Genomic DNA, 142668 nt, shown 5'->3' with positions numbered 1-142668 from the left:
GAGCAATCCGGTGGTGTGGAGTAGTGTGTGAGAACCACCTGCCTAAGATCTGTGATGTACTAAGGAGTCGATCATAGGATCAACAATTTGGTGGTGTGGACTAGTGTGTGAATTCCACCTGCGCAAGATCTGTGATGTACTGAGGAGGCGATTAGGATCCATGACGTAATGATACAGTGTCTGACTCCAAATCAGAAGGTTGCGGCAATCCGGTGGTATGGAGTAGTGAGTGAATTCCACTTGCACAAGATCTATGATGTACTGAGGAGCCGATCAGGATCCATGGTGTAATGAATGATAGCGTGTCTGACTCAAGATCAAAAGGTTGCGTGTTCGATTCATGTTGAGTTTAATTTACTACTTCATAATTTTAATCTTATATTATAAACTAGGTTCAATTCCGGTGGTGTGGAGTTCTGAGGAGTCGTTCCATTAAATATCATGGAATCCATGGCGAAATGGTCACACGTCTCACTCCATATCAGAAGGCTGTGTCCAATTTGTGATGTATTGAGGAGCTGTACCATTAAATATCATTGGATACATAGAGTAATGGTAGCACGTCTAACTCCAGATTTGAAGGTTGCATGTTTTATTCACATTGGGTTTAAATTTACTATTAGATAATTTTAATCTTATATTATAAACTCAATTGAATTCCATTAATATTGCTACTACTAAAGTAACTAAAGCTCGGTGGTGTGGAGTAGTGTGTGAATTACACCCACAAGATCTGTGATGTACTGAGGAGCTGTTCCATTACATATCATGGGATTCGATGGTGTGGAGTAGTATGTGAATTACACCCACAAGATTTGTGATGTACTGAGGAGCTATTCCATTACATATCATGGGATCCATAGCGCAATGGTAGCGCTTCTAAATCCAGATTAGAAGGATGCGTGTTTGATTCATGTTGGGTTCAATTTACTATTGGATAGTTTTAAGGAGCAGTGTGTGAATGACATTTGCAAGATCTGTGTTGTATTGAGGAGCCGTCCCCTTAAATATCTTGGGATCCATGGCAAAATGGTAGCACGTCTAACTTCAGATCAAAAGGTTGCGTGTTCAATTCACACTGGGTTCAATATACAATTTGACAATTTTAATCTTATATTATAAACGATGTGGAGTAGTGTGTGAATGAAAGTTGCAAGATCTGTGTTGTATTGAGGAGCCGTCCCATTAAGTCTGACTCCAAATCAGAAGGTTGCGTGTTTGATTCACGTTGGATTAAATGTACTATTTCACAAGATCGGTGTTATATATTGAGGAGCCGTCCCGGTAGTGCGTCTAACTCCAGATCAGAAGGTTGTGGTGTGTTCAATTCATGTTGGGTTTAATATATTAGTTAGATCAGAAGGTTGTGGTGTGTTCAATTCATGTTGGGTTTAATATATTATTTGAAAGTTTTAATCTTATATTATAAATGATGTGGAATCGTGTGTGAATGACAGTTGCAAAATCTGTGTTGTATTACTGAGGAGCCGTCCCCTTAAATATCATGGGATCCATGTCCATGGCGCAATAGTAGCACGTCTAATTCTCTAGATCAGAAGGTAGGTTGCGTGTTCGATTCACGTTGGGTTCAATGTTATTGTTTCACAATTTTAATCTTATATTATAAACATGTGTGTGAATGAAAGTTACAAGATCTGTGTTGTATATTGAGGAGCTGTCTCATTAAACATCCTAGGATCTATGGCACAGTGGTAGCGCGTTTGATGTCAAATTAGAAGGTTGCATGTTCAATTCACGTTGAGTTCAACTGTGTGTGAATGACATTTGTAATGAGGAGCACGCGTCTCTAGAAGACAGTTGCAAGATTTGTGTTGTATTGAAGAGCCGTATGTGGAACACTGTGTGAATGACAGTTGCAAGATCTGTGTTATTCTGAGGAGTCGTCCTCTTAAATATCATGGGATCTATGGCTGCAATGGCAGCGGACCAAATTAGAAGAAGGTTGCGAATTCATGTGGGTTCAATATACTACTTGACAATTTTGACAATTTTGATGTTATATTATAAACGATGTGGAATAGGTGTGTGAATGACAGTTGCAAGATCTGTGTTGTATTAAGGAGCCATCCTCTTAAATATCATGGGATTCATGGTGCAATAGTAGTGCATTTAACTCCAGATCAGAAGGTTGTGTGTTCGATTCATGTTGGGTTCAATTATACTACTGGACAATTTTAATGTTATATTATATACGATGTGAAGCAGTGTGTGAATGAAAGTTTGTGTTGTGTATATTAAGGAGTGTGTGAATAAGTTTGTGTTGTGTATATTAAGGAGTGTGTGAATAAGTTTGTGTTGTGTATATTAAGGAGTGTGTGAATGTTCGATTCACGGAATAGTGCGCGTGAATGACAGTTGCGAGAGATATGTGTTGATGAGCCATATTGAGGAGTCGTCCTCTTAAATATCAAGGGATCCATGGTGCAATGGTAGCATTTGACTCCAGATGAAAAGGTTGCGTATTGATTCATGTTGGGTTCAATATACTACTTGACAATTTTAATGTTGTTATATTATATACGATGTGGAGCCGTGTGTGAATGAAACTTTTCAATTATTGAAACCTTATATTTTTTTTTTTTTTTTGAAGCATAATCTGAACCAGTTTTTTCTAAATCAACTTTAAATAATTTATCATAAGAAGATTCAAGAATTACCTCGTTTTCTTCATCTTCTTTGTTACCTTCAGTCAACTTCATCCTCTTTATCAATATGAGGCATGAAGTAAAAATTTGCTACTTTTTCATCACTATTTGCATCTATTTTATTATAAGCTAACATGCTAATTTTTGTTTCTATAGATACTCTGATCATTACTTCGGATACAATAAAAATAAAAGACCATTTATAGCCCCAACATTAAAAGAACATTTTTTTATATTATTTCGTCAAATTCATTTTTTAATTTGAGCTCTTCAATAATTATTAATAATTTTTATTGGAAGGTAAGAGCCTCTACGTTCAACCATAATTGGTAATCAATTGATTGCATAAGGAGTTCTAGAGGTTGATTGTCTTTCACAAAAACCGTTTTTAACACGTAGATTTGCCATAATCTCTCAAAATAAAGTTTATGTAAAAAGCCTATAAGAGCAACGTGCTCTGATAGTTGGATTGATATGGCAACCTTAGAGGGGTGAATAAAGTTTCAACTATCCTTTTTAATTAAATTATTTGTACCAATTACAAAGTGAGTCATATTAATAGTGTTACCAAGTTAAGATACCTAACTTTATCCATACACTATGGACCATTTAGATTATTACTTAACATCATCTTCTTCTATGTCAATCACATACTATCGAGGGTTTCACTAATAACTTTGATTTTTTTATACAATGGATAACATTAAAATTATTACTAAAAATAAATAATTAATGACGAGAAGTTGAGAGCATAAATTCCAACTGTGTGTTTCAGTAATTCGCCACCAAAGTCATCGAAAAGATGGTAATCTATGCTATCCTACCGGGAAGACCTCATTTTTTATTATCTAGTTTCCCTCTAAAAATTAAAGTGTTATTTTGAACCATTATAGATAGTGCGTGGTTTTCTTAAACGGAGCACCGATCTATAGATTGAGCATTCAATGTCCCATCGTGTCGATTAAGGTTGAGCTCGACGATTCTAATCTATGAGAGGTGAGTAATAATACCTCAAATTTTGATAATGATATATATCTATTTATTTGTTTATTTACGTGTATATTAAATTATTAGTAAGCAAATTAACAAAAATTGAAATGATGGTTAAAAATTGCACATTTAATTCAGTAGAAGTACAATTTAATAAAATTAAAGTTTAGGATTAAAATTTTGAATATTTTCCTAATGATAATATATACTTTTTGAAAATAATTGAAAACAGTGGGTTTTGTTTGGAACGAAATCAAGGGATCCGTGGCGCAATGGTAGCGCGTCTGACTCCAGATCAGAAGGTTGCGTGTTCGATTCACGTCGGGTTCATTTTCCTCGATTTAATGGGCAGTTTTTTTCCTTTATCTAATATCCGGCAAATTACTTTTATGCCCTTTACTATTTGCAAAATTGTATGAAAGAACAATCAAAGGATCCGTGGCGCAATGGTAGCGCGTCTGACTCCAGATCAGAAGGTTGCGTGTTCGATTCACGTTGGGTTCATTTTCCTCCATTTACTTGGCCGTTTTTTTCCTTTATCTAATATCCGTCAAATTACTTTTATACCCTTTGGCAGTTGCAAAATTCACGGGATGACCGCTGTTAATTGTATTATTTCGCATGCCCTCCGTAATATCAACTAAAAAAATATATTAAATTACAAATTAAAATAAAAAACAAAAAGTTAAAATATACCATTTAATCTAAAAATTATTTATTTTACATATAATAAAACTTTAATAAATATACTTTTTTGTTCTTTTTAGATTTAATTTAATTTCAGCTAACAAATTTGAATTTAATTTTTGTTTGGTCTGAGGTCTAAAATATGAAAAATTGAGAATTCGCAATTTGAATTTCTTGAGGAGAATGGTCAGTACAATGATGAAACATGCAATGTGGAGTGGAGTTGGGTGCCTTCTGGTGTGCAGCACGAACCTCGTCGTATGCGAGACATTGTGGTGTTGCTTCCGAGTCCACCAATAGTCAATGGGTTCAAGACTGGGACCAAACAAAAAATAAATTAAAAAATGGACGAGGATTTTAGGTTTCTAAGGTGAACAATTTTTTTGGTCAATAGAACAATATAGGTAAGGAAAGTCAGTAAAAATGGATCCAGAAATTTCTCTCAATTTCCCGCTCTCACCACAATAGCATCTCGAGCAGTCCACCAATAGCCAACGGATTCAAGACTGAGACTCCCGTTCCCCACCCTCATAACCAATCTTTTTCCCGAAATTATGGATCCATTTTTCCTAACTTTCCTTACCTACATTGTTCCATTGACAAAAAAAAAAAAAAAAAAAAAAAAAAAAAAAAAAAAAAAAAAAAAAAAAAAAAAAAAAAAAAAAAAAAAAAAAAAAAAAAAAAGTTGTTAACCTTAAAAACCTAACCTAATTCCGTCATCCAATCTCGATGAGTTTTAAAAAATATGGACAGAAATATAAACTAATTATTTCAAATCATCCAAATATTTGAGAGAAATTTAACCAATCAAATCTATCCAACTCAGCAAAACTTAGATTCTCCAATAGATGAAAATATCAAGAACTTTGAATCAGACAGCATTCCTTCTCATCACCAAAACAAAGGGCACTTTTGTTGATACAATGAACATGTTTTGGGCAGTCAATGCAGCTTCCCCCACAATCTTCCATGCCTTCTATTTTCTCTATACAATGTGATTTTGTTTTGACACCATATGTTTTCATACACAATAAACTCTTCTGTAACCAAACTAAAAACCAGACCATTCTCAAACACCAGTTACATATTCACCACTTACATCTACTTCCGAAGCTATATCGGCGTCCAGATCATTGAGCCCCGACCCTCCGCCCAACGCTCGGTCCCCAACATTAGATCCCTCTCCTGGTGTCATTGCTTCCTGAACAATCTGCATGATTTCCTCGACGCTCTGCCATGGGTGGTCGTGTTCTTGTCGTTTGAAGTTGGTTTTCTCAATCTCAATTAGCTCCTTTGGCAAGTTCTTGAAAAACCATGGCAGCTGTTTTATCTCTTGGATGGTGATCCTCTTTAAGAAACAAAAGAATAAGATCGATGAGTATACGAGATGTTAGGAATCACGGTTCTCCGTGAATATGATAATGTCAACTTTGAGCATAAGCTCTCATGGCTTTGCATTGGGCTTCCCTAGAAGGCCTTGTACCGATAAAGATGTATTCCTTACCTATAAACCAATGATCATTCCCTAAATTAGCCAATGTAGGACTTCCTCCCAACAATCCTCCCCTCGAACAAAGTACATTATAGAGCCTCCCCTGAGACCTTTGGAGCCCTCATACAGCCTCCCTTAATCGAGGCTCGACTCCTCTAGAGTTCTCGAACAAAGTGCACCCTTCGACACTTGAGTCACTTTTTTACTACACCTTCGAGGCTCACAACTTCTTTGTTTGACATTTTGAAGATTCTATTGACATGGCTAAGAGCAGAGCTCTGATACCATGCTCATGGCTTTGCTTTTGACCCATGATCATTTCCTAAATTAAGTGTGGGACTACCTCCCAACAATCCTCAGCAGAAGATCAAATGTAACTCAACGGTTGGATTTAATATTATCCCTTTCGAGTTCAGTCAAGGAACTTGAGATGCAAATTGCAATAAAAATTTATGGAAATAACTGTTTCTTACCGACCTTTGCTGGGTTCGCAATGAAAATTCTAGAAAGTAGGTTGCGACACTCCATGGACACACGAACGTAATCCGGAATGGAGTATTGAACACCCAATATCCTCTGTTTGTAAGAATAGTTAGACAGTGAGTTCTCAATGCCAAAATGAAAAATCATGAAGTTTATTGTGGAGAAACTATACTGAATTCTTTGAGAGACACTCACCGATATCGTCTTACGAAAATCTCTCGGATCTTTGGGGTCCTCAAACGGGTATGCTCCGACCAACATCACATATAATGTCACCCCACATGACCAAACATCTGAAATCTACAAGCAGTAACCAACCATTGTTCTGATGAATGTCAGCAAGAGCCAAAGAAGAGTAAACCACCAATACCACAATGCTGATACATGCAAGAAAGAAGGTTTGAACTTCAATACCTTGCCATCATACTCCTTCCGTGCTAGAACCTCCGGTGCGATGTATGCAGGCGTCCCAACAGTCGATTTCGGTTGCGAGTGCAATAAAGCAGACTGAAACGAATTGAACAAGCATAAAAAGGTGAAGATAACGATCTAAAAGCATAATGTTTGACAATGTGAAACAGATTATCGACCTTTGAGTAACCGAAATCGCATATCTTGAGCTGCGGGGTAGGACTTCCATCCAAGAGCGTATTTTCGAGTTTCAGGTCCCTGTGACAAATTTGCTGTGACGAAGAGAAAATGATTAAAAAGACAACAACAAGAGGATAACATATGTTTGATTGTTATACCATGGAATGACAGTAGCTGACTCCTGATATTAACTGCTGGAAGAAAAATCTTGCCTGATTTGGAGACATATGTTATTATATGAGCAAATGGATTGTGGGGGAAAGATAAGCAAAGGAATAGAAGGTAACAATTCGACCTCGTCTTCGCTAAACCGACCAGCGCTGCATATTCGTCCGAAAAGCTCTCCTCCAGCTGCATATTCCATGACAATGGCTAAGTGAGTTGGAGTTAAGAAGACCTGCAGCCAAATATCATTCATTGAGCTGCTCCATCCATGTGGGATCTTTACAAACTCCAAGCTAAGATCATAGCAAACTGACTAATGAATCTCAATCCATTTTTCTCTGAAGATTTTGATTCACAAGTCCACCGCTAGTAGATATTGTCCACTTTAACTCGTTACATATTACCATCAGTTTCACGGTTTTAAAACGTGTCTACTAGAGAGAGCTTTTTACACCCTTATAAGGAATGTTTCGTTCTCCTCTCCCAACCGATGTGAGATCTCACACTCCATCCCCTAGAGGGCCCAGTGTAGCACATTGCTCGGTGTCTGGCTCTGAGACCAAGCCTACTGCTAGTAGATATTGTCTGCTTTGGCTCGTTACGTACCATCGTTAGCCTCACGGTTTTAAAACGCGTCTATAGGGAGAGGTTTCCATACCCTTATAAGGAATGTTTCGTTCTTCTCTTCAACCAGTGTGAGATCTCACAATCCACCCCCATTGGGGGCCAGCGTCCTCGCTAGCACATCGCTCAGTGTCTGGCTATGATACCATTTATAACAAACCAAGCCTACCGCTAGTAGATATTGTCTACTTAGGCTCGTTATGTATCACCATAAGCCTCACGGTTTTAAAACACATCTACTAGAGAAAGATTTCTACAACTCTTATAAGCAATGTTTCGTTCCTCTCTCTAACCGATGTGAGATCTCACAATCCACCCCCTTTAGCCAGCATCCTCGCTAGCACATCGCTCAATGACTGGCTTTCATACCATTTGTAACAACCCAAGTCTATCACTAACAAATATTGTCTGCTTTTGCTCATTACGTATCGCCATCAATCCCACGATTATAAAACAGTCTAATAGGAAGAAGTTTCCACGCCCTTATAAGGAATGTTTTGCTTCCCTCTCCAACTGTTGTGAGATTTCACACACTTGTTTTTATATTACACGTTTACTAATAGAAAGAGATGAGCAGATCATGGTAGAAAAATAACAATTCTCATTTAGTTATAAAGTACACTTGCCTCCTTGAATCTGATAATGTTGGGATGCCGCAACGATCGATGATTAATGATTTCCCTCTGAACTTTCTCATCAATCTGAACAAAATAATTCACACATTCTATCTCCTTTAATGTGATTTTACTATGATCAAAAAAGATTATACTATGATCTCCGCCTTCAAATCAATGGAAAAGGCCTAAACAAAGTCATTAATCATCTATAATCAACAAAACCATTGTTGCATTTGTTTAAACAATGAAGCATTACTAGATCTTGTTCTAAACAAATCGAAGAAATCCAAAAGCTAATCAGAAACAATCACAAAGGAAATTCGATTAACAAAAGATTAATCAAACCCAAATCTCCTAATCCCACCATAATTAAACCCAATTGATACCTTTTTCCCTCTCTCAATGTACTTGACAGCAACAAGCTCGTTGGTGTTCTTGTCTCTAACGAGCTTAGCAACTCCAAAATTTCCAGAGCCAAGTTCCTTCAATGGTTCATACCGATCCTCCATTAGAATTCAATAAAAAAGAAGATAAATGAAATTGAAACAGAGGGTAAGTTGGGGAAAAGAGATGGGTTTCGTTAAGAACAGAAGAAAGTGGGAAATGGGAATTGTAAAACTAAAACGTGAAGCAGGGTTTTAATGGCGGACGAAGTGGAGCAGTAAAACAAACAGAATTCCTCGGGTACAGTGTCTAATCAGCCGCAAAGCAACGCACTCTTTTCATGATGAATTTCCTCAAAATGGGATTAATTTTCAACGGATAGCTCTTTGCCCAAAATTCTTTTTACACACAAAAAAAAAAAAAAAAAAAAAAAAAAAAAAAAAAAAAAAAAAAAAAAAAATCAGTTTATATATATATATATATATATATATATATATATATATATATATATATATATATGTATATATATCAAGGTTCAAAAATTGGGAAATGTTGTGGAAAATAGTATTATGTATTGCAGAATAAAATTTTTGTAAGAACATGTGTTAAGTGATGCTTTATTTTATTTTTATTTTATTTTTATTTTTAACTAAATAAAAAAAAATTACAATTGTTTTTTAAGAAATACATTGAAAATAAAAAAAAACTATTTATTAATAAATGAAATGAAAATTGGATAGAATTGAAATGATTGATGGATTTCAAAATGATAACTCAATAATTGAATGATTTCTATAAAAAAAAAATGAATTTTGAATTGGGACAAATCAATTTTTTTTTTTTAAATAACTAACAAAATACATTATAACTCTATAATTAAAATTAGATTTTGAGAACACATAATATAAAACGAGTAATTGACGTGTCAATATGATTGTCCATTGAAAATTAGGTATGTGGTGAATTGCATTGTTCAGGTTGGAGTAAGCTGAAAGTCGGTGCATAATAAAGCTAAACGTGTGACTATTGTTGGTCTAAATACGTCGTTTTATGTGGGACCCACTTTTAGCTGTCTGCTACTAGAATATTTATCCAATTGTGTAATTATTTATTGACCAATTTTTTTTTCTTTTTTTCCTATCTATACCTAATTTTTAGTCGCTTTAATGACAAATGAAAATTATGATTTTATGATTAAATTATATCAATTTTCACCCAATTTTCAATTTCATTATTCTAAATTTAAATAATTATTACCATTTTTATCTGATAATAATAATAAAAATCTATATAAAATTACTTATTTTAAATGACAAATTTTTATTCAAAATCAAAATTTAATAATTATTTGTATTATATCATTTAGTACGTAAAAGTCACGCGCCAAAGTGGGGAGAAATAGGGGTGCAATGGTTCAATGAACCGATTAACAACTAGATCGGAAGTAACTTTCACTAATCATTGGACGCCACGTGGAAAGTTCACTTCAAATCTCGGGCCCACCCTTATACCAACTGAAGGCCACGTCACTCCACATAAAGCCGTATTTAATTCCAATTGGTTGGTATTTAAAATAATTTAATGCAATAAAAAACCACTCTCGATTTTAATCCACTTAAAAAAAATATATAAAATTATGAATATTGAAAATATTATTTCTTAATATTTCCAAAATAAATGGATTTAGGACATGTCCATCAAAGTCTTTACACTCAAAATCAAAAAGGAAAAACTTTCTAATTTATACGTTCATCTATGAAATTTGCTAATTTTACGTGAGCGATGATGGACGAAGTAGAAACGAGAATGTCAGCTTGAGTAACACAAATATTGGTGAGAATCCAATCCCACAAAAATTTAAGGGTTCCTCCGCACGGTTCATCCACGAAGGGTGAGTCATAACCTAAGATTAGGCTGAAAGACGAAGTCGATAAACAACAGGTGAATATTCCTATACTACCCCTTGTTGGTCCCGATGGATGAAGGAGATTAGGTTAGTTGAAAGATGGTTATCAATTCAAGATGCAAGGTGCCCTCACTCACCATCCTACCATGTACGTAATATGCTTGATTGACTTTAATTTTTCATCCCGTTTAACACGTTTTTTAGTTGGAATTACTATATTATAGTGAGGTGATATGAAAATCACTCTACCACAATTTTAAGTCTAATATTTTAATATTCATGGATTCCAAGTTGCAAAATCAACCAATATTATTTAAAACAAGATTTTTTCATTCAATAATCAGGTTATCGTCCGCTTAACTATATATACTATCCGACAATTAAGGGAAAAATAAGATATTTTTATGGTTTATTGTTTATGTCCACAGTCTCATACTGCGTTTTAGTGACATGTGTTGTTGTTGTTGTTGGGCGTTGTGATATTTATTTTATTTTTAATTGAATATATGTACATTGTACGTTTTTTCATAAAATCAATATTTTAATTTACTATTTTAATTATTTAACTTTATTTTTTAAAAATTTAAAAATATAATATTTTACAGGAAAAAAAATCTAAAACTAAAATTGTGAGTATCCTCATGATTCTCACTTATTTATTTTTTTATTTTAAGAAAAAAAATCAATTTTTACACTATTTAATTTGAATTTTAAACTTTTTAAATGAGTAAAACTTTTAAAAATTCACACAAAAATCTAGGTGTAGCAACAAACTCGACGTCCGTCATCACGGTGTCGACCGCTTTGTGGCGATGATGGAGATGCCGACACACCACCACGGCATGGAGGAGTGAGTGAGCCTGCCCGGGATGGACTCCACGATGTGTGTATTTTCACACTTTGCATTTTCTTCTACTCGACCTGAGACCTGTGTGTTGTTAGGTCAACACTCTATTCAACTTGACTGTTGATAAGGTTGGCTCTTCCGTAATGATATACCACCGATGGATTGAACTTGGTTCTGATACCACTTGTTATTTTTTGACAATCGGAAAATCCTTTTCACAGTTAGTGAGAGGAAATCGTTTGACGGGGAGAGAGGAAAGTTGTTGGAAGAAAATAAAAATGCAAAAAATAAGAGAGAGAGAGAACTGCCATTTGACTTTGCTAAAGAAGAGATGATTTTTTCTCATTCGCCTAAATAATTAACTATCCTAAAAATGTCTGCTGGAGAGTGACCAACTAAATCTGTCTCATTTGTTTCAAAATGGCCACCTACAAAATTTCTAATCCATTCTACGTGTTTGTCAAATGGTCATAGGAAAATATTTAATCAACTGATTAAAACGTGTAAAGTTAAATAAGAAAACCAACCTCAGGCTTATCTAACAGGGTTACTATCTGCCAGTCCAGCTGTGTCCATCAGCTTTTTCGCGTGTGCACTTTGACAGATGGTGATGCCGGCGGTACTCTACTGCACTTTGATGTTGAAGTAGTAGCCGATGCGTGTCGAGATCGCTCATCTTGAAGGTCGTTGACATCTCCCTTTTGAATCTTCCAAGAACTTCCATGTCACATCCAGTAATTATGAGATCGTCGACGTACACTCCCACGATCAGCCGCTGCTCATCGAGGCCGCGCGTATACATGTCATGCTAAGAGGCACAACGTTTGAACTTGAGCGTCAGCAGGGTATTGTCGAGCTTCGCGTTCCAGGCTCATGGTGCTTGTCAAAGCCCATAGAGTTCCTGTGTAGGCGCAGTACCTTGTCGGGGTTGTCGCTGTCGATGAAGCTAGGTGGTTGTCGAACGTAGATGGTCTCCTTCAACTCTCGATTGAGGAAAGCGGACTTCACATCTATATGGTGGACCTCCCAAGAATGACGAGCCACGATTGCCAGCATCAGGCGAACAGATTCCAACCTTACCACCGATGCAAACACCTCTTCGAAGTCCACCCCTTATTCTGGACGTAGCCCTTCGTCACCAGACGAGCCTTGGGCTTCACAACTCCTCCCTCTTCTTTACACTTCAACTTAAACACCCATTTGAGCCCTATGGCTCAGTGTCCTGGCGGTATGTCCTCCAGACTCCACATCTTGTTCTCAGTGATAGATGTCATCTCTTCCTGCATTGCCTTCAGCCAGCATGGGTTCTTCTCTACTTCGGCGAAAAAGTTTGGTTCATCCGTGCTGATGGCATGCTGTTTGACCACCTCTTCTTTGAGCTCGGGCGCCGCTAGTCCCGATTGTTCACCTTCTCCTAGTAGGTCTTCAATCCTTTGGTACCTGGCCACTAGATCATCATCGTGATCGACATCCAACGAAGAATCTGCAGTACGTGGTATTGCGAATTCCATTGATTTTGGGGGGCATAATAGGAGTTGGCCCGATGTTGGTGTAGGTGTGCTCGGTGCAGCTGCTGGCTGCGATGACAGTGCCTGGTGTTGTGCTCCTTCTTCTTTTGGCTCGGTGGTGAGGTACTCCACCGTGAATTGATCTTAGTTTTGGTCCGCCTTGGTCACGTCGTTCCACCGTCAGAAGTGTTCTCGTCGACGTCGCGTGACACGTGAGCTTGCCCCCCCTCCCCCAACAGGATAATAGAGCTTGTACGCCTTGCTCCAGGGTTGTGATCTTCATGTATGTGACGCAGCCGAACACTTAGAGATGATGTATCTTAGGCTTCTTATTGTATAAGCAGTGATCTTGTCGTTTTGACGATGGTCTGATTCCGGCGCTCCACCACCTCGTTCTGCTGGGGGGAGTAAGGCGTCGTTAGGTGTCGCTGCACGTCAAACTCATCTCAGTACTTGTCGAAGCTCACTGAGGTGAATACTTTGCCTCAATCTGTGCGCAACACTCGCATCTTCTTCCTGCATTCGGCCTCCATGCGCGCTTGAATGTGCTTAATCGCCTCCTCCGCCTCACTCTTTATTTGCAGCAGGATCAGTGATAACTCTCCAAAAGTATAGTTATATCAAGTATTTTTATAGGTAGTTTTGCACTCATACTCACCATTTTCTCATTTATTGCTCCATTTATTATAATTAGTATACATGAAATAGTTAATTGTGGTTTAGTTTGAAAAGAAGATCAATTCACATAAATCGAGCTTAATTGTACACTTAATTGAGTTATTTGGTAAAATTTCAAAATATTTTTGCTAAACCATGATGCTGTAGCAAATCTGGAAATAAATTGTTGATCTTGATGCTGAAGCAATTCGAAACGCAAACTTTTTAGGGATGACATGGAAATTTTAATCCACATCAGCAGTCCACGTGGGTCATTGACTACCAAATTAGAAACATCCTAGGTGGACGATTTTATTCTTTCTCAGCCCTAAATGAGAAGAAACAAACATTATAAAAGAAAAAGGATACCTAAAAAAGGAGGGGGAGCCACGCTTTGGAAACAAGATTTTCATATTAGACAGCAGCAACCTCTGTTGCAGTAAATTGTTGCGAAATCAGAGAAGAAAAAAACCCTAATCCAGCAGCTTTTGACAAAGAAAGAAAAAAAGATCAACAAGGATTGATTAGGGCAAATAGGTGGACGTGAGTGCTCAAGGGAAGGGAGCTTCCATTGAAGAATGGCAACAAAGCGGGATAACTCTCTATTTTCTTATTCTCTTTTCTTATTCCATCAATTTTACATGATTGAGATGTGGATTCCTCTGTTTAATGCAACAAAGTGTGTTTAATTAGCTACTTTACATATTTGTTCTCTTATTCATGAGAAGAGTGGGAAAATGAAATCCTCTTAAATACTTACTTCTATTGCAAGGAGACTTGAAGGTAATATAAGGGTTATAAATAATTCTTCTTCTAGAGCCTTGTTAATAAAAATTAAAAATGATTATGGAAATAATCACCATGCAGGACCCTCAGAAGTGGGCTTGAGAATCTATTAAAACGAACTAAAATCTATCACAAAACTCAACAACTTATCTATTTACTATCTCTGAGCCGAACCTTCCTCATTATTGTTGATTTCCTCATCATTTTCTGTTTTTTTGACAAGAGTGACACTTTTAGTTAATTTCGTTTAGTTTGTTTAAAATCACCAACAACCATTTGAATGTTACCCAAAAACTCACTTAATCTCTAGCGATAAAATTAACCGAAAAGATAGGTTATCCATGGAATCGATAATTTACTTATTACTTGCTACTTGATAGTGTATACTTGCACTTATACTTGGGAATTTTACATCATTTTATGATATACATCAATAAGCGATCAATCAGCCACATGAAGCGAATCTTGTCATCGACCAGTAGGAGGAAGAGAGTCTTATCGCCTAGGGTTGTTGGCTTGACGGGGCCACAAATATCGCCATGTACGAGCTGCAATGGCTCACCGGTGCGGTAAGATGCCTGAAACGGAAAATGGGTGCGCTTCTGCTTGCCGATGAAACACCCGTCGTACAGCTTGTTCATGCCCTCGATTGCTCGCAAACCATACACCATCTCCTCCTTGTGTAGTTTTGTAGAGCAGGAAAGCTCAAATGAACGTACCTTGTGTGCCACCTCCAAGCTGCTTCTTCGGTCCTAGCCAAGAGGCTGACCGAATCTTCTACCTCCAACTCCAAGATGTAAAGGCGGTTCTCCGTGTGCCAAACTTTCATGAGGAGCTGTCATCTCGTGCAAATCTTGAGTAGCCCACACTCGATGGAAATGTAGCAGCCGGCCTCAGCGAGTTGACCCAGGCTCACAAGGATAGCCTTGAGCCTCGAGATGAAGTAGACATCGGTCAGCTTGCGGTGCTCGTCTCCCTTACCGATGAACAGGATGGTGTCGCACCCTTTGATCTCGACAATGGAGCCATCATCGAACTTCACCATCCCATGAATCCTTGAATCGAGCTTGGAGAACGCTGACTTGGCCCCGGACATATGGTTTATTGACCCTGAGTTAAAGACCCATTGTTGGTGCTTACGCTACTCTCCCCTTTTACCGATCTGAGCGAACAATTACTCCTCCTTCAAGTAAATCAGCTCCCCAGCTGGTGCCTTTGCCACGCCCAACTAGAGCTCTTCTTTTGGATCTATCGAACCCTCACCGACGATGCTCACCAGAGCAGCGCTGCTGTCGATTGCTTCTGTGGATTTAGAATTGGGATTGGGAAGACTGATAACACTGATGCGGTCACCATGAAAAGTGTCGGCTCTTCTTCCTCGAATTGGGTCACATGGGCCTTCTTCTTGTTCTTGGGCTTGCACCAGCAATCCTTGCTCAGGTGGCCTTTCTTCCTGCAGTTCGAGCACTAAATTGGCCCCCCATCAACCAACTCCTTCTTTTTCTCCCTTCTTTCCAGTGTGTGCCCGCGAGGTTTCCACTTCTTCTAGCCGCCTTTCCCGCAAGAGGACCCGCTGCTCTCGCTAGAGTTGTCGCAGAGCTTCAGGTGTGCAAGCCACTCCTTCTCAGTGAGGAGAAGATGACATTTCTTGTCGATAGCTGAAGCGACATTCTTCTTCCTCTGCTCGACGTTGCGCAATCCTCTAGTCACTTCTTCCACCGTTAGGTCGTTCATGTCAAGTATTGTCTTGATTGAAATCACGACTTGCTCGAGGTGATCTAGTGCGTCCTGCAACATCTTCTTCACAATCTCTGTCTCGCTAATGCTCCCACTAGAAGTGGTGATGTTGTTGGTGAGCCTCGTGATCTACATGAAAAAATCATCGATGGATTCAATGTCCTTGAAGCAGATCTCAGAGAATTTATTTCATAGCTCCTTAACGTTGGACTCCTACACTCGCTGCACACTCCAGCGGGATTTGATCCCCTCCCATGTTGATTGTGCTGTGTGCTTGGTGGAGAGAGACACCAACATCTTCGAAGGCACAACCCGTAGTATGGCGGCGAACGCCAGTCGTCCTCCTGATACTCGATCGCTTCTCCTTCCTCTCGCTCGATGATGTGCTATAGCTCTTGCGCTTGCAGGTTGACGTGCATTAATAAAGCTCACTTGTTGTAGTTGGACCTTGTTAGCATCTAGTACTGCACAGAGGCAGTCTTCTCCTTAATCATGCGTTCGACGATGATTCGACATCTATCTTCACGGCACCAGCCTCTTGGTGGCGGTGATGGAGACGCCGACGTGGAGGAGTGCATGAACCTGTCCGGTATGGACACCCCACTATGTGTGCATCTTCGTGTTTTGGTACATCTTCTACCTTGAATCGGGCTCTAATACCATTTGTTGTCTTTTGACTAAGTAGCTCACTGCTTGTAAGAGCAAGAAGACATCTTTTGAAAAAATAAACAGGAAGAAATCTTTGGAAAAAAAAATAGAAAGAGAAAGAGAACAAAAGCTTGGAAGAAAATAATAGAAAGAGCAATATTTCTCATTTGATTGCAGTATTTAAAACAAACCTATATTCTAAAAATGGCTGAGGCCAACTAAACTTGTCACTCCCTTCTAAACATGGCCCAAATGGTTAGCCAAAATTATGCTACATGACTAGACGTGTGGATGCCTTAAATTGTAATTCAAGGAAAGATGTGAATAAGCCTTAAATTAAATTGTAATTCAAGGAAAGATGTGAATAAGCCTTAAATTAAATTGTAATTCAAGGAAAGATGTGAATAAGCCTTAAATTGTAATTCAAGGAAAGATGTGAATAAACTAAATAAAGAAAAATCACAGGGCTTTGATCTAACAATAAAAGGATCTTGTCCCACCATTGTCGAAACAAGTATTAAACAATCCGACAAAGCTCATTTAAAATGAACCCACCTTCATGGGCATTCTTGTAGTTGAAACTAAGGGTTCAACCGTGTTGTCTCTCATCTGAAGCCTCTGCGATCTTTGAGAATGGGAATGACGAATAAAAGTGATAGAGAAATGGAGTGAGTTTTTTTTTTTTTTTTTTTTTTTTTTTTTTTTTTTTTTTTTTTTTTTTTTTTTTTTTTTTAATTGTGATGCTTAAAACTATGCAACTTTTCTCATTTTTGTAGAAGTAATTAAAGACACCAACACTTTAAGCATGACCGAAGTGGCCAGCTGAAATCAAGCCACTACATTGGATGTGGCCGAACTCTAAGCCGGTTTATCTAACAATCAACGGTCATGACAATAATCGATGGTTTATCTAACAATCTCCTCCTAAAACATGTGGTATATGTATCTTATTGTTTAAACTCCGATCTTCGAGCATAGTTCCTCAAGTTTCATCCATGTCAGAGACTTGGTGAAGATGTCTCCAAGTTGTTCCTCTGTTCGGATGAAGTCAATCTTGATCAGCCCCCGATCTGAGTACTTCCAGATGTAATGGAACCTAATCTCTATGTGCTTGCTCTGGTCGTGCAAAATTTTATTTTTTATCAGGGAGTTCGTAGCTTTTATGTCCACGTAAAGCATTGGTGGATCGCCTTCTCTTTCGATCAGCTCTTCCATCAGCCGCGTAAGCTAGACCCCTTGTGTGGCTATCGTTGAAGCGATGATGTACTCTGCTTCGCAAGAAGACAGAGCAACTACCTTCTGTTTAGTTGATTTCCAGTAGATAACACTGCCTGAGAGGAAGAAAATCATCTTGCTAGTGCTCTTACGATCATCAACATCACGACCATGTCACTATCACTATAGCCGACTAGCTCAAGCTTCTTCTTTCCTATCCCTGCACACCCGAGCCTCTAGTTCCAGACACATAGCGCAAGATGCACTTGATAGCCACATGATGCTCTTCCTTAGGAAAGCTTCCATAAACCTACTCACGTATCCAACAAAATAGGCGAGGTCAGGGCGTGTGTTTACCATATAGCGCAGACTCTCGATGATGCTGCGGTAATTGGTGGCGTCAACTGCCGGCGTAGTGTCAGTCTTCCTCAGCTGGAGCTGGGCCTCCATCGGTGTCCTTGTAGGGTTACTGCCTGCTAGCCCAGCTGTATCTAGCAGCTTCTTCGCGTACGCACCTTGACAGATGGTGATGCCGACAGTACTCTACTGCACTTCGATGTCAAGGATGTAGCTGAGCGCATCGAGATCACTCATCTTGAAGGTCTTTTACATTTCCCTCTTGAATCTTCCAAGAACTTCCATGTCGTCTCCGGTGATTATGAGGTCATCGACGTACACTTTCACTATCAACCACTGCTCGCCATGGCCACGTGTGTACATGCCATGCTTAGAGGCACAACGCTTGAACTTTAGCGATAACAGGGTATTGTCTAGCTTCATGTTCCAGGCTCATGGTGCTTGCCGAACCCCGTAGAGTGCCTTGTGCAAGCGCATTATTTTGTCAGAGTTGTCTTTGCCGAGGAAGCCAGGTGGTTATCTCCTTCAGCTCTTCGTTGAAGAATGCGAACTTCACGTCCATGTGGTGGACCTCCCAGTAGTGATGTACGGCGATCGCCAGCAACAGGCGAACATAATCCAACCTTGCCACCTGCGCGAACACTTCTTTGAAGTCCACCCCTTGCTTCTGGATGTAGCCCTTCGCCACCAGACAAGTCTTATGCTTCACAACTTCTCCCTCTTCGTTACGCTTCAGTTGAACACCTATTTGAGCCCTATGGCTCGGTATCCCGACGACATGTTCTCTAGACTCCACTTCTTGTTCTCAGTGATGGATGTCATCACTTCCTGCATTGCCTTTAGCCAGCATGGATTCTTCTCGGCTTCAGTGAAAGAGTTCGGATCATCCACATTGATGACATGTAATTCGACCACCTCTTCTTCGAGCTCGCATGCCGCTAGTCCCGGTTGTTCACCTTCTCCTAGTAGGTCTTCAATCCTCTAGTACCTGGTCGCCAGAAAATCATCGTGATCGACATCTAGCGTTGAATCCACATTACGTAGTGTTGTGAACTTCACTTGTTCAGGAGGAGTAGTAGGAGTTGCAATCGATGTTGGCGTAGGTGTGCCTGGTGCAACTGCTGGCGACGACAGTGCTTGGTGCTATGCTCCTCCTTCTTCCAGTTAAGTGACGAGGTACCCCACCATGAATTAATCTGGGTTATGGTCTACCTCAATCACGTCATTCCACTTTCAGAAGGTGTTCTCATCGGAGACGACGTCACGCAACACGTGATCTCACCGCCACAGGATAATAGAGCTTGTACAGCTTGCTCCTGGGTTCTTAGACGATGAAAATGACCTTCAACCCCCTAAGATCGAGCTTGGTGAGGTGGGGATGGATGATCTTCATGTGCGCGACGCAGCCAAACACTCAGAGATGATTTACCGTAGGCTTCTTGTTGAACCAGGCTTTGTGTGGTGTCTTCCTATTGAGGTTTCGCATTGGCGACCGGTTGAGGAGGTAGACGGTCGTCATGACCGCTTCTCCCCAGAACCTCCTAGACATCCCAACTGTCATCACTAGTGATCTTGCCGTCCTGATAATGGTCTGGTTCCGTCGCTCCTCCACCCTGTTCTATTGGGGGAGTAGGGCGTTGTTAGGTGTCGTTGCACGCTGAGCTCGTTGCAGTACTTGTTGAAGCTCGCCGAGGAGAATTCTCTGCCTCGGTCTGTGTGCAGCACTCGCATCTTCTTCTCGCATTCGGCCTCCTCGTGCGCTTGAACATGCTTAAATGCCTCCACCGCTTCACTCTTTGCTTGTAGCAGGATCAGCCATGAAGCGACTCTTGTCATTAACCAGTAGGGGGAAGAGTTTTTCTTCCTGGGGTCCCCGACATGATGGGCCCGTAGAGATCGCCATGTACGAGCACCAACGACTCACCAGCGCAGTATGATTCTTGAGACACCGTCGCACAACCTTTTCACACCCTTGATTGCTGGCAAACATACACCATCTCCTCTTTATGTGATTTTTGTAGAGCAAGACGACTCAGGTGCCCGTACCTTGCGTGCCACCTCCAAGCTGCTTCTTCAGTCCTAGCCGAGAGGCTGACCGACTATTCTATCTTCAACTCTAGGATGTTGAGGCGATTCGCCGTGCTCCAAACTTGCGTGAGGAGCCGTCGTCAATCGTCGCAAACCTTGAGTAGCCCGTGCTTGATGTAAATTTAGTAGTCGGCCACATTGAGTTGATCAAGGCTTACAAGGTTAGCTGTGCACCTCGGGATGAAGTAGACATCGATCAGCTTGCGGTTCTCGCTGCCTTTTCGACGAATAGGATGGTGCCGCATCCTTTGATCTCGATGATGGAGCAGTCGCCGAACTTCACGTCCTTTGAATCCCCGAGTTGAGCTCAAAAACTTAGACCTGACCCTTTTCATATCCTTTGTCGAGGACCCATCGTCGGTGCTTGTGCTGCTCTCCTCCTTCAGTTGAATAAGTTCCCCAGCCAGTGCCTTTTCCACGCCCAGCTGGAGCTCTTCCTCGAGATCTATCGACCCCTCACTGACGATGCTCTTTGGAGCAGCATCGTCTGTTAATTGCTTTTGTGGATTTGGAATCGAAATTGGGGATGACAGATAACACCGATGCGCTCACCATGAAAAGTGAGTGATTGAATGGTTAATGAGAAGATTGTATTATGAAGAGCAAGAAGACTCTATATATATAGAGAATACAAAAAGATATTTAGAAAATCTACCTAAAAATCTGCATAAAATGGCTAACAAACCAGTAAACAAATCAAAAACTAAATCAACTCCTAACTATAAAGAGATTTAATAAGATAGTAACTAACAGCAATCTAAACAAACACGTTTAACACTCCACCTTGTTTAGATGCTGTGAACTCCAATCTTTTTCCTGAACACTCATCTTACTCCAATTATCTTTCTATTTAGAGGTCGATCAACTAACTCCCTGGTTTTGTTTTTCTCGATCACCAAAAACTCCTCCTCTGACAAGTGCATCAACAACCAAAGCATCTTGTCGTTCATCTTCAGACTCTTTTAGTCATTCATCTTTAGACTCTTCTAACATGCTACCAAAGATTAAATTGTTTGGTGCATCAGAGATCTGATTCACCTTCATCAGTTCTTCCCAATTCCATTGCTCATTTCCAGCAAAATGAACATCTCGGATCATAATAACACGACTAGTGTGTGGTTGAAAAACTCTGTAAGCTTTGGATATAGTGCAAACTTCAAATGGTGTCAGGTCCTTAACAGCTTTTGTTGAAATTCGATTTTGCAAGCACACAACAGTGTTTGCTGCTTTTCCCCAAAAACGTTTTGGAAGATCCTTCTCATGAAGCATGCATATCGTCATCTCCATTATGAATCTATTCCTCCTTTCACTAACGTCATTCTGTTGAGGAGTGTATGGTATTGTCAATTGATGTTCAATTTCAGCCTCTTCACAAAACCTGTTAAAAGTTTCTGAAGTGTACTCCTTGCCATTATTTGATTTTATAATTTGAATCAAGCATGCACTTTCATTCTCAACTCTGACTTTGAATTTCCAAAATACACCCGCAACTTTTGACTTTTGCTTCAAAAATAAGATCCAACACAATTTTGTTAGATCATTAATAAAAACAATGTAATACAGATTACCATATAATGATGGTGTTCGCTGAGGACCACAAAGATTAGTATGAACCAGCTGCAACTTTTTCGAGGCTCTTCGTGCCTGTTTAGGAAAGGGTTGCCTATGTTGCTTCCCAAAATTACAAGCACGACAAGGAGGCATGTCATCATCAATGTCAGCGAGTCCTTCTACCAGCTTCTTTGACTACATCTAAAGCAATCCTCGATGATAAAAGTGCCAAAGTCTTTTGTGTCAAATCTCAGTGGAATTAGTTCTGGATATAAAGGCCATCTGTTCTTTCTCCACCGGATTTAGAGCAAAGCTTTTTCCTTTCATTTTGTCATTGAACAAGTCTTTGCCACTAGCATCTTTGATCAAGCATTGCTTATTCTCAAAAAATACTTTATAGTCTTTATCAAGTAACTGACTAACACTTAGAGATTTTGATCAATTTTAGGTACAAATAAAACATATGAAATAAATTTTGTATCTTCATAACTTGTTATAGCTACTGTGCCTTTTCCCTTGACTTCCAGGTGTTCACCATTGTCGATCCTTACTCTCTTGACTTCAATATCTCTTAATTCCTCAAAAAAAAAAAAAAAAAAAAAAAAAAAAAAAAAAAAAAAAAAAAAAAAAAAAAAAAAAAAAAAAAAACTCCGTGTCGTATGTTATATGCTTTGTGCACCCACTGTCAATCAACCAGCTCTCGCTTGATTCTTTGCCTGAGAAACAAGTGACCATAAACAATTGATCTTCTTCTTCTTGATCAATTACCTGTGCATCTACTTCTTTCACCTGTCTTTTGACTTTGCAGATCAAAGCTTCATATCCAAGTTGATTGCATTTGGAGAAAAAGGCATAAGGTCTTCTCCAACACTTGTATGGTGGATGACCTTTCTTCTGACAATGACGGCAAGGTGGATATGATTTTTTGGAACTTTCTCCTTTTGTCTTCTGATAATTGGCAGATGAATCTTCATTCATCGATTGGTTTTTGAAATTTTTTCTTATTTGTATACCTGCTATTGTCTTGATGCTTAACAAGTAAGGCACCTTCAATCAGCCCTTCTTGCCTCATAGACCTTCTTTGCTCTTGCTTGTAAAGCATTCAAGAGCTCTGTAAGAGAAATTTTTTACAGGTCTTTGGTGTTCTCTAGAGTAGTAATGGTGGCCAACATCTTTTCAACAATTTTGGAATCATTTAACATAGAAGTCTGTCAGAGTACTCTTTCACCGACTTAGACTCCTTCATCTTTTGCAACTCGAAATCCCTAATCGAATTCAGGACTTTCATTCCATGAATCCTCTCATCTCCTTCATATTCAGCCTTCAGGTAATCCCAGATTTCCTTTGTTGTTTTGAGGGACATTATTCGTATGAAAATCATTTGAGATACGGCTGCAAATAGGCAAGCTTTTGCCTTTGATTTTATTGTCGTCTTTTCATTCTGTGCTTTGATTTGTGCTACAGTAGGATATGCTGGAAGTGGAGGGACCTCATAATCCTCTTCTATTGCTTCCTAAAGATCCAAAACCTCCAGATAAGTCTTCATATGAACTGCCCACATTTGATAATTGTCTCCATCGAAAATTGGTGGTGCAACCGGTGAAAAACTCGATTCTCCTCCCATTTTGATCTCACAGATTCCTTAAGAAGATAGCTCTGATACCAATTTCTTAGTGAAAGAGTGAGTGATTGAATGATTAATAAGTAGATTGTATTATGAAGAGCAAGAAGACTCTATATATACACAGAGAATGCAAAAAGATATTAAGAAAATCTACCTAAAAATCTGCAGAAAATCCAAACCAGTAAACAAATCAAAAATTAAATTAAATCAAAACTAAATCAACTTCTAACTATAAGGAGATTTAATAAGATACTAACTGACGTCAATCTAAACAAACACGTGATCTTTAACAATCTTAACAACATTTTCATTTGCCCAAGAGGATATGCTCCTAGAAGCGTTAAAAAATCACAAGGAGGCAATAGGTTGGACATTGGTGGATATAAAAGAAATTAGTCCTTCAATATGTATGCACAAGATTCAATTGGTGGAAGAATAATTTAAATCCATTGAGCAACAAAGATGATAAATCAAATGGTGAAGAAGGTTGTTAGGAAAAAGATTATAAAGTGGCTAGATGTTGGAATAATATATCAAATTGCAAACAATAGTTCAATTAGTCCTATTCAATGTGTTCCTAAAGGAGGGATAACAACAATGACAAATGAGAACAATGAGTTGATCCCCACTAGAATAGTGAATGGATGGAGAGTGTCTATGGATTATAGAAGACAGAACAAAGTGACACGCAAGGACCATTCTTCCTTATCATTCATTGATCAAATTCTTGATAGACTTGTTATAAAGTCACATTACTACTTCTTAGATGGTTACTCGAGATGTAACCAAATTAAAATTAGTCCAGAAGATCAAAACCACATTTTACTTGCCCATATGAAATTTTTGCCTTCAGACGGATTTCCTTTGGGTTGTGCAATGCTCCAACAATATTTCAATGATGTGAGATGGTCATCTTTACAGACATAGTAAAAACTTTCGTAGAGATGTTCATGGTGACTTCTTAGTTTATGGAGAACCTTTTGAAACCTGTTTGTGCAATTTGGGGAAAGAGGTTCGAAGAGAAAAATCTTGAACTGAATTTGGAAAAATGTCATTTCATGGTCAAGGAAGAATAGTGCTACGTCACAAGATCTCAAGAAGAGAAATAGAAAAGGAAAAAGCCAAGATAGAAGGACCCGAGAAACTAAATCTACCTATTTCTCTGAAAGGAATAAGAAGCTTTTTAAGTCATCCAAGATCATCTAGGAGGTTTATTCAGAACTTCTCAAAGATTGCAAAACCCTTTAACACTTATTTGGAGGCAAATAGAAAATTTGCTTTTGGTGAACAATGCCTGACAACTTTCCAAGTATTAAATACAACATTAATCACACCCCTATAATGTCAACCCTGATTGGAATTTACCATATGAATTGATATGTGATTCTAGTGATCATGTCATTGCGGAAATGTCAGGACTGAAGAAAAGAAAGGTACTTCATCATATCTATTATGCAATCAAAACGTTGAATAAGGCATAAGTGAATTATACAACAACTGAAAAAGAATTGTTTTTTTTAGTGTTTGCTCGTTGAGAAATTTATTTGAAGCAAAGGTGAAAGTGCACATTGACCATGCAGCAATTCAGCACCTAATGATGAAACCTAATGCCAAGCTAAGATTAATCCAATGGATTCTACTACTACAAGAATTCGTGATAGAAATCTTAGACACTAGGGCAGCTAATAACCAGGTAGCAGATCACCTATCTACGATGGAGAACGTGAAGGAAAAAGTCAATAGAAAAGAAATTGATAATGCATTACCTAATGAGCAACTTTTGAGTATGAGCAGCAGTAGGGAAATAGAAGGTTCAAGGTACGCAGTCATAGCCAATATCTTAGCTTGACATCATACCTACGAGAGCAAAGTTATCAACAAAAAAAAGTTCTTCCACGAAACCAAAAGTTACATTTGGGATTACCCTTTTCTTTTTAAGCATTGTGGAGATGACATACTGAGCAGATGCATTCTATATAGCGAAATATCATTAATTCTTTAGCAGTATCATGCTTTTTCATATATAAATGCCATTTTGGGGGACAAAAGACAATTGCTAAGGTATTTCACTCTAGTTTCTATTAGCCAAAATTTATTAGAGATGCTATAGAATTTTGCAAATGTTGTGATCAATACCAAAAAACAGAAAGCATTAGTAAGAAAAATGAGATACCCTTAATTTCATTTTAGAAGTAGAACTTTTTTATGTATGGAACATTGAATTTATGGGACCATTTCCTCCCTCACATGGAAATTTGCATATTCTACTAGCTATAGACTATGTTTTCAAGTGGGTGGAAGAAATAGTCTGCTCATCCAATGATGGGAGGACTGTACTTGAGTTTCTAAAAAGGAACATATTTACTCCGTTTGGTGTGTCAAGGGCATTAATCAGTGATGGCGGATCACATTTTATAAACAGATTGATGAATAACCTTTTTAGAGAAGTAAAATATAAAACATAGGATGACAATACCTTATCATTTGCAAATCAACGAACAAGTAGAGGTCTTCAACCGAGAAATAAAAATCTCCTGAAAAAAGTGGTAGAACCCAACAAGAGGGCTAATTTGTGAAGCTTGATGATGCATTATGGGCGTACATGACAACTTTCAAAATCCCTCTAGAGATGTTCCCTTACAAGCTAGTTTTCGCGAAAACACGTCATCTACCTCTAGAATTGGAGCATAAAACATTTTGAGCATTAAAAAAGTTAAATTCTGACTATGTTGTAGATGAAGACTTGGGGTGAATGTAATTAAATGAATGGGATGAATTTAGGCACCTAACCTAAGAAAATGCCAAGATGTACAAAGAGAAAACAAAAAATTGGCATGACACTAAAATAATGCCAAGGAGTTCTATAAAGGACAGAGTGTTGCTATTCAATTCAAGGCTGAAATTTTTCGGATGAAAAATTAAAATCAAGTGAGTCTAATTCTTTTAGAGTTGTGGAAGTCACCTGTATACAGCAATAACCCCTATAAAACATGAAGATTAAGGGAGAACTTTTTTAAAGTGAATTGACCAAAGACTTCAATCATTATTTAGGTGGAGAAGTCAAAAGGGCATTGCCACTTTGATTTGCGTGTTTCAATTAATGTGTACTTAGATGTATTTAGGAATGCTAAATTTAGCATATTAGGGAGGATAATTTCATATAATTTCATTTAGTTCATGCTTGATGTGATTGATGATAATAATTTTTTAAGTGCATGCTGCCATGTAAAGTTTCTTCTTTATCTTCATATGAGGCCATGACCTTATTTTATTTAAGTGACACGAATCTTCACATGCAACAACTTCCCACATATATAACATACACACACTCATGCAACAATCTTCCATATCTAGAAAAGGAATAGCAATCTATCTTGGCAGCACCTGAAATAAAAATTATTAGGATGGAGAGACCCATATATATAATATATATATATGGCAGGTAATTGCATTGGAAGGTGGTAGGGAGATCTTTTATATATATAAAAGGAATAAGAACCTATCACGGCAGCACTCGAAAGAAGAATTTTTAGGATGAGAGACCCATATATATATATGGCAGGTTATTGCATTGGAAGGTGGCAGAGAGATATATAAAAGGAATAAGAACCTATCATGGTAGCACCTGAAAGAAGAATTTTTAGGATGAAGAGACTTGATATATATATATAGCAGGTTGTTGCATTGGAAGGTGGTAGGGAGATCTTTTATATATGTAAAGGAATAGCAACCAATCATGGCAGCCGCCAAAGAGAGTTTTTAGGATGCAGAGACTCAAATTTGTCATAGAAGATTTGCTAGATTCTCCAAGAAAGGGAATCTACGTGGAAAAGAGAAATTGATAGTGAGGAGGGAATCTACGTGGAAAAGAGAAATTGATAGTGAGGGGAGGAAAAATTAGATCCTTGTGTTGAAAATGACCCACGATCGAAAAATGTCGAAACAAGTAACTGAAGTGGAAGAAGAGTGGAGAGAACTTTTGAATAGAGAAACCTTTAAGCCCTTATGTTTTTCAATTCTATTTATTGTTGTTAAAATAACGTACATGTTATGAGTATTCATAAGGGAGAAAACACAACTGATCTCCTCAAATTAAGCAACTACTAACCCTTCTTCTTAATAAAACCTAACATGGTTCCTTATTCAAATCAATAACTACTAAACAATATTATCCTAAAATTGCTCTAGGTTAAAAACTTCTTTTCCTCCGTCAAGCTTATTAACTTACATTCTCCTCTATAATTGCTCCTGTCGTCAAGCGAGTGATCAGTGAGACGACTGCTTGTGCAGTACCCGATGCTGATGAAGTCCAACTATAATGAGTGGGCCTTGTTGATCCGCGTCAACCTATAGGCACAAGTGTTGTGACACAACGTAAAGCCAGAGGAAGGAGAAACGATCGAGTACTGGGGAGGATCGGATTGGCTAGCGTTCGTTGCCATACAGCGCTCTGTGCCTCCAGAGATGTTGGCGTCTCTCTCCACCAAGCGCACCGCGCAATTAGCTTGGGAGGGGATCAAATCCACTAGGTTGGTGTGCAGCTGAAGTAGATGTTGCAGATCACCTCAGATCACCTCGAGCAAGCTGCGATTTCGATCGAGACATTACTATACGTGAACGACAAGGCTCATGTGACCCAATCCGAAGAGGAAAGGCCCGCTCTTTTCATGGTGAGCGCATCGATCTTATCCGATGTCTCCAATTCTGATTCAAAATCCACGGAGGTAAACGATGATGGTGTAACTGCTCCGGTGAGCGTCGAACCCAAGGAGGAGCGAGTTCGTGGGACGGTGGCTCCATCGTCTAGAGATTGAAGGGCGCGACACCATCCTATTCATCGACAAGGGAGGCGAGCACTGCAAGCTTGACCAACGTCTACTTCATCCTAAGGCTCAAGGCTAAACTTGTGAGCCTAGGTCAACTCAATGAGGCCGGCTACTTCATCTCCATCTAGTGTGGGCTACTCAAGATCTACGATGATCGACGATGACTTCTCATGCAAGTTCGGAGCACGGCAAACCGCTTTTACATCCTAGAGTTGGAGATAGTGCAACCGGTCAACCTCTCGGCCAAGACCGAAGAAGTAGCTTAGAGGTGGCATGCAAAGTATGAGCACCTTGGATTTCCTACTTTACAAAAACTACATAAGGAGGAGATGGTGCACAATTTTCCAGCAATCAAAGACATGAACAAGTTATGCGACTTGTGTCTCATCGCAAGCAGAGGCGCTCCCCCTTTTCGTTTAAGGCATCCTGCCGCACTAGTGAGCCATTGGAGCTCGTGCACGATGATATCTGTGGGCCATCAAGCTGGTGACCCCAAGGGGCAAGACCCTCTTCCTCCTGCTAGTCGATGACAAGAGTCGCTTCATGTGGTTGGTTCTGCTGCAAGCGAAGAGTGAGGCGGAAGAGGCGATAAAGCGCATTCAAGCGTGCGCAGAGGCCAAATGCGGGAAAAAGATACGAGTGTTGCACCCGAATCGAGGTAGAGAATTTCCCTCAATGAATTTCGATAAGTACTATGACGAGCTCAGCATGTAGCGGCTCCTAACGGTGCCCTATGTCACAACCATAGTATGAAGAGAGTAGGTTGTGACCCTCACACCATTACAAGCAAAGGGGCATCCCTCAAGAGATGCCCCATCCGGCCATATGCTGGCCAACATAGAAGAATGCCATGATGCGATCGAGGAGGACGATACATCATCCAACACACCACCACGCAAAGTGGGCATTGAAGACATGTTGAGACATAAGCATAACAGAGACATTAGCATAGACATGAAGGATAAAATAGGCTTGTTGAAGGGCCGAGTAGGGCCCCGGGCCTTAACCTCAAAAGTGGGGGTTTCGGAAGGAATTTGGGCATGCGGTTTGGGAGTTATGTCCGTCCATATGAAATATGAATGCTCGCCAAGTTTGGTGTCAATCGGACATTGGACGGACAATGCACGACACCATATGACACCTCACGAAAATCATGTCTACACTTGGTAGAATGAAAATGGCTCAAAATGTACTATAGGGGGTACCATGGTATTAGCTCTCCACCACCCCTGGGCCCTGTGGCCTAAGTGAGCTACCCTGTGGCACATACGTGTGCCACAGTGTGGGCGAGCGTGCCGAGACGAGTGTCTCAGGTGACTTCCTTTGAAATGGGTTTTTGAAGGGCAGTGTCGGTCTTGCGCCCTAGCCCGCGTGTTGGAGGTTACTACATACACCCGCTATCCGGTACGATATTCGTAAATGACTCGGCATGGACACGGGAGGGCCTATGCCTCGATAGAACCCGGATGGATGGATGTCTGGGAAGTCCCGATGAGATGAACGACACGCAGGCTCATTCTCGATGGCATGATCGAATGAGTTATGATGGCCGACGACATCCCTAGACTCGAAATGGCATCAAAACATATGGACCCTATCGATGGGGATCGAGATGACAAGATGAGATGCGATGTTATGTTGAGAGACCTTGGCCCGACTAGAGGCAAGGTCGAGCCGAATGAGTTGGCCTAGCGTAGAGGCAAGTTGGATGTGTCGCAGACCATTGAACATACATGCACAGGCAGTGTATATGGTTGAACAAGCTTGGATTCCGCACAAGAGATGTTAGATTGACGAAGACAAACCTCGCCTAAGGTCCGACGAAGCCACAAAGCTGGGGCGAAAAATACATATGGGGCTTAATTCCCCTTAAGGCTAGTCGTGACACCCTATTCCCCCAACAGAATGGGGTGGTGGAGCGACAAAATTAGACCATCTTAGGGACGACAAGATCACTGCTGATGACGGTAGGGATGCCCGGGAGGTTATGGAGAGAGGCGGTCATGACGACCGTCTACCTTCTCAAATCAGTCGCCAACTCGAAGCCTCGACGGAACACCCCACATGAGGTCTGGTACAACAAGAAGCCAGCAGTACATCATCTTCGAGTATTCAGCTACGCCACATACATGAAGGTCACACATCCCTACCTCGCCAAGCTCAATCCCAGGGGCTGAAGGTCATCTTCATCTGCTACGAACCCGGGAGAAAGGCGTCCAGGCTCTCTATGATCCTGCGGGGGGGGGGGGGGGGGGGGGGGGGGGGGGGGGGGGGGGGGGGGGGGGGGGGGGGGGGGGGGGGGGGGGGGGGGGGGGGGGGGGGGGGGGGGGGGGGGGGGGGGGGGGGGGGGGGGGGGGGGGGGGGGGGGGGGGGGGGGGGGGGGAGGCGAGCTCACGTGTCACGTGATGTCGTCTTCGATGAGAACACATTCTGAAGATGGAACGACGTGACCAAGGTAGACCAAAACCCAAATCAATTCACGGTGGAGTACCTCATCACCAAGCTAGGACAAGGAGGAGCGTAGCATCGGGCACTGTCACCGTCGTCAGCAACTGCACCGAAAAAGCCTACGCCAACACCAACCACAACTCCTGCTACACCCCCTAAACCAATGAAATTCACAACACCACGTACTGCGGACTCGACGTTGGATGTCGATCACGATGATGGTATGGCGGCCAGGTACCAGAGGATTAAAGACCTACTAGGAGGAGGTGAACCACCGGGACTAGTGGCGCATGAGATCGAAGAAGAAGTGGCTGAACTGCATGCCATAAGCATGAATGAACCGAATTCCTACGTCGAAGCAGAAAGGAACCCGTGTTGGCTGTAGGCAACATAGGAAGAGATGACGTCCATCACTGAGAACAAGATGTGGAGTCTGGAGGACATGCCATCAGGACATTGAGCCATAGGGCTCAAATGGGTGTTCAAACTAAAGCGGAACGAAAGAGGGAGAAGTTGTGAAGCACAAGGCCTGTCTGGTGGTGAAGGGCTATGTCCAGAAGCAAGGAGTGGACTTCAAAGAGGTATTCGCGCCGGTGACAAGGTTGAAATCCGTCCACTTGTTGCTGGTAATCGTGGCACATAACTCTTGGGAGGTCCACCACATGCACGTGAAGTCCGATTTCCTCAACGGAGAGCTAAAGGAGACCGTCTACGTCCAACAACCACCTGACTTTCTGTACAACAACAACCTCGATAAGATCTGCCCCTGCACAAGGCACTCTACGAGCTTTGACACGCACCATGAGCTTGGAACGCGTGCCTCTGAGCATGGTATGTGCACGCACAATCACGGTGAGCAGCAGATGATTGTGGGAATGTACGTCAACGACCTCATAATCACTAGAGAGGACATTGAAGTTCTTGGAAGATTCAAAAGGGAGATGTTAAAGAACTTCATGATGAGCGATCTCGGCATGCTCAGCTACTACCTCAGCATCGAAGTGCTACAGAGCATAGCTCGGGATCACCATCTGTCAAAGTGTGTGCGTGAAGAAACTGCTGGACAAAGCTGGGCTAGTGGACAGTAACCCTACAAGGACGCCAATGAAGGCCCGACTCTAGTTAAGGAATACCAGCACTACAATGGAAGTCAAAGCCACCAATTACTGTAGCATTGTTGGGAGCCTGCGCTATTTGGTAAACACACGCCCTAACCTTGTTTATTCCGTTGAATATGTGAGTAGGTTTATGGAAGCACCTAGGGAGGAGCATCTTGTGGCTGTCAAGCACATCCTGCACTATGTGGCTGGAACCAAAGGTTGGGGTGTGAGATACTGTGCAGGGAGAGGAAATGAGAAGCTTGAGCTGGTCGGCTACAGTGATAGTGACATGACCAGTGACGTTGATGATCGTAAGAGCACCAGCAGAATGATTTACTAACTCTCAGACAGCGCGATCTACTGGCAATCAACTAAACAAAAGGTAGTTGTTCTGTTCTCTTACGAAGCAGAGTACATCGCCGCTTCAACAGCAGCCACACAGGGGGTCTGGCTTGTGTGACTGGTGGAAGAACACATCGGACAAGAAGGCAATCCACCAATGCTATACGTGGACAACAAAGCTACGATCTCCCTGATAAAAAATTCAATTTTGCATGACCGAAGCAAACACATAGAAATCAGATTCCACTACATCCAAGAATGTGTAGAACAAGGGCTCGTCAAGATTGATTTCATCCAAACAGAGGAACAGCTTGGAGACATCTTCACCAAATCTCTAGCGTAGGTGAAACTTGAAGAACTTCATTCAAAGATCGAAGTTCAAACAATAAGGTAGATATCAGATGGTTTTAGGGGAAGATTGTTAGATAAATCCTATTTTAGGTTAAAGTCATTCCTATCTTAGTTACTATTTTTAGTTAAAGCCACACAATTAAATGGTCAGAAGTTCAAACAATAAGGTAGATATCAGATGGTTTTAGGGGAGATTGTTAGATAAATCCTATTTTAGGTTAAAGTCATTCCTATCTTTTTAGTTACTATTTTTAGTTAAAGCCACACAATTAAATTGTGTGGAATGTCCACTCAGACTACAATGGCTTTAATTGAGTTGATAGTCCTTTCCATTTACTTCCTATCTTTTTAGTTACTATTTTTAGTTAAAGCCACACAATTAAATTGAGTGAAATGTCCACTCGAGTACAATGGCTTTAATTGAGTTGATAGTCCTTTCCATTTTAGATTATCTCACGCTGCCTTTACTGAGTCCTTTTCTACCAACATGAGAAGGACGTCCTCTAGGACTATTTGGTAGATGGCGGCAAGAACCATCCTATCCTTACCCTTCTCAACGTCACCATGCTTGACGGCCTCCAACACACCATATGCCTGTAAGTTAACATGCATCTTTATCGACTATGTTATAGTTACTCTTCGTGAGTAAGGAGTACTGGTGCACTACACTCCCCTCCTTTTCACTCCTTATTGTGTCACATCTCCTCCGGCGACTTTGTATGGTGATGATATTTTTTTGGCATCTTAGCTCTGATACCAAATGTTTGAAATGACCCAGAATCGAAATATATCGAAACAAATAACGGAAGCGGAAGAACAACTTGAGGGGAGAGAGCTTTTAAAGAGAGGAACCTTAAGCACTTATGCTTTTCAATTCTCTGAAAAAAAAATAGCATACATCTCATGACTATTTATAGTGAAGAAAGCATAGAGAGCTTTTGAACAGAGAAACCTTAATCACTTATGCTTTTTATAGTGAAGAAAGGGCAATGATCTCCTAAACTTTCTTCTAAAGTTTCAAAATTTTCTACTAAGTTAAGCAACTACAAATAATTCTTCCTAGGTAAAGACAAATAATTTACTTAAACTTATCCAAATCAATAACTATTAAATAATTATCACCTAAACTTATTCAAATCAATAACTACTTGGAAACACGTGACATATCCTAAAATTTCTCTAGGTTAATAACTTCTTTTGCTCAGTCAAGCTTATTAACTCACACCTCGGGCAAGCATAAAGTGAAAACACAACACTAGGTGGCAGGGAGGCCTACAACCACACCTTAAGCTACTTCCAAAAATGATCTCACACGTACATCACCCCATGCAAAATGAAATATATATATATATATCCAAACTTGAGACCAATTCTCTTCAACCTAAAGTTTGAACTCTCAATGCTAAAGAAAAAAAAAAAAAAAAAAAAAAAAAAAAAAAAAAAAAAAAAAAAAAAAAAAAAAAAAAAAAAAAAAAAAAAAAAAAAAAAAAAAAAAAAAAAAAAAAAAAAAAAAAAAAAAAAAAAGCAAACGAATTATCTCAATTGCTCGTTGTCAGCAATTTGCATCATCAATGGAGTTATCAAAATCGAAGGCAATGGGATGTAAAAAAAAATTATTCTTATTGTTTAGGTGAGTTGCATCACAAATGTGACCCTACTAAAAACTTCAAGATGCTAGTGAGACAGTTAAGCTAAGGGGGAATGACTATTAACCTATATAGTCTTGAAGATCTAGGTGATTTGTGTCACAATTGCACCCCTCGGGACGTTTACAAGCGATTGTGTGACACTCACTCTCAACACCGAATGAGTTAGCCAACTCGAAATAGTGTCGCCTATGGCCTGAAGATGTATGCTCAAACCTCTAATCCCATTTGAGAAGAAAGCTTTTAGAAAACAGGGGCAAAGAGATTTTCGAAAAAGAGGTTGAAAGAAAGATTGAAAACAACGTTATATTGCTATAAACAAAGAAAGAAAGACCACAACTTAAATATCATATAACTTAGGGTAAAATAATTGAAGACCAGTCGAATCCCCCTATAGTATAGTTTGAGACATTTCAGATTTACCAATGATTCTCCTGAAATGTTATACACTTAATAAATACAAAAAAGAGATATACATCTTGAAAGAGATAAAAGAAAGCATTAAAGTGATACAAAAGCAAAGAGTTTGACATTGAACGGACATGCGGCCATGGGCAACACGCCTTGGACAAGCATGACCATGACATCCTCGCCCACTTAATTGGTTGAGGACCCATTAATTGTCTCACCTTTTCGAACTCTTCTATCTCAAGTTTGGCTGACTTCAAATTGTCAACATTCTTAGCTAAGTTATGCCTCTAGGAGCCATTTCCACTTCACTAGGAATTCGTGCACATTTCACATGGGTAGCTGATATGACAAGTTCACTTGGTCAAGATCTATTCTACTTCTTTCTTGCTCGTGTCTTTCATTTTGACTAAGGATCATGTTATTTAATTACATCGATGGTTGTCATCGTCTAGGTTGTATGGTTTCAAGCTACTTACATGGATGATAAGGTGAATCTTCATCCATGTTGGTAGTTGAAGGTGACATGAATTTTTCCCAACTTTTTCTATGACTTAGACGAACCCTTCGTATTTTTGCATAAGTCTTTGGTCCCTACTCCCTCGAAACCGAAACTATTGTAGTCTCAACTTGATTTGTACTCTATCACCGACTTGAAACTCCAATGGCCTGCGCTTTATATTTGTCCACTTCTTCATTCATTGCGAAGCTTTCTCTAGGTAGGCATGTCCTACTGCAGAGGTTTGCTTCCATTCCTTGGTGAAGTTATAAGCCTATGGACTTTTCTCCGCGTAAGAATGGTCAATGATATGGGGCATGAGTGGTTGTTTACCACAAACTATTTTGAAGGGGGTTTTCTCGTTGATGAGATTTGTTGACAATTGAAGCTAAACTAGGCAACATCGAGCACTGGACCCAGTTTTTCTGTTGCGCGTCGATAAAGTGACTTAAGAACTCTTCAAGCATGCTGTTAAATCTTTTAGTTTTCCCTTCTGTCCGGGAGTTGTAGCTTGAAGAGATGTTTAGGTTCGACCCCAATAACTTGAATTACTCAGTTCAGAAAGTTCCTGTAAATTTGTTGTCACCATCACGGATGATACTCGTGGGAATGGCCCACAGTTTGACAATGTTCCTAAAGAATAGTTGGGCTCTCGTTTAAGCTTAATACTACTTGGGGGTTGAGACGAATGTGACATACTTGAAAAACCTGCCCACGATTACTAATATGGACTAAAATTCTCCTACCTTAGGGAGGTGAGTGATATAGTAAGGGATACACTCTCCCGTGGTCAAGAGGGGATTGGTAGGGGTTCTTGTAACCCTACAATTTTCATCCATTCAACCTTGTTTTGTTGGCAGACAAGTCATGTCTTCATGATTTGTATTACATCGTCTCGGAGGTTGGGCCAATAGTATCACCTTTCAAGGATGACATAGGTTCGCTTCCACCCATTGTGGCCTGCCCACAAAGTTTCGTGGCATTCCTTTAGTAGAAGTCTCCTCATATTCCCCGAATGGGAAATGTATAATCGATTTTCTTTGGTAAGGAGTAGGTTGTTCCTCGATAAAAAACTGACAGGTCTTTCCCTCCCTAGCCAATTGCATGATGGGCAGGGCAACTAGGTATTTGGCTAGATGTTCACTAATACTTTCTCGTATTGCCCCACTTAGCTTGCTTGCTTGTAAATGAGCTAGCATGCACAAGGCTGCATGCTCGCTCTTCTAACTCAAGAGATACGTAACCTAGTTTACTTTATCCTAACTTGGGATTAAAATGGAAGCCAAATTCTACCATACATTCTTGCCAACGCGCTTTCTTTAAGGACAACTTAAGCTAGTCAAAGAAGTGGCATATTGAGTTTTTGTTCATCTTGACAGTAAACTTGGCCTCGAGGAAATATTGCCTCCAGGCCCGGCATGCCTCTTTTCCGCTTCGTTTACCTTTCGACTTTCATAGACAATGGGGTGTCCATCTTGTAGAAAGATGCCCCCGAGGGCAAAGTCAAAGGCATCAGTCTCAACTTCGAAAGGTCACGACACATTGAAACTTCTAAGTACCCGTCCTTCTATCGTGGCTCTCTTTAAGTCTTTGAATATTGATTAACACTTGGGTGTCCAATTCCATTTGCGATCCTTCCTCAGTAGTTATGTCCGAGGAATGGTTCGTTTTGAGAATCCTTCAACAAATCGCCAGTAGTAATTGGCTAATTCGAGGAAGGAACGTATCTTGGTTACTAAAGTGGGGACCTTCATGTTCTTGATGACCTTGACTTTCTTATCTTCCATTCCAATTTGATCCACTTCAATGACGTACCCAAGAAAGTTAATGCATTCTTAGGTGAATGAGCACTTTTCTCTCTTTACATAAAACTAGTTTTCCTTCATTTTTTCAAAGCAAGTGAATTCGGTGTTCTTCCATGGTTGAATTATAAACCACGATGTCATCTAGATCTACCACTTCAAATTTGTCAAGGTATTTGTGAAAAACATGATTCATCAACATGCAGAATGTGGCTGGAGCATTGGTGAGACCGAATGACATGACAAGAAATTTGAAAGCATCGTATCACATGACATAGGTCGTCTTGGATTCACCACCTTCGACGATTCAAACTTGATAGTAGCTAGACCTGGAGTCGGTCGAATAGATCGGTGATGATGGATAGTGGATATTTATTCCAGACGGTTATCATATTCAAGGTGCGGTAGTCGATGCACAAGTGAAGGCTACCATCCTTCTTTTGGAATTATATCATGGCTCCGTAGGGTGCTTTTGTAGGCCAAATGAACTCTACGATCAATAATTCATCAATTTATTTTCGTAACTCTGCAAGTTCGGGCAGCTTCATTCGGTACGCGTTCTCTATCGGTGGCTTAACTCCTAGCCGTAGCTCAATTCCATGATTTATACCTCTATGCAGAGGTAATGTCTTCGGTAAAATCTTTGGCACGACATCGTGATATTTTTCCAATACCACTTGTATCCTAGTGGGTATTGGTTCCAACAAGTTCTCCCCCTCTACTACGGGGATGGTCATGAAAGAGGGTTTGTTGTGAGCTAGACTCGTTTTCATTGGAGGGCCGATATCATCTTTACCCCTTCAGATTGCTTGATTTTCGTTTGGACGTATGCAGGATTGGTCCCTATAATGACTAAGCATTTGTCCTAGGGCATAGGCTCGATATTATTTTTGAGTAAGAACTCCATTTTGAGTACCACGTCAAAATTGTCCATCTTGACAATCACGAAGTAGATCTGATCACTCCATGTCCCCAATTTAATGACAGTTCACTTAGCTACCTCTCGAATGGGTAAGGCTCCTGAGTTGATAGCTTTCATCTTTCCTAAGTCTTGATGCCAATTGATGTTTAGTCGTTTAGTTTCGACTTTTGTCATAAAGTTTTGAGTGGCCTTAGACTCGATTATAATGTTCTTTGACGCTCAGCGGTTAACCCATGTCTCTACATACAAAACTCTCTTTAGACCGGCTCTTTTGACTCTTCTCTTTTCTTTTGGAGTGCAATAAAAACTTGAGTGCTCCCATATGGGAGTTGTCATTGCTCTCAGATGGGTAGTCCCTATCTCGACATTTCCGGAACAAGGTCGCTTGGAATGCCTGAAGGGTTGCCTTACTGGGGGCAGTCGTATGCTCAATAGGGTCCCATTGCATATGAAACAAGTGAAGGGAGGCCGATTGTATTGGTTCTAGTGGGGTTCTCTCCATGAGTTCCCTTACCTTTGTTGGGAGGGTCTGTGGTCTCCACTTCCCGTGCCTGTTCTTTCACCCCCAGCTCTTAGGAGAGTTCGATCCGTAGTTGCTACTCCGTTTGCTTTAAGAGGGTTGACTTCGTCTTACATTCGGGGACTCTTCCATGCATAATTTCTCACAATCACTTTTGAGTATTATTCTTTTTTACCATGTTATTTAAAAACTTTTAATTTTGATATTTATCAATATACCCTTAGAGATTTTTTTTTTTTTTTTAATCCTACCAATTTAGTATATATATATATTTTGTACGCGTCCTTTTATTTGTCCAAAATTTCAAAAAATACTTTAATATAATGTTAATGTGAACCTAGCTCACTAAATAAGGTAAAATAAAATCAATAAACAAATGAACTAAATTGAAAAATTATGTTAAAGATCCATAGTTCCATCTCACCTATTTTATGTAATAATTAAGATATTCTAGTAATAAAAAAAAGAAAAAAAAAGTACATTTTTTAATCTTGAAAAGTAAGGGGCAAACATGTAATTAGACACACCAAATGAGCAAAATGAAAACATAAAATTTCTCAATAAATTGAATTATTTATAGGGTTTATTAGATGGGTATATGATGTATTAAATTGAGCAATATGAAACAGAATTAATTAAATAATTAGCTTAATTACATAATTAATTAAATAATTAGCTTATTTACGTAATTAACTTAATAACTAGCTTAATCGAATATTCTATGAAACCCATGCTCAGTCACGAGGCCCCATTCGCTTTCCGTTGCCTTTTTGACTCGACCATGAATTCCTCTCTCTCTCGCTCGCATAATTCTCTTTATAATCTTTGTTTTTGCTTTGGCGCTCTTTTTCATACTCACTCTAATCCAAATGGCACTTCAATCATCGCTGTTCCCATTTGCTTTTCTGGAAAAAACGACGAGAAATTTGTAGCGAAGCTCCTTCTTTCTCCTCCAATTTTCCGCCCTTCGATCGTTACATAAAACCCTGTCATAATCTCTAAAGCTCGCTTGGATTGCAACCTAATTCGTTTACTTCTTCTTTTTCCGTCGAGCTTTTGGGGATTTTGGGCTGAATTCTTTGCTGGTGAGTTGTTTTTTTATCTTGTGGATTGTTCTTTTTTGTGGGGTTTTCTTTGTTGGGTTTGTTTAATGCATTTGTTGTTTTATGTGGATTGTTGCGAAATTTGATGTAATTCATGGTTTTGTGATGATTGGATTTGGTTTCTTTATGGGGTTAGACATCATTTTCTGATTCTTTGTTGATAAGAAATGAGAAGGAACAGTATGGATCTCTTGTTGTTTTGTGTCCGATTTTTGACCAAATAGTTCAGTTTAATGCTCATCTTTCACTTTACAGTGGGGGAATTTTTGTTTTCTTTCATACACTTTCTGTGAGTTGTTGGGATTTGGATATCGTTTGGTGGGATTATTCATAGGCACTTTAGTTTATATGACCATTTTATGGTTCCTTCACTCTGTTCTATTGTAATATCCTAGTCTCTGAGAATTGAAACAAGTAATTTTCAGAAAACTTGCTAATGCAGATCATTTAGTTGTTTTTTTTTTACTTTTTTGTGAAGTTGATTTGCTGGTTGTGTGCTTGTGTTGGGGTCTATCAAGTATTGTAGTGAAGTCAAGGTGCTGCGTTGGGATTGCTTTGTAGTACACCAATCTTCGTCTTCAGTAAATGGGCTGCATTTTTTCTAAAGAAAACAGACAATTTCCAGGATATGAAGATCCTATAAATCTTGCCTCACAAACAGCTTGTAAGTTGTGCTTTGTTTATGTTTTCTGAGTTCTGAGTTTCTAGATTTAATGACTAACTTTTGGATTATTTCTATTGAATCTATGCTCTCCCGACGCTTTCTAGCTATCGAGTTACGTTCATGTTGGTCTGAATTTCTCTCATATATTATTCATGATTCTTCTTGTTCTTTATACTTGCTTCAACAGTTAGTGTCAGTGAAGTTGAAGCATTGTTTGAGCTGTACAAGAGCATCAGCAGTTCTATCATAGATGATGGTTTAATAAACAGGGTATTTGTTTCTGATATGACTTATCATTCCAGTGTTCGTGTTATCATCCCTCTCTTCATGTCTGTGCAAGAACTATTTGAACTCACATTGTTTTGGTTAAATAATGTGTACATGTATAGCAGTGAGGATAATGCCATTGATTTTGCTGGTTTAGTTGGATTAGTCAAACGTATGTGTTCTATGCAACAGTGATTTGAAGATGTTCTATATAACGATCTTGTTCTATATGCAGGAAGAATTTCAGCTGGCCATTTTTAATAACAGAAAGAAGGAAAATCTGTTAGCAAATCGGGTAAATATATAAGCTTTTATCTTAAATTCCTTACCAAAAGTGTTAGCGTGTGAGATCCCACATCGGTTGGAGAGGAGAACGAAACATTCTTTATAAAGGTGTGGAAACTTCTATCTAGCATACACGTTTTAAAAACCTTGAGGGAAAGCCGAAAGGGAAAACTCGAAGAGGACAATATCTGCTAGCGGTGGGCTTGAGTTGTTACAAATGGTATCAAACCCAGGCACCGAACGATGTGTCAGCGAGGAGGCTGAGCCCCAAAGGGGGGTGGGTTGTGAGATCCCACATCGATTGGGGAGGAGAAGGAATCATTATTTGTAAGGGTGTGGAAACCTTTCCCTAGTAGATGTGTTTTAAAAACCTTGAGGGGAAGTTCGAAAGGGAAAGCTCAAAGAGGATAATATTTACTAGCAGTGGGATTGGGTTGTTACACATCGAGTCATCGGTTTTGACATTGTAATTCATTTTTAGTAATATTTTGGCAATGAATCTAACTTCATCTGTTATTAATGACTCATGGTTCCATTTGATGGCTATATTTTCTCATAGCATATTTTAAGGTTGGATCCATTATGTATGCAGCTCTTTGATCTATTTGATGTTCAGCAGCAAGGGTTCATTGATTTTGGTGACTTTGTAAGATCATTGAGTGTCTTTCATCCTAATGCTCCCGAGGAAGACAAGATTGAATGTAAGTATGCAGGATATGACATAATATATACCTCACATGTATCATTCTATTTTGTGGCTTGACTAATGCTTGTTATTTATTTACCTTACAGTTTCGTTTAAGCTTTACGATTTGGATAACACTGGATTCATTGAGCGGCAAGAGGTAGGTTCTCTATGCCTCTGGTTGAATATGATCCATACGATGCATGGATTATTAGATACGTTCAATGATGAGAAAAAGTTTTCAATTTGTTTCCATTATCTTTATTTTGATTCTGTCCAAGTCCTGCCCAAAAATTTACATGCTACATGGTAGTGGATGATATGGCACGCCATCGAAATCGGTAGATAAGCAACTGGGATGCTATGAATGGAAGATCTGTGCCTGTTTTTGTGGAAGATTTTTCATGGTTAACTCAACCAGAGCTTTTTGTTTGTTGACTTTGGTAGGTGAAGCAGATGCTAATTGCCCTTCTTTCTGAATCTGAGATGAAGCTGGCTGATGAGACAATAGAGATAATCCTTGATAAGGTCAGGTACCATAAAATTTCAGGATCATTAGTTGTTTGAGTTTCCTGTAGTTTTCAGCAGATCATACTCTTCTATCAGTTATTGTTAAAACTATTTTATTAACCAAAGAGTATTGAGATTTTTTGTGAGATCCCCACATCGATTGGAGTGGGGAATGAAGCATTATTTACAAGGAGGTGGAAACCTCTCCCTACCCAAAACCTTAAGTGGAAGCCTGATAGGGAAAGTCCAAAAAGGACAATATTTGCTAGCGCTGGGCTGTTACAAATGGTATCAGAGCCAGACACGGTGCAGTTTGCCAACGAGGACGCTGAGCCCTGAAGGAGGGTGGATTCTGAAATCTCACATCAGTTGAAGAGGGGAACGAAACATTCTTTATAAGGGTGTGGAAACCTCTCCCTCGTAGACGTGTTTTAAAACCTTGAGGGGAAGGCCGAAAGGAAAAGTCCATAAATGACAATATCTACTAACGGCAGGCTTGAACTGTTACATTTTTTTTCTAGAATACGTAGCTACAATTTACAAAAATAAGCAAACTAGAAAGGACCCAATATCTGAATCATCATTTAGAAAGAAAGAAAGAAAGAAAGAAATATTCGGTTTGGCCCATGTCGAAGTTCCATTCAAGAACTCGATACTAAATTTTGTACCGTGTCGCTGTCAGCTTTTTATCTGATGGAATATATTGTACAGACATTCATGGAGGCTGATGTGAAGGGAGATGGGAAGATAGACAAGAGTGAATGGCAAAGTTTTGTGTGTAAGAATCCATCATTATTGAAAGTGATGACGCTTCCATACTTGAGGTAAAGAAGAAAAAGCATAATATATGTTTGGTTAGGTTTCAAATTGTTGATCCTTTTGTTGTTTGTGGGGGACAGGGACATAACAACCACCTTCCCAAGTTTTGTGTTTAATTCTGAGGTGGATGAGATTGCCTCGTAACAGAGGAAGCTAAGAAGCTGTTGTTGTTGTTTTCTTTGAAGGGAAGAAAACAGAACTGAGTTTACTGATTCAACCCAATTATGAGACATTTTCCCTTTCCTTCCCCCACACATAATAAATAAGTTTTAGGAAAATATATCAGTGTTATAAGTGTTTGTTAAGAATGAGAAATAGAATTGGGATCGAAAGTATGATCTTCATTAATGTTTACAACGTTTGAATAGGATACAAACTATCAACCAATACTTAAAAACGAGGGAAAATATATATCTCACTAAATCTTGTAAGTAAGATAAAATATACTGCTAATTAAATCCTAACCTAAAATATACTCCTAACGACTGATTATGGATATCTAAGATATACTCCATAACTAATTATTAAAATATATTTTCCAAATATAATATCTTAATAGTCTTGTTTCGACTAAGCATTGTCGAGTTAAAAGAAGACACCCTTATACTGATTCGTACAGAAAAGAAATGATGAGGTTGGTGAGAGGGGTAGGTGTGTGTTCGTATGAGAGAAGAACAGTGGCGAAACAATGAGGGTTTTTCTTTGATTCTTTTATTTTTTTTTTTAAGGGCACGATGTCATCTTTTGAAGAGGTAATATTGTCTTGTTGTAAACGATGTTGTCTCTTTAAGAGATACGAGGCAATGTTACCTCTTCAAATGGCTAATCTTATCTTAATCATACAAAATATAGGATATTGTCTTAAAATAATTTCAGGGTATATCGTAAAACTAATATTAATAATAAAAATTTTAAAATGCTTATCTGATAGTTTAAATATTTTATAATTTTTTTTATAAAAAATTTATGGATATGGACATTATTTTATTGACATTTCTACAAAGTTGAAACAAAATTTTATTTTTCAAAATTATTTTTATAATTAGACTAATTTCAAAGTTGAAGGACCTTTTTTAGAATAAATTTTAAAATTGAAAGGATTAAAATGTAATTTAATATAAAAGTTTCTATTTTTGCAGTTGTAAAAATTCATTAAGAAATTTATTATAGTTTGTGTTCATCCTATACAAAATTAATTGAATTAAAGAAAAAAAAACATTGTTTGAGTTGTTTTTTAATATATAAATTTGTAATTTTTTACGTCATTATTATTATTACTTTGAAATAATGGGTTAAGCTTAATGGTGAGGTAAATTTTGATTTATTCAAATTAATAAAATTTGAGAAATTTTATAGTCGATGCAATAAAAAAATTAAGGTAAAAATTGTTACAAAGAGCAAATTCATTTTTTTAAGATAAACCGAACCGGAAACGGTTTTTGTTTTCTTAACTCAAACCACAATCAAAGTGGAACTTTAATCCATGTAAGGGATACGGTAAGCGGGTTGCCAAACACACTCCGAATAGAAAATAGAAATACTTTATTTTCTTCGGACTCTATTATCTATCACGTGCTGCTCACGTGTGTCATCCCCATTCTCATCACCGACTGAGCCGACCGAGGAACTTTTTTTTTTCACCGGGGAAGAGACGACGCCGAGAGAAAATGGAAGCAGCGGCGGCAAAAGGATTGAGTTGCGAAGCCATGGATTGCTTGTCGGAAAGGCTTTCGTTGCATGATGGTCTTTACTTTCCTCGTGCGCTTCAATCCACTGCCACGAATCCGTCTCAGCGCAAGGCCATTCTGCTGGACCTCCTTTCTCGTGACGTCGCCGTCTTTCTAGGTTTCTCTCTCTCTCTAATGAACCTTTGGATTTTTGCAATTTCTGGCGTGGATTTCTGTTGTATGTTTATTGTTAAGGAGCCCTAGCTTAATTGATCGAATTCGAAAGAAAAATTTTGAGAGACAAGAATGAGTAGTTCATGCTTATATTTTATATGGTTCTTGTATTATCCGACGCGTCTTAGTGAGGAGATTTAATGGAAAGGTTCATAATGCTGAGTCCTATGGTTCAGTTTAGCTTCTAGGGTAATGAAGGAGAAGATGAAATTAGTTAATGAGAACAGTGTGCTCCATAATTTACTTCGTTTTTTTTGGTTGTCATTTTGTGAGCTGAAGAATGAAGTATGAGTCCCAATTTCTTACCAATTGTAGGAAATATAACAATAATGAATTTTAACGTCTTTTTGTGTGTCTCTGAGTGTTCTACGGTTGAGAGGAAGGAACAAACTCTGACGCATTACCACAACTGTTATATCTTTATGAAGTAATTTTCTTTTAGGTATTTGGAATCGTTATAAGCCGTGAAGAAGAAACAATTCAATATCTCTGATTTCCACACTTTTTGCTACTGAAAGTGAAGTTAAAAAAAATATATATTTGGGCACTTTTTGGAGTCTATTAATTGAAACTCTAGCAGAGTAATATCTTGGATTGGTAATATATACAAACCTTTTTTGTAACTATTTTGATTTTGATCCTTGGAAGCTGCCTCTCTCCATACAATTTTAATATTCTAATGTTTGTTGCTCCTCCAACTTTGATTGATGTAGAGCGATATGGATCACAATTGACATCCAATGAGCTCCATGAGTTTGATAATCTTAAGGATGATTACGAGATCAATTGGCATTTAAAGCACCTTTGGAGTATAAAGAGTCCAACATCAGATGAACTACACTCTAGATCAGTTGTTGTGAAAAATAGGAGGAGGGCATATCTGAACAAACTGATACGTGATGGCCAGTACTTCTCGGAGGATGCAATGAGGGATAGACAGCCTTTTTTACATCATGAGTATGTAGGGAAATTTCAAGATCCAAGTGGTAGAGGTATGGCAAGACCAGGAGAGCGATGGTCTGAGACTCTGATGAGGAGATCAGAGGAAGCAATGTTGGTTGCTAAGATCAGAGGAGAGCAACTCAGATTAGGTGTCGCTGAAAGGGACTTGGTAGGTAATGATTTAAACCCAAAGGAAGAGGAAGAAGAGGAGGAGGAGGAGGAGGAGGAAGATGAAGAAGAGGAGGAAGATGAAGAAGAGGAGGAGAAGGAGGAAGTGGGGGAGGATGGGAAAGGTGACAAGGCTGCTAATGGAGCTCATTCCATGGAGGTAATTTCGTATCATCTTTTCTATTTTTTTCCTTCTATTTTTTGATAAATATATTTTATGCATTGGTCTGATTAACATCTACTTCTTATTGGCTTGTTAAATATGTTTTTATACAAGTCTTCTTTGCATTCCTCCCGTTGATTATGACTTCTATAATAAAACTGAAATGGTGTGCACTTTAGTTTCTGCCTTGTCCATTGTCCAACCTTTTGCATTCCTAGCTCCTTTCTATTTAACTAATACAGATGGTTTTAATGCTTGTATGTTCTTTAGACAGTAATGTTTAGTATATCTGATCTTTGTGGTGGTGTACTAACCTCAAAAAATTATTTTATAACTATAAGCCTTCTCATAATTACTAATGATTGTAAGGCTCTCCTTTTGTACCTCCTTGAGAGAGTGTTATGTCTACTCCCGTCCCTTAGGTAGTCTTCTTTTTTGTGATTAATAAACATCTTTGTTTCTTATCAAGAAAAAGTATATCTGATCATTGTGGGTTGATCAGAATGACACATCTGAATATATTGTGATATGCAGATATCACTTGTCCATTATAGTCAGGTGTTTGATATGTGATGCTTTCACTTGTAGGTATCCACCGCACAGGATAATCAGCATGAAAGGTCAGCAACAGACAATACTCAAGCTGCGGAGGGTGGGTCTAATCATGGAGCAACTTTATCTGAAGCAGATATGCAAGATCAGATGGACCAATTCACATACATCATGCATCAGAAGGTTTTGTTGGGAGAAGACTACGAGCATTTAGATTACTCAAAAATAGACAATGACGAGACGTTGGATGATCACTGGCTGAGGGAAGCCAATGATGATGCCGAGGAGAAATACTTCAATGAAGATTAGACAGGATGAAAGGTGCCGTTCCTTTCATATGACTGTAAAGCTTTTATGTTAAATTGACACGTGTATGTTGGAGGCCCTTCTGGCCTCTCAGATTCTATAACATTAATCTGAGTGTAGAATTTGAAGACTTACTTGACTGCTTTTATAATGGTTAACTTTTAGGTGAAAAGAACGGTTTAAGTTCTTCTTTGGTCCTTAAACTTCCAAAATATCCATATTGTAGTCCCTCTATTCTTTAGGTTTATTCCATTTTAGTCCATGAACTCTTAACATATCTTTTATAGTCCCAGAACTTTAATAAGATAATCATTTTCGTTATTTTTAACGAACATTATGGTTTCAAGTATGTGATAATGTTGATATGGACATATTTTTTAGCCTCATTGAGTGATTGATGCGAGTATTGGGCGGGTAGATATTAGATAACTGAATAATGGCGAGGACCAAAATGGTTATGTTTTGAAAGTTTACAAATTACAATAGTTGAGTGATGCCCTTTCTATTTATGTTCATACCTATCATGCTAAATACTGGAAAGCTCGGTTTGCATCAAATGAGTCTTTCAATAGCGACTTCTTTTACATGTCAAAACCACATGTACTTGCTGAATCTCTTTTGCTATCTTTTGTTTATTTTTTTACCAACTCTCAGTTCTTATTCAGATCACGAAACTGGAAGAAGATAAGATGAAGGCAAGGGGGGCGAACGAGATGATGGACAGGATCAACTGACTCTGCTGAGCGATGTGAAATCCCTGTTAAGAATGGAGAATGATCTTTGTGCTGACTTAAATGGAAAGGGCAGGTTCCAGGAGCATGGGAATAATTTGTGCCAGCCTCCATGAGATATTCTTCCAGGTATTTCTTCGGCATTAACTTTGATTTCTTACAGAAGAAAAAAAAAATTACTCGAATGGAGAAATTGGCTTCTTGGTATTGGCATCTGGCTCAACTGAAATCTTGTTGTTATGCTCATGTTCTTTCTGTATTATGAATATTTTTACATTTTCAAACTTTGCCTCTGAATGTGTGAATATTAAGATAATTATATTGGCCTTTCAGGCAACTCTTAATCTGATCGTCATCATTATTGCATACATTTGATATTTAGATTTTGTCTTCTTTAGTTTTTTATTGTCACTTTTTGGGTTTATTATTTATTTTGATTTTTGGAAATCGAAATCCTTTTTGCAGACCAACAAATATTTACAAATTTGAGCTTTATTTTCAATTTCTGAGTCACCTTATCATTCTTGGTTTTGATTTATAATTTGTAAGAATAGAACAACGTTTTTGATTTATTATTTCTGAAAAAAGCATAAAGTAAATTAGCTTGTATTCTTATTTAGAGTTGTTAGGATAGAGACGTTGAACACACCTCTACGTGGGAAAGACTCTCGCACTTTTTATTAACACCAATTTGAAGAGAATATTCCCACTCGCACTCTTTATTAACACCAATCGAGAAGAGGATATTCTCACTCGCACTCTCTATTAACATCAATCGAGAAGAGAATATTCTCACTCACACTCTTTATTAACACCAATCGAGAAGATAATAGAAAACACTTTATAAAATACTATTACTTTTTATTGTTTTTGGATTTCTTGGATGAAAATGTAAGTAGTGTGGAGAGGTATTTATAGAGCCTACGCAAAACAATCTAATCTAAATCTAGACTTACCAAATCTAAATCTTTTTCCTAAAATATTCATATCTCTCTCCTAAAATATCTAAGTATTTGAGTATCTTAAAATCTCTACTAAAATAAATATACAATGGGCTTGATTCTATTAGGTTAGTGATGATATTTCAACACTCCCCCTCAGCACTAGTTCTCATTCGCTGCACCACAGCGAAAGCTCTCATGTGTGCAAGTATTAACTCTTTTGTAGACAAGTCTACCACTTGGCTCTCATGTGTGCAAGTATTCAACTCTTTTGTAGTGACGTCTGCCACTTGGTCATCCGTATTCTTCCTTCAAGACTTTGTCTCTAATAAAATGGCAGTGCAACTCCACATGCTTTGTTCGGCTATGAAACATCGAATTTTCTACTAAACAAATCACAGATTGGTTGTCGCATTGAAGTGGTATCGAATAGTCAACTTTCTGGTGCCAATCTTCTATCAGAAGTTTTCGCCATGTACATTCCTGAGTTGCTCCCGCCACTGCTCTATACTCTGCTTCTCTAGTTGACAATGATACAATTGGTTGTTTTTTGTTATACCAAGAAATTGTTCTCGAATCGAGCTTGAACACATACCCAGTGATTGATTTTCGAGTATCATGGTCTCCTGCATAGTCAACATCACAATATCTAGATAGCTTTTAGTCTTCGCTTCTTTTATACGAAGGATCGTAATTGATTGTACCTTTGACATATCTCAAGGTTCGTTGAGCCGCATCAAGATGAGGCTTCTTTGGACTTTGCATATATTGACTAATGACTCCAACTTCGTTTTCAAATGCATTTGGTTGGTTCATGTAGATCTCCTGGTCCAACTCTCCATGCAAGAATACTTCATATCCATCTGCCAAAATTTCCGATCTTTATTTGCTACAAGTGCTGGAGGAACTTGTACGATAGTGATCTTCGCCACTGGACTAAACGTTTCCTCATAACGTAGTTCATATTCTTGAGAGAACCTTGAATCTATAGTCTGAGCTTTGTATCTCGCGATTGATCTATCTGGGGTACACTCTATTTTGTAAATCCACTTGCAAAAGATTGATTTGATATATTCTGGTCCTGGTACTAGTTCATAAGTTTGATTTTGCTCCAGGGCTATAATTTCTTCCTCCATCGCTTTCTGGCAAGCCAAGTTTTGTGATGCTTCACATGTCTCTAGCTGGTTAACTCCGTCTTCTGCAATAACTGCATTGGCATACTCTGGATTTAACTTTTGGATTATCTCTGAATGTCTAAGTTGTTGAAGTGTCATTTCCTTCTCACCAGGTTTGTTTGGTTGAGTCACTTCTGGCTCATCAACATCAGAGTCACTCAAATCTCCAAGCACATTAGCATTTAAGCAAGAGTGTACAGTTTGCTCCCCCGTCTTCTGTAGAGGAATTTCTTCAGTGTTGTCCAAGCTTGGTAATACTTCCTTTTCTGAGGGCCACCCCTCTTCCATTGCACCACTTTGATCATCAATCATGTGGTTTAAGCATCCTGAATCAATGATTCAGTCATCCTTTTAATCGATATGCTCTTCCATCATTGCCATGAGTGCTAGCTCGTCTTCTACTATTGGACATAGGACCTCTGCATCCCATTCATCCTGTATCTTCTTTTTGGATATTGTCACATTGCTTTTAACCGACTTTTTCCTAGACCAACAATCTCTAAACATGTGACCCTTTTTTTTTCACAATTATAGCAAATACCTCCAAATCTCTTTCCTTGGAAACTCATTTTTGTCGTTCTTCTGAGCTCTCTCAGGTTGTACAGTTCCTTGGTGGTTTCTTCTTTTGTCACCATTCTATCCACGTTTGGTAGATGACCTATTATTGCCCCGACTTTCACTTGTGTAGAGTGCTCCTTCTTCACCCTTCAATGTGATGCCTCCCATTTGTTTAGCCATGGCTTCTTGGCTGGCTAACAAATTTTCGAACTCTACAAGGGATGGTTGAATAGGTCATCCTTGTACAATAGTAATAAAGCTTCTATATTCCGGTCGCAATCCGTGGATTATAATCCTTTTCATTCAAGATTCTACAATGGCCGACTTCGAGTCTAGTTCAGTAATCTCCCGATAGATTGACTTGACCTCGTAGAAGTATTGAACAATCGTCATGTCACGTTGTGAAATTGACAACAACTCATTTTCTAGAAGTTGTAGCCTTGTATCGTTCTTCTTTGAGAACACCACAAACGTGTCCCATGCTTCTTTTGGTGTCTTGTCATCCCAAATATGTTCTAACATCTCTTCTCCAATTGTGGTATTCAAGGCAAACATTGCTTTGCCTGCTTTGATTCTCCATTTGCGTCAAGCGCTGTTAGAATCCTCCTCCGACGGCGTAGTTTCACACCCGCCAACGATCTCCCAAAGATCATATCCTCGTAAATAGGACATCATGCATGTTGCCCACGTGTTGTAATTGTTATTGTCGAGTTTCTTGATTCCTCCAACGACTTGGAAATCACTCATCGTGTTGGCCATACCTCAGTAATACCAAACAAGCTCTTTCGACACAAGACTTGCAGAGTCACAGACTACTAACGACACAAAAGAAACTCACTTACTACTAATCTAAAAGAAAATCATTTTTGATGTGGAAGATCAAATAGAGCTGCAACCACCGAGCATACTAAGAATTCCAAAAATCAGATAACCTACACTAATCTCGCTCTGATACCAAATTGTTGAACACAACTTTCTGTGGGAAACACTCGCACTCTTTATTAATAACACCAATCGAGAAGAGAATACAAGACACTTTGTAGAATATTCCTTCTATTTGGTTTCAAACAACTTTTTAATGAATTATTTGCGTTATCCGACCCTAATTTCTATTAAAAAATCTCATAAGTGACCATGTAGTTGTAGCACTTTAATTTTGATGCATGTGTAGATATGCACTTTTATGTACAAATGGGAATGGAGAACATCCTAATAGAGCGAGGAATCTCCATTCTCAACCCCAAATAGAAATTTTTTAATTTTTAATTTTTAATTGTGACCTCATTTGCACACTATTCACGAACATGTTAGTAACCCTTTAAATTATAAAAAATGTTATGAATTTTATAATTCTATGGTTGAAACATAGGTGAACGATATAATATTTTTTTTTAAAAAAAGCAAAAAGTGGAATGGCATTTTCGGTAAATACAAAGGAGGAGGTCACTGTTGTTGCATCATCTGGTTTCGTCTTCTTCAGCTACAAAACCAGCAATACCATTTCATCAAGATTGCAGAGCTTTTCTTGCAGCCCTTTTTGGGCAATGTCATTCCCATAGAATCAACCTAAGAAAGAAGAACATCAAACAAAATCTGAGCCTTCGATTCTTGGAGAAACGGCCAACAAACAACAGAGATTATATACGTATGCCTCAACCATTTGCAGAATCATCCGTTTCTGAATTCAAGATTCCGCTCATGTAGGACTCACTTTGATTGCCTCGTTCATGGCGTTTTCTAAGCTTCTCCCTGAATTCTACGAAGGGTTTGCTATGACTCAGGCGAGTTATTTGCTTTCGCGTTTTCCGTTTCTTATGTCATCGGCTTCGTTTTCTGTTCCTTTCGCAACTAAATCACTTGCTTCACAAATCTTCCGCCATTTTCGTTGTCGCGAGTTGCTTCGAGTTCACTTGCGATTACTCATCCTCCTCTCTTTGCCTTTCATTTACTTCTTTTTCTCGAACCCTCGTCGTTCCGTTGTTCTCAAGTTGTTCGTCGTGCTTTTCTTCTCCATCGCCGCCTTGATTATTCTCAATCTTGCAGTCCCGCGTCTCCCCTCTTCGATTCGTCTGTTTCTTGTTCGATCATCTCCAATTAACGCGTTCTCGTCTTCTGCTGCGACGAAGGCTGTTTCGAATGTTCGTTGGTCGATCGGATCGAAGCCCAAATCGGAGAAATGGAAGATGTCGGGTTCTTGGGTGAGATTTAACAGTAATGGAGACATTTATGAGGGGGAATTTCACAAAGGGAGGTGCTCTGGGAGCGGGGTTTATCACTACCATATGAGTGGAAGGTATGAAGGTGATTGGATTGATGAGAAGTACGATGGATATGGCGTTGAGACATGGGCGAAAGGAAGTAGGTACCGTGGCCAGTACAGACAAGGGTTGAGGAATGGGATTGGGATTTACAGATTCTACACAGGGGATGTCTATGCTGGGGAGTGGTCTAACGGGCAGTGCCATGGCTGTGGAGTTTATACTTGCCAAGATGGGAGCCGTTATGTTGGGGAGTTCAAGTGGGGTGTCAAACATGGATTGGGTCACTACCATTTCAGGTAATTTTTCTTTTCAGGTTTTGAATTCTGAGAGTCATTTGTGTTATGTTTTCGTTGGATAATTTGTGTTTAGTTCATCCGTGATCTTGTTGGATATCTGGATTTTGCTCATTTGGAGAATTAGTTATCTCTATTTCTCCTATTTGATGATGGATTTTGGTAGTGCCTTAGTTTTGTGATCATTATCAAAGTGTTTCTTGTTCATTGTTTATGAGTTTTATGATTTGTTTTTGTGTTGTTATCATTATCAAACTGCCTTAGTGTTGTTATCAAAATACACACAAAGCAGAATTCAATAGAAAACTATGGTAGATCTTTTCCATCTAAGAAGTAAGAACTCCTTTGATATTCTACACTCACTAAGAAGTAGATCTTGTCGAACTGTGATTTCATCTCTTGAAAAGGAAAGTTCATTACTCGCTTCTTATTTATGAGTCTTGTGAATTACGTTCGAATTGTTAGTGAATTACATTCGAATCCAAACTTATATGAAACCATGGTAGATTTTTTTTCCGTCTAAGTAAGTAAGAATTCCTCCCTTGATTGTTCGTATTCACTTGTCTTCATGTGAAGAATTTGTCACCTGAAGGGACAAGTTCATATTTTATTATTACTCGCCTGGAGAGTTATCTCTCCTCTCTTGTTTGAAAATGGTGTTTTGACTGTTTGGAATTGCTGAAGTGATGGGTATTACCGTATTAGTCTCTTGACTTTGTGCTCAAGAGATAAGTTTAACAATATGTTCTGTAACGGCCCAGTCTCACCGCTAGCGGATATTGTCCTCTTTGGGTTTTTCCTTTCGGAGTTTCCCTCAAGGTTTTTAAAACGCATCTATTAGGGAGAGGTTACATCTGCTAGCAGTGTAACCGATGTGCACACCCTTATAAAGGTTGTTTCGTTCTCCTCCCCAACCGATGTGGGATGTTACATCTGCTAGCGGTGAGCTTGGGCCATTACAAACTCCGTTCTATTCAAGTCAGAAAAATAAACCCATCAGCATTAGTCGAAATGTATTAACAAATTCTATTTGAGAAGCCTCCAGTGGTTTATGCATATGATTTTTAAGAAAACTGAATTTACAAGGGGTTGATGTTTGTTATAATAATATCTCATAATGCAGAAATGGAGACACATATGCAGGAGAGTATTTTGCAGACAAGATGCATGGTTTTGGAGTTTATCGATTCGGCAATGGACATCGTTACGAGGGAGCTTGGCACGAAGGAAGCAAGCAAGGGCTTGGAATGTACACCTTTAGGAATGGAGAGACACAATCTGGTCATTGGCAAAATGGGATTCTTAATGCTACTGTTCTTGAAAATAGCCATCCAGGTTCTTCTTATGCTGTCAGCCATGCTAAGGTTCTCGCTGCAGTCCAGGTAAAGTTCTTATTATTTGTTTTAGCAGCCTGAAGATTCTGTAGAACTAACTTCTACGATTGATAAACCGAGAGAAATTACAAGGGGCTAAAGAAGGATTTGGGAGCTCCTTCCCTAACCCCTCCACAAACTTGATAGACTAGTCAAAAGGATGCCTCTCTCTCGCTCTCTCTCTCTTACGCTCCTCTATGTAAATGACGCTCAAGTTTCCAAATTAGCCGAGATAGTAACGAACGTTGGCCCACATGAAACAGTAACTCATTCAACCTCTCGTCCTCTCGTCCTAGTGTTTATGTTCTTGACCGAAGGTCTATCACATTCATTCTTTTCTTGGGGTTTTATTAAAGACTGGCCTATAAATCGACTTCTTTTTTGTGAGTTGAAACTTTCATGTTACCAATTTTTGCACTGTCACAACGTCAAGCCCTGTTATTTTTTTCTCGCTGCGGATGAGCCATCCACTTTGAAAGGGATAATCTATGTAGGAGTATAAACATGCATCATGTATTTATGGTCGACCTTATGCATCACGTAGCTTTGGAAATTAGTCGAATTTAGTAGACTGAAGTGTAGTAGGTCTTAAGAGTTGCCGCCTTGTTAGATTTGTAGTTTATGCTACTCTTTTAAAATCATTCAAGCTACTAACATGATTTGTCCATTTATATTCCGTTGGCATTTCAATGACTAGATATAGGGGGGAAAAATGCGATTCTTGATCGAACTCGACAAATATATATATAGAACAATGATCTTAACCGAGTGGCATTCCGTGGAGCAGGAAGCAAGAGGTGCAGAGAAGAAAGCATTTGATGCGGGAAGGGTGGAGGAAAGAGTTAACAAAGCTGTAGCTGCTGCTAATAAAGCAGCAAACGCAGCAAGAGTTGCTGCTGTGAAGGCTGTCCAGAAACAAATGGATCAAGAAACGAGCACCAACTCACCAATCTTAGTGGTCTGATTGTATAGGTTCAGTAGTTAGTGCACGATACTTTTCCGAAGGGAAGAAGACACAAGTTGTTCATTTTTGTTCTGAATTCTTTACCCTCCTATGAGTTTTTTTTTACCATTGAAAGGTACCTGCCTGGAACTGCTCGCACCACCCTTGCAAAGCAGATAGGTTCATTTTCATGTCTGTTACTCTAAATGTAACAGGTATTGTACATAGAATGAGCTCAACCGTGGCTGTAGTTGAGCTTTGATATTGATGTTACACACACTTGTGCCTCTTTTTTCTGGTCTCCTTTTTGTAATTAATTGTATATACACACATTAAGTAGTAGATCAAGAAAGGAACTGCCCTGCAAATGTGGTGTTTTTTGTATAGTGAAAATCAGCCTGAGCTCTCTTTGGGCTTTTATGTCTTTCTTCCACTCTCATGTTTCTAAACTTCCATTCTTTTGCAAGTTCTCTCCATTATATTCTTTCCTTTTATGTTCTAATAATTTTTAAGCCAACTTTGGGGTTTCGTCAAAGTTTAGGTAAGGTTCTCCTTCGTCGATTGAACGCAACTTATGCGGAAACTAAGTCATACGCCCATATGTGTATGTTCACTTGATTGCAACTTTAGTTGACATGCCTCAACTCTAGGTCAAGTCCTTCAGCTTGACTTTGTTTCTACTCCAGACTAAGTGTTTCAAATACAACGTCACATTTCATCTCATTGTTTTGATTCTCAACAACACAACTCACACTTCGTGATGTCATCCCAAGTCCCGAGATGTTATTGAAGTTTTGCTGCTCACTTGAACAAAGTTATCAATAATCTACCAATGAGTTGACTTTACATTGAGACACCTCAAACATCCATCCATCTGAGTACTATTGAGGAATGAACTCTCTCATGTCCATGTTGAGTCATTTCTAGTTACAGTACTAGAGAATGACCCAATATACCAATAGTCGGCTTAGGGGATTGGATGTAATATTGATATACTCGCATCGTTTGATACTGTCATTGAAAACTCATTTTTAATGGAAGATGTCTAAGACATTCATTTTGCAAAGCTTGCTTACACCATAACTCATGCATGTGCCATGAATTAGCTCACTTAGACCCCAAAGCCTATGAAGAGTGAAGAGTCGATATCATGTCTCCCCCTATAATACATTTAAGGCATTTTAGGATTGGTAAGAGTAGACAAGATTTAAGGTCTTGTGGAGCATGTCTAGTGTTTGATTAACATCCAATTTGGTTAATTTTTATATTTCATATAGACGAATTTATCTCAAGAGTTGCATCAAATTAAATAAATAGATATTTTATCATATATGTATATATAAGATATTAAATATTAATTTGATTATATCCGTCATTTTCAACTTAGTATTATTAACTAACAAAAAGAAGTCTATAGACCAAAATAAATTAATTAATCAACTTTCATTCATTGTTTTTAAGTCACTGTACTATCGATCATGAGTTGCATTCTTATGCATGTAGAATAAGTGTTCATGGATATAACATGTTGATCATTTATGAATTATTAATACTTATATGATCCCTCAGTCGTGAAAAAATGAATTTTTTTTTCTAAATATGGGACAAAATTGACGGTTAATTTTTTCTTTTCGTTTTTTTTTGTCTTATTTTTTAAGTTAAATTAGTTTCCCATAAAATTAAATTTATAGTTCGATAAAATGTTAAAAAAAAAAAAACAATCTTACTATTAAAACTATGAAAATATTGAATATGATTAGCTATTCATATACTAATGAGATAAAAAATATGGTCAAAATTGACAGTTTAATACAACTTCTGTAGAATTTGACAATTTGATTTATTTGTGAGCTCGGGTTGGCTGAATATACAAAAAAGAACCCGCAATTGACACATAAATAATAAATGATCTTTACTCAATCCGACCAAAATTTGACCGTGTACAATCAACATCGAGATTAGATTTGTAATTTAACCTAATGTTTGCTTCTCATTTCAAAACAAAAAATGGGAGCGCGTGGAGCTACGCGTTATGTAGCGCGATTGGTTCTTGATTTCAAACAAAGCAAAACGACCACTCCAATTATTCATCGGCCCAAAACAACGGGACCTAAAAAAATTCAAATTTTATTTTCTTAAACAAATATATATAAAAAAATCGAAACTTCTTCGCCTCTGTTTTCTTGAGATACAAACCCCTCTCGATCTCCATCTCCCCCTCAGCCTCTTCTTCCCCTTCGCCTCTGTAAACCCAAAAACCTTCAACTCCTTACAAAAAAAAAAAAAACTAGTAAAAATCCCCATTCTATATTATATTCTTTTCTAGATCTTAGAAGCCTATAAACACAATAAAATTCAAGTTTTCTGTACTTTATTTGAAGGTTTTTGTGTTAATCACGAGGTGGAGCTGTTTTGTTTTTTGTGTGTTCAATTTCAAGGGGAAGAATCTGAAAGGATTTGGTTGTTGGGGTTTTTTTTTTAGATCGCCTTCTTCGCCTGCATTGTTCAGATCTATCTGAATTCGGCTTCAGATTTTTTCTGGGTTTATTCGCATCTGTTTGTTTGAATCTGTTGATCGATGCTTCGAAGTTTTCGTCTCGTTTTTTCAACTGGGGTTTTGATCGAGATGATGAATGCATGAGAAATTGATGATCTGATTGAATTCGTTTGTGATTTTTGATTCGCATTGGCATTTATTTGTTGGGGGATTTTCGCCATTGTTCCCGATCAATCCGATTCTGAGAGATTCACGAGGTGGGGGCTAAGATCTCGAAGATCTTTGAAGATTTTGGCACTTGTAATGATTGTAATGTGCCCTTATTTCTGAGGAGGACAAGAATCTGTGCATTTTGTTCGTTTGAGGGCTGAATTTGAATTGAAGATGGATGATAATTTATCTTCGATCAGCGAGGAGCTTGCAGATATCGAGGGGAAAATCAATGACATCTTTCGAGCTTTGTCGTAAGAACTCTTTGATTATTTATTTATTTTTTCTCATCTTTCCCCTGTTCCAAGAACAAGAACATTTTGACTCATTGTTTTTATTTTTTTGAAATAGTGAGCTTGAACTTTGATTAACATATTTTATGAGCTTAAAAACCTCTTGTTTGCCATTGTTCTTGTTATATCTACAGAAATGGGTTTCAGAAGTTGGAGAAGATCAAGGACTCAAATAGGAAGAGTAGACAATTGGAAGAATTGACAGATAAGATGCGTGATTGTAAGAGGTATATCACTTCTGATTCTTTCTATGATGTAAAGTTTCATTAGTGATTATCGTGATGACTTTAACAATAATGCTTTATAATCTTTGTTTAAGAAAGTGACAATGGAAATGGATTGATATGATGTAAATATATGTACATTATAAACAATACTTGATTATACTATGGCGGAGAAGAGCGGACATGGGGATTTGGGTCAGGGTGCAGTGTAACTAAGAGAGTCATTCCATTTAGGACGAGCCCGTGTGGTTATGGGGTGGGCACGAGCGGTTTGGTGTTTGAGCCAATTGGTTAGATGATGACGATTGAACTTATTAGATTAGTATTAGCCGCCTATCCCGAAAGAAAATTGATTTGTATATCTATCTTTGTCTTGTTCCTGTTGCTTTTGGTGAACATTTTCTGTTTGTTTCTTGTACAGGCTTATTAAAGAGTTTGACAGAGAAGTCAAGGATTTGGAAGGCGGGAATGACTCGAACACTAATAAAATGCTGAGTGAGAAAAAGCAGTCTATGGTGAGATGCTAACAGTGAATTCTTTGTTGAACTGTTCCTTCTTATTTCTGTTCTTGTAGTGCTTTGTTATTAAATATGATCTGTATCTTTGTGCAGATCAAAGAATTGAACTCATATGTTGCCCTTAAAAAGCAGTAAGATTCAATATCTATCATCAATGTATTTGGTTGCTTCTGAGAACTTTGTTCTTTGTTTGAGAACTTATGTTCATTGTTTGTGTAACGACCCAACGTCCTCACTAGGATGTTGCTTGGTGTCGTGTCCACTCCCCACCCTTTCAGGGCTCACCGTCTTCACTAGAACAGCACCCCTTCTGGCTATGATACCATTTGTAACAGCCCAAACTCACCGCTATCAGATATTGTCTTCTTTGGGCTTTCCCTTTTCGCTTTCCTTTCAAAGTTTTTAAAATGCGTTTGTTAGGGAGAGGTTTCCACACCCTTATAAAGAATGTTTCATTGGGTTGTGAGATCCCATGTCGATTAAAGAGAAGAACGAGTGTCAGCGAGGATGCTGGACCCTAAAGAGGTGGATTGTGAGATCCCATGTCAGTTGAGGAGGAGAACGAAACATTCTTTATAAGGATGTGGAAACCTTTCCCTAGTAGACGCGTTTTAGAAACCTTGAGGGGAAGCCCGAAGAGAACAATATCTGCTAAAAGTGGACTTGGGCGGTTATAGTTTGATTCCGTTTCCTTTCCCTTATCCTCAATATAGTTGAGAAGTATTTGCTTTGCTTTGTGAGTTGACTTAATGAACGAATGTCGTAGCATGTCAACGTTGACATCTGGTAGTTGTTGATGATGATGCAGGCATGCAAGCAATCTTGGAAACAAGCGTATCGATCTTTTTGATGGTCCTGGTGAAAGTTATGGGGAAGATAATGTGTTGCTAGCTTCAAGTATGCATATTTTGTTTTTGTTTTTGTTATTTAGTAGAGGATTTAAACAACTTTTGAATACTATTGCTGTAGTAACAACTGTGAATATGAGCTGAAGCCTGAAATACTATGGTAGGCGAAAAACTGGATATTTCGGTCTAGATGTCCGTTGTTTGAGCTTCAATCTTAAATTTTTCCTAAACTGATAGGTGGGTTCGACCAAAACCCGACATGCTTACAATGTTGAATATGAACTTTGGCTGTATACGTTATTGCAGACATGACAAATCAGCAACTGATTGATAGTGGAAACAGGATGATGGATGAGACTGATGAAGCAATTGAGAGGTCAAAAAAGGTTAGTTTGTCTTTAGAACAACAATTTTCTGCTGTTATTTGTTTATGTTGGTGTGAGATCGGATGGGAGAGGGAAACGAAACATTCTTTATATGGGTGTGGAAACTTCTCCCTAGCAAACACGTTTTAAAAACCTTGAGGGGAAACCCGAAAGAGAAAGCCCAAAGAGGATAATATCTGCTAGCGATCGGTTTGGACTATTCCTATTGAATTCGAAATGATAACAGATTTCAAATGAAGTTCTTTTGTTCAGTTGTTATCCTTTGAAATAAAACGATACATGGTGGGTGTATGTATGGAATAGGTCGTGCAAGAGACGGTAAACGTGGGAACAGAGACAGCAGCAGCACTGAAGGCACAGACGGAGCAAATGAGCAGGATAGTAAACGAGCTTGACTCCATACATTTCTCACTGAAGAAAGCCTCGAAACTGGTGAAGGAACTCGGTCGACAAATCGCGACTGATAAATGTATAATGGCCCTCCTCTTCATCATTGTCATTGGTGTCATTGCCATCATCATTGTCAAGGTAGTACCTACCATTCCCTCCTTCTTTCCTCCTTTCTTTTATGTATATAGCTGAACAACTCTGGCAATGTCTCCCTCAGCTGGTGAATCCAAATAACAAGGACATTCAGGACATCCCAGGGCTGGCACCGCCCGTCCAGAGTCAGAGTCGGAGACTGCTATGGAATTCCAGTTAAAAACCCGAGTTACAAAAGAGAATCATCATCCATATCTTGAAACTCGCTTACTCTTCTGGGATTGCTCTGATGGGCTGAATGATGGAAAGAAGGGAAGGGATTGGCCATTCTTCATTCAAACATAAGCAAAAGGTGGGGGGACAGCTTAGCCAGGTTCCTTCATACACCTATCCAAATTCAAAATGATTACCCCTTGACTTCAAAGCTACAAATTGTATTCACTTTCACTGGGTCCTGTCCTGTCCTGAGATTTTACTGATTTTTATGTCTTGAATAATCTTAATCACTCATATATTGTATCATTTTGCATTCATGTTTGGGGAGTCATTACTATTTATATCATTATCATAAACATCAATTATTATAAGTCTTGAAGCGTGGCCTAGAATGGGTCGTGTTATGGGTGCGAACAGTAAGAGATGTTCATCCCCTTGTTTAGAACAAGGGTTGTAATATTTGGCATGAAGCTAAATTATTCCCAAACATTGTCATAATTATAATAATGATGATGTAATTAATATATGGTGTTTGGCAAAGTCGGATTTAGATAAAGGCTCAGGCTCTTTTTATCTATTTTTGATATCCGAAGACTAAGGAAACGTTCGATTTTATTTCTGATATCCAAAGACTAAGGAAACGTTCGACACTTTGGTGCGGCCTTTGATAGATAACCACATAGATAGATATATTGAAAAGATGGGGACGGGAGAGTTAACCTCTTACACTAAAAAATGGCCCTCTTCCACCAAAAAAGGAAAGAAAGTAAGTGATTAAATAAGGAAAGAAAGTGATTCTCGCCTTAACATGGCCCGCAGCTAATTATGTGAGTAGCAGAGCTTGGAGAGTCAAGAGCAGCTAATTATGTGAGTAGCAGATTGGAGAGTCAAGAGCAGCTAATTATGTAAGTAGCAGAGATTGACTAGCTGTCCCTCTTCCACTGCAAAAAGGAAAGACTAGGAAAGAAAGTGATTTATCTACTGTGTCACGACCGTGTGCAAACAAGTACTATTAATCCAATCCAATTTTAGCCTGAACTTGAAAGCGAAGTTAAGACTATGAAATGTTTTTATGAAAGGATAAGTTCTTTCATGATTGTTTGTGTTTGCATTTCCCGACTTCGATAGAAGTCAACAAAGTATTTCTTAAAATACTCAAATCTACTCTTCTCATAAGACACTAGTTAAGAGATAAAGATAAGACACCCATGCATAGATATTTTTTTTTAATGTTCTTGAAACCCTTCTTAAATAGAGAGGTCGAGTCCTCATGAACATCTACAACGCCTCCAACGTAAGTGTCATTGTTGGCTGCGTCGAGGGCACCTCAGGGGTAGGCACTAGTGCTTAGGGGACCTCACATGCTAGTCCCTCGTGCCTATTCTTCTCTGAGCATGTGTTGACTCGCAACTCTCTTTTTGCTTTTCTTGGGCGCTTGTGCCTAAAGCATCTCCATTGCTACATCCTTAGGTTTACTTTGTTCCACCTCGAGAGTCTGTGCAATGGTGTTATAACGATCCATTTTTTAGAGGGATTCGAGCCACAAACGGTTACTCATTGAGTGGAAATAAGTAAAAATGTGTAGAATTTAGAACTTTTAAACGTGCATGCACATAAAAAAAAGTTTAGATTTAGTACCAATACGAGAGAAGAAGAAACAACACTTGGAGAGTAAAGGTTAAAATAAATAAGAATGTGTAGAATTTAGAACTTTTAAACGTGCATGTACATAAAGAAAGTTCAGATTTAGTACGAGAGAAGAAGAAACAGCATTTAGGGAGTAAAGCTTAAAATTTCAATTTTTTATGGAAGGTCTTAGTGGTAATGATAAGGAATCACTACAACGTAAAATAAGATTTGAATTAACTTTTTAGATCAAATATCGGAAGGAATCATAAGGTAAAGTAAAATTAGAATGATTCTAAACATGCAATCTAAACTACATTGAATTGCAAAGAAACTAAGTCATTGGGTCAAGGAACGCCCAAATGCTCTTTTTAGATAACAATAATGATTTTGATTTTATATAACCTCAAAAGGAAACTCTTGACATTTCAAGAGTTTGTAACATTTATATTTTATAACCATCCATAATTAGCGTAAATGTAATCTAAATAAATAAAAAAATCTTTAAACTTAAAATACATTAATGAAACAAATGTAGATTTTAATTATCGTGAATATGTAACCATAATAAATGAAACTACATTTGAAGTATCTTAAAACTTTTACATAAATGATACTTGATACTTCTTAATGTGAAACTGATTGTAACATGAGTTCAATTTTAATAGAACTTGATTTATCGTGTCGTAAATTGAATTTACAATTTTCTTCAAGTTCATATGGTATGAAAATGGCAAAAGGACTATTTTGCCCCTCGGTTGATTTTAAACAATATTTCCAAATTTTTTAATTATTTTATTTTATATATATATTAAAGGTTTTTTAGGATCATTTCAAGCATTTTCTCTTTTCTCCATCTTTAAATTCGATCTCAAAAGTTTGTCTTAAAAGGAAGAATCGAGAATATTAACTCTCGTTGGAGCTAAGGCGTTACACAATCTCAGGTGATAGCGTCCACACATCTAGCAACCTTGTAAGCTCTCTTTAATTTTATTGGGTGTTGTGGAGGTTTACTAGGTTCTTATGTCGTCTAGGAGATTTAAATCTCAAACTCACAATTTTAAGGCCACTCGAGACTAGCTCCAAGGAGCTAATCTAAATTTTTGGGAGCATTTTGGTCTTGACCACTGATCATTGCTCACAATCTTAAGGTGCTCGATATACCAAAAACGTACTAACCTAGGTCAACATGAAAATGACATAGCTTTAACCCCCTATTCTTAACTTAAGACATTCATGCATGCTTGTTAGGCAGATAAGCATTCATACAAAATCAACAAGAAGATAATATCAATCAATCATCTGGAGTACATATTAGGAGTGTACATGGACCGGGTTGGGTTGGGTTGGGTTGAGGGTTCTTTTTGACCCAACCCAAGAGTTCAGGTTGGGTTTGAGTTTGAGTTGTCAAATTTTTTTTTAAAAGTTTTATTTATGATTCAACATTATCATAAAACTAAAAACTAAATACCGATATTGCTTGAGATTAAAATAAAAAAAAAAATTATAAGCATAGATCATGAAATTAAATAAACAATACCATGTATTTGCTTAACGTGAGTCTACTGGGCAAAGTACGACTCTGGCAAACCCAACTGATGGATTCTTAATATATTAATATATTTTTATTTTGCTTGGGTCAACCTAAAGGTTTTGTCCCACGAACCCAAAACCGAACCAATTCCGTTCGGGTTCAGAAAAATGAACCCAACCCTTATAGTTCAGGTTGAGTTGGTCCGAGTTGTTGTCGAGTTGAATGTAGACTCCTAATACATATCACACATTTCTTTCTCTTTTGTAACCATAATGGCCTTTGTGCTTTTCGTTATTAGGGCATATTTTTAAAATTTTGAGTTAAAAGTTATAAGTTTCCTACCTTAGACCTTAACGTCCCACTTAATAATAATTCTACTGAGCTTGTAGTTTCTAAACGTAGAGGACGGATTATGATGCCGGTGGACCAATTTAAGATGTCTCCGTCACTAACGTACATCAAAAAGGCCATATGAATTGGTCATGGTCTTCTTCAAGCAGACCACTTTAGAGTATCTTTTGGATAGACGCCACTAGATATATGAGGAATTTGTTACTAATAGATTTGGCCGAGTGTCCTTCATAAAAGAACTAGGGATTTTTTAATTTGTGTCATTGGTTAATGGTCGAGCCACTAGAATGGTATGAGACTGAGATCTTTCCACTTCGCTCTCTCTCTTATAAGACGGGTTCCAAATGATAAAATTGTCTGATTTCTTACTCGATTTGTTCTCTTCACACCTTCCTATTACCTTATCCAAATTAGACAAAGAGTTCTCGAAATTGCGCTCGTATAACAATAATAATTGGAATTCTTTATTTTACTCGTTCAATTTTTCAGAATCCAACAAAAATAATACAAATAAACTTCACTTTCCATCATTTTATTGGTTTTTGTGTCAATTTCTCAGGTTTCATCTCACACAATCATTTGACTCAAATCTAATTAAGATTGGAAATATTTATTTTCCCGTCTAAAAAAATATTCTAAGATCCTTATTCTTTAATATTAATAATTCAAATTTATCGTAAAAGTAATTTTAACTCAATTAATAATTTTATCGTCGTGTTCAACACCGAATAATTATGATTCTAAGGATAAAATAATTACAAATTTTGACGTGCATCAATTAAACACTTCAAAAGTATTCTCCATCAATGGACAAGACTATGGAGGCATGTGACCCACTCGTTAATTTGTGTTTTTAAGTCCATTACATTTTTGTCTCCATCACGATCGAACTCTTGTGGTATCGTAGGAAAATTTTAACAGCTGATGGTGTTAATATAACACATGCGTAAGCAATTTGGATCTTAAACACTCTAAGTACATCAATTATGGTGAATTAACTAGCATGTTCAAAAGCATTAAAACTCAATGAGTTTGAATACTAACATTTTGTCGCTCAAGTTTCTTTTTCCTTACGAACTGGTTTCGAACCACCACTAGTGTCTTCTCCACAATTCTCCGGCCTTAGAACGAGATTGTGGAATCCGGTGAGTGACTAAACTTGAGAGAGATTTTGTATATATGAAGGAAGTATTTGTGAGAGGTTTTTCTCAACGTTTAAACTATCTACTTAAAAAATACTCTAAAATCTTAGAAAATATTTAAACTACCTAAAAATACTATGCCTATTTTGAACTAATCAAATTCGGGTAAGGATCTCTCTCGAACTTATTGTCAAAAATTAGTTGGAGTCAGAAAGCACATTGCAACTCCATTTTTCTGTGGAGTATAGGCTATGTTCAATTGTCTTCACTCCATGCGGTTTGCAAAAATTATTGAAATCTGGAGAGTTGAATTCTCCTCCTCTATTTGTCCTTCGTGCATATTGTTTGTAAAAATTGTTGAATTCTACAGAGTTGAATTCTCCTCGTCTATCTGTCTTCACTCCATGTTGTTTGCAAAAATTGTTGAATTCTGGAGAGTTTAATTCTCCTCCTCTGTCCTTCAAATTTCCTTTTCCACGTCTTTTTGAAACATTTAAAATGATAAAATGTTTATGATTTTTCTACAAGAAAATAACTTCATGCCTTCCTTGAAGCTGGTGACCCCAACGAGGTGCTAAAGTGTTAACCGATCCATATTTGAAACGCAAAATAAACAGCCGATTTGCGCTCATAATTGACTATGTTATTTTTCCTTTTTGTGGATAATAAATGCTACATACACCATCTTTAAACAACAGTGTTACTCATTTTTCTTGTAGTTGTGCAACGCTCAAGAGATTATTTTTGAGTTCAGATACCCAATACACATTACTAAATGCTCAAAAGATTATTTTTGAGTTTAGGTACCTAATACACATTACTTTCAATGCACCCTTTCCCATAACTTTCATACTTTGTATTATTTCCAAGTTTGACAATGTGGGAAAATGTTCTGTCTAAGCTTGAAAACATACCTTCACTTGCACACATATGGTTTCAGCAACCAGAATCTAAGAACCAGCATCACTTCTTTTTGCTTCATGTCTTTCCATAGGAGCTATTAACAACATTTCATCCTCTTCTTCCAGCTCTGCATAATTCATTTCCTTATTCATCCTAGGACATCCATATTGAAAATGATCTAAGTAATGGCACCTATAACATTCAACAGTTGCTTTGTTGAAAGTTAATCTTCATCTCTTGCGTCCTCTACCCTCTAAGTTCCTCATCCTCTGTTACTTATTTTCGTTCGTCCTTCGACTTTTAGAACTTGCTCCTCTCCATTAATACTGGATTTTTGAAATTTTTGTTCATGCACCACCAGTGAACTTTGTAATTCCTCAATGGACATGTTATCAGTATCTTTGGATTCCTCAAAATTTTCATTTAGGGTACACAATTTTTTCTAAAATTGCATATCTTCTCCATTGCTTGAATCTTGTTGGAGATTATCGTCACTCTTGCAAAATAACCTGTAATACTTTCATCCTTCTTCATCTCTAAGATCTCAAATTCTCTCCTTAATGAAGGTTTCCACCAAATGTTCTGCTTCATTGAGTCCCAAACAATCTTGGCTGTGCGACGATCCAAGATTTGTTCAAAAACAGTACGATCAATTGCTTGGAAGAGGTAATGCTTTACTTGGTGATTTTGAGTCTATCATCATCAAGGTGACCCTTTTGTAACTCAGTCATGAGAAATCCATCTCTACCACACTCCGTACACCCTTTGCTCTGAGCAAATTTTCCATAAGCTCACTCTAATGATCATAGTGACCATCGAAGTGAGGGATCTACCTAAAGTTTTGTCTTCACTCAACTCTCTCTTGACATAAGAATAACTAAGCTATAAACATAAGCTATTGAACTAATCAAACTCTTATAACATATATAACTTTTAATTCTTCTTATCATCCTAATCGTTCTCATTTGGTGAGGTCTCAGCTCATTCATGTACCTTTTATTTATTCGGGTGTCACATTTTCCTTTGATGGAGGTGGTTTTGCTTATCATTTTCTTCTTTTTCCGTATCTATAGTTGTCGAATTCCTCGTGTTCCATCTCCTTCTCCAAATCTTACTTTCCATTGTGTTCCTTTAATCCCTTGATTCATCTCTTCTTTTACGCGTTTCAAGATTCATAACACTAATTATAAGATTTTCCTTACCAAATCTTTAATCCTAGGGTTTGAACTTCTTCACCCACACTGGTTTTTTTTCTTCATCCATTCACTTACGTATTTTGTTTTTCTAGATATATTCACTTAATCGGTAAGATCGTGATCAGCTCAAAACGGGATGAGAATCCTTATTTAAATGGAGAATGTGGGAGGAAAAAAAAGATTTTTCTTGTTACCTAAATAGGGACGAGATTATATTCCTCATTCTCATCTTCGATCCCGCCAAATCTTCACCCCCTATATATATATATATATATGAAATACTATATTGTATTATTGAAAATTGAATTTTTAGAAATTATTTTCAACATTATATTTGTCAGAATTTAGTGTAACTTATTGCTATTTTGAATTAGTCAAGATATTCGTAATCCGTTAATATTTTTCTGTTTATAATTTGATTAGTAGTATATTTTATTTTATTGTCAATATTTAATTAGTTTATATTTTTCTTATTGGTAGGTATTAGTTGATAACTTGTATCCTATTTAAACGTTGTAAATATCAATAAAGATTGAAACTTCGATTCCAATTATATTTCTCATTCAATCGATATTGTTTCCTTAAATAATAATATTATTTTCAAATCTATTCACATTTTGAGTGACATATATTGTGTCAATATTATATTTTTTTCTGGTAAAAAATTATTACAGTCTTTTAATAGAAATTAGATTGAAAAATAAAAAATTATCTATTAAAAATATAAAAATAGAAAAAATGGAATGAATTACCGGGGAAAAATTGAAATAGGAAGCAAGAACACGAGCAAAGAAGGTTTTCATAATTCTCTCATCTACCGTCTCCATTCATGCATTACTCCGTTCTTGCAGTTTGGTTGGTACATGTATTTATCGATGGTTGGTGTATGTTTTTAATGCGAGTATTTGATTGCACAAGTTATTTATTTATGCAAAATTTCCTCTATGTTCTTAGTCCACATTAATATCATTTCGCCCATATGCGTTAACTACATTAAATCCAACAACCTTTTTCTTGGTTGGTACGTGGACTTAATGCTATATGCCGCCCACGGTTTGAATTAGATTCATTTGGTGCACCTAACCCTCATGGTTTAAATTCTCTACTAATTTTTATCATATTCGTAGAGCGTGAACTACTACACTTAGACATATTAACGTGAGGATTACGAGTTCAAACATTGAAAATTATATAGCTTTTGTTGTTTAAAGTGTATACATTTTGTTTCGGAGAATAAATAATATTATATGCTTTTTAGTATTTTTCGAAAATATTTTTCAAATTTTTGGAATAATATTAATTTTTTAATATCGTGACAAATAAGAATACTTTTTTATTAATTAACTTTTTAGTGGATGTATTAAAATGTTTGGAATATTAAAATAAACGGTAACATCCAACTTAGCCAAAAAGAAAAAAGAAAAAAAAGTCATAATCAAAGTTTTAAATAGGAAAACAATATTGTTAAAAAAAAATTTAAATATTAAAATTAATTTTTGTGACGTTGAAATCCAAATTTAAAATACAAAACATTTTCAATTTCTAAACTTTATAAAAAATAAAAATAAAATAAAAAAAGAACGAAATTCTCTATTATGATTAATACGTGCAAAAATGTTTTTAAAAATATTTCGATTTTGGATAGTGATTCGATTTTTGAACGTGAAGTTTGGGCTCGATTTTGTTTATTATTTATTTACCTTTTCTTTTCTACAAATTTTATCCATATTTTTCAATGTTTGATGTTCAAAATATTTTATTAAGTAGGAAGTCTTAATAAAATAAATTTGAGAGTTAGTTGGGGGCTAAGATAGTTGTGTTGGATGATGAAAATCCCACACTGACTAATTTAGGGAATGATCATGGGGTTATAAGTGAGCAATACTAACTCTATTCGTATGAGGCCTTTTGGGTGACAATATCATACCCATTGTGGAGAGTCATGTTTGTCTAACATGGTATTAGAGTCATGTTCTAAACTTAGCCGTGCCAATAGATTGACAAATCCTCGAATGTCGAACAAAGGACTCCATTGATGTAATTGAAAAGAGGATATTACATAATTTTAGTATGATTCGAATGATCAAATCCTTCTTCCACGATGAGAGATGACTATTACCTTAATACAATCGGATGGTTTGCTGAACTTTTGCAATAGGTTGACATTTTCTTGGTCGTGTTAATCCACCCCACCGGAAAAGAGAGAGTTGGGTTGAGCCCACCCACCCAAGATTTCCGGAAAGCAAAATTTAAAAAATGAAGTAATTTCAAGAACATGTTTTTGTTTGTGAAGTTTGACTAAAAAAGAATTGAAACATAGAAAATGAAAAAAATTTAGTGAAGATTTGAAACCCCAGTGTTTCCGTAGGGTCCCCATTTCCCATTCTAGGGTTTGAAGAATTGAAGAAAAAGAATGAGTGCGTTCAAAGTTCAGTCGTTCCATCGATCACATATGAACAAACACCCACCGCGTTAATATGACGTTATAATGATCGCAAACACCCCATTGATGATATCATATTTGAAAGGTCTTCCATTCGGTCATTGCCGCCGTGGAAAATCTGGTATGTACTTCTGTCCTTTTCATCGCTCTTTTCTTTTCATACACGATATTTGCTCCGATTATGATTATTTAATCTTCCCCCTGTATTTCTCACAATCGATTTGATGCGTTTTTCTTATGTTTTCCACTTATTTGCTCGATTGCTTCGCTTTTTCTAGCAATTCCTTTTCGATTTGATGCGTTTTTCTTATGTTTTCCACTTATTTGCTCGATTGCTTCGCTTTTTGTAGCAATTCCTTTTCGATTTCTTTTCGTTTTCTTCACTCACTTCACGTTTAATTTCTCTTTTTCGCTCCGATTCCATCTGGGTTTTCTTTATTTGTTCACATCCTGCTGCTGAACTGTCTATTAGGTTTCTCTGTTTTGCCTTTTGTTCTTTATAATCGCCTTTTTTCTCTCTATTTGGCTTATGGGTCTTTCACGTGGGGTTCTTGTTCGCTCTGATTCCATCTCCGTCTCTCTCTCTAAGTTCCTTTGAATTTCTTGTTTTCGAATGAACACTGTCCTTTTGAATTGGTGACTTTCTTGCTTCTGTCGGAAAGAATTAGCTTATTTAAAAAGATATGAAGTGTTTCTTTAATCCAAAGGGGAAATCCAAATCCAAAGGAATATCCAAATCCGCTCCAGAGTTGAACCAAGGGGATAAATCCAACAATTCCGCCACCAAAAATGGTTTCGGACCGTCAAATTCATTACCATCGAGGAGTATTCCTGAATTATTCAAAGAGAAGGAGCATAATTTGAGGGTTTTCTCCCTCCAAGATCTTATTGATGCAACAAATGGCTTCAGCAGGATGCTGAAGATTGGGGAGGGTGGTTTTGGAACTGTGTACAGAGGAAGAGTTAAGCCCTCAACTACCAATGATGAACCTGTTGTGGTCGCCATTAAAAAACTCAACCAGCATAGCTTGCAGGTTATTGCCTTCATTATTTTAAAAGCATTGTGATTAATCATATATCAGTGTTTATCAATATTCAAATCATCTGCTGCATAGAATATTCTCTAAGCTAAGCAACATAGTACTCTAAAGAATGAAAGCCAGCTGACTTTCATTTGGTTGACATTTTTGTGTCCTTTCATTTGTTCATATCGTTTATGGGCTGTTCTTTTGTTCTTAATGTTTTCTTTAGAATATTTGAATGTTCTTCTCAAGTCAAGGGATAAAATGTACCATCTGAACAGATTCGCTAATAAAACATTACATTTTATATGAAAAAGTAAGTAGATTTGAACTTTGCACTGTTTATTTGTGTAGTAGTGATTCTTACGGTCGGAGTTTTTGTTATTCAGGGTCATAAAGAATGGCTTGCAGAAGTTCAGTTTCTCAGTGTAGTTGATCATCCAAATTTAGTTAAACTTCTGGGTTATGCTGCTGAGAATGGTGAGAGAGGAATCCAGAGGCTGTTAGTCTACGAGTTCCTTCCCAATCGGAGCTTGGAGCACCATCTTTTCCAAAGAATGTCGCCGACTCTCCCATGGAAGAAAAGAGTAGAGATTAGCATTGGTGCAGCTCAGGGCTTGGCTTATCTACACGGAGGATTAGAAACACAGGTTCGATTTATGTGCTTTCTCTTTTGTTCGGTAACTGTATCGTTAATTTTGAATTTCAGTTGGAAGATTTTGAGCTTAAACATTGTTGGTGAAATTTCTTGCCAACGAACAACAGAAACCAAATCTTTGCAACCCACCATTGTGTTTCATTAGCAATGTGGTTCAACCTTATGAACATCTCATTGCAATAGAAATCCTTGGAAATAAATGAGTGCAAACGGTTGTGGTCTCGTACCTAGGATTTGATATCATATAAGTTAACTTGGTCACAAAATGTGCCCCATGAGAAATAGTTGAAGTGCATGCAAGCTAGTTCGAACAATCATGGATATTAAAAAAAAAAAAAAAAAAAAACAAGAAAAGAAATCCCGAAATATCTGTCCAACACGTTGTGCTTGCGAGTGGTAAAGCGTTAAGCTTTTGCTATAAAGAACCGATATTAGTACTGGACGGATGCTATGGCCTTTTGCTGCATCGAGTAGCGATTATAATTCTCTTTGTTAACTTTTTTCCTTTACTATTGCCTGATTTATATATTTATGGAATCCTATCATTTCAATTCATTGATCATTTTTTGCTCGTACATTTATTTGTGTAGGTGATATATCGGGATTTTAAATCATCGAACGTGCTATTGGACGAGAACTTCAAGCCTAAACTCTCAGATTTTGGTCTTGCTAGAGAAGGACCAAGTGGTGATCACACACACGTTTCTACAGCAGTACGTATGGTAGCTTTCATGTTCGATTTAGTTGCTCGAAGTTTTATGCGTCTCGTGTGAAATATATCATGGTGACAGGATGTGAACTAGACGTCTCATTCCCTGGATTTAGATGCTTAGGTTGGATCTATATTGCCCTATCTCAAATGGCTGTTTTTTCGCCTGTCAGGTGGTTGGAACACATGGATACGCTGCTCCTGAATATGTTGAAACGGGCCGTCTCAAGAGCCAATGTGACGTATGGAGTTTCGGTGTGGTTTTGTATGAACTCCTCACAGGCAGACGAGCATTGGATAGAAACCGACCCACGGGAGAGCAGAAACTTCTTCAATGGGTGAGACAGTTTCCAGTTGACAGTAGTATGTTCACCATGCTAATCGATCCTCGACTCAGAAACCAGTATTCCTTGTCCTCCGCCCGGGAAGTTGCAAAGTTGGCAGACCGGTGCCTGAACAAGAATGCAATGAATCGGCCAACGATGACAGAAGTAGTAGAAAGCTTACAGAAAGCGCTAGTAATGTCGGAAGAGAAAACGAGCTCAAGCTCGAGCAGTAGCCAGAAACAACAATCTCATGGCGTTCTGTTATCTCCAAGATTTGTTGATCAAAAGCATGGCATGATTGGAAGACAAGGAAAGGTATGAACCTCTCTATGAAAAGTTTTGACCTTCTACTGTAATGGTTGTAAGATTGGATGTGTTGGATCTGTATGATTAAGGAGTGATGCATAATTATCGTAATTTTTTTAATAATAGATAATTAATCGAACTAGTAAGATAGATATAAAATATGAAAAATTAATTTTATCGAACACTATAAACAAGCATCTTAAGCATCTTTTAAGAATAGGAATAAAACCCTTCTCGATTTTTTTTTAAGGATTAGAGTTTTCACTCTTCGGTGATTAGGCGTTTTAAATTCTACTTAATTAAAACGGGTTTTGTTATTATCAAAATATTAATTAATTTGATATTGAAATGAGTGTTGCACTTTGAAGGTTGCTCGAGTTTAAAAAATACCCACAAAAAAGCTCTCTTTACAAATACCTTTCTTGTGCTCGAGTGAGCTTTAGAGCCTCGCGATATGGCTAGTATTTTTTAGGAGAAATGTGTTTTAAAATTCCTTGATTTTGGATTGTCGAAGATTTGTCCGTTTTATTCACTTGCCTATATTTATGCAATAGATCCCTTCTCGATCCATTTTTACATAGAGACTCGATAATTACAAACATCATGTATGAGGGTAAAAACATTATAAGAGTTTAGACTGTCCCTATTCTCTTTTTGTTTCTCCTTTTTATCCTTCAACTATAACACACTATGATATCACCTCTACACCACAACAACTTTCTCGATCTTCTTTTCCTTGATGAATCCAACACGAAGATCACTGCCACAGCAGTCAGATTTAGGTAGTCTCCAGTTCCGACCACCTTCTGACATTCTCTTTACGAACTCGACCAAGTTCCTCCAGTTTTGGGGTTCAAAAAGGTCCTTGTTCATCCTCAAGTAAGTGAATGCAGCCAAACCATTTCCAGATTCTGATCTACTCGTAGCTAAAATTTGCTCATAAGCTGCTATATCATACCTTTCCAATGCATTTTCACCCGCAAGTTCAGCCTTAGCATCCCTTGTAGCCATCTTCACTTGTGTAACCAATCCTTCTGGTGAGCAATTCGCATAGCCAGGCTGCTGTCCATCTTTCATTTCCATACAAGTGAAGTTCAACACAACTCCATGTTTAGCCAGCATCTTTGCAATAGGCAAGTAACCATCTCGGTGTCGAGTGTTGTAGTACCCGGCAGTTAACTCGGCAGCATGGGATCGTGTACCATAATGCCAGTGAATGCCAGCTACTTTTGCTGATAGCTTTGCACCAGTTCCATGGAAAATTCCCTTTGCAGCTGAAATGACTCTATCGCCGTGCTGTAATAGCTCACCTGAGTACCATTCGAGAAAGAATTTTCCATATTCCGAGTTCCATGTTCCTGTCCTTTTGAAGAATCCGGAATCTTCAGGGAATTGGTTGTATTGACCTGAATCATTTGGTCCTCCACTGCTTCCCCAGTCTCTTTTTCCAATGGCCTCTGCTGCTGCCTCCAGGGATGCTCTCATATACTGTTCAACACAGAACACATATCATACATAAGTTCGAGTTGCTCAACAGCCCCTAGTTTGATATTTGATGTAGCAAGATCCTGTTATCACTATTCTCAAATACATTCGAGATTAATACGAAATACGTATATCGAGTCTATCATGGATACCTTGTCATAACATTGGAATTCCCCAATTCCTGGAAATCTCCAAGTTCCATTGCTCTCTGGATAAGATGGATATCTGAGTTCCCCACATGGACCAGCCCCAACTTGAACTTCCTGTAGTTGCAAATGAACTTCAGTAGGCGAATATGAAGATGAAGGAGAGATCTAAATGAGTTGTAGATGCATACCATGATTACTTCTCCGAAGTAGTCTCTAAATCGATCCCGGAAGCTCCTCATGTAATCAGCATAAACTTGGATTGGCGTTCTTCCTTTGAGCACGGGTAACGAATCACATCCCAACGAGATGTATTCCGGATTCCTTCTGCCTGATTTGTCTGTGTAAACGAGATCTGGGTTCTTGCTTATTTCTTCAAGCACCCATGGTGGCAAAGGAATGCTGAAAGATAAAAGAGAGAAGGTTAGGAATTTTCCAAAGTCAATTGAGAAAGAATCCTTGCTTGGATTGTTACCTGCAAGAATCTCCAACATTCCCTCCACACTGATGAAAAGACATGACTACTTGGAGCTTCAAGCCATGCCTTTGAACCATCTGCACAAGCTCAGCATAACCTTCCCAGTTGTATTTCATAGGTCCATCTTTCTCCACCAATCCCCACCAAGCATCCACCATAACTCCTTCCACACCCGCACTCTTCAAGGCCATCAAACTCGCATTCGTTGTTCGAGGTTTGTTCAAACTCCCTCCAAGACTAACCGTGTCAAGAGGAAGCATTACAAACACAGGAACTCTCAAGTCATTTGTGTGCTGATTCAAAGATAGAGAGTGAAGTTTCTCCATTTTGTTACTACCCCTTTCCATCTTAATCTCCTGTAAGGAACTTCTTATTCGGAGACAGCTCGGTGGCTTTGCTTGCTTGAAGGAGATTATGCCATGGAGATCTTCAAGAAGAGGAGCCTTTATGATCTTGGTATCATTCAGATGGATGAAAGAAGTCGATGACCGTAACATTAAAGTCATTTTTCAGCAGAACGTCTTACACAAGAGAAGGTATAGAAATGTATGAAGATGCTGCATATATATGAACAAAGATCTATGAAAAATGTTTCCACACTTTTAAACTTTGAAGGAGACAACAAAGGCTGTGGGCTAGCGTTTAAAAGGAAAAAGTACATTAAATCAAAACTTGTTGGCTTTACCTTTTCAAAGCCGTTTTCGATATTACGCGTTTATTTACTTCCATATTCTTTGAATTATAAAAATCAAAACCCCAAAAGTTCATTTAGAAGTTCTAGTTATAAACAATGCCAATATGCCATTTCAATCATATCTATAACAATGCAAAGGTAAGCCAAACCATTCAAACTAACAAATCCAACATCTTTTCACCTTAGCCTTCTAAAGATTACTAACAATTGGAAGCCTCTCTCTACCCCGGGTCCTTGAGCTGTTCTTTTTCTTTTGACGAATATATGCATAAGTTTCTGATCCAAACAAAACCAAGTTCATAAATGTTCTACATTTTCCTTTGCTCCCTAACGTTACATCTTTAAAATTTCTCAAATGGATTCTGTTCACACCAGAAAAAGTAGCTGCAAAATCTAATCATTGAGAGAGAAAATATCTTGAAGTTGCTAAAATATTTCTGATATTTTTTTGGGGACCAATACCCTGCTAACTGAACTTGTCCTGGTGCAAGCTTTAAATTTTAGCTACTCTCCAACGTTTAAGTGATTTTTGGCAGCTCTAAAAATGTATCTTCAATGGCTAAACTCTGAGCATTCTCAAAGATCAGGGATCTAAATGACTAATATATCTTACTTTGAGTTTTGATATCCCTTTTCTATTATTTTTCCCCTTTTGGTAGACCAAAAAAGGCAAGAGAAAAAAGTGGAATTCTCTCTCTCCCAAAAGCTGAACACTACATCTCTTCCTCTGTTAAGTTTACTTGGCCAAAACTACGAGAAACCCACAAAGAAAGTGATTTGTGGACTTTTCTTCACACTGTTATGTGTGGATGGCAAAAAAAACTTTGGGAATATTGAAGTTTTATTGGTGCTGGTTTCATTAGGATAAGAAAGACTGAAGAAGGCATCTTTCAGCTTACACATGTGGCTGAAACAAAGAGTTTTCTTTCATATCCTGGTTTTATGTTTTCTAATTGTAAAAACCAAGCAAAATCCCCACAGTGCTCCACTGATTGGAACTTATTACTTTCTAAATTTGTTTCATAGGCTCCAAAGAAATGGTGATATTGAGCAACATGCACAATGTGGTGATATGATCAAAATCTTATCTGCAGCAAGATTTCTAGTTTTATTTTGTTTTTTGGTAGGAGATTTTTTTCAAAGATACCCATTAGAGCAAGGTTCAAGGAAATGCATCCACCACCTTCAGCTTTTTTTAGCCTGCCCAACAGAAGGCCCAAACTTTGTAGACATCATGAGTTCCCCTTATTAAACTCATTCAAGATTCAAACACGCTTTGAATGTGCGACCTTTGCGTAGCATAAACCACAAGCCTTAGCCAAAAGAGCCACCCCTTTTTTCTGATCTCACTCCTCTGCTAGAAGCTTACTGTTATTGCTAGAAAAACGACATTCTTCCCTTGAGGTGCTCAAGTGATTTCAAGGCTTTCTGTTTTTTTTTTTTTTTTTTTAATCTAACTCATGAAAATGAGAGGTTGAATTTGAAAGATGGAGACCAAAAGATTCTCATTGTGTTGGCCAATTGGATTGAAAGGAAAGCAGAAACTTGGATTGGGAAAGATCCAAACTTCGATTTTGACAGTTCAGTCTTTTAGAGAAGAAGAAGAACTATGCTGAGCTGTGGCCATGTCATTGTTAGGCCAACCATTAGATTTTTCTGTGGAGGTCATTAGTTCTTATCCCTTCCCAAGTTTTTTTTTTCATTTTTCCTTTTCCCGCTCATGAAAGCCAAAAGGAAAATGAGGAGGAAAGAAAATAGCCTGATAGGGAGAAAATATTATTTTGATCTAAGGCTGGAAATTTTAAGGTCCCATCTGATAATGTTGCAGAATAAACGCGTTTCTCAAAAATTGGAAGCAAGAAACTATATTTGGAATGGAATTCTTTGATCCTATAATATTTTTTAATCAAAAAACTTATATTCCAGCAAATGATTATCAAATTTTAGACTCAAGAAAAACACGTTTAGCTTTCGACCATACTAATAAAGTTAAGGTTACATTTTGAGCTAAGGAATTTGGGTAAACACAACCACCAAAAAAGTACCAACATTTTGGGGTAAAGGAAGACATGTTCATTCAATTTCAAGGCTGAGTTTTTTGTGGATCTCCATCTTCATAGTATCAATGTAATAGAGCTCAAATTTTACATTTTCTTCTTTTTTTGATCAACTTTTATGGTAATTAAGTTCTAAATATGACAAAGATTAAGAGTGACCACTTGTATGTTATAAACAAATTAATGTAAAGATCTCCAATGGATACCAATTTTGTTTTTAGACCTTGAACTTGTTAACCATCCCTTTCTTTGTTTTGTTTTATTTTTAACTTATTTTTTTGTGGGATGTTAGTGTACAAGTTCTATACTCAAGACCTTGTAGAAACTCTAGTTTAGAAGTTTTCACTGGACCACCAACTCTCTCTGTTCACATTGAACACTTAAAAGGTCTCCATCTAAAAAGCCTAACAAAACAAATGAGAACCCAAAAAGCTAAGTGGTTACACCTACAAAGCCAAGTGTATAAAGTAATGTATTTTATGAATCCAACCTTCTCTGCCTAAAAGTTTAGTCATCCACATACTAGTTTAAGCCATTATACCTACAACCAAAATAGAAATAGATCATTCTCGCAGTGAGTATCGTCTTGATCAATATAACAATATGTATTAAGTAAGATGGCCATAGAGATGAAACTGAATGAACTGAAAAAAGACAACATTTCCAGTATCATAACCTAATGGAGTATGCTACATATATGAAACATTTATAAACTTTACCTTGTAACTACCTAGCGCTCAAGCCCCTTGCCTTAGAAAACAGATCGGATAGGTTCATTGTCTAGCTTCTATCCCATAAAAGATAGGCTGTTGACTTTTCGGGAGAAATATCACAGCTGCACTAACCCCGTTGATTGGTGAAACTGTAGAAAAAAGTGTTTCCTATTTCATGGAGATAAGAAGAATAATATGACTAACTCCTAAACAATAAAGATATGAAAGAAATGAAGCTTACCTTCCAAAATGGAGTATGACATAGACCTTCTTTCCCTTAAAATATCTTTAAACTCCGAAGATATTTGCCCGAAACTATTTCTCAGTTATCCTAATGATCTTGCAATCTCCAAGAATTCTGTGAAACTGATATTTTAGACAGTATCCAAGACAGAATTGACATTACACGTCCCTTTGTCTTGTCTTTTTTCTTTGCATACTTCCATCTCTTAGTTAGGGCAGCCATTCAAGTTACTCTCGTCAAAATAAAGAACAAAACTCAATTTCAGGAACAACTAATCAAGATTTTAGATCACAAGAGGAAGTTCTGCATTATTAGGCCTTGCCAGGCAAAAAAAGTTGACACTTAATCTCCTGGTTTGAACATTCCAAGACAATACAATATACTGAAACCATCAGTCAGTTCACAAGGTACTGATTGTGCATGTTTAGCATAGAGATGTAAGAGACAGAGTGATGACCACGTATATGATCCAAGTTCCTACCCATGTTATAGAATAAGCATTGAATTTAAATGATATTACATAGTAGCAATATGCAGAGAAAGGTACAAAATGAATATGCATATAGAAGGAAAAGTGAGAATCAAATGCATTTGGATAATGTTGCACATGAATTCAATTTTGGGAAGAAATGAAAGCAAACATCAATTGCTTGACTCAGTATCGTTACAAGCCATTTACAAAATAAGGAAGATATGAAGGCACCCCTTGCAAATCCATGTGATAATACAAAAGTTCAAGTATCCTCTAGGAACTAATGGGTACATCCTGAGAATCATGTTATTCCATCACACAGTATTTTTGGTCACCTTCTAAAGATATCATTATCTCAAAATCTATGATACAATCCTTACTTAGATGTATACTGCTAAATGTAGAGGAAATAACTGGATTAATCCCAGCGAAGGAACTTCAAGACTCTGCTACAGGAAACACAGACCCGATTTTGTTTCCTAATCGATAGCACTTGATATTAACAGGATATGGTCCGAGCTCAACATGGTTATCCTCTCCGCCAAGGAAGAAGCATAGTGTATACAGTGCAAGTTCAAACTCAGGGCTAACTCCTACTAAAGTGCTTGAGACAGATTTGAGAACACCATTCCATTCAAACTGAATGGTAAGCAATTGAGTTTCTGAATCAGGCTGCAGGGTTAGCAAACAAATAGTTAAGTAAGAGACATGGTTTAGATTACAGAGAAGAGAATGCTTATCTTCCAAAAAGTGAGGCAAGCTCTAGAATTTAAAGTGGGAAAGGCTGATCTAATGAAAACTAAAGTTTGGTGGAATAACACAAATTTAATCGTCTGAAGAATGTCAGGAAAATGAAGGTTATTCTTGTATGGTAACCACAAAAGGCCTGAATCATAAATGATCATTTAGTTTCTTTTAATAGCCTGAATGATGCTGCATGGCATGGGCATTCACAACTTATTTCTTTACATCTCAACATCAAATACCACCAAAAGAAAAAAACGTGAAGTTGAGTTACTTACAAACTGGCCACGTCGTCTGGGGAAAATATAACCTTGATAGTCAACACTCCCTTTAGCTTCTTCAAGGTAAAACTAGATTTGGAATAAATGCACATGGAAGAAAAGTCAGACATAAAGGAAGAAAATAAGTTCGGGAAACTCCAGCAAAGAAAATACTAATATTAAGAAAATGATAGGTTCGTTAGATTTGGGGACAAAACGTTATATTCATTTACGGACAAGAACTCAGTCAACTTCACAATTTAAAAATGTATTCTAAGATGAACTGATCCAAGTTGTTCATTTCCATTTAAGGGGAGAAATTTAAGGGGAGAATCCAGAGTTTACAAACGATGTAGAAAGATTTTACTTTCTAACTTTTCTTATTATACATATAATTTGGAAATTAGCAAATTAGAGAGAAAACCTTAAAATTTTTACCTTTTTATATAGTTTTTTAACCTAAGACAAGCCAAGAGGGCAACATTTTCCTTCTTTGTTCCGCCCCCTTGCTTAATATTAACCTTGGTGAATACATGAAGAGCCTCAACGGTTAGATACAATATTAAACAGATCGATTATTTATATCTTAAATTTCAAGCATTATCTTTTGTGATAGCTAATCTCAGGAAGGCACTAACCTGAAGCCAGTTGTGGAAACCAGAAACCTCTTGTCCACCTTGTTGCTTGATTTCTCCAACAAAAACATGTTCAAAGGCAGAAGAGGAATGAGATGTTCCACCCCGACCATAAAGATCGAACCACAGACTGGTCAGCATACGTTTGAAATCTTGATAGTCATTTGATGCAACTCCCTTGTATAAAAGGTACTTATGAAGGTACTTAATTGGTGCAGTTCTACTAATTTCTTCTATGAATGCAGCCTGCTCTTGCCTCTCCTCAGGTGTCACAACTTCTTTGCTCCCTTGATCGGGATTGTAGTTATCAAGTAGAGAGCAAAAACGTGAAAATGTTGGCTTCCTAAATACGTCTTCATTAACCCAACTAAAGAGGCTTGCTTGTGCCATATCTTCCCTTCCATGGACCCTTTTTCCTTCACCACAATCAATTTCATAATCTTGTCCAGGTACCAAACGATTTAAATCAAGTTCCCATAGCTTGTTACAGGCCCGGGCAAAATCAGCAAGCTCGTCCTCAGAGGGTTCTAGCTCAGCACCTACTTCCACCTCATCAGAATAGTTTTGTTCACTGGCAGGCCGTTTGTATCCTTCCCAATTTTCTACCTGCACCTAAAAATTTATTGCAGAGGAGTAAATTTTAGAGTTTGTTTGAACTCCAAGCAACTATCATGAAACCTCTCAAAGTTCACCACTAGTCATAAATCGAAAAGACTTGCACAGAAACTAAGTGAAAATGCATGGTAAGCATGATCTTGTAATAGAAACATCAAACATCACAAATCCTCTGAATCATCCATACATCAGACTACCACCACATAGATGACGGCATGATCCGAAGGTGAACACCCATTTGAAGATTAAACATGATTTTTTTTTTTTTTTTTTTTTTTTTTTTTTTTTTTTTTTTTTTTTTTTTTTTTTTTTTTTTTTTTTTTTTTTTTTTTTTTTTTTTTTTTTTTTTTTTTTTTTTTTTTTTTTGTATGCCTTTATATATTATTATTATTTTTCTCAATGAAAGTTTGGTTTCTTGCTCTAAAAAAGGGAAAAAAATGAAAAAAGATAGTACGATTGGAAAAGGTATGACTAATTATGCATCTGTAGCTAAATATGTCACACTCAAGATCTGCTAACCTTAACTAATGCTACTGCACACCCCAATTATCAACTAATAAACACAAATAACTTTTAGTTCTAAGTAAACATCATAAATGCCCATGATTATCATGCTTACAAACATTGCTTACTTCAAGAGCTACACCAATGATTTCATCTTTATGTTCGTACACCATCCAAGGTAGGCATTCAGACTCAATGACATCTTGCATAACGTTAAGGCTCTCTTTAATGTAATGTATAAAAGAACTGAAATTTTGTTACAAGTTCTCTTCCAAGCAAGTATATGGACTAATTGGCCATATAAAACAACACATCCAACATGTATTTGTCAAAATACTTTTCGTATGATAAGTAACCTTGTGATGTTTCCTAGGTGCCTTTTTGTGAACAGTCTCCCACCCATCATTGTTCTCCTCAGAGCTCTCCTGTGCCAGTTAATACCATTAGAAAATATAAGTGAAAAGAACTAAGTTCTCGTTTGCTAACCAATTTATTTTTTATTTCTAGTTGTTGGTTTTTAGATTTGGAACATTGTGCATGTTTTCATATTATTTTTCTACCATCAATTTCATCTTTCTTAAAGAAAACATTTTGAATTCTTTGCTAAATTCATAAACTAAAACAAGATTTTTAAAACTACTTTTTTAGTTTTCTAAACATGGCTTGGTTTGTGAAAATATATGAAAAGTAGATATCAAAACAAGGAAACCCCCATTTATAGGCTTCAATTTCGAAACCTAAAAATCAAAAACCAAACGTTGATAAAAAAGGGTCCAATCAATTTCATGGAATAGAAAACACAGAAAATTAAAAAACAAGAGAAAAAGACCTTTTTAGCCCACTGATCTCTGTTGTAACCATGCTCGCTACCATATTCACCCTGTTCACACGATTCATATGAAGTCAGCCATTTTATCAATCAGATTGGAGGAAATGAAACTGCTATTAGGACTGAACTAGTGATAAAATAGCTGAAAACATCAATCGACATAATTGAATCTAATAAAAGAAAATGTCAAAAAAAAAATAATTCTAATAAAAGCAACTACAGCATTTATCATCACTTGTGGGAAAATTTCTCTTTCTAGGATAAGCAACTTGAGTGATATCGAGATAAGAATCAAATGATAAGACCTTAGAAGAGGTCGAAATAACAAAGCTTGTACAATTTACTCGATATACATACCAGGATACCTACTACAGATGTTTAATATGCACGTATATATGTATGTGTCTACATATAATATACATATATGTGTGTATGTAATTCATTGATGCATGAAATTTACAAATGGGATGTAAAATTTATCACAGAAAAGCCTTAATATTCTTGAATGGGTGCCCCAATAAGAACTGAGATGAGAAAATCCTTAACATTTCTAGGACAAACCAAATGCCAGCCAAAGGAAGAATCTCCTTGCAAATGGACAGTATATAAAGATGTGACTCTGGGTTTCATCATCAGGTTTACAAAGAGAACACCACCCAGGGGATAAAGCCATGAATAGCATAAGCCTTCGAAGAACATTTTTGGTACTGATGACTCTGTGCGATAGCTCCCAAAGGAAATTTTGGATTTTCTTTGGGTAGTTGTCCTTCTATATGGGTTTAGACAAAGAGGTCTCAATGAGGTAAGTGATACGACCCATGTCTGCTAAAAGAGAATTAGTAGAGAACTGCCCATAGGATTAAGGGGTCACATCAGCCAATTCAAAGTTTCCCAATGTTAAGCTATGAAGAAGAAGACCCTGAAATGTGAATCTAAACTTTTAAAATGTGTAAATCTCATTGGAAGGAAAGAACATTAGAGCGACTTGAGAGAAGTATAACAATGAGAAAAAAATGATCTCAACACTTGGAATGGTGAAGAAAACAGATCTAACCTGCTGTCGTTGACCAGAAATCCTCGAACCCTCAACCTCCCACTCCTCCTCACGCCGCGAACGACCCTGTTTCTGCAAAATCAATCAATAAAACCCTAGATTTCAATTCCACATAAAATCCAATTCAAAACCACAAATACATTCAATTCCACAATCAATCTCAGCCCAACACAGACCACATTGTCCCTCCGATTCCAATCATTCCCATGTCTCCGATCATGTCCCCGATCTCCCCCATCTTGATCCGCATCCTCCTCCCCAGTGACTACCTGCACAATTCCAAGCCCAAATCATCACAAAACATGTTAAATAACATCAAATCCACTATCACAAAACCCAGAGGTACCTGAGCCCAAGTGGATCTGGATCGTTCGTCACGAGACTGGGGAGCCGATTGTTCGTTGCTGTTGTTGTTGTCGTCGTCGTGGCCGATTGCGACATCTATGAGACCCTTGATTAAACCCTCCATGTTCAGATGCAGAGATACAGAGAGAGTGTGAATTGAGAGTGGTGAAGGAGGTGGTTGAATAAAAGGTAAGGTCTGGAAAGATGGCGGGTAATGGCAACGTTGAAATTAAATGGAAAGGTGCCAAGTGGCTGATTGTGAGTGGTGGTTCATTGGACTGCCGACACAAGCTAGGTGGATGTAATAATGCATGTATAATTATTATTTTATCCAATTTGATATCAATTCGTGGCCAAATCGCTCAAAATATCCATGCCCGTATTAAGTGTTGATAGCTTCAATTTAAGGAGTTGAAGGCAACAATATTACGGGTTTGGATTAAAGAAAAGGAGGCCAAACATAATGGATTATGCGGATTCATAAGAACTAGGTCGACCGATACGAAATAATAATCATAGTTTCCATGTGAGGGGCACAACCGGTATTACATAAAAAGTTCTAGAATTTTGAGTTTTTACAGGTGTGAATGAACGTAGAAGGTGCATGAGGTTCACGCGCATGTGGTCGAGAGAGTGCAGACGTGTGAGAAGCGCATGAGAGTGCATGGTATCACAATCGCATTTTTAATTGCAGCGGACTTGCGATTATGCGGCACTCACTTTCCAACGACAAGTGAGCTAAGTCAATTCGTTCTTGCATCGCCTATGGCCAAGCGACGTATGCTCGAGCCTCTGGCCTCAATGTTAAGAGAAGGTTTTAGAAAACGAGGGCAGAGAGAGATCTTCGAAAGAGAGATTTTTGAAAGAAACGTTATATAAGCAAGCAAGAGAGAAATAACAACGGCTTACAGTATATAACTTTGGGTAGGGAGAAGTTGACAACTAGTCGTATCCCCCTATAGTACATTCTGAGGCATTTCATGTCTGACAAACCTAGACATGATATTTCTGAAATGTCAAACTTCCTAGAAATATAAAAGTAAAACACTAGAATATGAAAAGACATGAAGGGTTGGGTTTGTCATGGGCATGCGGTCATGGGCAACATGCCTTGGACGAGCATGACCGTGACATCCTCCCGCACCTAATTGGTTGACGTCTCTGTCAACCGACTACTTTTAAACCTGGCGATGTGGGTGGCGGCGGAGTCCAGATCTTCGGCGCGTTCCCAGCTGGTTTCCTCCATAGGGAGATTCTTCCATTTGACAAGGAATTCGTGAATCGTCCATACAGGTCTTCCTATCTTCCTAACTCTATCGGCTAGGATCTCCTCTATTTCTTTGTTGTCTCTTTGTTTCAGATCGATGCTCGATCTCATGATTACATTTCGCTGGTCATCGTCCGGGTCAGGGTGATAGGGCTTCAAGTTGCTCACATGAATTACTGGGTGGATTTTCATCCATGTGGGTAGCGCAACTCTATAGGAGGTAGCCCCGATCTTTTTAAGGACTTCAACCGGGCCTTCATATTTTCAAACTAGTCCCTGGTCCTTTCGACTGCGAAATCTGATCTGTTCTGGTCTCAACTTAATGAGGACTTGATCTCCTGCTCGGAATTGGAGGGGGCGATGCTTCTTGTCCGCCCACTTCTTCATATGCTTGGAAGCTTTCTCTAAATATGCCCGGGCTATATCTGTTGTCTGCTCCCATTCTCTTGTGAAGTTTTGAGCTTGAGGGTTTTTTCCTGCATAAGGATGATCAATAATATGAGGCAAGACCGGTTGTTGTCCACTTACATTTTCAAAGGGACTCTTCCCCGTAGACGAGCTCGTTTGACAATTGAAACAGAATTAAGCGACATCTAGTAGTTGTATCCAGTTCTTCTGGCGAGCATCGATGAAGTGACGTAAGTATTCTTCGAGCAAGCAGTTGAACCGTTTCGTCTGTCCATCGGTTTGAGGGTGATAGCTCGAGGAGATGTTTAAAGTCGTTCCCAAGAAGGCAAATAATTCGGTCCAGAAGGTGCTAATGAATCTACCATCCCTATCATTGATGATGCTTGACGGAATGTCCTATAACTTGACAACGTGTTTGAAAAATAGTTGGGCTGTTAGTTCAGCCGAGCATAATTTGGGAGTGGGGGCGAACGTCGAATATTTTGAGAACCGGTCTACGATAACCAAGATGGCGTCATATTCCCCGACTTTTGGGAGGTGTGTTATGAAGTCCAGAGATACACTTTCCTGGCCTTGTTGGCACAGGTAAAGGTTTCAAGAGTCCCGAGACTTTGGCTTTCTCGACTTTGTCTTGTTGGCAGATGAGGCACGTCTTGGTGTACTGCATGATGTTGTCCCGCATATTCGGCCAGAAGTGCCCCTTTTTTATTAGGGCATGTGTTCTTTGCCACCCAGGGTGTCCGACCCATAAGGTATCGTGACATTCCTGAATGAGCTTCTTTCTCAGTTCTCCCATTCTTGGGACGTATAATCTGTTTCCTTTAGTCATTAGAAGGTCTCCCTCAACCCAAAACTGTCGTGTCTTCCCGGCTTTAGCTAGCTCGACGATGGCTTTGGCCGATGGGTCTTTGTGTAAATGTTTTTTGATGATGTCGCGCATCGATCCATCGATCTTACTTGAATGAATATGGGCTAACATGCACAGGGCCGCATGTTCGCTCTTTCGACTCAGTGCATCGCTGCTTTATTACTCTTCCCTGCCTTGTGTTCGAATTTGAAGTCGAATTCTGCCAACTACTCTTGCCACCAGGCTTGTTTTGCCGTCAATTTTGGTTGATCAAAGAAGTGGTAGATGGCGCTGTTATCCGTCTTCACTATGAACTATGATCCCAAGAGATACTGTCTCCAGACTCGTAAGCAATGGACTACAGCCAACATTTCTTTTTCGGAGACGGAGTATCTCCATTCGGCATCATTAAGCTTTCGACTTTCATAAGCGATGGGGTGGCCTTCTTGAATAAGGACACTGCCTAGGGCAAAGTTGGAAGCATCTTTTTCTATTTCAAATGGCTTTGTAATGTTAGATAAAACCTGAGTTTTTACCGTTTTTCCTTATTCACACGATTTCAGAATATCTCCGTTTCACCATTTGACAAAACACGTCGAATGGATCACCAAAATTTTAGACAGCAATTTTGGAGGGAGTGGCACAGATTTAGTTGGCCACTCTCCAGCCATTTTTAGGATAATTTATATTTAAATAGGAAATTTGTTCAGAATATTCAACCACTAATTTTGAACGCAGTCATAATTTCAGCCATTCTCTCTCTCTTTTACGCATTTTTTCTTCCAACAACCAATTTTCTCTCACCGAATTTCTCTGAAAACAACAATGGTATCAGAGCTAGGTTGAAGCCATTGACGTATATCATTGCAGAGGAGCCAACCTATCAACAAACAAGTTGAATAGCTCAAGTGGTTAAAGGAGTAGAAGAAAATACAAAGTGTAAAAACACACACATTGTGGGGCCCATCTCGAGCAAGCTCGCTCACTCACTCCTTAATGATTTTTCACGGGCGTCGAGTGTCGTTCAATATCCAATATTGACAAAGTCCAACTATAATGAATGGATCTTGGAGAAACGATTGAGTATCGTGAGGATCGGTTGGCAGCGGATCTTGGAGAAACGATTGAGTATCGTGAGGATCGGTTGGCAGCGGATCTTGGAGAAACGATTGAGTATCGTGAGGATCGGTTGGCATTTGCTGCCATATTACGATCTGTGTCCCCAAAGATGCTGGCATCTCTCTCCACCAAGCAGCGCACCACGCAATCGTCTTGGAAGGGAATCATGTGTACAGCTGCAGAAGGAGCTCTTGGAGATCCACTTTTAAGGATGGCGAATCCGTCGATGANTTTTTCGATTGAGTATCGTGAGGATCGGTTGGCAGCAGATCTTGGAGAAACGATTGAGTATCGTGAGGATTGGTTGGCATTTGCTGCCATATTACGATCTGTGTCCCCAAAGATGCTGGCATCTCTCTCCACTAAGCAGCGCACCGCGCAATCGGCTTGGAAGGGAATCATGTGTACAGCTGCAGAAGGAGCTCTTGGAGATCCACTTTTAAGGATGGCGAATCCGTCGATGATTTTTTCGATTGAGNATTGGTTGGCATTTGCTGCCATATTACGATCTATGCTATAATGAATGGATCTTGGAGAAACGATTGAGTATCGTGAGGATCAGTTGGCATTTGCTGCCATATTACGATCTGTGCCCCCAAAGATGCTAGCATCTCTCTCCACCAAGCAGCGCACCGCGCAATCGGCTTGGGAGGGAATCATGTGTACAGCTGCAGAAGGAGCTCTTGGAGATCCACTTTTAAGGATGGCGAATTCGTCGATGATTTTTTTCGATTGAGTATCGTGAGGATCGGTTGGCAGCAGATCTTGGAGAAACGATTGAGTATCGTGAGGATTGGTTGGCATTTGCTGCCATATTACGATCTATGCTATAATGAATGGATCTTGGAGAAACGATTGAGTATCGTGAGGATCAGTTGGCATTTGCTGCCATATTACGATCTGTGCCCCCAAAGATGCTNGAGGATCGGTTGGCAGCAGATCTTGGAGAAACGATTGAGTATCGTGAGGATTGGTTGGCATTTGCTGCCATATTACGATCTGTGCCCCCAAAGATGCTGGCATCTCTCTCCACCAAGCAGCGCACCGCGCAATCGGCTTGGGAGGGAATCATGTGTACAGCTGCAGAAGGAGCTCTTGGAGATCCACTTTTAAGGATGGCGAATCCGTCGATGATTTTTTCGATTGAGTATCGTGAGGATCGGTTGGCAGCAGATCTTGGAGAAACAATTGAGTATCGTGAGGATCGGTTGGCATTTGCTGCCATATTACGATCTGTGCTATAATGAATGGATCTTGGAGAAACGATTGAGTATCGTGAGGATCAGTTGGCATTTGCTGCCATATTACGATCTGTGCCCCCAAAGATGCTGGCATCTCTCTCCACCAAGCAGCGCACCGCGCAATCGGCTTGGGAGGGAATCATGTGTACAGCTGCAGAAGGAGCTCTTGGAGATCCACTTTTAAGGATGGCGAATCCGTCGATGATTTTTCAATGCGGATCACGAGGCTTGCCAACAGTATCACCAAACTCCCTCCCAATGGCAGGCCGATCTGCTCGAACTGTGGGAAGAGAGGACACCTGAGCAGGAATTGCTGGAGCAAGCTTTAGGAACAAGGAGAAGACCGAAAAGGCCCATGTGACTCAATCCGAGGAGGACGAGCCAACTCTCTTCATGGTAAGTGCATGTGTCCCCATTGTCGATTCCAAATCCACGGAGATGAAGGTAATTGACGACGATGTTGAAATTGAGAAAGTGCTCCACCTGGGCGTAGCAAAGGTGGCACCAGCTAGGGAGCCAATTCAACTGGAGGAGGAGCGAGTGTTCGCTCAGATCGGCGAGTGAGGGACGCCAGCAACACAAGCACCAGTGATGGATCCTAGACACAGGGGCAACAAACCATATGACCGGGGCTAGATCGAAGGACGCGGCACCATCCTGTTCGCCAGCAAGGGAGGCGAGCATCGCAAGCTGACCGATGTATACTTCATCCCGAGGCTCAAGGCTAACCTTGTGAGCTTGGGTCAACTCGATGAGACAGGCTGCTTCATTTCCATAGAGCGCGGACTACTCAAAATCTGCGATAATCAACGACGGCTGCTCACGCAGGCAAGGCACACGACAAACCGTCTTTACATCCTGGAGTTAGAGATAGAGCAACCCGTCAGTCTCTTGGCCAAGACCGAAGAGGTATCTTGGAGGTGGCACGCAAGGTACGGGCACTTAAACTTTCCTGCTCTAGAAAAGCTACAGAAGAAGGAGTTGGTGCACGGTTTGCCAGTAATCAAAGGCGTGAACAAGTTGTGCGACGGGTGCCTCATCGACAAACAGAGGGCGCAAACCCTTTCCGTCTCGAACATCCTACCGAGCCGATGAGCCGTTGGAGCTTGTACATGGCGATATCTGCGGGCCCATCAAGCCGGCGATCTCAGGCGGTAAGAGTCTCTTCTTCCTGTTAGTTGATGACAAAAGCCGCTTCATGTGGCTGACCCTGCTGCAAGCGAAAAGTGAGGCGGCAGAGGCGGTTAAGTGCATTAAAGCGCGAGCGGAGGCCGAATGTGAGAAGAAGATGCGAGTGTTGCGCACAGACCGAGGCAGAGAATTCACCTCAACAAGTTTCGGTAAGTACTTTGATGAGATCAGCATACAACGGCACCTAACGGCGCCCTACTTCCCCCAACAGAACGGAGTGGTGGAGCGCCAAAATTAGACCATCGTCGAGATAGCGAGATCATTGTTGGTGACGGTCGTCTATCTCCTCAATCGGTCACCAACCCGAAGCCTTGACGGGAAGACGCCATTTGAGGCCTGGTACAACAAAAAACCAGCGGTACATCATTTTCGCATGTTCGGCTGCGTCGCATACATGAAGGTAACACGTCCCCACCTTGCCAAGCTCGATCCCAGGGGGCTGAAGGTCGTCTTCATCGGCTATGAACCCGGGAGCAAGGCGTACAGACTATATGATCTTGTAGGGGGGCGAGCTCACGTGTCTCGCGACGTCGTCTTCGACGAAAGCACCTTCTGACAATGGAATGACGTGATCAAGGCAGACCATAATCCAAATCCATTTACAGTGAAGTACCTCGTCACCAAGCCGGAAGAAGGAGGAGCCCGGCATCAGCAACCGTCACTGCAGCTAGCAGGTGCAACCCCTGAACTAGTGGAATTCGCAACACCACGGACTGCAGATTCGACGCTGGATGTCGATCACGATACTGATCTGGAGGCCAGGTACCGGAGGATGGACGACCTAGTAGAAGGAGGTGAACCACCTGGACTGGCAGTGCGCGAGCTCGAAGAAGTGGCCGAACTACATGCCATCAGTGTAGATGAACCGAACACCTTCGCCGAAGCAAAAAAGAACCCGTGCTGGCTGAAGGCAATGCAGGAGAAGATAACATCCATCACCGAGAACTAGACGTGGAGTCTGGAGGATATGCCGCCGGGACACCAAGCCATAGGGCTCAAATGGATCTTCAAACTGAAGCGCAACGAAAAAGGAGAAGTTGTGAAGCACAAGGCTCGTCTGGTGGCAAAGGGATACGTCCAGAAGCAAGGAGTGGACTTCGAAGAGGTATTTGCGCTAGTGGAAAGGCTAGAATCCGTTCGTTTCTTGCTGGCAATTGCGGCACATTACTCTTGGGAGGTTCACCATATGGACGTAAAGTATGCTTTCCTTAACGGAGAGCTGAAGGAGACCGTCTATGTCCGACAACCACCTGACTTCCTGGACAACAACAACCCCAATAAAGTACTGCGCCTGCACAAGGCACTCTACGGGCTTCGACAAGCTCCACGAGCCTGGAACCCAAAGCTCGACAGTACCTTACTGTCACTGAAATTCAAACGTTGCGCCTCTGAGCATGGCATGTACACGCACGGCCATGGCAAGAAGCGACTGATGGTGGGAGTGTACGTCGACGACCTCATAATCACCGGAGGTGACGTGAAAGTCCTTGGAAGGTTCAAGAAGGAGATGTCGAAAAACTTCGAGATGAGCGATCTCGGCGTGCTCAACTACTATCTCGGCATCGAAGTGCAACAGAATTCTACCGGCATCTCCATCTGCCAAAGTGCATACGCGAAGAAGCTGCTAGACACAACTGGGCTTGTGAACAGTAATCCTACAAGGACGCCAATGGAGGCCCGACTCCAACTAAGGAAGGCCGGCACTACGACGACAGTCGACTCCACCAATTACCGCAGCATTTTCGGGAGTCTGCGCTATCTGGTAAACTCTCGTCCTGATCTTGCTTATTTTGTTGGATATGTGAGCCGGTTTATGGAAGCACCTAGAGAGGAGCATCTAGTGGCTGTCAAGCGCATCCTGCGCTATGTAGCCGGAACCAGAGGCTGGGGTGTAAGATACTGCGCAGGGAGCGAAAAGGAGAAACTCAAACTGGTCGGCTACAGTGATAGTGACATGGCCGGTGACGTTGATGATCGTAAGAGCACTAGCGGAATGATCTACTTTCTCTCAGGCGACCCAATCTGCTGGCAATCAACAAAACAGAAGGTAGTTGCTTTGTCTTCCTGCGAAGCAGAATACATCGCTGCTTCGATGGCAGCAACACAAGGGATCTGGCTTGCGCGACTAATGGAAGAACTCATCGGGAGAGAAAGTGATCAACCAATGCTATACGTAGACAACAAAGCTACGATCTCCCTGATCAAAAATCCAGTTTTGCATGAACGAAGCAAGCACATAGAAATCAGATTCCACTACATTCGAGAATGTGCAGATCGAGGGCTCATCAAGATTGATTACATCCGAACAGAGGAACAACTTGGAGACATTTTCACCAAATCCCTAGCGCGGGTGAAATTTGAAGAACTACGCTCAAAGATCGGAGTTCAAATAATAAGGTAGATATACTACAGGTTTTAGAAGGAGATTGTTAGATAAAACCTGAGTTTTTACAGTTTTTCCTTATTCACACGATTTCAAAATATCTCCGTTTCACCATTTGACAAAACACGTCGAATGGATCACCAAAATTTTAGACGGCAATTTTGTAGGCAGTAGCACAGATTTAGTTGGCCACTCTCCCGCCATTTTTTAGGATAATTTATATTTAAATAGGAAATTTGTTCAGAATATTCAACCACCTAATTTTGAACGCAGTCATAATTTCAGTCATTCTCTCTCTCTCTCTTTTACGCATTTTTCTTCCAACAACCAATTTCCTCTCACCGAATTTCTCTGAAAACAACAAGTAACATCTACTAACCCGAGGACAGGACCCCTCGTCATGGTTGCCTTCAGATCTTCAAAGGGCATTTGACATTTATTTGACCACGACCAAGGGTGGTCTTTCTAAAGGAGCTCCGTTAAGGGGGCGGCTCGTCGTGAAAACCCTTCGACGAACCGCCTATAGTAGTTTGCTAATCCTAAGAAGGATCGCACATCGGATACAGAAGTAAGGACTTTCCACTCTTGGATAGCTTTTATCTTATCGTTATCCATCCCGATATGTCCACAACTAATGACATGTCCAAGGAAGTTGATGCATGTTTGTGCGAAGGCACATTTTTCTTTCTTGACGTACAACTGATTCTGCCGCAGCTTGTCAAATATTAGCTTCAAGTGCACCTTGTGTTCCTCTAGGGTTGTGCTGTATACAAATATGTCGTCGAGGTATACTATGACTAACTGATCCAAGTATTCGTATAAAACCTGGTTCATTAACATGCAAAACGTAGTTGGGGCATTTGTCAAGCCAAAGGGCATTACCAAGAACTCGAAAGCCCCATATTTGGTCACACACGTCGTCTTGGACTCGTCCCCCTCGGCGATACGTACTTGGTAGTACCCTGATCATAAGTCCAACTTCGTGAAGTATTTGACCCCGTGAAGTTGGTCGAACAAGTCGAATATTATCGGCAGTGAGTAGTTGTTGCATACCGTCACCTTGTTTAAGGCTCTATAATCTATGCACAGATGCAACGTCCCATCCTTCTTTTTCTGAAATAGTATGGGGGCTCCGTAAGGTGCTTTTGCCGGGCGGATGAATCCTGCCATCAACAACTCATCTAGTTGTTTCCTCAATTTTGCTAGCTCAGGGGGAGCCATTCGGTATGCATTCTTCGCTGGGGGTTTAACCCCGGGAAGGAGTTCAATTTCGTGATCAAAGCCTCGACGGGGTGGTAATGTTTGTGGTAGGCTCTCTGGCATTATGTCAGCATAACTGTTTAGTACCTCCTTGGTTTCGTCTGAGATAGTTTCCTCAATGGTCACTCCTTCCATCAGTGGTATAGCCATAAATGTAGGTTCCTCTCATGTGAGTCCTCTTTTCAATTGTATGACCGAGATCATTCTAAGATTACCTGGCTGCTTGATGTTTGCAGGGATTGCGATCTGTGATCACCAAGCATTTTGCCAGTGGAATTGGGATAACTTTGTGTTCTAGGAGGAACTTCATCCCAAGTATCACGTCAAAGTCGTTCATGTGAACTACGACAAGGTTCAGGCCCCTAATTTGAAGGGGACTCTTTTGGAAACTCCTACAGTAGTAAAGGCCTTGAAGTTGACAACTTTCATTTTTCCAGGGTCTTTTCCTATGGTGAGTCCCAATCTTCGGGCTTCTTGATCGGCGATGAAGTTGTGAGTCGCTCCTGAGTCTATCAAAGTGCTCTTGCTCGGTCAAGAGTTTATTGTCACATCCACAAACATGAGCCCTTTCTCTATTATCTCCTTTGGGTCAACCTTCCGTTGGAGGGCTGACAAGAATTTGAGCGCGCCCATTCGGGGGTTGTCTTGATCTTCCTTCTTGTCTAGCATAGTCTCGACTCTTGTGTCGTTTCTCTCTTGAATAGACACTTGGAGTGCAGTGAGAGAGACCCGATGAGGGCAGTAAGACACTTTGTGGGGGCCTTTACACAATATGAATTGTAAAGGTGTCGTCGGGTGGTTCCTTTGAGGGTAAGGTCTTCGAAATGCCCCTCTTGGTTGTTCTGAGGAGGTCTATCTGTCCACCCACTTGGTCTGTCGTTACCTCCGTTTGGCCTGTTGGGGCTTCCATTTCGATGACTTGGCGGCTTATATGTTTTGCCCCCAGTGTTAGGGGCCTGTGTTGTTTTTCTTTGGTAACTCACTTCGTTCCCATAGTCTAAGAGTCTCTCGGCGCTGGCAATTGCAGTAGCTAGGTCTTGGACCTTTTTCTCGTGTACTTTTGTTTTGGCCCACGGTTGTAACCCATTTATGAAGAAGAACACCTTGTCCTTCTCTGATGTGCCCCTAATATCTAGCATCAGGGTCGAAAATTTTCTGACATAGTCCCTTATGCTTCCAGTTTGGTTTAGGGCTATTAGTTTTTCCATTGCTAGATGGTCTACATTTTCGGGGAGGAATTGGTCCATCAACTCTCTCTTGAGGTCTTCCCACGAGTCTGGTGTACAATTCATTCTCGATGTCTTGCACTTTCGTACGCCACCAAAGTTTGGCGTCGTCTATGAGATACATCTGTTGGGTTTTATGTCCTAAAACTCATAGTTTGTAAACAAAAACATATTCTATTTTCAATAAAGTTATTATTGTTGTTTATTTAGTAAAGATTATTATTGAATAAAGTGAACTTTATGATTATTAATCTAAATCCAATAAACTAAGAACACTCTGGCTATAGTATGATTACTTAAACTATATGTAGAGACATAAGAGTTGATCAAGTTCAAGTATATAGTCAAAATGATCTATAGTATAAGGATAAGACTGAGTACCTTATTCTGGGGACACTATGGATGCGGCCCACTTTTTGTATATGATATAAACAATGTGATCACTAAATTGTACATGTGGAGACATGTGAGTGGAGGCGTCCTATGCAGTGAGTATTGCATAAGATCGGACCATGAAGAAAATCACTCTCACTTTATAATGTCGTTTACTGTTGAGACTGATTTTCTTTTCATTCGATGACCTAGGTAACTCGATCTTAATCATGAGCTAACCATGAACTCCTTTTATTCGGAATTATCCTTAGATTTGCATGGGTGAGAGTGACTCAAGTTCGCCGACTCAATAGGTCTCTCATTTCAGGGGTAAGACTGGGTAAATGGCTGGGGACGTGGGGTGCAGGATGTAATTCACTCCTACCCACTTTTAGGGATAGAAGAGAGGTAGTTTCCTTAAGTACTTACTCCAGGTCTTGAACAAAGGGCCTCACCCTCTCATTGGCCTGAGAGAGATTCGGTTTACTGGTTGGACCGCAAACCAATTGTTCATTAGAGGATCAGTGAGACATAAGGAACAAGAAGTAACTTCAGGGGTAAAACGGTAAATTGACCCAGCTCTAGTTACGAACAACCTGTGAAGGATCGACTTACTAATCATGGTTATATCAAATGGACAGAAATATATTTATAGTGAGGGGAGTGAAACTACTAGGCTATAGTGGAATGTCCTAGTAGTTAACGAATGTTGGTTAACAAGGTTAATGAGTTTAACCGATTAATCTTGGATCGCTGGAGCCCATGATCTATAGGTTCATTAGGTCCCTCTTCTAGCTCATATCGGACTAAACCATAGAACAGTTTGATGAGTGAGTTTGAAGTGTTCAAATTCAAATTAGGAAGAATGCACTACATATAATCGATATATTTAACCGCATTTTTGTTTATTTACGAATTAAACAAAAAGAGAGAATCTGAGATATTTAAATAAGATTTAAATATCTTAATGAAATATGTGTCGGAATTAATTGAGATTGACATTTGAATTAATATTAAATGATTAATTAAAACTTTAATTTGAAATTAATAATTCAAATGGATTGTTGAATCAAAATGAAGAAAGTCAAAATGTTGACTTCATTTAATAGAAAAATCCATATTAGTGGAATTTTGAGGCGTCAAAATTTGGTTTAACCAAACTTGCATGCTTGCCAAATAAACCCCACAAATTTGAGTGGAATTTTGAGTGTCAAAATTTGGTTAACTCAAGCATGTTTGCCACATAATCCCAAACATTTTAGTGAAATTTTGAGTGTCAAAATTTGGTAATCTCAAATTTGCATGAACATGCAAACATGACTCTATAAATAGAGTGATCATGGGACTTGAAGGTTAGCTTTTTTTTTTGGGAAAAACCTCTCACAAACTCTCTCTTCATATATACAAAATCCCTCACAAGTTTAGTCACTCACCGGATTCCACAATCCCATTCTAAGGCAGGAGAATAGTGAAGAAGACACTAGTGGTGGTTCGAAACCGGTTCGTGAGGAAAAAGAAACTTGAGCGACAAAATGTTAGCATTCAATCTCATTAAGTTTTAATACTTGTGAACATGCTAGTTATTTACTATAATTGATGCTCTAAAAGTGCCTAAGATCCAAATTGCTTCCGCATGTGTTATATTAACACCATCAACATCGAGGCTACTGTCACCTTTATGTCGTCGGTACAAGCCGGTGTGGCTTTGAAGTACTGTTCGACATCAAAGATGAAGTTCTCCAACTCTTTGGCATCCCGGTTCTCTTTGAAAGGTCTAGGGTCTGGGAACTCCAGTTTGTTGGATCTTGTATTAGTTTGCCCAGCCGAGATGTTCTCCACGGCTTTCATGGTCACCTCGATTCGGGTACTCATGGCGGACATCTTTTCTTGCATGTCATCGATCGTTGTTCTGAATTCGTCAGCTAATCCATTGAACAAACTCATCATTGTATTTTGTAGCACGTCGAACTCTTCGCCACGTCCCTCCTTGTGCGCGACAGAGCTATCGGGGATACCAAACGGTCTTGGGCTGCTCGTAGGAGCAACTTTTTCTTCGAGTGAGGTCACTCGAAACATCAGTTCTGCGATTGGAAACCCATCCAGGCGGTTACCCATTGAGTCGATCTCTACGACTTTTCCACTCAATTCTTTCACACGTGCTTCCATGAAGCGGATGGTGTCAGGGATTTCTTTGAGGACCAACATTTCCTCCTCCATTAAAGTAAGTCGGTCGGCTTGTGATTTGGGTGTTGACTTTGTCGTCGATATGCTTTCGGTCTTTGCTATTTCACGGAGCTTACAAAGCTCTGATACCACTTGTCACAATCGCACTTTTAATGGCAGCGGACTTGCGATTGTGCGGCACTCACTTTCCAATGACAAGTGAGCTAAGCCAATTCGTTTTTGCGTCGCCTACGGCCAAGCGACATATGCTCGAGCCTCTGGCCTCAGTTTTAAGAGAAGGTTTTAGAAAGCGAGGGCAGAGAGAGATTTTCGAAAGAGAGATTTTTGAAAGAGACGTTATATAAGCAAGCAAGAGAGAAATAACAACGACTTACAGTATATAACCTTGGGTAGGGAGAAGTTGACAACTAGTCGTATCCCCCTATAGTACATTCTGAGGCATTTCATGTCTGACAGGCCTAGACATGATATTTATGAAACGTCATACTTCCTAGAAATATAAAAGTAAAACACTAGAATATGAAAAGATATGAAGGGTTGGGTTTGTCATGGGCATGTGGCCATGGGCAACATGCCTTGGACGAGCATGACCATGACACATGGCAGCGTGTGGCAGGTCCCGGTTCGTCCTATTTGACTCTTGTTTATCTGTTCTGTCGATATCTATTAATATCTTCTCATAAACTTATTGATATAGGTTTAATCGGAGGAAAATGAGGAGTAATAGTTGAATTATGAGTGTTTTATGTGAAAGGGGGATTATCAGCTCAAGTAATGTAACGACCTGAAATTTTCTACTTAATTTAAGGTCGCTACTTAATTTAGTCGTTTGTTGTGTCGTTTTAAAAATGTTTTCGAAATACGTAAGTCCATGGCTATATTTTAAGATAAAGGGTATGTTTTATGGAATTTAAATGAAGTCTTCTGCATTCAATGTTTAGGATATGTATACAGTAGCGACCTTATATTAAGTAGAAAATTTCAGGTCGTTACAAGTAGCGATTCGGAGCTTCCAACCAAGTTTTAGCTTGTAAAATATGGTAAGCATGTTGATCATGTGATTAGGGACTTAACCCCGTTGATATGTTGTTGATTGTATGTAGTAAGTATCGATAGATATGTTCGCATGATTTGATTACAAGCATGTTAGGGATTCGTGACTATCATATATGTTACGTTCGTCTTATTTATGCTTATGGACCTATCGTAATATGGGTCACGTTTGGAAAAATATCTCTTTTTATGGTGGAACAATGTAGGAGCAACTAGAGGTTTATCAAACGAATTCTAGTGGTGATAATGTCTCACGTACCCTTTATAATTTGATGGATGATAGGCTGAGAGGGCTTTCACCTATTGGTATATTATACCCGGTGAAACCAAGTTAAGACATGAGTATTCCTAATGGTCAGGCTGTTAGGTACTTCAAGTCGCTAAAGAGGTCTAATAGACAAGTCGTATTTGACTAAGTGCAAGTATTACATCTGAGTTTGAAGAAACTATGTTAAACACACTCTCAAATCATTAATTTTCTAATTAATTTGATTTTATAAGTTTTTTTTAAGAAGTTAAAAAAAAAAAAAAAACGAACAAAATGGCAAGGTTTGGATTTTCACATTTATAGAATAGGATGGTCAAATTTTCTTCAATATAATAAGGCTGATTCGGTCACTTTCCATTGCTCTTGCCTCTCAACTCTCAAGCAACCTTCTTCTGCTTGGGATAAAAGAAGATCATTTTCATTTCACTCACAAGAATGAAGCTACAATACAAATCCAACAACCAAAAACTGGGTCATATGAACAAATCAATCACAAAATAAATTCTCTAATAAGACTCGATATCGGTACGAACTCTTCTATTTCTTTCTAACCAAATCTATCGTTCCCCAAGTAATCTCCCTCTATCATTGCTCCTCAAACTCTGAACTCACCAACATTCGGGTTCTTGTCGATGTAGATAACAATCTCTTTGATCAAAAAAGAAAGGAGAAAAAAAAAACCTTGAATGAAGCCAGTATCCAGGGATCAGAACCCCATGTTCAGTATGATTCAAATCTCAAGCAAGTTCATATCCTTTTAATGGAGTCCATGTATGCTCCTGAGAGGAGTACTCTCAATCTGGACAAAAAGCTGTTCATCTTGTTCTTTGTACCATGAGGAAATGACCTGATCGGACACACAGATGCAACAACAACAAAGTTTTCACCATTATCAACATCTATCCGGAACAAATCATCAAAAACTGATCTGAATTTATCTAGCAATGTCTCAAAGAACAACTTGTCGAGAGGAATCACATTCATTACAAGAATCCCATGTTCAGAAAGAATTGATCTAGCACTTAAAAGAACATCTCTCTCAACGAACCCCAATGGTGGAGCACCAATGCCATTTCGAGCATCACTCGAATCCAAGTCAACCATGATCACATCATACTCAGAAGACATATGAACACCAAAGGATCCACACTTGTGCTTCTTATTCGACTTTGAAGCATTTTCAAGAAATTCAGTGGCGTCTCCAATGGAGATGTGAAGAAATTCATTCTCTACCAATCCAAAATACTGCTGTGCAACTCTGAGAACCTCCATGTCCAGTTCCACACCCTCAACTTTAAAATCCAAATGGGTTGCAAGGAAGGTGAGCAGAGCCCCACCCCCAACTCCAATACACAGGGCTTTCGGTCTATGACCAGTTTGAATCTGTTCGTCAATGGAGGAAGCAATTAATGAAAGGCTTGCCGCCATTGGGGGTAAGTAAGGATGAACTAGAACCCTAGTATCTAGTTTGAACTCGATGTTTTGAATTTCAACGCCATCTAGACTAAGACTAGCAGCAGGAATTATACGAATTTCTGTTTGAATCAAGTTCGGCATCCTCTTGAACCGTAAACGTCTCCTAAATTCCCTAGTTTCAAACATTTCCTTCCCTGATTCTCTCTCGATTTCCACATTCTCAATCAGAAATTCACCAACGGAAGAACCAATGCATCTCTCTAAAACTACTCTACATATCACATCATCGACGAAACTAAGAATCGGTACTTCAGGAATTCCATATTTGAAACATGATTTGGGAAATAGAGCAAGAAAAAGCGGCTGTAAACTTACCACCAGCCGACTCTCGGACGATTTAGCCGAATCCTCGTCCGACGAACGATTGTAAACGGAAAGCGAATCATCGGTGATCATCGGTTCTTGATTTCCGACTAGAATGAGGCGCGAAATTCCAGGAGAATCGTAGAGAAGCTGATGGTGTCCAGATTCAGTGGAAAAAATCCAGTCCGTTTCAAGGCCGAACGGAACGAACATCACGGCCACAGAAGGGGAATCGGTGAATTGGATGGGTGAATCGAGCACGGCAAGTCGGAGAGAAGAATGAGAGTGAAATGGATGAGGGAAAGAAAACGATATGAAACGAGAAGGGCTTAAAGCTTCGAACATATGCTGATCAAGAGCCATTGATTTTTTTTTTTTATTAGAGATGGAAAGGATTAGCAACCGCAAGACCTCCTACGGCGAAGGGGGCGAGGCCGTCGTCGGCGTGGCGTTGGAGGAAGCAGGGTTTGAGGAATCCATTGGAGAGACATTTGAGTTGCAGAGAATTGGGGATGACGAAGGCTTGGGGTTTTCAGACTGAATCCTTTGGTTCGAATTAAAAGTTACGCAAATTGTGAATGAGAAATCACTTCCCGATTTTCATGATACCCTAAAAAATTTTCTATTTGACACAACTTTTGAATATAGAGTTTTCTAATATTTTTTTCTAACATTAATTAATATTATTATTAAAATATGGCAGGGTCGGGTCCGGTTGGATTGCAACACTATTTTCGAATTGGTCTGGTTGACCTGACCAAAAAAATGTCTACCCACAAATTGACTCAAATTTTCGATCTTTCAGAAATTCAACTCAACCCAAATAAAAACAAAAAAAAAAAATCTAACTCTACCCTTCGATCAAATAAATAGTCATATTCTATTTTTTTCAAAAATTACGGATAGAAATTGCTAAGATATCGCATAAAATTGATTATATTAACCATTTTAGCTAAAATCTAGCATGATTATGGCATTTAATCATATGGAAAGAAATGTGGGTTAGCGACAATATACAAATGACCAAAATGTCCTTGAACATAAATTCAAGTACTTTGGTTTAAGTGATTTATAGATATAAATCTTACGAAAATCATGACTAGAGGACTCTAATAAGTTTACGGCATTCTTGCATTTACCGACTTCTAAGATCGTAACTAGCCTAGGAGCTGATCTAGGCAACACTAGAAACAAGATTACATGAAATAAATCCTTAAATTGCCCTTAAAAATCTAGTTAAACATCATGACATCAGGGATATTCGAGTTAGCATACATTGCATATGAGTTATTGCAAATGTTATCATTAAAGTCGAGACTACTCTTTATCCTGTTTGGTATGTTATATGAACTATAAAGACATTTATTTGAACATATTAGTGTTCCTATCTCGATCGTTAGGTCGATGATAGAATATTGTTGACTATGACTTCGATTGGTTTGGTAAGGTGCTGCATTGAGGTTCGATCATGATTTGTATCATGTATTGTGTAAGGAAATGGATAAGGGCCTTCAACAGGGCTCTTGCTCCATAAACCCGCTTGAAGAGGGATGAGAGACAACACGGGAAACCAATAGTTATACATTTTAGTAGGACAATATTGGCATCATTGATTATGTAGAGTGGTCGCCAGCTAACTTTTCATAGATAATTACAAAGTACCATGCATATTGTCCATAACGTCCCTCATGTATTAAAATCAAATACAAAGACACGCCTCATAGATTCATGGATTTTCCGAGCATAGGCAAATATAAGTAAGCAAAGTAAAATAAGCATAAATGGCTCTCAAAACCCCACTTGTTCTAATTTTAGGTTTCCTTGACCGTTTTTTGAAATGTCGTGATTAGGGTTTTCACGTAAGGGTTTCACATTGTTAGGTTATTTATTCAATGCTACTAGATTTTTTTTGTGGTTAATTTTTTGTTTTAGTATTATTTATTGTATGTATCGAAAGAGACTGTATCGAAAGAGACTAGTATGAGAAATTAAGTTTTCAAAAACAGTTTAAAATATCATCCAAATTTCGCCAAATATTTACCAGAACTCATGTTTTTCATCGGTTTTTGGAATTGACAAGATTACGATTTTCGTGTTATGGTTTCGAATTGTCATGTCATTATTTTAATGCTACAATATTTTTTTTCTTATTATTTTTTGCTTTAATATTATTTTTTGTATTCGTCAAACTAAAAACTGGACGGGAGCAAAATCATTTTTGGGTGTTTGTATCAGATCATACATGTTGGAATCATCAATTTTGAGCGTTCTTCACAATAATGTTGAAAAATATTTCCGTAACTCAGTTTTTTCACTGGGTGTCTCAAATGACCCAATTAGTGTTTTCAATTAGGATTTCAATTTGGAGTCAGATATATACCGTGCTACATACTCATTTTCTTCTAAATTCAAGTCCTACTACTATTTCTATGGAAACATTAAGTTTTTGGAAAGAGAAAGTAGTTTCTCTGTCATAAAATACGGACAAAAAAGCCACAAAAGATACCTCGACTTTCGTCGAACCAAAAGCTGGGCAAGAGCAAAACCATTTTTGGGTGTTGGTTGCAGATCAGATGTGTCATAATCATCAAATTTGAGCATTCCTCACAATAATGTGAAAAATATCATCAGAACTTAGTTTTCTCACTGCTTGTTTCAAATGACCCAATTAGGGTTTTGGTTTTGAGCCTATATATATCATTCATGAACTTAGCCTTATTTATGAAACTTTACAAGAATCCTATAAGGACCTCTAGCATTGCAAAGTCTAGCATAGTTGTGTTTCATGAATTTTTTGTGTTATCTTTCTTTTCAAATCTTACTATAGGTTTGAAGTTAAAACGACTCATCAGATTAGTCTCGATCAAGCTAATTGTAGAGTGAATCATCTTGAGATCTAAGAGTTATTCATCCTTCTAAATAAGCTCTTGGTTAGTCATTCATGAACTTAGCCTTATTTGTGAAACTTTGCTAGGATCTTACAAGGACCTCTAACATTACAAAGTCTAGCACGGTGGGTGATTATTACTGGGATAAGCTCTTTGTTAGAATCATTCATAAACTTAGCCTTATTTGTGAAACTTTACAAGAATCCTGAACCTCTAGCATTGCAAAGTCTAGCATTGTTGGCACTTATCATCGGGATAAGAAACTCAATCTTATCCATATATTATAGACCTTTTAGGTTCTAACATGTAACCAAAATGATGTGATGAGTATGAAATCAAAGATGATTATGCATATTTCATGACTCAGACGTTAGTTACTAATGGTGCTTGTTGTCACAACTTTACTGAGAGAAAATAAGTTGTGATCCCCACATGCATGACAATCAATGGGCGACCTTCAAGTGCCGGCCATCAGGCCATGTGAGGGCCAAGATTGAGAAGTGTCATGTTATGACTGAGTAGGACAGTGCATCATTAAACACACCAAAATGTGCATTCATGCCAAGCTAAGGCATACACAAGGCTTGAGAGAATGAGGTGATACGAGTGTCAAAGACCAGCTCAAAGTCGGGGTTATGGCTGGGTAGGGCTCCAAGTAGGGCCCTAACCTCAAAAGTCGAGGTTTCGATATGAGTTTCAGCATGCAACTCATAAGTTAAATCCGTCCATATGAAAGATGAAAGCTCATCAAATTTTGTGTCACTCAAATACTCGATGGATGCTCCATGTGATCGTATAACTACTCGCCAAAATGACGTCTACTCGAGAAAGATTGGAAATGCCTTAAAAATGTGCTATACGAGGAGGTATAGTGTCAGCTCTCCACCACCCCTGGGCCCTGGGCCTCAGCAACGAGCTACCCTATGCCACATATGTATGTAACAGCATCGGGGACCGTTGTGGGACAAACATCTTGAGCGTCTTCCTTTGAAAATGTCTTATAAGGACAATATCAAACAACACAGATGTGTCAACATTGCACCCCAACTCATGTGTCGGAGGTAGGATCATGTACCTCTTGTTTGGAACGAATTTCGTAAATGATTTGGCGTGGACACAAGAGGCTACAATGCATCGATAGAACTCGAATGAATGGATGTTCACAATGCCTTAATGAGATAAATAACACACGTATCTATCCCGAGGCATCACATCATGAGGCGTGAATTGTTTGTTCGATGGGAACCTAGATGATGGTAAGATGCAACATTGCATATGAGAGAGACCTGGTATAGAATAGAGGCAAAGTCAAGCCAAATGACTTAACTCGTATAGAGGCAAGTTGGTGAGAGTCACAAACTATTAAACATACACGCACAAGCAGCAGCGTACGTAGCAGAACAAATTTAGATTTCACACAAGTTGTGTTCGATTAGTAAACCTCGCCCGAAGTTGGACGAAGCCACAAACCTAATAAAAAAAATGTGAACAGGACTTAGCGATCATGAAACATTTCAAGTTTAAGAGATGTCTGGTTGCAATACTTTGTTGAAAGTTATTAATCACTCCCCTTCAACCGTAGCTGTATTAGAATTGATACCCAGTGTATACAAATTATTCAATAAGCCGCATAGAAGAAGAACCGCGAATGACTGAAAAATCTGAATATTATTTATCTGATAGATACCCAAAATGAAAGCCAAAAAGATTATGGCAAAAAAAAAAGGGCAGATTCAAGAACAAGAACAGGCAGAATCCATACATACAGATTTAACCTCTCGCTTCCCTAACCTCATATCTACACGATCCACAGACTGATCTCAAACCATAAAAGAAAAAAGAGTTCAATCCCAATCTCATCTTCTTCCCCTTCTGCAGATTCCCGTTTTCTCACTTTAGATCTTCAACCACAAAACCACAAACTGTTCTTCTTCCGTAGTTTCTTTAGTTTTTGTTATTGATTAATCTTCGAGTTTAACTATATGTAAAATCTAAGCGGCGGCGACGGTGCCGGCGCGGAAAGGATAGTCCGTCGGAGGAGAGGACTTAGTAGGTGAAGCGGATCTTCTTCTTTGTTGATCCTTTTTTCTCAGAGCTTTCATGGCGGCCGATGATGATCTTCTCCATTTTTTCTCTTTCGCTTCGTCTATTTCAATTTGTTCTTGTCTGCAATCTTCGCTACAGAATGGTGTGTCTCCTCTGTACAAATTATGAATCAAAATGATTTTAGCCCCAAATTCGTGTTTGGTTACTGAGAAAATATGAACCAAATATTTTCCTGGAAAGAAATTCCCAGCCACACAATCCCATTAATCAAAGGAACTCCCCTAAATCCCCCAAAATAACAGAGAGAACTCAACGAACCTGTACATGAAGATATCGGTGTCGTTCCCAAGGGGCTTCCGGCAAAGGAAGCAGGAATCCAAGAAATGGGAAGGCCTAGAGCAGGCGACGGCGGAGAGGCTACGGAAGCTTCTGGATAAGAAGCAGTGGCCGGAGATGCCAGGTTCCATGTCGCCGGCGAAGGAGGCGAGGCCGTCGTCGTCGTCGTCTTGGAGGAAGCAGGATTTCCTTGTGGAGATGGTGGTGTTTGAAGAATCCATTGGAGAGAAACAGAGAAATTTGAGTTGCAGAGAAATGAAGATGGTGAAGGTTTTAAAGAATCCGTTGCCTCGGATTACAAGTTGCGGAAATTGGATGTAAATTTACATCCATGTCCTTCTAGCTGCTCCCATCAAAGTTTCTCGATTTTTTGAAATTTTATTTTTATTATTACACTAAATTAAAAACTTAACCGTAAATTTATTAATCCCTAAAAAATTTAAAATCTTATTAGACCCTAATATACATAATTTAATGAGATATTAAATACTTTTAACTAAATTTATAATTTAATTTTATTCATTTTGAACACGTTCAATAAGTTACAGAAAAAAAATTAAACTGATCTATTTGTTCGATAAATTTTTAAATTTTGTATTTAATATGAATATAAAATATATCAAAGTTTAAGACAAATTTAGAATTAATTTAATTATTTGGATAGTCAGAAGAAAACGAATAATATTATGTTAAATTAGAGTAATTTCTTTTTTAAAGAATATGTTTAGAAAAACATAATATTAAAATCACTATTATTCTTTTTTTAAAAATGTTTGGATTATATGCAATGGCATGGATGTAAATAAGTCGAGAAGGAAGGGTAAACAAAACATACCTCATTTCCATAATAAAAAATATCTTTTCACACAGTCTTCACTCTCTAGAGCTAGGTGGGCCCCACGCTAGCCTTTTTCCCTGGACTCGAGGCTCTGGCGATGGTGACGTCATAAGGGAGGGGAGGTCCCACGCTCTCTCGGGTTGCGCGTGAACTTGACTTGCTTCACACCGTTTGCCATTAATTGTATTTCCCTTCCTAATAGATGTTTTTAGCCAATAATAATAAAATTAAAAAAAATTATATAAAAAAATAGCCTAATTTAATATTTAAATAAAAAATTTAATTTAATTTTAAAAAAATATATGTACATGATAATTTTTTATTCAAAAAACGAGCTAAACTTAAACAAGAAGAACTCTCTCACAAATAATGTTGTAATTCATGAATGAATTTTGATACGAAACCTCATAAATATGTTTCTATCTATTATTTATTTAGAGTCTAAATATTAATTGCTTCAAAATCATATTTTTTATTTTTATTATCAATTAAAGAAATTGAGTTATTGATTTAATTTTATTGGAAAAAAATTCCCAACACTATTTTCAATTTTGTAATTAAATGTTTTTAAACTAACGTTGAAAATTTTGCATTGCGGAAAATTCTTATTTGGATTATTCGGTCAATCCAATAAAATTAAATGGTCCACAGCCAATCACTTCTTTTCAATGTACTGTCGAAACCATTAAAACCGTTTAGAATAACAAAATTAATGCTTTTAGGTTCATATTTGTGTAATATCACGTTATTTTAACGAAACCCAATAAAGTTTTTAATGCATCGAGGTAGTTGGTATCAATTAAGTGATACGAGAACGAGACCTAACAAAGTCTCGATTGTTGTTAAAGCAAGCAAACATCAAGCTTTTCAACCGAATCATACGAAACTATATGGTGTGAAACTTTTTAATATGATGAATGTTTCGACCCATATGAAATTCATAGGTACTTTCTTTAAAGGAAGAATCACGTAATTTATTGTTTATTTTCTGATTTATTTAAATGAAATTTAATTAAGAAGAAAATGGAGTGCATTCCTTAGTTTGAGGAGCATGGTGACAAAAGTATTATTATTGTTTTTATTTTTTAAAATGATTTTTAAAATAATATTTAAAAAAGAAAAAGTAGGTAACTTGGAGTCAAAGAAAAAAAAGAGTCTAAAGGCGTAGACTTTCATGAGTTGAACAAAGAGGGGGTTTTGGTCACGGGTGGCATTTAATGCCCTCTTAATTATTTTCTAAATTTAATTAATTTCTTTTTTTTTTTTTAACATTTTCTAATATTTTCTTTTTTTTTATTTCCTTTTCAATTATTGTTGCCTTTGGGGTTTTTTGTCATTTCATAGGAGCTTTAATTATTTTTTAATTTAGGTTTAAAAAATTAGGACAATTTTATTTTATTAATTTGGCTATAAAATAAATGAATTTGAAGGGGAAGGTGTAGAACACGCGCTAGAAACTACAAGTGGGGAGTAGTACCGTAAAAAAATAACGAATAAAATAGAAATAAAAAAAGAAAAGAAATTGTACGATTTCACTTTTCCCATATTCTTTTGTCGTTTTCCACTCCCATTCTTTTCCCGGACGATTTGCGGATGTCATCATCTTTCTCTCTCATGCCCGTTGCCCGTTGCCCGTTGCTCTCTCTGCCCCTCTTTTTGATTTCTCACCGCTTTATCACGTGCCTCCCAAATCTCTTTGCCACCTTTACCTCCCGCCACGTGGATGCCATAAATCAAGTGCCACGTCACCTAATCGTCAACCCCGTTACTTTCTCCTCACCCTTCGTAACTGAACTTAGAATTTTAGTTGCACAATTATTTTTTTTTCTTTTGAAACTATAAACATTTAATTTTTCGTGGACTTTTTTTTCATATTTAGAAAATTTTATAGAATTATAGGATTATTATGTTGATTTCTTCTTATTGACGTGATAAATAATAAAACATTTCATTTTTTCTCTTAAATTTTTTAATTGAAAAATATTTATATTTTCCCGACATTAATTTTTTATTTTAAAGAGAGTAATCGTATCGTCTAAATTAAACTAAAACAAAATATATTAATTAAATTTTCTTCCTCAAAACTATCATAAATGAAAGTTTCAATCCACCTGGTCCCCACGGGGTGAGGTGACCTACAAGGTCCCGACATAATTTAAAAATGAAGTGCTAACTCCCTTTCTTTATATTATGCTTGATGATATACAATTGATTATGACTTACCCAACATCACAAATAAAAATATATTGGACGGTTGTTAATGAAATATAATTAAATTGATAAAAATATTTATAATTCTTCTTAATACTTTCAAAATATTCATTTAAATTTTTAAGTACTAAAATAAGCAAGATTTAATAATGAAAAAAGTTAATATAATTATATAAGAAATGATGAGGGTAAATGGGCACAAACTTTATATAACTTTATATTATATAATTTAAATTTTATTTGAATAATTTAAGAATTTATAAATAATGGGATGGTGTAGCCTTGGTGAGCTGTTTGGAAAGAGACATGAAATTGAGTAGAGGAATCAAAAGGAATGGGAGTGGCATCATTTGGCCCACCTATCTTTATCATATAAATAATTATATAAAATAAAAAAGAAGAAAGGGACTCTATGGCCAAACCAAAATGGGATGAATTTGCACAAACAGACATTGCTTTCCATATTTCCCTTTCACTCCCCATTCATTTATGTCACTCAAATTATATACATCACCGAGGACGCTCGACCAAAAGACGAAGTACATGAGTGAATCGAAATTATATCTGAATCAGACCGGTTTTGAAGATGGGATGTGATAACAAACCAACAACAAACCAACCAAAGGAAACGTTCTTATATCAAATGATAAGAAATCAACTCAAGGGAAAATTTTTATACGAAATCATAAGGAATCACTATAAAAGGAGTAAGATTCTTATATAAATATGCTTTAAAATAATCCTAACTCTAAGTTATAATCAGCCCAAAATTTGCCACATCAAGGAATAATTCGAACAAAATTTTCTATATTACATCATTGATTTCTTGATTCATATCACAATGGGTAAAAAAAGGTTTAATAGAATCAAAAGTTGCTATCTATATTAACAAGGTGTACCTTTCTTCTCAATGACTCAATCATAGAAATTCAAAGTTAAGCGTGTTTTGTTTGGACTAATTTTATACTGGGTGATCTCATATGAATTTTTTAGGACGTATGTGAATGGAGACAAAGCATACTGAAAAGACTATGTTAGTCTGCGAAGATAGTTTTCGTTCTTAGAAAGTAAATAATATGACCATGTCATAACTGATGCGCTAGATGCAAATATTAGTGTTTCAAGTAAATAAATAATAATATTTTGACGGATCATGTGCTATCATTTATTTATATAATTGTGGTAGCTACAATAGTTGTAATGATATGATAATGATAGCGACTAGAAGGAAGACGATAGCAATGAGAAGGCATTAACTATAATGGGAACATTTACGAAAAAGTCCAAAGACTTTGGAGTATGGTATGATGCTTGTGGGCTAACAACTCCAATATTTCTATAGTGGATTACCGAAGGTATCAACTAATATTTAACGTAACCACTTTTATTTAATGAATCACGAACACGTATTTGTGCCAGGCTTGAAGCACGTCAAGGTTATTTTCGATAGTTGAGTCAACTTGCCTGAACCAAAGAGATAAACATAAGTTGTTTACTATAAGAAAATTGATCTCCATTGACGATATGGTCATACGTTGAGAGAGAGATACCTTCACCAGACGGCACAGTTGAGGACGTCAAAAAAGATCTCCTTCTTCCGATGCAATTAAACTACGGTAGGGAGAAGACGCTACTTCTCTCAATAAGACTGGAGAAGGGCGTCTAAAAAACATTATATTATTTAATATGACAATACAATAACTTATTTCATTAAATAAATAGAAATAATTTAATTTGATATTAAGATATTAATTTAATGTAATAATTTGAGCCTAAATATTGAAATTATTAAATTCCATATTAGTTTGGAATAAAAATCCTCTATCACATCTATTAAAATATTGCCATTAAATAATATTAAATTATTGAGTATATTTTAATAAAAATAACTTAATACATAAAATTAATTACGAAATAATCTTATTCTATAAACATTAATATGCACAATTATATAATTATTTGAGCTCCACGTGATACAGCACGTGCTTCCCACGTGTGTTTCCCATGGAGTAACATGTCCTTTATAATGAAGCATTTCTGTAGTGTCAAAATTACAGTTTTATTTATTTTTTTCTTATAAAAAAAAAGAATCATTTTTTAAAAAAATAAAATTGACCTAATTGGTAAATTATTTTATTCTAAATAAAAAATAAAAAATAAACAAAGCCCCAAAAAAGAATTAAAAAGGGAAGAAATTCCCCATTAAAAGAAGTAGCCTTATTATTGGTTGCTTTTTAATATTTAATTTGAAATATTATTTAAATAATAATAATAATAATAAAAAAATGGGTTTGTTTTGTAGTTAATCAAGGAGACACCATGAAGCAAAAGCAATGAACCTAAACATATCCCTCTTTTGTCCTTATACTAATTTAATTAATTAAAAGATATCATAATTTTGCTTTATTTTATGATTAATTTTGGTGGAAGCTTCAAGGCATCTACATTATGCTTTTAATATATATAATAATTATTATTTTTTTCCGTATAAGGTTCATTCTTATCCTTGCAGCTCAATACGGGTGAGGGTGAGAGGTTCATCATTTGGATATCAAATCAACATTCCTAGAAGGCGAGTACGTTGTCCAACCTGAAGGCTTCGTCATCAAAATCGAAAAGCATAAAGTGTACATGTTATCAAAGACCCTCTACAATTTACGGCAAGCATCCATGGCGTGGAACATACGTTTGGAAAATTGTGTAAAGAGTCTAAACTTTATGAACTACGCGCAAGAAAAAACCGTGTATATCAGAAATAATGGAGTTGAAACACTCATTATTCTTTCACTCGACTGATACTTCATTCATCTTGTTACCCGGATTGAAAAGTGAATTCTTCATTAATATTTCATAACTTACAACTATATAACACAATATTTCACAAATATTCTCAAAGCTTTGTCAACTACATTTTAGTCGAAACATAACATGGTTTGATGGTTCTAGTTTATCATTTTTTTCGAACTATATGACAATCTAGTTTAATGTACTTCGTACGTTCATGAAAAACTGGATTGGTTGCTATATGCAATGCTGCTTGATTATCACAATACAACAATGTTGTTTCGGACAACAAAACATTCAAATCTTGAAGAATGTATCTGAGTCAAGTTAATCTAAACACGTATTTTCCAAAGTTCAATATTCGGCTTTTGCCGAAGATATGGACACATTGGTCTATTTAAAGACTTCCTAGAAGTAACTGAATTTCACATGAAGATATATAACCCATAAATAGACTGTCTGGTAGTTCAACAATATGCTTGTAATCTCAAGTTGTTTTTAGATAGTAGTAGAAGTCTTTGATAAAGAGTAAACTCGAATAGCTGCCTCCCGACATGATTTTCTTTGTTCATGCATAAATTGACTTAGCGTACAAATTGAATACACTACATCGGGCCTAATAATAGTTAAATATATTAATCTGCCCATAATAGTATATATTCTCCTTCTCTACTTCTATTAAAGAAATTATTTTTTTTATTTTTTTTTTTTGTAACGTTGTGTTTTGAAAAATGTCTACGACATACTTCCTCTAAGACATAAAAATTACTTTTCTATTTTGAGAAAATTAAATGTCTTTTTGAGATTATTGACTGTCAATAGAATATCATCAACATATATAATAACGGGCATTGAAAGAAGTACCTCTACTTTTAGTAAATAAAGAGTAATCGACTTTGACTGAGTGTAGCGTGTATTTTGTATAGTGGTAGAGAATATGAAGAACCAATTGTGATAAGTTTCTTTTAGTCCATAAAGAGACATATATAGCCAACATATTGTATTGTTCCCCTATCGGCGAAGACTTGGTGGTAAAGACATGTAGAATTCCTCGTATAGATTACCATGAAGAAAAACATTTTGAACATCCAATTGATGAGTGAACCATTTTCATCCAGTAGCGACAACAATGAGTAAGCAACGAAGAGATCCGATGAATCTAGATCCGGGTTGGATATCCACCGCAACCCATTAGCCAACCAGCTAGAAAACCCAAACTCGCTACCTGATATCTTTTGACTGAGCAAATCGCTACTGGTGAGAGAAAATCGTTACACGGAGAAGAAAAATAAAAAACAGAAACCGCAAGAAAATAACAACGAACATAATGAAAAATTTGGAATTTGTTGTGGCTGAAAAACAGTTGCAAATGAGGGCCTATAGATGGCGTGTAAGCTAAAACTATGCTATTCCATTTTAATTTTAAGGGCGTGTCAATTCAAAATGGCCTAAAAAAATAAGATTCAACGAACAAATTCTAATGAAAATGTGAATGACCTAAATAAAGAAAACCATAGCTTTTATCTAACACTACCTGAGGCCCATCAAAACGCCTCGACTCAAGATATGCGTCCGAGTCTAAATACCTGCAGCCAAACACCTATAGACCCGAGGTCCAACACTTGCGGTGACCCAACCCAAATAACCGTAAGCCCAACATCGATTCGCAACCCACGACCCAATGACCCACGCCTCGACCCGACTTCGTTCTACACACATGTCAGCACCTCATTGTGCCACATGTCGAGCCTGCAACCAAAATCTCATTCGGCTTGCGTGACTTAGTTGGCTTGGCTCGACTCTGCGTTTCAGAAGTCAATCCCTCAACTAGGTTAAAGTCCAATTTCTTGATTTAAGTTAATTTGAGTTACAAACGAAACAAGATGGACGGTCTAATAGGAAACGACAACCGGCGACACTTGGAGCAATTTTGAGGGATGGAAAGCAAACATACTCAAATTTAGGGAAACATCGACTAAGGCCAGCCAAGTAAGTGGCCTTTGTATGTTGTATGATGACACTTGTCCGTGGCTTTGCACGTGTCATATGCTCGTATATGTGAACGATTATGAAATGATATGTGTGCGATATGATATATGAATGTTACGCTATATGTGATGAAATGATATGTTAAGATATGAAATACTTGACAACGTGCTTGTGATATGATATGTGAATATTATATGTATATTGTAATGTAGTATAATCGATGATATGACACATCTTGTAATACAATGAATGATATGATATGTGCATGGAATGATACGTCACGTTAGAAGATACGACATGTTTATGATATGACATATGCTCTACATGAATGATATATGATATGAATGACATGCAATATGATGAATTGACATAACACACAACTCCAATATACACATGGAAAGTTATGATAAAATGATATGATATAAATGAAAACGCTAGAAGGGTTGTTATACATGATAATGAAAGGCAAAACGTTAGGACCTCATGCATCATTGTGTGTTCATGCGTACACTACAAGGTAGGAAACGATCATTATATTTATTATAATGCTGCAATGGTCGCTATGCCTAACGAGTGTCCTACATCAACAACTCCTAGAGAATGCTAGCCCAACAAGAAACGAGCCGAAAAGGTGTGCAAACCGATTGGTGGTCCATACTCGCATGTGTGGACCGTGTACAAAATAGTAAATACACATCCAATTAATCTGCTTACCATAACCATCTAATGTTATATAAATTCTTTTTTATTCATTCATTAATAATTTATCAATAATTGTATAATGTTTTGACATGCATAATTAATTCTTTAAATTATTATTATACTAATTATTTACCATTAAAAATTTATACAATTTTTTTTTAAATCTTAAAAAATGTTATTAAAATTAATTGTTATATAAATTCAAAATTCTAAAATTTAAATACGTTATTAGTAATATAGTCATTAACGAAGGAAAATTAAACTAAAATTAAATTAATAAATTTTAAATATCTATCATGCTCGTCATTGGATTAGAACAAGCACCACACTGTATCATGTCATGCTCGTCGTTGGATTAGAACAAACGCCGCACAATCAAACGTACAACTGTGACAGTGCTTCATATATTTATCTCTCGACACATTATTGATTTAAAATATTAAAAAATAAAATCAGTGTTAATTATTTAAAAAAAAAAAAACCACAACATTAGAGATAAACGGGACAACAGATTATTTTTTAAAATAAAAGAATTTATATTTTAATTTAATTTCACAAAAAGAGAGAGAGAGAGAGAGAGGAAAGGAACGGAAAACATAAGAGAGAAACAAAATGTATTGTTCTGTTTTTTTTTTTAATTTTTNTTTAACGTTTTTCTTTTTTAATATATAATTTTTTTTGGTTTTACCATTGGGCCTAAGGCACTCAGGTTCAGCCCATTGGGCCTTATTGGGCCTCACGAAAGGTAAACTTCAACACTGGAATTCCTCACGGCTGGACAAAGTGGGCACGTGCGAACCACTTGATCGCAATCCGTACAAACGCACAAATGCCGACACGGCAACAAAACCACCGACGCAACTCGCTTCCAACACACTTTACAACTCGGTCCAAACTCCGTGCCGACTCGTTCTGGGTCAACATAACACGATCCGGCATCCTCCGCCGCCGCCGTACAATCGCCTCCGCCTTCTCCACCGCTGCTAATGCCAGCGCCCCTCGTTATCGCCTGCTGCAGCTGTGCCTGTAGCGCAGCCGCCGCCGCCTCCTCTGCCTTTGCCTTGGCCTGCCACGCCTGTGCCTCCACACACAGCCTGGCAGCGCGTGCTTCCAACTCCGCATGGCGGCGCGTCGCCTTCTCCACCTCCATTTCCTTCTCCAATAACCTCCTCGCCACTGTCTCCTCCGCCGCCCCCAGCAGTTCCCTGTAGTGCCGTTGCCGTTTCTCCGCCAACGCTCGCCGCAGCTCTTCCTCCTAATCAAAACCCAAAAAAACTCACCATCAAAATTCATAACATTTTTTCTTTTTCTTTCAAATTCCCATCTGAGTTTTTCAAATCAGTACCTGAGTTTGAAGGAATCGATCAATTTCATCACGTTGCTGTCTGGTTTGAGAGGAAAAATCATCGGACAAGAAAACAGAGGAAGAGAAAGAAACGAGATTGGTATCATTCCGCGCCGGCGGCGGAGGATGGTAGTGGAGATTCGGCTGTTGGTCGTCGGAGGACAACCGGAGGCCAGTGGAGACCACATTGGAAGGGTGGTAGTGGTTATGAAGCTGAGAAAGGTCAATAATCTGAGGGTGAAAACAGAGAGGATTGATTAAGGGAGGTGAAACAGAGAGAGAAACAGAGACATCTCTTCCTCTTTTCCTCAAATTGTTGAAATGATTCCCACCTGATTTTCAAATTCAAACCCAAACCCATCATCAAAACCTCTTCAATTTCAATGGGTAGATCCAAAAAAAGCAGAAACCAAAATGAAAATGAATCTAACCTCCATTGTTGAACAGATGATGAGACTGTTGAAAAACATCTCCTCCTCCTCCTCCTCCACCACCAGGTTGAGGTTGTAATGAATAATCATGTTCAGAATCTTGAATGTTTCTGCAAATTCAAGAGGAAAGATGAACAACAACAACAACAACAACAACAACAAACAAACAAAAAGAAAAAACCAAAAAATTGGATTGAGAAAGAAAACAGAGAAAAACAGAGGAACCTGTTGAGGAAGAGGACATTGGAAGGGTATTGAGCTTGAACAGCCATTGATATGAATCAATGAAATGACAATGAGAGAACTTGAGTTTGAGATCGGTTTATGGAACCAAAAGTGAAACGTAAATGAAAAAAAAGATATATACAGCTGAGGTTTCTAGAGAGAGAAAGTGAAGGAGAGAGAGGGAGTCAAGAACATTAAAGACTACCGCAGAAGAAGCATGAAACGCACAAGCCGGACTCTTCAATGAGAGAGAGAGAGAGAGAAAAAAAGACGAGATTTATACTACAAATATTAATATTCTCTCACTTAGGTTTTCTAAGAATTTGTGCCGCCGCCGCCGCCGCCGCCGTGTGTGGTGGTTCCCGGCGCGGAGCCCCCGTGAGTGGTGGTTGAGTGGGATAATGAACGTCAAGGGAAAGTAAATGGGGGAGAGATTGATTTATATAAATACAACGGAGAGAGACAGAATTCCTGATATCAATTTCTCTCTCATCAGCCACATTTTAAAAATAATAATAATAATAATAATAAAATTAAATATATTTTTATTTAATTACAAATTTATTTCTTAAAAATTAAAAAGTTAGAAAAAGTTTAAAATTTTATTATAGACGAGATTAAAGATGAATGATTTAAATTTTTTATAAGAAAAGTAATTTTGTATTTAAATTATAGATAAAGACAATGCATATAAGATAAAAATATTAATGGATAAAACAATAAAAAAAATTATTAAAATAATTTGGTATATGAAATAATTAATTAATTAAGATTTGGATGAACCGGCTGAATTGGTTGACCTTAGCAAATTGATATGTAAAAGATGAAGAGATGTGTATACGTACCAAATCTTGTTCAAAATCTTGTTCAAGTAGTGTAAACCCATTGATAATGACCTAATTTGAATGTTGTTTTTGAGATTTTCTTAATCTTTCAAAATAAATACATGCAAGAAATACGAGAATTTGGGCTCACATTTTCAAACAATCACGAGCAAGCTTGAGAATAAATTAGGAGGGAGAGTAGGGAGATGGTGATCAGGAACGTTGGTATCGAGGGAGAGAGGTTGGAGCGGAAAGATGAGGGGAATGGAGGTGACACCTTCAATTTTCAACCATTAAGTTTTATTAGACGAACACGACTCTCTACAATGGTATGATATTGTCCACTTGAACATACGCTCTCATGACTTTGCTTTGGGCTTCCTAAAATGTCTCATAACAATGGAGATAGTATTCTTTGTTTATAAACCCATAATCATTTCCAAAATTCACGAGACTTTTCATCATCAAACCAGTTCAACTCAATCTAGTTTTAGGAGAATTATGAACCGGTTTCATAAATTTTTTATTTATTTGAACTCTTTTTTGTGGGTTCAATATTGTATGGATGGTGCTTATTCAATATTGTATGAATATCATTATTTAACCAAATTAAACTTCCATCCACTACACATTTCGACATTAAAATAATGTATACATTTGACGTTTAATATCGTACACAGACCAACGTTTCCTTGTAATATGGTCACATTATTTACTTCTCGTTTCTTAGAGTGAGACTATCACAGGTACTTTAACATACCTTTTCCTCACTCATATGTTTATTAAAAAAATTTAAGGCTCAATTTTGGAGTTTCTATGATCGAGTCGTTAAAAAAAAAAATACACTTTATTAGTATAAGTAGTAACTTAGATCTCAAATCGGTTGGAGAGAAGAAACACGATCTATAAGAGTAGTCCCTAGCAGACGCGTTTTAAAAACTTTGAGGAAAAGCCTGAAACCCCTTGAAAGAAAAGTCCAAAAAGGACAATATTTGCTAGCGGTGAGATTTGACTAACTACTTAATTTCTAGTTTCTGAAATAGACTCGAGATATTTGACCCATTTTCCTTGATTGAAGGCACACCAACTTAGAACATTTCTTTAGTTTCAATCCAACCATTCCTTGACCCACACTTCCCCCAACACTCTCTTTTTCCATTTTCTTTTTTTAAATTTCTTTGGTTTTAATTTTCTTAACCATTAATTATTTCTTATTTTCAATTCATTTAATGGGTTTGTTTCTCTTTCTCATTTTTCAACTTACAATACCCCTTTTAGAGGAGAGATGAATGCAAGTAGGTTACTCATGCATGCCTCTACCTAGACCATTGTTTATGTCACATGTGATCAATTATTAGGTGGGTTAGCTACTAATCTATCGCCTTTCATTGAATTGAAGTAAATTTAGGCTCACGAAATGTGTAAGGTCAACGAGGCACTCGAGTATAGAAAGAATATATGAATGAACCGTTATCACATCGAAACAAGAGTTCTTTAGGATAGGATGACTAATAAAAGCTTAAAAGAAAAATAGCATGTGTTTAGTGGCTCAATCATAATAACTTCAAAATTCAACGTGTTTTGTTTCGACCAATTCTATGTTGTGTGAGCTCTCGAAAATTTTCCCACAAAGCATCAAAGAACTTGTGTTGATTTGTGGGGAGGATTTTCATTATCAGAAGCGAAGCGAGAAGTAAGTAATATGACTATGTTGCAGGAGAATATTGAAGCCGCCAAGTGTTGAATTCAGATTCCAAATTTTGATGCAAAACCTTGGCATGAGATGTTATAGTTCAGGCACCTCTCAAATTTTTTTTATACTTTATATTACAAAAACGTCTAATGACCGAATGGTGTGGACGCCTCCATCCATCTATGGTGCCCCAAGTTAGAGCCCTAACCCCTTCTGTATAAGGATATGTATTTTATAATCGACCTTATAACTTAAAAATATGATATCAAGTTATTATGTTATGATATCGTTTGAAGTTATTATGTTATTATATCGTTCGAAGTTATAGTTAAGTTTGAATTCTACCCGAGTTCAATTCGAAATATTTTTAAAAAGAAAAATAAATAATAATAATATCTAATATTTAATAAGAAAAATAGCATGCCATGTGAATTATTATTTATTTATTATTTGTCATTTCAGCTTAAAATGAATGAAGAAAGAAAGGAACAAAAAATGATTAATATTTAGGCACTTTAGTTGGTGATCTATCACTTCTCATTCAAGATGAATACCTAAAAGTATGTCATTTGAAGCCCACAAAACACACTTACACAACACATCTATCAACTACAAATTCCTCTTTCCCTTCTTCAAATTCAACCCTCAATTATTATATTTTCAAGAATGACGAGATATTAGCATTAGTTTAATAAACGACCCATTTTTTCTATCTTAATTAATCAAATGTGAAGCAAAACGTCACGTTTAAGCTTAGTATATCAATTAATACGGGCATAAGTAAGCCAGTGAGTAAGACATGTATTATTAAATAAAATTGGTATGTTAAGTTGTCAAATAATCAGTGATGAATGGATCATGTTTGTCCATTTTTCATAATGCTACTACTTTAAGAATTATTTTATAGGGTTTGTGGAATCCTAATAAGGGTGTACCTATTTTGAATGGTACATCCTACCCTAAACCCTAAATAAAATCTAAAAGAATAAAAAGAATTTAATGAAATCAGTGCGTCCTCATTTTTCGTTTGAGTAGATGTACTTTGATGCTGTCAATTTCCTAACTCAAAGAAACAGTATGAATTAGGTTAGATTGATCGAATTTTTCAGGTTATCGAGTTTTCTAGACACTCCTACTAACAAAAACAAACATCTTCTAAATATTTCTCAAATTTTAGTTTCACTGATAGATAGGTCGTAAACAATTAACCGTCTTAATTTGTAGGTCTATTTTTACAAAATTGATGACAATGTCTATTTATCCACAATTACTCTTCATTCCCCATGGCAATGTGCATCCACATTGGTTTATTAGAGGGCAATTTTGTCTTTTCACACTATTTAATATCATTTTTATTATTAACAAAACATTTTTTTTAATTATGTTTGGTAAAATAGAATAAAAAAGGAAAAAAAGAAAAAGAAAAAGGTAAAGATAGAGAGATAATTGATTTGTTGATGAGTTGGCATTGAAGAAGGCATATGGGGGCATGTGGATTATTGTGGAACAACATTAATGTATTCATGCAATGCTGTGAGAAGGGGAAGGAGTTGATTCACAAGGAACATGCTCCTTTTTCTTTTTCTTTTTCTTTTAAAGAAGGAGATCTTGTCAAGAGCACTAGATCGTTTGTGGATGTTCCTACGGGAAAGGCTATTCTCGGACATGTGGTCGACGCGTTGGGAGTACCTATTGATCGAAGAGGGGCTCTAAGCGATCATGAACAAAGACATGTCGAAGTGAAAGCCCCTGAGATTATTTAGTCTGAATTTCACATTCGTGTAACTCTTCTGTCTACTCTGAATCATGCATATTCTTACATTGAGCTTTTGCATGGACTCATTGGTGGCTTAGACTAATTATGATCCCAATAATGCACGTTCACTTACCTCGTCACATCACATCGAGAACTTGTACTACTTCTCGTATAAGACTTCAAACGATGCCATTATAATATCTACTTGGAAGCTATTGTTGTAATCAAGCTCTATGAGGTGCAACTTAGAACTTCAATTGCTTGCAAAATCCAACAACAGCCATGTAGCATGTCTTCCTAGATTTGGTTCGAACATTTAGTTTCATTATTTTTCTGTAAGTGGAAGACAATATTGAAATTGCGGTGACGCTTTCTGGAGGCCATGCTAGAAGGCCAATGTAAAACGGGTCTTAGTCTAACACAATTGATACTGGCACCCGTGTAGTCTCACAATCTCTCTCATACACAACTATGCCCAATTACTACTATATAGGTGGTTTACTAGGTAAAAAGTGTGCTGACTTGGTTAGTTTGTCGATGATCACCCATATCATAGTATTCCATTCAACGTCATGGGTGTCACGGTTGTACTTTTTCAATTGTGCAGTGTTGTGATCTTTACATGCTTACAACCAGCCTTAAGGAGAACCCAAGCCCCATATTCATTTTTCGCCCGACTTTGTGGCTTTGTGAGATCTTCAACGAGGTTTGGCTTTGTGCAAAATCTAAGCTTGTTTGGCCACACGTCGTTCATGCATGCATGTTCGATCGTCTACGACTCTAGTTAACTTGCCTCTACACTAAGGCAAGTCATTCCGCTCGACCTTACCTCTACTCTAAGCAAAGGTCTCTCGTAAGCAACGTCACATTTCATCGTCATCTCGAATTTCAAAGACATGACCCAAGCATCGTGATACCATCCCATGTCTTGGGAAAGCTCGATCATCTTGACTTGCTCGGACACATCCATTGAAAACTAACCCATGTGTCGACCATCTCATCAGAATATCCCGAACTTCCATCATCTGGGTTCTCATCAAGCATTGCACTCTTCTGTGTCCATGTTAAACCATTAATGGCATCCTTTCCAGGTAACAGGTGCATAATCCAATATCCAACACATAGGTTGGGCGCAACTGTAACGACTCTAGATTTCTACTAATCTAAAGTTGTTTCCGTCATCATAACCTATGCTCTTATGTGAAATTAAACATTTAAAACTTATCATAAAACATTGTCATGGACTTACATGTTTAAAACATCTTTAAAACAACCCAACGAAATACTAAATGAAATAAATAAACAATAAAAGTAAAAATACCTTATCCTAACCTAAAGTCTAAGAAATAAAATACTAATATCATATGTATGTGTCATGGTCTTGACTTGCGATGCTTTTGTCAGCTGCACAAAAATGTCTTGCCTTTACCTGAAATAGAAGTAGCACGGCTTGAGTATTTTAAGAAATACTTAGTGAGTGACATCATTATTAGGGTTAGGGAATGCAAACACATGCAAGTCATGATTAGGGACTTATCGTTAAAACCATTATAGGGGTGGCCTCCACACGACCCACTCATGATTTGATGTGTAGTACTTCCCTACACACGACCCACACGTGTGAGAGCGTGGATCCCTAGATGGTTCGCACCTCCTTGGACCCATCATAGTCGAGCTAGTTGTTCATAGTGACGACTGGAGGTTAGCAGATCCCCGAGTGTCAAGCGATAAATGATGATCATCATCATCATAGTGTACGTGTCTATACTCATCGTCATAAATGGGGAAGCAACCCGATGTTTATGTACATACAAACTGCATGAGGTTCTCATAGTTTTCATCTTTAAATCATTTTTATGACACAACCCTATACACCATTCACACATTACCTTAGTTAACATGCATGTATTGGCTTTCATACATTCGACGTCCTTAACATTAATTAGGGTTGTATCTTAGAAAAATCATCATCATAATGCATCATGGCATTTAATATATGCACATCATCTTAATATGGAATATCGTCATATTAAGACATTTCATCATTATACAGCTTACATCATCATCATATATCTTACATCATCATGTACATCGTCGCATCATTATATAACATGATCACATTATCATATAACATGATCACATCATCATATAACATGATCACGTCATCATATTCATAAAGCATAAATGACACGTGTAATGGCTGTTAAGCACATGTCATTATACATAAGGCAAGTCTTCTGATCAAGCCGATAGTAAGACCACTTACTTAGTTGGCCTTAGCCGAAGTTTTTATATAATTTCGAACTGATTTGTCTTCGTCCCTCGAATTCTTTTCCACTTATACCAAGGTGTTTCACCCTCTTAAAGACATTCACCTAATTCATTCACTCACTTAAAACTTAAATCAATATTATTTAACTGAAATAAAATAAAAATAAAAATTTTAGAGAATTGACTTATAGCGATGACCTCCTCCTCAAGGCAATCCTTCCTTCATCGATTATCATATATCTTACATCATCATGTACATCGTCGCATCATTATATAACATGATCACATTATCATATAACATGATCACATCATCATATAACATGATCAGAACTCATCATAATTTCTACTTATTGTTGAGCAATTGGGAGGAAAATCTTTTACCTTAAATGGAAAAAGGTTAAATGGAAAAAGGAAAATATGAGGGATTATGTTTTCTTTTCTTTACAACCCTTTTTTCTCTCTTATTTTTATTTTTATTTTTATTATTATTTTGGTTGTTACGGCTATACTAACACATCTCATGTTTAGTACTGTTCTTGTAAGGCCCTTTTCAAGGAAAAATGCTCGTTCAGGCTATGACACACGTATGTGCTACAAGGTAGTTCACCTACGCCATAGAGCTTAGGGTTGGTGGAGAGCTAACACCATGTCTACCCCTAAAGTACATTTTGAAGCATTTTCAATCTTCTTCGGGTAGAAGTCATTTTGATGAACGGTCATACGGCATTGTAGAACATCTGCAGGTGTCCCTTTCTCTTTTGAACCGCCCTTCCTCACTAAAGATATTATTTTAAAACTTGATTTTTATGTCCCTTTCTCATAATTTCTCCATAAACACAAAAATCCCTCTCTTTTCCTTTTCCTTTGCCTCCATGCAATACCAAACTCATCTCTCTCACTTGTTTTTGTATAACTTTATGTGGATTCCATCCTTTCTCCTCTCCCTTTTAAATTTCCTTCACTTTCTATGTATTCTTTTGAATCATACCAATATGGGGTATGTTTGGTTTATGTCATTTTCCATCAAAACTCTCTCACTTATAGCCTCAATTTCAATCTCTACAACATAAACTCAAAAGGGAAGATCCAAACCAATATCATTGTTCTAATTTGCATATTGATATCAATATGGGTGATCATCCCAACCTAAATTTGTCCATATTGATATCCATATTGGGTAGCTTTGTTGTAAGCCATTGTTTGGGAACGCATTTATTGAAGTTTTATCAACTCCCGAGATCAAATATCGTTTTCTATGCATCAAAATGTTGAAACTAGATGGGAAAGTGGCTTCCCATTATCACATGTATAGTTTAAGTACTTGAGTGAAAACATTGCAAATGGTTCAAAATGAGCATGTGGGTTACATTTTCAAAGGAATATATATATATATATATATATATACTCTACTTCTTAAGTGACTTTTTGGGTATGGAATAAATTCTCACCAACATACCTAACAATGTAAAGGGAGTTTCTAACACTTTTTCATGTCAAATAAAGCTTTCAAACTATTTCACTTTTTCCCGCTCTGAAGAAGTGATGAGGAGAAATTAATTACCTTTCGTGACGTTCTAAGAATTCACTATTTTAATTTTGATTAGTGAGGAAAACGAGTTTGATTAGAAAGAGAAAGGCCGACACTTTCAAAAAAAACTAGTTAACACTTATAATGGATTGATCAAATAAATTGAGTAGATTTACAGTAGTACTACAATTTTTAGAATCAAGGGAAAACTTGAGGTGCATCGAGGCTGGTTTCAAGGGTGTACACAGGTTGGGTTGGTGGGTTGTGATAGAAATTTTGAACCACCCTAAAATTTTGGGTTGGTTGGACTGGTGATGGAGCAACCTAAATAGAATTCACATCTCAACTCAACCCAACATTTTATTTTCGAGTTAGGTTGTGTTAGGTTGTTGAGTTATTCTTTTTTATTATTATTATCTAAAAAAACCTACTCATCTACAATTTATATTACATTACTAACATAAATTAGAAATGTCAAATATTCTTAATTTTCATACTCTATTCCTTGACCTGATTGAACAAGGTCAAGCAGCTGAGGATTGAATTGACTTCTTGAACCTTCTTTCACTCGGTCTCACAAGCACTAAGTTTAAGTAAGTTCATTCACTTGGACACCTTTCATAAACACTTTGACTTCCCTGCTTGCTCGGTTAATCTTTCATAAACAAGCACCTGGTGCTCCCTAAGCCCAACGTTCCACACTCCTAAGTACTCTCGTTTATCATTATCTAGAGCTTCTTGATCCAAGGTTTCTAATCTTAAAGCTATATAGTTGGATTGAATGGTAACCCTATTTTTGAGTTGTACGACCAAAAAGATGTCAACCTGTGAATGAACATGAATGTTTCCGTTTATCAAAAAAATTAATCCAACCCAAAACGAAGAAAAAAAAAATAACTCAACCCAACTTTTATAATTTGGATTGGATTGAATTCTTGGATTATATGAACACTCCGAGCCAAATGTAAGGGAGACAGTATAATAGTATTTGAATGATGTGGTCGGAAAAGACACGTGGATGGATATGTGAAGAGAAGAAGATGGGTTTGGTTTGGTTTGGTGAATTGGCTTAAAACATTGCTTATTTCTTTCCAAAACATAAATCTCAACAAACATTATTAAGAATGATGTTTTGTAGTGAAAGAAAAGTGGTTGGCTTTGCCTTTGCCTCCAAGTTGTGTTCTTCCTTCTTCACCCCTCATTAAACATATTATTAAACAATATGTATGCAAGTATATAGTTATTTTGCAAAATTTTAAGGGATAGAAAGGTAATTTGCAATTGTGTCCTTTTATTATTATTATTTACTTTTTGAATCACTATTTTTTCGTCCTTTTAATTTACATCACTCAACTCATCTAAGTTTGTCTTAATCTTATATGATCCAACTCGTTTAAGCTTATCAAGTTTTGGGTTTACATCATTAGGTCTTTTGAGCTTAATTCTATATTTGAGTTCACATCATCCTGTTCAAAGCTCATCTCAATCATTGGTATCACATCATCGAGCTTTTTTGAGTTTATCCTAATTGTAAACATATAAAGGTAAAACGGTGCGACCTCATAATTTTCATCTCCATATATTAAACTTGTAACCTCAATCATTGGGGATTGACTCCAACTTATATAACTCATTCTGCTTAGGATATGTCCTAGTAGAATCATTTTGTATACATGTAGCAAATGGCTTTGCAATTGCTGGTGCACGACCCTAGTAGAATTGCATCATATACACGCAAGGAGTGACCTTGTAGTCTTTAAAGTACAACACTAGTAGAATCACTGTCATGTATATGCATAGAGTGACCATACAATTGTTTTGTCTTCTCGATTTTCACTTTCAACGAATAATTTCATCTTTCAAAAGCACAAATCTTCAATCAACACAATGTTAATCGTGAGGTAATCAACGACCAATCGCCTTAAATTCTTAGGTATCTCATCGTAATAAAAACCCTAAAAATCTTACGTTATCTCTGACGAGTTCCAATTGACAATGATGAAAGTTCTCCTTGTCCAATCTCCAAGGATCAAAGTCCCAAAGTAATTTAAGCCAAATTGCCTCAAACTTCTCACGCATTAAGAACACAAAAAGCTTCAACGATGATTTATTAGGCTCATACGCTAAAAATCGAACCAAAACGTTAATAATCCCCGACCGAATATGGTTTAAAAACAAGTCCAAAACTCAATCACTAAGCTATTTATCTCTTCCATTTTCTTTTAAATTTCAAATAGTGTGAGTGATTATATTTTAATACTCACAAAAATAGAGTTAACAGTTCATATTCCAACATTTTCTTTACTTTCCCATTTCAAGGATACCTTCCAACAATATATGCTTCAAATATGATATATCAAATCAAAGATTTGAAATCAAATTTAATCAATGTGTTCATGTAAGTTTGTACCATACCTTTCATGATACTCACAAGAGCCCTAATATGATACCCACAAAAGCCCTAATATGATACCCACAACCTTCTTCAATACTTAAAATGTTTTAACCAAGATTTAAAAGGACATTAGCAAATGGTAAATAGGGTTTTGGCCCACAAGACATTATTATTAAGGCATTATTATTTAAGGGCAAACAAAGGTGAGGTTAAGATAGGTACGATGGTACCCCAAAACCTATACCCATTATTATTAGTCCATTAAATTCCATCTAAGTTGTGCAGATCCTTTATAATTAGAGGAGAAGATATATCATGTGCCAAGCATGTGACTTGTGGACAATTCTGTCTTTTAAATTTTTATTAAACTGTTTCCTAATTGGAATTTTCATTTACCCTTTTTTTTCTTTTTAACAATTAGGTTGAAATAGTTTTTTTTTTTTTTTTTTTTTTTTTTTTTTTTTTTTTTTTTTTTTTTTTTTTTTTTTTTTTTTTTTGTCAATCTATATATCTAGATCGGTCACTTTTATGCTAGCTAATTAAAATTAAATCAATCAACAATTATTACATAAAACAAAAAAAAAACATTACTTATCCACCTATAATTACTTTTATTAAAGAAAAGTTGAGAAGGAATATTAGGATGACTCATACCTAGAATTTGGAATCTGGATTGAACAACACTAGATGACTCTAGCATTCTCTTACATCTCTGTGTGACCTAGTCTTGATACTTACTTTTTGCTTTCTAAGGGTGAGAATGGAGATTATTTTCACAGATCAATGTGAATCCTTCCAACATGTTTTGCCTTTATTTATATGCATCTTAGAAAAGTTTTGAGGAGACAATCAACGAAGTAAAATACGTTTAATTATGGAGATTTTCAAAATTTTGATTTTCAAAATTTTGAAATTATGTGTAGAAGAGAATTTCTTAATATGAATGGAAGAAAAATGGAGGTTGAATTTAAATATATGTGAATGAAGTAAGCCTTAGTGGGTTTTGGGAGAATCCATGGAGCTGTGTATTTTGAAGGCTTTGATTTCATGGATATAAATTTCAAATAATTTAGTTTTAGAGCTATGACCAAATTAATGAAGAAAACAGCTTAATTAGGTTTTTTGATGATTACAACAACAAATTAAATCAGTTTAATCTTAATGAATTGATATATTTGGCATCATTTTGTTCCACATTTTTTGAAAACACAATTCCTTCACTCCTCACCCATTAATAATTGTGAACCCTAATGATTTATTTAAACTTCTTATTACTATTCAAGAACAAGCTCCCTAATATGTCATTATTCCAAATGTCACAAAAAAAGAATTTATGATGGCTAACATTTTAAAGATAAGACAAGGCGGAGAATATTCTTAATAACTGTACTACAATCTAATATCTTTATTATTATGACAACTTAATCATACTTAATCTAGTTTTTCTTTGGCGAGTTTAGTTGCAGAGTGTTTCAATGACCAAATAACTTAAAACCATTTAAATAATCTAACTCACCATTAGGATATCGAAAAATTTATTTCAATTCATAGGTTTGATTTTTTTTTTTTTTTTTTTTATGTTTAGCTTAAAAAAAATTTGGGTTCGTCCAACCATCTTAATATTTCTTTAATGTAGAAGGGAGGGGGAAATTCACTTAATAGTATCACTTTCGTAAAAGAAAATAACAAAATCTTAATTATTTCTTCGGGTTTCCTTTCTTGAAAGAAATATTATGACAAGTGCAACAAACTCCAAAAAAATAAATTGTTAATTTGAGTTCTCATCCTTCCATAAACAATAGTTTGTCAACATTTTGAATTTCAAAGTTCGAGCTATGTTTTTTCTTTTTAATAGATTGAAGATAGGAGAGAGGATCTTCAAATCTGAACATTTTGAATTTCAAAGTTCTAGCTATTCTTTAATGTTTACTTTAGAAAATGCAAATATGACATTAAAAAAAGTAACAAGAACCGATTAAGAATTAAAAATATTGAATAAATTAACATATTGGATGATAAACAAAGGTAGGAAGTCTTAATATTGATATAAATTCTTGTTTGGAAGGTTTCAAACTCCAAACTTTACCTAAACATCAAAAAGAGATTCACCAAAAAGAACAAATCTTTGAAGAAAAAGATAAGAAGATAAGCTAACTCTTGAAAACTAGATTAGATGCAACATAAAGATCTTAAAGAACATGAAACAGTCACAAAAGTCCCAACTTTTTTTTGGTTTTGGTTTGAATGTTTGATCCAAAGCCAAAATGGTGACAAAAGATAGAATGGAGCCAATCCCATTCCATTACACATCCCCACCGCCCACTTTCAACCTAATCCACCTCCCCAATTAATCAATACATATCATAAATAAATGCCTTGTCAATGAAGCATAATACATTGTCTTCAATCCAAGGACAATGATAAGACATATATACACACACACACACACACACACACAAACACTCACACTCACACACCTGTATGGAGAGGAAATTTGAAGCATTTTGAGGGTAGGGACCATCTGAGTGGCTGATGTATTATTCATTGAATTCTGAATTTGCTGTCTTTTTTTAAGATCAAGATGTGCTCAGATTTGATTAACCCTAGCCTGTCATTTCACAGGTTTGTTTGTCATGTATGTTAATATTTTTAAATGAAAGAAATAACAGCATCTGCATCTGCATCTGCATCTTCATTGATTTGGAGACATTTAGCTGTCCTTTCTATGCTATATATATTCTTTAAACATTCATGGTAAGAAATGAGTTTAGACACCAAAATTTGTATTTATGTTAATAATATGATGCACTCAATCTTTAACTAAAATTTCATTTCAATAATTAGTTAGCTTTCGATGCAAAAAGAAATCAAGCTTAATCTACCACTATAACATAATAAATAATTTTGCTTGAATCATCACTCTATGTCATGTTGAACTTGACTTTATTCATGAAATTTGAAACAAATGTCAGTATAAGCAATCATGACTTTCTTGAAACTCCAGTTGCTAAATTATTTGTGGGCTATGAAAGAATGAATCGAAGTATTTCTCCTTGGAAATAACTAAATCAAAACCGATTCAAACACATAAGTTTAGTTTACCAAAACGACTTAGACTGAGTAAATATCTAACCCAAGAAAAAAAAAGAAAAAAAAGCAGTGTGCCAAGGCCATGTGGAGGATATAGGTATTTGACAAAGCAAACATTAAAAAAGAATGCATTAAAGAAACTTTTGTTGTGAAGTCTAAAATTAATAAACCATCAACCAGTGGCAGTGGAAATGACATCAATCAGATACCCTAATAGTACAATCGCACAATCAAACAGACCTGATTCCTGCCTGGAAATTACAAAAGTCACAGTTTCTGAAGCAATTATGTTGAACTTATAAATATTAAAAGCTACTTTTCCCAATAAAAAATCTACAATTTTATATAATACATCACAAAAAAACTTTCTTTTTCATGTGGGGTTGTGTATGTTTCACTTGTAAGCTCTAATCCAACATAATTATGGCAAAGCATTTGAAAGAAACAGAGATCAGACTGAAGCAGAAGGAAAGCATGTGAGAAAGAAACAATGGTGTGAATAATTCATGTAACCTGTATTGCGACTGTCCCATTTCCTTGACTTATTCATTATGAACAATAATATTTTCTTCAGAAATATAGAATCATATAATGCCATGATAATGGGGTTGATAAAAATGCCTAATGGCTTCTGAAAAGGTTTGAGCTGAGTAGAGCCATTGAAACTGAAAGCATTTTGACAGCTTTTTTGTTCCAAGGAAAAATAACTTACAAAACTTTGATAGCCACTATGATGAAAGCTGTCCTTGTCCTTGTCCTTGGGTTGAGACCTGTAACAATGTATGAAATTCAGTTTGAAGAATAAAGCAAAGGAAAAGCACTGCCCATTAAGAAACTCCCAAATCCAAAAAAGCTCAGGAAAAAAAAAGGTTTTAACATGGAATTCTTCGTCATAAGATCAATGTTTCCTATGGAATCCATTTGGTTTTTCTTTTCTTTCTTTTCTTTCTTTTTGGCCTTGGCTGTTGGGTGGTGGGAATGTGCAAGCAACCAATCTGAAGCAAATGACTTTGATTCAAAGATAAATAATGAATGAGATTAGGTCGCGTTTGGCTGTCCCCATTATGTACATACTGGTTCCAATTGTTTATCCTTAGCAATTGGAATGAGGCAACATTACACAGCCATTAGTGGAGGAAAAAACTAAAGCAGAGAGGAATTTCCTTCTCTTTAAGGCATCTGAACTACCTCATCTTGTGACTTGCAAAAAGGCAAATGTATCCTGTAGAAACCACATGTTCCAACTTGATTTATCCTGCAATTATAGCTTTTGAAAAGAAAGTTCAATGACTAAACCGACTACTACTTTAATAGGCCCAGTATTTGCAATCTTCTGGCCCTAAAAAAGCAGCCCATGTTGAAAACTTTTCCTTTTAAAACATCCTTTTCACAAACTTCTAGCAGATCTTTCTCTGAATGTTTTCAATCTCACATTTCCAGCTAGAAAAATGACGCCCCAAATGCCCAATCCTAATTCAAGCACAAACTCAAAGTTCATGATCCATCCTAATCATTTTATTGCACATCACAAATAAGAAGAATCAAATAAATGAGGTGGACATTGTGGAAAGATAATGCACATTCAATGCTATTACCATATAATCATCAACGGCCGTTGAGAGAATAAATTACATACGGGCATAACAGCATCATGTTTGGGGCCTTTAACCTACAGTCGATGAATAAAACAAAATCTGCATCAAATCATAGATTGTCTATCTGCTTGAGAGAAGAAAAGTGAGCCTCAATTCGGTTCAGAGTTTCTTGATCAATATTAGTTTTATTAATCAACTTTGGCAATGAATAACCCAATTCTCTCCTCGAGTCTAAGTCTTTCTTTGTAACTTGCTCCTTGGACGTGCCAGTCTCTTCAGATTCTGTTTGACTGGATGTTATGTCCTTGTGGAAAAGCTGTTGTTTCACAGTCAAGCAAGATTTTAAGTCCTCCTCATTCCTGGCTTTGTTTAGCTTGTCAATAAGATTACCTAAAGCTTGAGCTTTTTTGGCATGCCAACCTTTTTCCGTTTTGCACCCATCATTAGCCTTCGTTTGGTCAGCAACCTTAACAGGTTCAGCTCGGTCGGTGACCTCATTGATGCTATCTGTAGCCATGACTTTTTGAAGTTTTCTTAGTCCATCTTCAACAATTTTTCGTATCCTCTTTCTAGAGTTTTCTGATGTAACTGGATTTGATCCTAACTTCAACATCAATCCAGGTATCATTTCCTCAGGGTTGGATTCAGTAGCGGAGTTAATAGAAGGCCCATCCTTGGCAGACTCATCAATCATAGATTTCATGGAAAATATCTCCTCCAAAAGATTAACATTCTGCATGTATCGATCAAAAGCTTCATTTTCTGCTTCAATATGCCCCTTCCGAAATTCCCTTAACTTAGAAAACCTCCATTCATTGATTGCAGCGGCATCCTAAGAACCTTCTCAAATTAGAACAGGCAATGTATGCGTTCAATAACTACATAGAAGAAGATAAATTGGCTAACTATGAGCACCTTTCTAGTCAATGGCTTCCGTGAACGGAGTGGGATTTGCACATTGTTGAATTGAGAAAAGTTGCTTGAAAGATATCGAAGTGAATTTACTCTAAGCGAACTCCTGAAGCACAACCAACAAAAAGGAAACTCTCAACATGCACAACCAAAAGAAAAGGAGACGTATAGCTTTGAAGTGTAAAGCTCAGAACATTGAGATACTCTAATAATGATAGCCTAATTAAGCATGGTTGACATGGTATTAGTACATGTTGGATTCTTGGCTGTACCAAGTTGCATCACAGTGAAATAATCTGATGTCATCTCCAGGGGAAGAAAATTATCAAATTAACTTTTGAGTTCACAAAACGTTAGAAAGTGGAAAATTCTATACAATCTTAAAACAATAATATCCTGAAGAGCCTAATTTTCAATGTCTGAGAAGACTTGTAACAAAAATCAGTAACTTCCAACCTTCCACCAAAAATGTTAACAAATTTACTAGTGAAGAATACGACTAACAGCTTTTGCATATTTAAATAATAAAAGACATGCATGACTGGTGCAGAGAAGCCAATATGCTGAACGAAATTATATATAGCTAGTCAGGGGCAGATTAAAGAAAGGTGTAAAATAAAATCAAATGGTGTCTAGAACTCACATACTTACCCAGATGATGGATCTGCTGATTGCTTGTCAAATAGAGGAGAGCTAGAAGAAGGTGTTTTGTCCGGAAAAGTTGCATTTGCTTTTAACACTACATCATAAAACCAATGGTATCAGAATCATGTACCAAAACTTCAATCTAACAATACCACAAGTTTTCCACAACCTCAAAACAAAGGCATAAGTGAAGACAACAAGTCAACAACAAAATATAAACATATGCTTATGCTTCAATTCGAAATGCCTAGCTAGTTTTTATTTACAAGATAAATTTTAAATATTTTGATCTATTTGCAGTAAGGGTTAGTCTATGGCAATTACTCAACATCTGAGAAGTATCAAACAAGTGTCCCACAGAACAAAATTTTCTCCAACAATATAATATGTTTCAATAAGATAAAAGGTGGAAGAGAACTAACTAAAAGTGACCCGTCCTATCAATAAATCTAGGCTTCAATTAATACGCTTCTTGATTATTATTTTTTCTTTTTTATTAAAAAAATTAGGAAACCCACCAAATTGCCAACTCCCTGGGAGTATCAAGCAATACATTCAGGTCATATAAACCACTCATCATGACATTTGACTACCATTAGAATAGAAGCAACTTATATAAAACTTCTGTCACAATTTCTTTTTATAGAGATCCTGGAATTATCTTCTGGAAAGAACAAGGACTCAGATCAACATTAAATGAAAGAGAATAAAGGGCAATTACAGCTAATTCTTTGGCTCTTTGAAAGACATGACTTTAAAGTACAGATATGAAAAGATTCAACGTTTAAGAGAAAACGAAAAAACAAGCATAAATTTTGGAACAATTATCTTGCTGCCCTCTGCATTTATTAACACCCCAAGATGCTTTACACCAATTCAATTGGAAAAGGAAAATTTTAACCTTCAGTACAAGAAGCTTGATATTAGAATTGTGTCCACCTTGTACATAATGCTTTAACTCCAACTTAATTGAGGATTGATGGGTGGGGTATCTCTTTTTCCCTTTTTCCCCTCACGTTTATCATCTCCTTTATTCTAATTCATCTTCCTGGCTTCTTCCCTTCCTTTTCTACAGTATTTGCCTCATACAACTGCAATTGGGCATCCCTTGTTCAATATAGGGTGTGGAAACCTTCCCCTAACAGACGTGTTTTAAAGCCTTGAGGGGAAGCCCGAAAGGGAAAGCCCAAAGAGGACAATATCTGCTAGCGGTGGATCTAGGGCGTTACATGGAGTGAGAATCCTAACCTTCCCAACCAATGTGGGACATCACAATCCACCCCCACTATATTTTTCTCACTTTGAAAGGTTAGGATTCCCAAGGTCAATTTCTTTCCAGAGAAATCCATACGCAAAGCAAACTAACATTAGTGACCTTACCCTAAGACTGTCCCCTTTGTTTCTCGGACCTTAGTAGAGAAGCTAGTGTAAGGGTGCTTTCTGACATGAACCACACTCTACAGATGCCAATTTTTAAATTCAATTTGAGAGTCCATGGTGTTGAAGTATACATTACTGTACATAAATATATTTTAACACATGCAATAGTTGCAAATCTCTGCTAGGTTCAACGCCTCTTTAGGGTGTCAGTATCTAAGGATCTTATTGATTATCCATCGTCACTTTCTCAACTACTGGAGCCCTTTTTGTAACTTTTTTTAGTTAGTTTCCTGTGTAGAATTTTCCCATTTTTTGTATTGCATGCCTGTAGATATTTCCTTCTATTGAACACATTTTTATTTTCATTCATCTGAATGAAAGTTTGTTTGTCATGGGAGAAACAGAGAGCACCAGGTGCAACCAACCAATCAATTATGTCATTGGTTCTTAAAATGTATTGAACACAAGTTTCAACAATTTCCTATAAGAACCGAGCAAACCAGGAAACACTATGTGCATTTGATGTCTGCTTTTTTTTCTATAAATCGGAAGCAGGTTCTCACTGAGAAATGCTAGTACAGAAGTGGCCAAGCTAAAAGTAGGAAGTGCAAAACTTAAAAGGAAAAAATGGCAGCCACCATTACCATAAAATGGCCTTAGTCGCTTTTTGTAGTACTTTTTTACTAAAATGTCTTTTTTTTTAATCTCATTTCATCATCACTTGAAGATACAAGTGTGCATCAAAGTAAATTCATCAAATACAAATATATTTATGTTCAATATAATTATACTTCTCGAATTTTATATCAAGCAATGTATTTCCTGAAGGCAAGCAAAATGTTTGTCATCTTACAGTGTACTTAATGTTTTAAATAGCAAAAAGCAACTTTGAGGGCCTTTTCTTCTTTTGAGATTTAAGACAGAGGCCTCAATTTAAGTAGAAGGTTTTACAAAAATCTAATATAGAACGCATATAACTGACCATAATGATGATATAAATAGGAAAAAATAACCTCTCATGGTTTCTTAAATATCAACATCATCACTACAACAATAGTAATAGCTAATGTTATTCCTCTCACCATCATAAGAGGCGTAGTTGTAAAGCCTTAATATACTCTATTGAGCACATAAGCCTCTTTCAAACCAGAAAATAACAACCCTCAACGCCCAACATTAGTGTCTTTCAAAACACTTAAGTGCAACTTGTGTTCTGAAAATCCCTAGTTTCTTTTCTAGCTCCGAAATTCCCATGGATGGAACCAGCCCACCATAATTCTACATAAGCTACAAGGGATGTCCCCTCCCCCCAAAATAAACCCTACTGCACACACAAGAAGGGACATGAACGGAGATGGTGGTACCACGCTACACACACGAATAATCTATGCAAATGAAGGTTGATAGACAATTGGCATTCATTAGAACGTCAGACAATTGACATGCCATAGCAAAAAAAAATTAGCTATAACACTAAAGCCAATAGAGAGATCACTTTCTTACCGTGAATATGGCATGGGTTTTGATTTCTCGCACAGCAGCTCTTGCATGATTCATAAGGACACCTGCATGAAATTCCAGCTTAGGATAATATTGCTGAAGATTCTAAACGGTCTTTCGGAAAGCAAATATCAAAATCAGATCAGCTAATACGGGGACCAAATAATATGACTAATCTACTTATGAAAAAAAAGTAAGATAAGTAGAAGTTCATTTTGAAAACTTTCCAAGTACCATCCCATAGATATTAGCAATAAACCAATCAAGAAAGGAAGTACCGACAGAAGAAAACAACCAGCACTCGAACAAACAAATCTAGGGCTTCCTGAGAATCATAAGTAAAAAGTTCGTCACAAGTAGAGTAAACAGCAGGCCAAGAGATCACTAAACCTGGAACGAGCAACATTGCCACAAACCCTACATTTGGGCTTGTTGAGGCCGCGAAGGGTCTTCGGCGGCGTTCCAGTACGGTCCGCCAAGTGGTTGGAGGAAACCGCAACGTTAGCCGTGACAGCACTAGCGGTGGTGGTGGTAGTAGTGGCGGTGTCGGAGCTGTTGTTGCTAACGGACGGCGAGGGAGCCGCCATGCAAGCAAACGAGACGAAAGTAGAAGAAACGAAGCAAAATTTGGAACTCAAAGGGGGGAAATTCGAAGAGAAAATGGAGAAAAGAGGATGAAAACTGGTAAATTAATGAAGAAATTTTGAAAGTTTGTTGAAGGGCGGGAGATTTGGGTATTTGTGTTTTAGTTTGGCGGTTACAGATCAGGAAATCGGGGACGGCGAAAACTGTAAAAGAGATCCGGCGAGCATCCAGTTCCCTTCCCTACACGGTTTTGGGGTCAAATTTTTAATTTAATTTCTTTTGTGCCACTTCTGAAATTAAGTTGGGTGAACATAAATATGGTGACTTGGCCCAGCTCTTAACTTTTGGGCTTCTATATTGGGCTTCCTTATTGGGCTTCCATATTGGGCTGGGCTTGTGAAAATTAGGTATTTCATTTTCAGTGGAAATTAGATTTGAGGGGGAAAAAAATTTAAATTAGAGTAAATACCTTTTTTGTACCTTGTTTGAAAAGAAACCTATAGCTTTAGTTTCATATTACTATTATTATTCCATTCTTTATTTATATTCTCCCGTCTAAGAGCCGGATGACCAAATTTAACCCAAAATTTCGGGATGGTTAGATTGTAACCCAACCCAAATCAACTCTGTTTTTAGATTTGGTTGTCAAGTTGTTTAATATTTTTATAATAAAATTATATCTATCAACTCAGATCTTTCGAAGTCAATATGCACTTCTATTTTTATACTTCGAGAGATAATTTTTTATGTAATTGTAATAATGTAATTACTGTCCAATTTTTCTTTTCCAATTTTGATTTTTTTTTTCTTTTTTGTAAATTTTTGTTATTTTCTTTTAATTTCTCGGCCAGTTTTTAGAGTATCGATGGCTTTTCATACAAAACATTTTAATTTTTTTAGTATGGATTTTATGCTTTTTTTTTTTTTTCTTCAATTATTAAATTTTTGATAAAATATTATTTTAATTAACAAATTCTATTATAAAAATATTAAAAAAATTATTTTGTCATGACCTTATAAAACATAAAATTTAATACCATTTTATAGTAATTTTATAACAAGGACAAAAATACTATTCGGTAATGGATAAGGTTTGGATAAGGGTTGCAACACATCTAAATAAGTGAAGTACATGTACTCTTCTTATACCCTTACTTAAATTATCAACTTTGGACCTTATGCGTCGAATTCGTATCTCCGTGATACTTTACACATTTGCCCCTCTCTTCCGCTCTTTTTAATTTACTTATGAGGAGTCATGTGACCTTGATAAGAAAAGAAATCACTACAAGGGGAGTAAGATTCGGATTACCTTGTTGATCGAATATCTCTGGCAAGAACATTGTTTGAGATTCGAATCACTCCACAAGCAAGATCGATCATGTCTAGCTTGAATGATTCTTGTTGATCAAATATCTCAAGGCAAGAACACTTCCATGAGATTCGAATCACTCCACAAGCAAGATTGATCATGTCGAGCTTGAATGATTCTACATGCAACCTAAACTACATAGAATTGCAAAGAAACTTAGTCATTGGCTAAAGAAGAGCACAAATGCTTCTTTTTACTATATTTTTCAAGTCCCTTACACATACAACATACATGGCTTTATATAGCCTCAAAATGAAACTACTAAAGTCATTCCAAGAGTTGTAACATTCATACTTAATGGCCATAATTAACCATTATGTAATTGTAACCTATAGTAAATAAAGTCTTAAAATACATAAATGAAATACAATAACTCTAAATTGTAACCCACCCAAAATTTATAACAATCAAACTTCATTCTTCTTCAATGTGGCATGAATTGAAACATCTTTTGATAATTTTGACAACCTTTTCTTCACATCTTCATTGAAGTATATTGTATGATTGATGTCTTTTGGTTCATATCATTCTCCACTTCTTCAAGAGGATTCGTCCTCGAATCTATTTGTGAAACTTTGCTGCAAAAAATAAGTTATGGAAATACAAAGGACCTCACAACACTCTCTCACGTGTATACACTCAAGGAATTTTAGGCCACTCTTTTTAAACTCAGTTACACAAATGANGGGTCGATTAAAAACTAAAAGGATAAAAATAAATAAAAATCAAATTGAAAAAAAAAAATGCAAAGGAAACATATATCCGATCTTGAGCCTGAAGCTCTGATACCAAATGATAAGATAAGGAACCACTACAAGGGGAGTAAGATTCGGATTACCTTGTTGATCGAATATCTCTGGCAAGAACATTGTTTGAGATTCGAATCACTCCACAAGCAAGATCGATCATGTCTAGCTTGAATGATTCTTGTTGATCAAATATCTCAAGGCAAGAACACTTCCATGAGATTCGAATCACTCCACAAGCAAGATTGATCATGTCGAGCTTGAATGATTCTACATGCAACCTAAACTACATAGAATTGCAAAGAAACTTAGTCATTGGCTAAAGAAGAGCACAAATGCTTCTTTTTACTATATTTTTCAAGTCCCTTACACATACAACATACATGGCTTTATATAGCCTCAAAATGAAACTACTAAAGTCATTCCAAGAGTTGTAACATTCATACTTAATGGCCATAATTAACCATTATGTAATTGTAACCTATAGTAAATAAAGTCTTAAAATACATAAATGAAATACAATAACTCTAAATTGTAACCCACCCAAAATTTATAACAATCAAACTTCATTCTTCTTCAATGTGGCATGAATTGAAACATCTTTTGATAATTTTGACAACCTTTTCTTCACATCTTCATTGAAGTATATTGTATGATTGATGTCTTTTGGTTCATATCAGACCTGGTGCGTAAATGTCCCCTTAATTCTCGTTCAAAGTTATAAACAAAAATCCTATGAATCAACAATAATATGACATAAAAGAGATATAATAGTATCTTACCATTTTGTTTGTGATGACTTTGAGGCAGCATTAATTTAAATATCGACGAATGGTTGACAAGATCAAAGTGGCACATTAATTTGAGTTTAGCTTAACGAATAAGTCATAAATTATGACTAGAGATATTTAGTACTCAATTATAGTTTATTATAATATATCATCTTTTCTAGAGGTATCTTTCAATTTATTAATATTTTTATATTTGTTAATTTATTTGATTATAAATAAAGAAATCGGTTGTTTTAACAAATATTCTCAACTTTGCCTATTTCTACTCTATTTCATTTTTATATATTTTCTAAGTGCAGAATATTATGTAAAATATTATTAAATTTAGGAGAACTTGAACCTTATAAAATAAATAGAAAATTCGTAGGAATAAAAAATCGCTGATACTAATTTTTTAATAAAGAAACAAAACAAATTATTGGTAGCCACCACCCACGACTTTATGCATATACTATAGAGTATAATTGCTACATCACATTTCAAACTATATAATAAAATTATGCTTCTTTAACTAACTTTGTACGCGTTTCATTATTAGGTCAACAAAGCTAACCACCCATTATAAAAATTTAAATCAAAGAATTTAGGTCCCTTCATTTTTTAATATCACCAATCTCAAATTGACACACTTTAAATCACTTTCTTCATTTATTCCTCGTATTATATATTATATATTTTAATAATTCAATCTCTAAACTTTCCTATTTAGGGTTAATAAAACTTCATCAACTGTTAATTTTATACTTAATAAGATTTTAAACTTAAAAATTAATTTTTTTTTTTCACATACAATAATTTTTCAATAATTGATTTATTAGACACTTTAACTTTACTTGAAATATAATAGTAGCATGTGGCTTGAGTATATTAAGAAATACTTATCCCATTGTTGGGGTTAGGTAATGCAAACACATCGTACATGATGGGATCTATCCTTTTTAAAATAACATAGCATGCCCTTGAACTCTTTTCGATCCGGCAAAGTTTGGATGTGTGTTACTTCCCCATATCTGGCCCATGCACAAGCGGGATTGTATACAAATCCCCTGGACCTAGCTTGTCGGGCTATATGCGTTAACAAGTCGTCCGACACTACGAAGGAAAAGGCCCGCATGATATATGATGAGAAACATAAATATCGAAGGTACGCATTCGTACTAACATAACATAACGGAGAAGTATCTCAATACACATGACATACATAAATGCATTAGGTTTTCATGGTTTAAATCATAGCATATAATAACAATAGTTCGTTTGTCCTTTCATTCATGTCATAATTCACATATTATTAGTATAATCTAGATCTTTATGTGACATGTCATAGCATCATAGGACATCACATACATAGTTCATAACATATATAACATGGCATAATAGGACATCACATAACATATATAATATAGCATCATAGGTCATCACATAACATAGATAGCATAACATAACATTCCTAATTGTGACGCATGCCGGAGCTACGGGGCATGAGTCATCATACATCATACAATTCTTTTAACCAACTGTTACCAGCAGTCGAGCCACTTGCTTGTTTGGCTTTGGCTGGAGTTCCTAAATATTTAAAGTTGGTATGAGACTATACCGATGACACCAAATTTGTGTACTTCGTTCACTCTCGGGTATGGGGTGTTTCTGGTTAGAACAATACTTGATGGTTCCTAAATATAATAAAACATTTTTGTTGACACTTTACGGAGATTTTTTATACTATATGTTAAAAAAATAATACGACATATATAAAAACGTGTTAAAATCAATTCAAGAATTGTTTACTTTCATACTTTTTGTGAATAATCTTCTTACGAGAGATGCATACATATATGTACATGACATATCATTCATTTATATTATATATGATTCATTTCATGTTTTATAGGGTACATCGTGAACATGGTACCATAGTTGATGGAGTTAATATAACATTATGCAGAAGCAATTTAAATCTTAGGCACTTTTAGAACATCAATTATAGTAAATAACTAGCATGTTCATAAGTATTAAAACTTAATGAGTTTGAATACTAACTTTTTGTAGTTCAAATTCCTTTTTCCTCACGAACCGGTTTCGAACCACCACTAGTGTCTTCTCCACTATTCTCCGACCTTAGAATGAGATTGTAGAATCCGGTGAGTGACTAAACTTGGGAGGGATTTTGTATATATGAAGAAAGTGTTTGTAAGAGGTTTTTCTCAAGGTTTTTTCACCAAGAAGAAGACCTTTCATGTTTTATGATCACTTTATTTATAGAGTCATGTTTGCATGTTCATTTGAGATCACCAAATTTTGACACTCAAAATTTCACTCAAATGTTTGGGATTATGTGGCAAGCATGCATGCTTGAGTTAACCAAATTTTGACACTCAAAATTCCACTTCAAATTTGTGGGGTTTATTTGGCAAGCATCCAAGTTTGGTTAAACGAAATTTTGACACCTCAAAATTCTTCAAAATTTTGACTTTCTTCATTTTTATTCAACCATTCATTTGAATTATTAATTTTAAATGAAAGTAATGTTAAATGATTTATTAAACTATTTAATTAATATTTAATATTAATTTAAATGTCAATCTCAATCAATTTCGACACATATTTGATTAAGATGTTTAAATCTTATTTAAATATCTCAGATTCTCTTTTTTTGTTTAATTCGTAAACAAAACAAAAATGCGGTTAAATATATCGTATATATGTAAGCACATATTCCCTAATTTGAATTCGAACACTTCGAACTCACTCGTCACACTGTTCTATGGTTTAGTCCAATATGAGCTAGCAGAGGGACCTAATGGACCTATAGATCATGGGCTCCAACGATTCAAGATTAACCGGTTAAACTCATTAACCTTGTTAACCAACATTCGTTAACTACTAGAACATTCCACTA

At 37.3% G+C, this 142668-nt stretch overlaps 12 protein-coding genes and 2 non-coding genes across 20 annotated transcripts; 7 read left to right on the top strand and 7 right to left on the bottom strand.

The window, feature by feature from the left end:
* The first annotated feature begins 3914 nt into the window (after nt 1-3914).
* Nucleotides 3915-3986, top strand: TRNAW-CCA. Its single transcript has one exon. It is a non-coding gene; the product is annotated as a tRNA-Trp (tRNA).
* A 102-nt stretch (nt 3987-4088) lies between these two features.
* TRNAW-CCA lies at nt 4089-4160 on the top strand. The gene has a single exon. It is a non-coding gene; the product is annotated as a tRNA-Trp (tRNA).
* Nucleotides 4161-5198: 1038 nt separating this feature from the next.
* LOC111498437 (serine/threonine-protein kinase SAPK3-like) lies at nt 5199-9049 on the bottom strand. The gene is made up of 9 exons (XM_023149688.1): nt 8702-9049; nt 8325-8399; nt 7205-7306; nt 7068-7121; nt 6909-7001; nt 6733-6825; nt 6514-6618; nt 6313-6411; nt 5199-5691 (listed from the first exon to the last, which is right to left on the bottom strand). Exons 1-9 carry the CDS (start codon nt 8822-8824, stop codon nt 5413-5415), a joined length of 1023 nt encoding a protein of 340 aa, XP_023005456.1. The 5' UTR covers nt 8825-9049; the 3' UTR covers nt 5199-5412.
* Nucleotides 9050-39251: 30202 nt separating this feature from the next.
* Nucleotides 39252-43217, top strand: LOC111498500 (calcineurin B-like protein 1). Of its 4 annotated transcripts, none has more exons than XM_023149773.1 (9): nt 39252-39572; nt 40109-40254; nt 40442-40524; nt 40757-40816; nt 41399-41507; nt 41599-41651; nt 41939-42019; nt 42713-42825; nt 42901-43217. In XM_023149773.1, the coding sequence occupies exons 2-9, from the start codon at nt 40176-40178 to the stop codon at nt 42962-42964; spliced, it is 642 nt and encodes a 213-aa protein (XP_023005541.1). In that variant the 5' UTR covers nt 39252-39572; nt 40109-40175; the 3' UTR covers nt 42965-43217. The 4 variants fall into 4 exon arrangements, with proteins under 4 accessions (XP_023005541.1, XP_023005542.1, XP_023005544.1 ...); XM_023149774.1 differs by having other exon boundaries at nt 40069-40254; XM_023149775.1 differs by lacking the exon at nt 39252-39572 and adding an exon at nt 39918-40004.
* Nucleotides 39980-55549, top strand: LOC111498412 (phosphatidylinositol 4-phosphate 5-kinase 5). Its single transcript, XM_023149655.1, has 4 exons — nt 39980-39997; nt 51929-52814; nt 53935-54193; nt 54972-55549. Exons 2-4 carry the CDS (start codon nt 51985-51987, stop codon nt 55146-55148), a joined length of 1266 nt encoding a protein of 421 aa, XP_023005423.1. The 5' UTR covers nt 39980-39997; nt 51929-51984; the 3' UTR covers nt 55149-55549.
* Nucleotides 44413-47951, top strand: LOC111498443 (coiled-coil domain-containing protein 97). Its single transcript, XM_023149695.1, has 4 exons — nt 44413-44665; nt 45435-45991; nt 46583-46867; nt 47518-47951. Exons 1-3 carry the CDS (start codon nt 44488-44490, stop codon nt 46853-46855), a joined length of 1008 nt encoding a protein of 335 aa, XP_023005463.1. The 5' UTR covers nt 44413-44487; the 3' UTR covers nt 46856-46867; nt 47518-47951.
* A 1751-nt stretch (nt 55550-57300) lies between the features above and the next one.
* LOC111498473 (novel plant SNARE 11-like) lies at nt 57301-61143 on the top strand. Its single transcript, XM_023149741.1, has 8 exons — nt 57301-58088; nt 58262-58354; nt 58773-58866; nt 58963-59000; nt 59678-59766; nt 60024-60103; nt 60407-60631; nt 60711-61143. Exons 1-8 carry the CDS (start codon nt 58009-58011, stop codon nt 60804-60806), a joined length of 795 nt encoding a protein of 264 aa, XP_023005509.1. The 5' UTR covers nt 57301-58008; the 3' UTR covers nt 60807-61143.
* Nucleotides 61144-69911: 8768 nt separating this feature from the next.
* Nucleotides 69912-73144, top strand: LOC111498419 (probable serine/threonine-protein kinase PBL19). 2 transcript variants are annotated; one of them, XM_023149662.1, is made up of 5 exons: nt 69912-70118; nt 70705-71031; nt 71409-71669; nt 72268-72390; nt 72560-73144. In XM_023149662.1, exons 2-5 carry the CDS (start codon nt 70912-70914, stop codon nt 73031-73033), a joined length of 978 nt encoding a protein of 325 aa, XP_023005430.1. In that variant the 5' UTR covers nt 69912-70118; nt 70705-70911; the 3' UTR covers nt 73034-73144. The 2 variants fall into 2 exon arrangements, with proteins under 2 accessions (XP_023005430.1, XP_023005429.1); XM_023149661.1 differs by lacking the exon at nt 69912-70118 and having other exon boundaries at nt 70168-71031.
* A 372-nt stretch (nt 73145-73516) lies between these two features.
* LOC111498385 (beta-amylase 3, chloroplastic-like) lies at nt 73517-79309 on the bottom strand. Of its 2 annotated transcripts, none has more exons than XM_023149603.1 (6): nt 78833-79309; nt 78598-78740; nt 75125-75684; nt 74841-75051; nt 74656-74766; nt 73517-74506 (listed from the first exon to the last, which is right to left on the bottom strand). In XM_023149603.1, exons 3-6 carry the CDS (start codon nt 75631-75633, stop codon nt 73721-73723), a joined length of 1617 nt encoding a protein of 538 aa, XP_023005371.1. In that variant the 5' UTR covers nt 75634-75684; nt 78598-78740; nt 78833-79309; the 3' UTR covers nt 73517-73720. The 2 variants fall into 2 exon arrangements, with proteins under 2 accessions (XP_023005371.1, XP_023005373.1); XM_023149605.1 differs by having other exon boundaries at nt 75125-75648.
* Nucleotides 79310-79398: 89 nt separating this feature from the next.
* Nucleotides 79399-84489, bottom strand: LOC111498407 (poly(U)-specific endoribonuclease-B-like). Its single transcript, XM_023149640.1, has 8 exons — nt 84295-84489; nt 84125-84217; nt 83949-84020; nt 82895-82945; nt 82422-82490; nt 80950-81558; nt 80330-80401; nt 79399-79979 (listed from the first exon to the last, which is right to left on the bottom strand). The coding sequence occupies exons 1-8, from the start codon at nt 84415-84417 to the stop codon at nt 79746-79748; spliced, it is 1323 nt and encodes a 440-aa protein (XP_023005408.1). The 5' UTR covers nt 84418-84489; the 3' UTR covers nt 79399-79745.
* A 15019-nt stretch (nt 84490-99508) lies between these two features.
* On the bottom strand, nt 99509-101508 carry LOC111498401 (methyltransferase-like protein 13). Its single transcript, XM_023149633.1, has 2 exons — nt 101488-101508; nt 99509-101420 (listed from the first exon to the last, which is right to left on the bottom strand). The coding sequence occupies exon 2, from the start codon at nt 101252-101254 to the stop codon at nt 99860-99862; it is 1395 nt and encodes a 464-aa protein (XP_023005401.1). The 5' UTR covers nt 101255-101420; nt 101488-101508; the 3' UTR covers nt 99509-99859.
* A 3920-nt stretch (nt 101509-105428) lies between these two features.
* Nucleotides 105429-106429, bottom strand: LOC111498531. Its single transcript, XM_023149824.1, has 2 exons — nt 106144-106429; nt 105429-105978 (listed from the first exon to the last, which is right to left on the bottom strand). The coding sequence occupies exons 1-2, from the start codon at nt 106380-106382 to the stop codon at nt 105771-105773; spliced, it is 447 nt and encodes a 148-aa protein (XP_023005592.1). The 5' UTR covers nt 106383-106429; the 3' UTR covers nt 105429-105770.
* Nucleotides 106430-115357: 8928 nt separating this feature from the next.
* On the bottom strand, nt 115358-117108 carry LOC111498441 (E3 ubiquitin-protein ligase BOI-like). Its single transcript, XM_023149694.1, has 4 exons — nt 116687-117108; nt 116462-116571; nt 116031-116362; nt 115358-115940 (listed from the first exon to the last, which is right to left on the bottom strand). The coding sequence occupies exons 1-4, from the start codon at nt 116731-116733 to the stop codon at nt 115422-115424; spliced, it is 1008 nt and encodes a 335-aa protein (XP_023005462.1). The 5' UTR covers nt 116734-117108; the 3' UTR covers nt 115358-115421.
* Nucleotides 117109-130717: 13609 nt separating this feature from the next.
* On the bottom strand, nt 130718-137137 carry LOC111498426. Of its 2 annotated transcripts, XR_002720777.1 has the most exons (6): nt 136666-137137; nt 136279-136340; nt 133402-133489; nt 132754-132856; nt 131839-132670; nt 130718-131013 (listed from the first exon to the last, which is right to left on the bottom strand). XR_002720777.1 is itself a non-coding variant. In XM_023149674.1 (5 exons), exons 1-5 carry the CDS (start codon nt 136860-136862, stop codon nt 131948-131950), a joined length of 1173 nt encoding a protein of 390 aa, XP_023005442.1. In that variant the 5' UTR covers nt 136863-137137; the 3' UTR covers nt 131796-131947. The 2 variants fall into 2 exon arrangements, 1 of the variants encoding a protein (XP_023005442.1); XM_023149674.1 differs by lacking the exon at nt 130718-131013 and having other exon boundaries at nt 131796-132670.
* Between the last annotated feature and the right edge of the window lie 5531 nt (nt 137138-142668).

This window comes from Cucurbita maxima, unplaced genomic scaffold (genome assembly GCF_002738345.1).
Source record: "Cucurbita maxima cultivar Rimu unplaced genomic scaffold, Cmax_1.0 Cma_Scf00025, whole genome shotgun sequence".
NCBI lineage: Eukaryota > Viridiplantae > Streptophyta > Magnoliopsida > Cucurbitales > Cucurbitaceae > Cucurbita > Cucurbita maxima.
The sequence above is the reverse complement of the archived record's forward strand: the minus strand, read 5'-3'. Positions and strand labels throughout refer to the sequence as shown.

Excerpts from the sequence above, each read along its gene's own strand:
- LOC111498437 (XM_023149688.1), bottom strand. The coding sequence starts at position 8,824 with ATGGAGGATCGGTATGAACCATTGAAGGAACTTGGCTCTGGAAATTTT. Across the intron at positions 6,619-6,732 it reads GGAAGGAGTATGATGGCAAG|ATTTCAGATGTTTGGTCATG; the intron begins GTATTGAAGTTC and ends TACTGCTTGTAG. Across the intron at positions 5,692-6,312 it reads TCATTGCGAACCCAGCAAAG|AGGATCACCATCCAAGAGAT; the intron begins GTCGGTAAGAAA and ends TGTTTCTTAAAG.
- LOC111498500 (XM_023149773.1), top strand. The coding sequence starts at position 40,176 with ATGGGCTGCATTTTTTCTAAAGAAAACAGACAATTTCCAGGATATGAA. Across the intron at positions 40,255-40,441 it reads TCTTGCCTCACAAACAGCTT|TTAGTGTCAGTGAAGTTGAA; the intron begins GTAAGTTGTGCT and ends TTGCTTCAACAG. Across the intron at positions 41,508-41,598 it reads CGAGGAAGACAAGATTGAAT|TTTCGTTTAAGCTTTACGAT; the intron begins GTAAGTATGCAG and ends TTTACCTTACAG.
- LOC111498443 (XM_023149695.1), top strand. The coding sequence starts at position 44,488 with ATGGAAGCAGCGGCGGCAAAAGGATTGAGTTGCGAAGCCATGGATTGC. Across the intron at positions 44,666-45,434 it reads TGACGTCGCCGTCTTTCTAG|AGCGATATGGATCACAATTG; the intron begins GTTTCTCTCTCT and ends TGATTGATGTAG. Across the intron at positions 45,992-46,582 it reads ATGGAGCTCATTCCATGGAG|GTATCCACCGCACAGGATAA; the intron begins GTAATTTCGTAT and ends TTTCACTTGTAG.
- LOC111498412 (XM_023149655.1), top strand. The coding sequence starts at position 51,985 with ATGGCGTTTTCTAAGCTTCTCCCTGAATTCTACGAAGGGTTTGCTATG. Across the intron at positions 52,815-53,934 it reads TTGGGTCACTACCATTTCAG|AAATGGAGACACATATGCAG; the intron begins GTAATTTTTCTT and ends CTCATAATGCAG. Across the intron at positions 54,194-54,971 it reads AGGTTCTCGCTGCAGTCCAG|GAAGCAAGAGGTGCAGAGAA; the intron begins GTAAAGTTCTTA and ends TCCGTGGAGCAG.
- LOC111498473 (XM_023149741.1), top strand. The coding sequence starts at position 58,009 with ATGGATGATAATTTATCTTCGATCAGCGAGGAGCTTGCAGATATCGAG. Across the intron at positions 58,867-58,962 it reads GTGAGAAAAAGCAGTCTATG|ATCAAAGAATTGAACTCATA; the intron begins GTGAGATGCTAA and ends ATCTTTGTGCAG. Across the intron at positions 60,104-60,406 it reads CAATTGAGAGGTCAAAAAAG|GTCGTGCAAGAGACGGTAAA; the intron begins GTTAGTTTGTCT and ends TGTATGGAATAG.
- LOC111498419 (XM_023149661.1), top strand. The coding sequence starts at position 70,681 with ATGAAGTGTTTCTTTAATCCAAAGGGGAAATCCAAATCCAAAGGAATA. Across the intron at positions 71,032-71,408 it reads TCAACCAGCATAGCTTGCAG|GGTCATAAAGAATGGCTTGC; the intron begins GTTATTGCCTTC and ends TTTGTTATTCAG. Across the intron at positions 72,391-72,559 it reads ACACACACGTTTCTACAGCA|GTGGTTGGAACACATGGATA; the intron begins GTACGTATGGTA and ends TTCGCCTGTCAG.
- LOC111498385 (XM_023149603.1), bottom strand. The coding sequence starts at position 75,633 with ATGACTTTAATGTTACGGTCATCGACTTCTTTCATCCATCTGAATGAT. Across the intron at positions 74,767-74,840 it reads ACTTCGGAGAAGTAATCATG|GAAGTTCAAGTTGGGGCTGG; the intron begins GTATGCATCTAC and ends TTGCAACTACAG. Across the intron at positions 74,507-74,655 it reads AATTCCAATGTTATGACAAG|TATATGAGAGCATCCCTGGA; the intron begins GTATCCATGATA and ends TGTGTTGAACAG.
- LOC111498407 (XM_023149640.1), bottom strand. The coding sequence starts at position 84,417 with ATGGAGGGTTTAATCAAGGGTCTCATAGATGTCGCAATCGGCCACGAC. Across the intron at positions 82,491-82,894 it reads GAGATCAGTGGGCTAAAAAG|GAGAGCTCTGAGGAGAACAA; the intron begins GTCTTTTTCTCT and ends TAACTGGCACAG. Across the intron at positions 81,559-82,421 it reads CACCTAGGAAACATCACAAG|GTGCAGGTAGAAAATTGGGA; the intron begins GTTACTTATCAT and ends ATAAATTTTTAG.
- LOC111498401 (XM_023149633.1), bottom strand. The coding sequence starts at position 101,254 with ATGGCTCTTGATCAGCATATGTTCGAAGCTTTAAGCCCTTCTCGTTTC.
- LOC111498531 (XM_023149824.1), bottom strand. The coding sequence starts at position 106,382 with ATGGATTCTTCAAACACCACCATCTCCACAAGGAAATCCTGCTTCCTC. Across the intron at positions 105,979-106,143 it reads ACCGATATCTTCATGTACAG|AGGAGACACACCATTCTGTA; the intron begins GTTCGTTGAGTT and ends TAATTTGTACAG.
- LOC111498441 (XM_023149694.1), bottom strand. The coding sequence starts at position 116,733 with ATGGCTGTTCAAGCTCAATACCCTTCCAATGTCCTCTTCCTCAACAG. Across the intron at positions 116,363-116,461 it reads TCATCTGTTCAACAATGGAG|GTGGGAATCATTTCAACAAT; the intron begins GTTAGATTCATT and ends TTTGAAAATCAG. Across the intron at positions 115,941-116,030 it reads ATCGATTCCTTCAAACTCAG|GAGGAAGAGCTGCGGCGAGC; the intron begins GTACTGATTTGA and ends GGTTTTGATTAG.
- LOC111498426 (XM_023149674.1), bottom strand. The coding sequence starts at position 136,862 with ATGGCGGCTCCCTCGCCGTCCGTTAGCAACAACAGCTCCGACACCGCC. Across the intron at positions 136,341-136,665 it reads GGCAATGTTGCTCGTTCCAG|GTGTCCTTATGAATCATGCA; the intron begins GTTTAGTGATCT and ends AATTTCATGCAG. Across the intron at positions 133,490-136,278 it reads AAACCCATGCCATATTCACG|TGTTAAAAGCAAATGCAACT; the intron begins GTAAGAAAGTGA and ends TTTATGATGTAG.